The 144,179-nt window shown below is 38.1% G+C and overlaps 1 protein-coding gene across 7 annotated transcripts; it reads left to right on the forward strand.

The window, feature by feature from the left end:
• The first annotated feature begins 16,068 nt into the window (after nucleotides 1–16,068).
• Nucleotides 16,069–106,852, forward strand: CSNK1G3 (casein kinase 1 gamma 3). Of its 7 annotated transcripts, XM_066181393.1 has the most exons (17): nucleotides 16,069–16,140; nucleotides 32,454–32,511; nucleotides 35,099–35,163; nucleotides 35,272–35,516; nucleotides 39,661–39,701; nucleotides 60,324–60,393; nucleotides 71,949–72,097; nucleotides 73,354–73,588; nucleotides 87,396–87,481; nucleotides 87,605–87,689; nucleotides 89,633–89,781; nucleotides 90,753–90,848; nucleotides 91,488–91,583; nucleotides 98,625–98,731; nucleotides 99,109–99,132; nucleotides 103,846–103,937; nucleotides 105,234–106,851. In XM_066181393.1, exons 4-16 carry the CDS (start codon nucleotides 35,339–35,341, stop codon nucleotides 103,901–103,903), a joined length of 1,374 nt encoding a protein of 457 aa, XP_066037490.1. In that variant the 5' UTR covers nucleotides 16,069–16,140; nucleotides 32,454–32,511; nucleotides 35,099–35,163; nucleotides 35,272–35,338; the 3' UTR covers nucleotides 103,904–103,937; nucleotides 105,234–106,851. The 7 variants fall into 7 exon arrangements, with proteins under 7 accessions (XP_066037490.1, XP_066037485.1, XP_066037486.1 ...); XM_066181388.1 differs by having other exon boundaries at nucleotides 35,099–35,516; nucleotides 105,234–106,850; XM_066181389.1 differs by lacking the exon at nucleotides 35,099–35,163 and having other exon boundaries at nucleotides 35,164–35,516; nucleotides 105,234–106,850.
• The last annotated feature ends 37,327 nt before the right edge of the window (nucleotides 106,853–144,179 follow it).

Raw genomic sequence — 144,179 nt, forward strand, 5'->3', positions numbered from 1 at the left:
ATTAGAAAATTGTACTTGGTTCGTGTGGCAAGGTTTTTGCAGTGGGGTCTATAGGGTGGATTCTGTGAGAAGCTGCCCCCATGTCCAATAAAGCCAATGCCAGGCATCTCCAAGCTGAACCCACTGCTGGCCAAGGCTGAACCCATGAGGACAGCATCTCTGGGATAAAAGAGTTAAGAAGGACAAAGGAATGGCTGTGAAACAGCAGCCAGGAGAGACGAGTGAAAATGTGTGAGGGCAACTGCCTTGCAGACACCACGGTCAGTAGACAGGGAGGTGGAGGAGGCGTTGCTGCAAGCTCGGAGCTCAGATTCCCCTGCAGCCTGCGGGGCAGCCTATGGAGGGGCAGCTGTGCCGCTGCAGCCCATGGAAGACCACGGGGGAGCAGGGATCCACCTACAGCCTGTGAAGCACCCCACTCCAGAGCAGGTAGAAGTTTCTGAAGGCGGGTGACCCTGTGGGAAGCGCCCATGTGTGATGAACTGACCAGAGCCTCCATGGACTACAGCCCCCATTCCCTGTCCCCTTGTGCTGCTGTGGGCAGGAGGCTGAGAAGATCAAGAGCCTGAGAAAAGGGGAGGGATGGGAGAAAGTGTTTTAAGATTTTGCTTTTATTTCTGATTTTCACTCTGATTTAACTGGAAATAAAACAAAATAATTTTTTCTTCAAGTTGAATCTGTGTTGTCCCTGTCAATAACTAGTGAGTGATCTTTCTCTGTCGTTATCTCTACTGATGAGCCTTTTGTTATGCCACTGCCCATTTGAGGAGGGGAGTGATAGAGTAGGGGGCACTTGTCAGCGGATTCCACAGTCAACCCACCGCAACTATTAGAAGAATTGGATCTGCAAGGAAACAGACAATTACATGCATGAAAATTTAACAGAAAGTACCCCGTGGATATTTCCAAATTAGGGACAAAACACTGGCTTTGTTCTTTTCTCAAGCCTAGGGCTATCTAGAACTCTATTATGAAAAATAAGAGCATCCTGAAGAATTTTGCTTCATATATATTCTGCATCTCTCTTAAGCACTCCTATGCTGTGACACTTCTAGGACTGCTCATGTAGCTTACCAGATTGTTCCTGTTAAATTTTCACACCTTTTCAGTAAAAGTAGCAGGTCAGATCCTATGTGAAATTATTGGTGATAGAAATTTCTAAGACTGAAAATGGCTAATGGCTTTGAAACCTAAAAATGTCCTCAGTGGGCACATAGTCCCTGGTCTTTGGTCTCATGGTTTCCTACTGTTTGACTGCTCATGACTCACCTAGTAAATATTGCTAATACTGAAGAATAAAGAATTACCAAACCAAATTATTTGTAAGGAGGAAAACTTTCAGTCAACATTCAACATTTGAGGGGGAAAAAAAGATTCTGTAAAGGTGAGAATATTTCATGGGGTCTATTTTTCACTTCTAGTATTCTTCGAGACCTCTACATTTTTCAAAGTTCATTGTACTTAGCAAGAGGTGAAGATGTCGAAAAGATTACTCTATGCCTGATAATTAAATAATTTCAGCAAATGGTATCTCCATATGATAACATTGAAGGAAATCTCTTGTCATCAGTTTCCCTTTATCACTCTTTAATATCCAGGAAACTCCTGCAATCTAATCTTGAAAAAGCTAGGAGGTTAAACAACAAGTTAAACTAAGGATCTGATTCAGAACCACCATGAGTTAATGAGAAGGGATGTTATCTTTTTCTTTGAAGGGATAACTTCAGTGGATTTCAGATCTTGTTCCAAGTGACTACAAACATACTCCTACATCTCTGCAAGGAGAAAGTTTATCCATGCAGGTCAGATTGTATTTAAAAGCAAACATAGTGGATTTTTGTCATTTAACTAACAAGAATAGTATCATCCTGGATTGCAAAACCTGGCAGATCAGTGAAAAACTGAGAACCTTGATATCCCAAATCTTGGTTCTTTCATCTATGTGTTAGGCCTTGCTGGTCTTAAAATAAATCAAGACATTATCTTTCTGTTTTTGAAGAGAACATTTATGAAGCTGAATATGCTGTAAAATATGAGAGTGGAGAAATCAAGGACAAAAATATCAATATACATCTGTAGTCTGTGATAAGTGGCAGCAAAGATGCTAAAACGAGATTTTTTTAGAGTATTTTAGGAAAAAAAATCATTTGGGTGTGGTATTCCTGTTTGGGCTGCTACCAGATGTTAACAAAGGGATATATGCATCTAAATAATTTATTTAGACTTCATAATTTAAGAGTGGGCAGGAGCACATCCAATGAAAAATAAAAGCAAAAATGGACTCAGGGATGACTTGAAAGCTGCAGAGGTGTTTGGATCAGCTTGTCTGCTAAAGGTACATAGCATCCTTTGGATATTGAGTGAAGAAAAGAAAAAGGAAAAGAAGTCAGTTCAGTGCAATGACTTTCTTTCCCAATTCCTCTATCATAACTAAAAATGTAAATGTAGTTATAAGAAAGCAAGTGGAAATCTGAGAGTGGGCATCAACAAAGTAGTTATGTAGTGCTAATGAACTAATGGTAAAAAGCACAAGCGCTGTTCTGCCCTGAGGGAATGACATTAATCAGGAACTGCTGGTGCTCAGTCACTTTTCTAACATATTTCTTCCCACAGATAAGTGATTTCTAAGATTATATCTGTAAAGATGTACAACCTAATATTCTTGGAAAATTCACTATTATTCTGGGACACTCTGGTATATAGAAAAAATAAAAGAATGTCAAATACATCCCTATGATTGTGACACTAAAATCTAGTGATGCAAGTCACATTCAAGTATCTGTGTTAGCCTCTATAACTTCTCACAGAGAATTAAATTAGAAACTAGTCTTTGCAGATTTCCGGGAATAACCGAACATGAAGAATATGTATATAGCAACTACCTAACAAAAAATAACAGGTTTGCATATTATAGTTCCAGAAGACCAGAATACTGAAAATGTTCTAAAGCTGATCCTTAAGGTTTGTGTAGATGATAGAAAGTGACAGATGGAAAAGGCCATCCAAGTCTAGCAAGCAGTAACCTATACTAGAATTTGTATAGATTTACTTACACAAACTGTTTCTATGACGGGTAACTCTGACAGTATGAAGTAGTATCTACTCTTAGATGGAACAGTAGAACAGAGAGTTAGAGACAGGTTTCTCAATCCCATTGTGGAGATGGGTAACTTTAACAGAAGGATTGTATACCTTGCCCATAGATGTTTTGGAATAATAAAGACATTACTCCTCCTCATTCCAGTACGATGTCCTATCCAGAGCACATTATGTGCAAAGGTATTTTGGAGCTAATTATCATGTGTCTGAAGTTCATTTGCTTCTAGAAAGTTTTTGCTGGGTTATACATACTAGTTTGTTTGTTTGTTTGGTTGGTTTGGGTTTTGTTTTGTTTTTTTGGGTTTTTTTTTGTTTGTTTGTTTTTTTCTCTTCTAATTGATGTGCAGATTGGAAGTGAACTGTTTTTTAAATTTCTAAATTCTCAAAATTGTGCAAAAAATTACATCTGCCATATAAATTAATACACTCATTTCTCTCTGTCAGAAGTTTATGTCAGTTACTGTTTGAGTGAAAAGTACTTATGAGACAGTTAAGGATACAGAATCACAAAACTGAAATCTCTGAGCTGAAAGGGACCTATGAGGATCATTGAGTCCAACTCCTACAGGGCAACCTAAAGAAAGTTATCTCCTTCTTGAACACCAACAGGCCTGGGGCCACTTCCCTGGGTTGCTTGTTCCAGTGCTTGACCATCCTCTCATAGAAGAACTTTTTTCTAATATCCAGTCTTACCTTCCCCGCATATTTCTTATATCCCCCTTAACATTGCCTTGTGTCCTATCACCAGACATCAGAGAAAAGAGATTACTCCACTCCTCCCACTCCTGTCCTTTAGTACGTGTACCTAAGTGTTTTCCTCAGTCTACTCCAGGAATTCCCTGGACCTCTTTTTGTCCCAGTTAACCTCTGGAAATTTGAAATCACCTGTAAGGACCAGAGTAACTGCTCTGGAGATTTCCATTAATTCCATTTAGAATAATACATTGGTGGCATCATCCTGGCTGGCTGATCTGTAGTAAACTCCCACAAAAACATCTGCTTTATTTGCTTTTCCTTTAATGCACACACTGTACAGTCCAACCCCTCCGTCTCATCTGCCCTACCTGTCCCTCCTGAAGAATCTATAACTGTCCATCCAGATCATCTATTGAGCTTTCTTGCATTTCTCCTTGAGCGCTCCAAAGATATAAATCTGTGGGAATACACAAGACAGAGAGTAAGACAGACTTAATTAGCATAGCTAGTCTGATGACTAGGATGCCATGGCAAGGACAAACAGAACTTTGAGCTTATGAGAAGATGGGATTAAACCTGATTAAGGGAAGAGATTCAACCAATCCCCTACGATAAAGATGTTGTAAAATGCATAGCTGCTTGTATGATCTTTTAACCTAATTTTTGCAGTAGAAATTATTAACCTTACTGAAATGGTATATAAGTTCTTGGAAAACCTGAGTAAAATTGAATTCTGATCACCAAATCAGTCTTCCCGTCCCTCCATCAATTGCCAATATAAATCCTTTACGTGTACATTAATTTTGCCACTATCCCCAGAAATTTTGTAAATTGTCCCTGAACAAGAAGGCAAAAAGCAAAGACTTTCACTCTATTAAGGGACCTGGAGTGAAAATCTCTAGGAGATATCCAAAGAGAAAAGTTGATTTTTTTTCTGTTCTTGCTTTTGGAGCTGAAAAATTTTGTGTTCCATGAAGTCACTCTATAAGGACAGCGAAGCCAAAAGCTTGAACCAGTCACCCATTTTTGTCATTTCTCAGACTCTTTACCATTATTGCAGCAGATTAAAACAAGAGTTAAAGTGCAACAGAATATGCTGTGATGAAACATCTGTGTTCTTTTTCATGAGGTAAATCACTTCAGAAATTTTGTACAGTATGTAAAAATGAAATGCAGAAAAGGACAGATTATGCCCTGCATTGCACAGTCAGCTTTTTAACAAGTATCCAAAGCTCACTGCAAATTAGCTTGTACACTGAATGCAAGCACATGTTGCTTGCATGCCACTGGAAAGCTCACCAGACAGTGACAGAAGTACTACCCTTAATTTAGGTAGTTATCAAGAGGAACTGCAGACAGGACACAGTGTGGACACAATTTCTTTTTCCTGGTCTAGTTAAAAAAAAAATCCCCTCTGAATTTTCCTGAGGGGAAAAATGAACTATAGCAGATATAAATTCTTCTTAAGTAAATGTGCAATGTATAGCTTTCTACTTTGATTTATCAGGAAGTTGTGCTCAGAAGTGTTCCTGTAAAGAGCTTTTCAGTTCTGCTTAGGATTTCTATTACAATTCTTTTTAGCAGTAAACAAAGGAGTGTTACTTTTTTACATAATTGTTAATATTATTTCCAATACTAGTTATTAGAATTTCATCATCCACTTAGTCTTTAAGAAATAGGAAGCTGAAATGATGGAATATAAACATGCAACTCTTTATTTTCTTCACACAACTGTGAAATAAGCATCTTGCCACTCAAGGTCTGTCACATGTTATTTCCCGTATAGCTAAAATCCAGCTGAAACAGACTTTTAGTGAAAGATTAGTTGTTACAAGTATGATGTTATCAACTTCTGGACTTGTCAACTACATTTTAGTGTATTATACCCATAAGAGATGTATATGGATGTGCAGTAGACTTAATCGTATTGATACTTCTGGAGTTCATAAGGCATCTGTTTTCACATTCAAACTGCAACATGAGAGAAGGAATGCAAATAAGTATTTCAGCATATTTTTTATACAGGAATAGTATTTAAAAAATTACATTTTACTGGATACCTACATAACTGACATATTTTTGTTATTTCTTAACATTAAGAAATGCCTGCCTTGGTTATTTCTTACTTAGCGATTATTTTTTAACATCATAAAAATTATAATCCTTACCCTCCCATGCCTGAAAAATGTAAGCCTTGTCAAGTCACCAGAAATTACATGGGTATGGGTCAGAAAATTCAGGAACAAATTAATTACAAGTGAAAAAGCAGTGTTAGACAGCTTTATCCCACTGCAAAATAGAATAAAGTAGAATAAAGTGCTGGTATGTTTTTCCAAGAAGGCTGCAAAGTTGAGGAGAGGGGTGAGTGATTCCTTTGAATAGTAGTACTGCTCAGATGGAGGATAAAAGAATCTTTTGGCTGAATGTTAAAAATGCACTGCATAAGCAACACTAATTAATTATGGCAACGTGTGCGGGTACAAAAAGTAGTTCCCCTTGCCATAATTGCTTACCTGTTTGGGGTTTTTTTATTTGGTTTGTTGTTTGGGGTTTTGTGTTCTTTTTTTGCATGTAGGTTTGTTTTGTCACAATGATCTAGGTAACTAAGAAACTAGTTGCTATCAAATTTTTGACAGTGAGCTGTCTAAAAAATGGATAGCATTTTAATGGCACAACAGGAATAAGAGAAGATTTCACAGTTTCTTCAAATTCTCAAGGTTCTACTTTTATTAGCCTTGCCAGAGGAAAAAAGGCAAACAACTAGTAACATAATTGAGAATTTGCTCTAAACAAATATTATTCATGTAGAATATATGGGAGTTTAAAAAATTTGTAGAATAACTATAGCAGAGTTAAAGCTATCAGGATAAGTGTAAAATACATATTTATCAATATACAATGTAGTCTATACCACAAGCAGTGCTACAATTTCTTGGTTAGATTTTGTTAACCTAAGCAGTGCCTTGGTAACTCAGACCCTTAAATTTTTCTTTTTTCCTTCTTGCATTTCAGACTGTGATGGGAAGTGTAATGCATACACTGCACACTGCCTGAGTTTTTATTAACTACACTACGAAAAAATGAGACACACTTGTCTCACAACAGAAACATGTTGGTCTAGACACCTTAAAGGATTTCCTTTCTCCACTCTCCTAATGTCCTCCTAGCAGAAAATACCTTCCTATATTTTTTTTGTCCTAACACTTATCTTCATTATTCCTCAAATTCAACAACATCAAAAACCTTAGAGAGCCACACCCTTCGAGGTAGCTTCCATTGTAATGAAGCAGACATTCACACTCTTTTGAACCTTTAGGTATGCAGTGAAAATGGGATTAAATGCCTTTATGCAGCGTGGGTTTTATCTGAAACTACATGATGGGGCTTTTTTTTTCCCACATGGAAAAACAAAGATATGAACTTAATGCCAATTTAAATAGGGAAAAAAAATATAAGTTAACTGCAATATTTTGAAAAAGAGTAAATTGTTGAAAAGAGTTTTTGGGGTTTTTTTGGTGACAGATGCACAGAGATAAGTCTTCAGTGGTACAATGGCTTTCTATACTATATTTAGTGTGATGGAATTTCTATTTTTCTTAAGATAAATGTCTTGTCCTTTGCCTTTTCATCCTATAGTATCACTCTATTTTTTCAAAACGAAAGATAACTACAAACCTAACCTTGATCTGTACTTTAAATGTATCTTAGAAATGTGCACCAATATGATTTTTAAATGATCTAATGTTAAAAATTCCTGCATCTTATAAGACAAAATCACCTAGCAGCTGAAATGCCAGGTGAACTTCAAGATAGACAAATGTGAACTGATGGACCTGAGGCAAAACAATGCTAGTTTCACACGTAAAAAGCTGGGCTGATCATATCTATGCAGAAGATGGGCCCTAGTTTATGTGCAAAACTTCAACTTAATGCTCTAAAGAGGCCAAAAGAAAACCAGAAAGTAAAAATAGTTTGAAAATAATAAGGAAAGAACCAAGGAGGATCATCCTGAACCACAATACCCCTGATCTCAGAAGAGAGGTATTGGAATTGTAGAAGATTCAGAGGAGGGTAACATGCATGACCGATGAATCTAACAGTTTGTTTAAACTTCTTTACAAGGAACAAGAGAATGAGGTGGGATTTTTCAGTCTGGGAAAAACACCCCAAACAACCCAAAGAATCCCCCTCCCCTCAAAAGAATAGTCTAGTAAGGGTTATGTCAGAGGTTGCAAAATCACTGATGGCATAAATTATGCAGGCCTTCTAAAAATATGCAAGGCAGAGATGAGTCAGATGCAAAACAAGCAAAACTCTTCAGACAAGGGCTACATTTTCTGTGAATCTCCCCACTACAGGATATTGTCAGTGCATAGACTTGACATGACTTCAAATGGAGCCTGGACTAATATTGCAAAAGAGATCTATTGAGGGCTACTAAACAGAAAAAGCAAAGGAACTCCCTGACTTGAAAGCAATTGGTGACTTGGAAAATACATGGGGGCAGTCTCATATGTGACTGCTATGTTCTTACTAATCCTTGGGCAGTGATGGTTCTAGTCCTTTGGAAAAATTACAAAGATCCTGTGGAATGTTGTTTGCATTTGTTCTCATATAAAGGCCAAGGCCTGATTTCAAAAGATGCTGCAGGCTTCCAGCCTTGCTGGTTCTGATGGAAATCCCTCAGTATACCTTTAAATCAGACTGGTGTTATCTTACTTTTTTGTTTCTTTGTTTTGTGTGTATATGTGTTTGTTGTTGTTTTCTTTTTCTTTGTTTTTTTTTTTTTTTTTTTGTTTTGTTTTGTGTTTTTGAGTTTCTTCAGATGGGGTTTCTATGAATACAAAGTGGTTACAAGGTACCTTATCAAAGTAATTTTCATAGGGGAAAACTTTAGGAAGTTTTGTAAAAGTCAACTTTTTTCAGATGGAAATGGGAAGCATATGATGATACCTTTGGGCAGTAACATATCTCTGTCTTCAGAAGGAAGAACAGTGGAGGGAAAACTAAGAAATGTATGAACCAGTCTATCCAGGGATCCACTAGCTGCTTCAAGACAGCATATTCCATTGTCTCAATTGCGCATGCAAGAGTATAAATCAGGATATATTTTACCTTTGCAACTTTAAACAAGGATAAAACATGATTCTTAGAACTAGAAATTTGCTATTGTGATTTTGGATTGACAAAAAAAATATCTCAAGTTTAATTGATTAAAGTAATAACTCCATTATTGGAACACCAGCAGCACCCCCCTCCCCAACAAACAACAAACAAACAAATCCAAACCCTCTTCTCCAGACAAGCAAACTCCCTAAACCCCAAAGAAAACAAAACAATCCCCAAACCTGTCTAATAACTTAAATACAGCAACTATTTGTAAAAAAAAAAGATCGCATTGTATTTATCTTATCTCTCTACCTTTCCCCATACAATCATTTTTTCCAGTACAGCAACAGCTGCCAGAATTTGTAGATTAAAAATGCAAGGATTTTCACAGAAAAGCTGCTCATATAAATGTCTTTGATCTTGTAATAGCAATCATCATCCCGAGCTTAGCATTTTGTTGAATACAGTATTATTCTTCATGAATAAAGAAGAGTTCTGTGGAAATACCCGTGTTTTCAGAACATCATTGGCAAGTTGCCAGAGAAAATTATATAATAGCAGCAACATAGAGCACATAAGCAGCTCTTAGAAACAGATTTTTTCTGAATTAATGAAAAGGCAGTGATGTTAAGGAAGCCAAGCTATTTCATTCCTTATGTTCCATCTGATGGTATAAATGGTTTCTGTTTCTGGATTGAGCCAGAAATCTTATTTTGTCCTCCAAATCCATATGAATCCAATTTTCAGAAATTTGATACTCATATCTAAAAAAGATACATAGCGCTTTTTAGGGTCAAAATTGGTGGAATAAACTCTGAAGAAATCAAGAGCATAGATAGTTACATAAAGCCAAGAGAACCTCCTTTTGAATGTGATTTAACAGCAAAGTTATTTTTTAGATTCATTTCTTCGTTGATTTTCTATCTGTAAAATAAAGTCCATTGATCTCAATTTTCAAAGAAAACATGAAATACTGTGGCCAATCTAGTGCAATATTTATATCTGGAAAGCCAAGCAAAAGCCATACAAACCTGAACAAGCATTTTATTACTGTAAAACTACTTACTTCCAACAGGAAAGCAAGATTTGAGTAATGATGGATATGAGTTGCTTCTCTTTAACATTTTTATGAGAAACACACATTCCTATTAATTTTCATAAGAGCCAGTACAGTTCATAATAGGATACAAATCTTCAGAGAATTCTCTAGCTTCTACGATACGAAAGCCACTTGGTCTAGGTAGCACAGCCATCATTTTGCCTTGTAGCTCTGTGATCAATTGCTCTATTTCAGGAAAAATTTTTAGCGTCAATGAGCAGAATGCTATTGATTGGGCAGACAATTGGAAAGCCAAACCCTAATGTGACTAATGTACTGTTAATTTTCTAAAGTAGCATTCAAATCATTAGTAACCTAGAGAACAGATTTGAGGGCAGAGTCTTGGGTGTAACAAGGGTAAAAATCTAGATTCAAAGGATTATTTGTTGCTGTTCTTCAAGGGAAAGGTTTGGGAAGAACTACAAATAGCGGCAAAGCCAAATTATGAACCTTTTAGCAACTGGCTTAAAAATCAAGTGCAATTTCTAGTGTAGTTTGTGATATATTAGCAAATGTAGCATTTTAAAAACCTTGAACTTAACTAACCACTCTTATGAAAGGAACTATTGCAGAATAGCTTGAAACAAATAGTTTATTTGTAGTTCCTTACTGTTACAGTAAAAGAGGAAAATAATCACAAAGATTTGATTTCAGTGGATAAAAAAGATTGAAAAAATACATCATAGCACAATTCTTCTGGGTTTTAGTTTGGGTTTTTAAAATTAATTTTCCAGAATTATGAAGGCTAAAACATATTGAAAACAGAAAACTTGTAAATCATATTGAAAACAGAAAATGGGATAAAGAGGATATAGGGAAGCTTATATTGCTGAAAAAGAAAAATTACTCTTAAAAATACTCTATATTAATGAAAAAATAGCTCAATTAAAAAAAGTTTGTATCAGCTTTAAATTAAAATAGTTACAGTTGGAAACAGAATGAAATCAAAGAAGTGCTTTTATAATGAAATCAATCGATTTATTTATAAATATTCTGACACAAGGATCTAGGTTTTTTTTCAACATTTACTCGGAAGCTCAGCTTTGAAAGTGCTTATGAGACAGAAAACCTTTTCAAATGCCTCTGATTTTTTTGCCAAAAACTTTCAATCTCCATGTTTTCATGTCCCTAGAATTTGGACTTTGATGATCACTCTTAATTATATGAAAAAATATGTGTGTTCTGTTCAACCTCTTGGACAAATGACAAATTGATTACAATAGCAGGTCTATGAGTAAATGCTTAAAACAAAGAAAATTCTCTCTGTACATGAAGCAGTGTTAGATCAACAATCAGATCAGTGATCACTATCTCAAACTCCTGAGTTCTAGAATTTTGCCAAAGTGCCTGATTCTTCCTGTGGTTCTTACGTATTTGGCCTTTTCAGTACTTTCACTTGACCTGACTCACATTTTTATTCATTCTACAATTTAACGGGATAATTCACCAGTCATATGGAAACAGATAGTTGAAGCATATCACCAATGAAGTTCTGCATGTCCTCATGTCCTTTTCTCTTTTTTGGTGTTGTTTTGTTTTGTTTTGGTTTTGGTGCAACTCTGTTTTCCACCAGCTTTTAAAAGCTCATTATGGAGGGGACCAGCCTGATCACAGAACTTTTCCACATCTCTCCCTCATGTAGGAGAACTCTTCCTTGGTTATAGGGAGTTCTTCCAAAGAAAAATGGTGACCAGCAAACTGCTGAGCACTTACCTCAACCAACAATTACAGGATTGTGAAGAGAAAGTAGTATAATATTTGTATGTGGATCAGATGACATTAAAAAAACCAAAGTGAGTAACTGGTTTTTGCTTAAGGTAATGACATTCTATCAAATCTTTATTGTTGTATGATGTACAAGATTGATGTATTACAGGGAATTCTGACTAGTCATATAAGCATCCTTACCAATGACAGCACTACACCATGAAATGCATGTGCCTTACATTCCTCTCATATGGTATTAACAAATCCAGGTTCTTTACTGTGTTCTCTACATTCATAAAAGGACTATAAAATGCTCCCTGTGGTCCTAAAATTTTGGAAACTACAAGCGGATTCCAGTCTGCAATGCATACTGCCAAGTCCAGCCAGGTAAGGCTTTCTCCTTCACATCAGCATTGCTGCCAAACTGCATGAACTTTAGAACAAATGAAAAGTACCCAGGGTTGTTTGTTTTCTCTGTTTGTAGGCACACATTTGCAGCAGCCAGGAACAGATTCTCTCCACTGCCTCTCCACACAAAAAAGCTTGCAAAGTGCTGGCTTGTGACTATGTACTTTACTATGTTGCAGTAATTTTTTTTATCCCACACTGGTAACTTTTAGTCTGGAACAAAGAACTTAAACTAAAGAGTAATTTAACAGAATTTGGATGGTCCAAAAAACAATTTAAAAATAATTATTTTACTGCAGCAGGTTATATTACGGCCTGTTCAGCTCTGTTTTTAGGTGTTGAGATCTTCCTAGGCATATGTATGAAGTAGCATAATCCTGAATGGAAGAAATTTTAAGAGACTCTGTTTGAGATACTGCAGTGAGAACAATCATTCTAAATGAGTTTGATTGGCTCAAATCCTTTGCCAGTGAAAAAAAGACCAGTCTTTAGAAATCAATATGAATTTGAAACACAAGGTGGAAGGAGGAACAAAATTTATTTCTTCCACAAGTGTGAAATGAACAAAGATCTTAGGGAGCTGAAAGAGCTTTTAAGATGTGAAAGGAAAGCAGAACTATAATACTTAAAAGTCAGATTTTATGCCTGTGAGTTTCTAGTGCAAGAGTTTAATTTATTAGTATCCAGTAATTAAATAGTTCAGCATGGCAAGGGGAAATAAGTTCATTAGAGAAATACAGCATAAATAAAATGGTGTAGGTGACTGGAAATAGCTGTTGAAATCATGCCAAAGGGTGAATATTAAAATGAAAGCTGAAATATTACAGGGAACGAAATATCATTTCACTATATATATATATATATATATATATATATATATATATATATATAAATGTACTTTTTAAAAAGATAAAAAGTTTAGGAAAGTTAAGAGGTGCCTGGCAACTCCTGTTATTATGCTGTGTGTGCAGGAATTGTCAAAGGATTCCAGGAAGGCAAAAATGCTCAGTCTAGGATTAAACACTGGAAGTGCTTTTTCCTTCAGTTAGAACAGCATTCATAGGTATATAGCAAGTTATATCATCTTTTGGGAAATTCTCATGGTGCTTTTGGCTGGGATAGAGTAAATTTTCTGCACAGTAGCTAGTATGAGGCTGTGTTTCCCATTTGTGCTAGAAACACCATGTGTGGCAACACATGTATTTAGTATGTGTGCATTTAATGCTGAGGAGTCAAAGGAGCTCCTCCTTAGAAGGAGCCAAAGCCTTCTCTGTTGCTCATGCCTGCCTCGCACCATTAGTAGCCTGTGGGTCCACAAGGAGCTGGGATGGGACACAGCTAGGACGACTGACCTCAACTGACCACAGAGATATTCCCTATCATGTGGTGCCATGCCTGGCATTTAAATCTGGCTGAAGCAGTGAGAAGGGAGGATATTTGGAGCGATGGTGTTTGTCTTGCCCAGTCACCGTTACATGTGATGGGGCCCTGCTTTCCTGGAGACGGCTGAACACCTGCCTGCATGTGCGAAACAGCGAATGAATTCCTTGTTTTTCTTTGGTTGTGCGCAGCTTTTGCTTCCCTTGTTAAACTGGTTTATTATTTATCTCAACCCACAATTTTTCTGGCTCTTAATCTTCCATTTCTCTCCCTGGGAAGGGAGTGAGTGGCTGTGTGGAGCTTGGTGCCTGGCTGGGATTAAATCAGGAGAATGCTATAAAACTTAAGCCACAGCATGGTTTTTCTATTTTATGTACTTGGTATCCAGTGTGGTATGTCGCTGTTGCTCTTGAAGATTAGGATTACATGCAGCAATCATCCACTTTCTTCACCACTGCAGCCTGACTCTAATTCTAACTACCCTAAACTGATGCACCTTTCTGTAAATTCTGACATGTGGAAGACATCTTTCTCTTTTGCCTTATGTTCATGACCTAAATCTTACAATTACAGGTTACTAAAGTAATTTGTTGGGTTGAACTAACAGCTAATGATTTTTTTAAAGTAACAAATCATAAATGGAAAAATGTCCTACAGCTTTTACATTAAAAAAAATCCACACTTTTTTTTTGGTTTATGAGACTGTATTTAGAAAAGGCTGGGAAAAGCAATACCAGTACTTGTGAATATGTGTCCATTTCTGATTAAAGTTGATGGAAAATTTCAGGACAATTGTACAAGACGAATTTGGCATCACAGTAATGCAAGACTTGTTTTTGTGTCTGCTTAGTTGCTTGTGAGAGTGGAATGCTTGAGTCCATCAGGATCCTACAAAACTAGTTGGAGCTAAGTATATGCTCACTCCTCTTGGATAAAAGCACCTTTACGGAGGGGACACTGTCAGAGCAGAACACTAGCTCTCCGTACTGTCCTAAGATTGCATCACGTATGATGCTAGAGAAGTTGAGATGACTGCTGGAAGAGAGAAGTTCTGAAGGTGAATATGTGCTCCACAGGGAAAGCGAGGAGTTACACATTTCTGTGAATGAACAACAGTGACGTTCCTGAGGCCTGTCCTATATACCAGCACACTGCAAAATACTTAGCATGAGAACAGGGCAATCATCAATGGGCCAAAATTCCAAGATCACAGTTAGATGTCACCAAGATCCTTCTCAATAGGACTAACACCACAGATTGCCTATGGAGGATTTCTGGCAAAAGTAATTCAATGTCTACTGAGATAAGGAAATGAAGTTTGAGCAAATGACTTCTGAAATTTTCTGGAAGCTATATTCCTTCTACTTCCTTTTTCCACAAGGACTTCTAGAATGTTCTGGAATGTGCTGACTTTACCTAAAAAATTACTTGAACAAGCAATACACCAAGATCTGTCAGAACCTCCAATACTTTGCCTTTGCATCCTCTCTTCTCCATATTTATAATGACTATAAAACAAGTTGTTAACAAACTTTAAAAGTTGCTTTTATGTATTCAAATATAATCAAGGTAATATTTTACTTAAAGCCTTAGACCCTCAGTGGCCTAAACGATACTCAGATTTCAAGGTTTTTAAAATGCTACTCTCCTGACTGGAGAACTAGAAAAGAGCCTAAAGATCTTTTCTGTTGCACGACTGTTGGCGCAAAGTCTATTGTATAGCATTTATAAGGTTGTTGGTTTTGTTTTTTTTTTTTTTTTTAATAATTACATGGCAGCTCTTGCAGACATCAAGTGACAGCAGGGTTATGACTTCACCGTTTTCTGCACGGACACACAGGACAGGGAATGCAGAATTGCATTCCCGAATGTGGCGACAGCGCCGAAGAAGTGTGCCACCTGCGAACCGCAGCGGCCACAAGGCGGGCACAGCATTTCTGTCAAACTGCCAGGCACGATCCGTCCGGCGATGAAGGCAGCTGGCATCTGGGGACTCTTACACAGCAGAGGATGGAAGAGAGCTGCGGTTCCAAGCGCCCCGCGGATATGGTCTGACACTGACTCAGCCACCGCTGGGCACAGGGCAATCCCTGGAGGCCAGCTTTTCACATATTAAACAGGTACCTCTGTCCCTATAAGGAGAGGCTTGAGGCGGGAGGCGCGCAGCTGAGTCGGGGGGAGCGCAGCGCGACGTTCCCTGAGCGCGCTCTCGGAGGCGCGAGCGGAGCACCAGAGCCCGGACCCGGCCGACTCCCCTCGGTCCCCGCCGGGCGCTGCCGATAGCGTGGCCCCGCCCCGCCTCGCCGTCATTGGCTGACGGCTCTGCCCACCAGCAAGCCCCGCCCCCCCAACCTGACGTTGGCTTCCCGCCCCCCGAGTGGCCGGCACGCCCTGTCAATCACCTGCGGGAGGGGCGGGCAGCCCGTCCCGCCCGCCCGGGCGCCTGTGCCGCGGTGGGAAGGGGCGGGCGCTCGCGGCGGCCACCGCTGCTGCGTCCCCTCCGACTCCGAGTGTCGCGCCGGCTGGCCCCGCTTTAGAGCCCTGCGCTAGGGGCGGGGTGGGGCGGGGCGGGTCTGGGGAAGCAGTGCCCCGAGGTGAAGGGCCGAACGCCGAGCCTGTGGGCCGCTCTCCTGGGCTCCGCGGTAGGTTGCTGTCCCTGGCCGCCTTCTCGGGGCGGCGGCGGTCGCGGCGGTCGTAGCACCTCTGTGGGCCGAGGCCTTGGACTGCCTCCCTACCCCTTTCCCAGGCGGCTGCAAGGCGTGCGGGGCCGCGGAGCCCCCTGCGAGCGCGGCGGCGGCCGGGGCGGCCGCCCGGGTCAGCGGAGAGGAGCCGGCGCCTGTGCGGGGCCGTGCCCGGGCGGGCGCGGGGAGCCGGCCGGAGCGCACACCGCCGGCGTTGGCGGTGCCGGCAGGGCTTGGCCGGCGCCGGGAGGGCCTGTCGCCTCCCTGGTGTGCTCCCGGGTGGCAAAAGCCGTCGCTGTCAGACCTCCGAATGCCCTCTCCTGTCGGAGTTGCTTGCGGCGGTGGGGTTCCCTGTCTGGCGGCTGGTGTCGGTATTGCTGGCGGTGCTTGGTCCGACCGAACCCCATACTGGGTTTGTAGGAACAAATAAATTTTATTTTCCTGGTCTGTAGAAGCAGGTTGCTGGAGTGCGATTGTGCTGGGTTGGCAGATCAGCGGATTAGAGGCCAACTGAGCTGCTAGTGCTATTTTATTCTTACCTTTAACTTTGCTTTTTAGGAAGTTAGTTATAGGCACGCTCTGAATGTAGTGGTTTTGAGTTTCATGAATTAAAATCTCTAAAAGTGATATTTCAGTGATTCACTGTGGAACTCGGACAGCCCTTATTTTCATGCATTCTTAATTCATTTTACTGGTACACCCATAGCGAGTGTTCAAGTTACATGCGGCGTGTAAAAAGAAATTGGAATATAATCGAATATTTTTTTCTTGCTGAATTTTGTAGTTAAGATCATTTGTAAGTGCATATGTAGTTAGAACTAGATACTGTGGGTGTCCTTAAGCATGATTATAAGTGAAGCACACTGTTAAGCATATTGAGCCGTGTTGCCTGGGTTATGACTGCTTGTAAGGATAAAAAACTTACCTACTCTTTATACTTACACCTCTTCTTAACACACTTGTCTAGTGAATGCATTTTATCCCGAGCTGCATTGGAATATTAAAATTCAAGATGGGAGTAATTCAATTTTGCTTTAAACGGAAAAGATGAGATAGAAGTTTTGGTGCTAACTGTATTTTAGGAGATGTTTTCTCTCGATCTCAATATCCTTTAGTCAATTTGTTTTTAATTAAGACGTATCTACAGATAAACAGTATTTGCAGTGGAGAAAAGTGGCATTTTGTTGTGCTGGCTTGAAATAGAGAAATTACCTGGCAAACGGTGGACAACTTACATCAGCTGAGAATGACTTTCAGCTAGTGACATGAATCTTTTTCTCTTGCCACTCTGTATCAAATAGATGTATTGGCTTATAAAATGTAAATGAATTTCAGAATCTAGAGTATTAGTTCTTATACATCTCATTTTCTGTAGAGCTTTTTTTCTTTTGTATGGTCAAGATAAATATATTCAAGATTAGTTAAGAGAATTAATGTCTGACAAGCCATGTCTTAACCCTTCTGAAGTTGTTCTTCCCCTAAAAACAAGAGTAACCGAATCTACAAAAAGTTTTTCCCTTGTCCAGCCTATTTATGTACAAGTAACAAGACCGAATTTACGTCCTGTTGCAATTTTTCAGTTTTTAATAGTCTCATTCTCATAATTAAATTAATTGCATAATTAAAGCTCATGCATTGTATCAAGTTTTAGTGTCCCCAATGTATCCACAAAGTTCATCCTATGGAAATAGAGTTGTTCTGGGTTCACTAGTTACTGTGCTAAATGGTTCTGTGATTAGAAGCATCAAAGTTACCTATATTTCTAACATTTTTACTCTTGTCTTGAAAATTTGTTTAAAAAGGTTTAGGAAGTCTTCTGATGTTTAAGAATAATTTAGTTTAGTTGTGCCTTTGAGACAACAATAAATGGAACATGAAGAATAGGGAAGTGACAGTGGTTACTTTTGTCCAGTATCTTCTAATTACAAAAAAGAACTTGCTAAAGAACAGGGTCTCATCAGCTGTATTAACAGTCTTCATCTAATTTTTCTCCAGCTGAACATCTTTTTCAGTCTGTTGTAAACAAAACATATACTTAAGTCTTCTTCCTCAGGCTTTTCACTTTTTGGTGGTTTTTTTTTTTTTTTTTTTTTTTTTTTTTTTTTTTTTTGTGATGTAATAATGTAATTATTAATAAAAGTAATAAATATAATTAAAAACACACACAAACCACAGGAATAAGAAAGTTGTAAGGGAGTTTGCCATACTGTTTCTTCACAGTTTAAGCTCACTGATTCAACTGCAAATTAATGTCAAGTGTTCTCAGTCAACCCTTAATACCTCACCTGAGATTGAATGGACAAAATACCTGACAGTGCTTAAGGAAAGGGTGGGACAATCCTTTTCAGCAGTGGTCTGTGTTTAAATGATCTGAAACTGACCGTGAACTTGGGAGTCATTTAATAATGTGAATGGAATGGTAGTTTCCAATGTACACTGGGCCTTTAACACTCTTTGAAAAACGTTTTGAGACTTCTATGTAATTGGTTTCCTTGATCTATTAAAAGATAAAAGAGTAATTTTGAAGTAATTGTTGTATATTTTCTGACAATCCTTAATTTTTTTTTCTGCTGTGCAGGCATTTTAATGCTTCCTCAGTGCTGCTGCAGAACCAGTGCAATGAGATCAAGGCTGATGCTGCTGTGCTTGTTTTTCTAAGTGTAATTCTGAGTAGCTTCCTAGATATTGTCACTGGAGTTCTGGAGGTTTCTAAGCTACATCTGAAGCAGCTGGGTGAATAAAAATGTTTTTATTTTAAATATTTTATTTAAAAATGTGTTTAAGTTAAATAGTTGCTTAAATAAAAGCAGACTAGTGAGAAGGTAGTTAAAAACTAGGGTGGTGATCACAGATAAAGACAGTGACTGGAACATCTGTCCCTCCCTGTGATCTTAGGCAAGCGACTTAAAATGTAATGTCTCCTCTTCGGCGTAGGGAGGATGAAGAAGGGGAGACATCATGCACCGATCCATGCTGTGGAATTAGTTTGGATAGTGGTTACTTAGGGAGCTTTCTGAAAGCAGTACTTTCAGAGGAAGTTCTGAAACAGTAGTAAAGTATGGAATAATTTATTTTGGTGAGATTTAGCTCACCTGTTATATTTAGTTTCAGTGTTTTATAGATGATATATTCATAACCTTAAATTTATGAAAAGTTTTCTTTCTAACAAAAGGGCCAGAAAATATTTTTGTAATAAATATACATATATGTTAAAATATAAATATTTGTGGTAAATATATTAAATATTTAGAATTAGAATTTTAGAATATTACAGATGTGTTTACTGGTGCATTCTTCTAAGATGTTTATTGAACTGTGTGTTCCTTATCTCTTACAGAGAACAATTTGAACATCTACACTTCCCTCTCTTCACCACCTCCTTTATCAGATGTTTTTGACTTTGTATAGGAAACCTTTTAAATTTAAGATAGATTAAAATCCCCATTTGGCTATTCAAAGAAGGGTATTTAGTATAAAATAGGTATATTCTGTAGCTATGAAAAGCTAAAACAGTTATTTTGCCATTTGTGTCTGGTATCGTGCCTTGTGCTGTGGAGTTAGGAATGGGAGGAGACATACTGATCAGTCAGAACTGTCTTTGCCCAAATATTTACTCAGATAACTGTAGGTCATAGAAGCCCATCACAAACACACATACAAAAGATTTGCATATTCAGGGAAGTTTATTACTTAATTTGACTTTGTGTGTAACATCATTAATATGATTACAACCATTTTTTCCTATGCTTTAGGATTTTCTCTGTAAGCTTACTAGCCTGCTTAGCTTTTAACATACCAAGACTTTGTAGTAACTGTTTTACTTAACTTAGTAATTTAATGTCATTAAATTACTAAGTTAAGTAAATTTAATGTCATTTTCCTAGAAATAATTTTATTTTCCTCCAGATTCCCTGGGTGGTGGTTTATACTCTTCATCAACCATGTGTTTCAATGATATTACTTTTGATTAAGACAGGATGTGGACTGCAGCAATGGAGGATGATGTCCTTCTCAGTAGGCCAAAAAACCAGATGTTTTATGACAAGTGGAGCCTAGATTTCAGTTTGAAGTAGGTGGTTTGTCACTTCTTGTACTCTCTGCAATTATCCATTGAGTAATTTGTGAGTTGCCTTGCTCTTTATTCAATAAACCCTGTGCCATAACAGAATGTAAATGGAAGAGCAGAAGCAGAGTTGAAGGTGGTGTTCAGGGCGCAGTTTGTGTGGAGGTCCCTGGACCTGATGTCCTTGAAGGGATGCACTTGATATGCTGTGAAACACTAGTCATTGCTGACTGTTGGAAAGGCCCTTCCCTCTAATATGGGGCATTCTCCTGCTCCCTTTCTGGCTGTGCGGTTTTGTAGCTCCACTCTTGCTCTCCATCCTGTGTTTTGTATCCTCCACTGTTTTGATTTAGCTTCTGTTCATTAGTGAGTTACTGAGTTTGTCAGCTTTCTGGTACTCTGAGTGAGCAGGGGCTTCACTGAGGTGTGGGAGTGCTCAGGCTGGTGAGCGAAGGGAGCAGGAGGTAGTGTGCCACATGCAGTAGGAGAAGAGCCATTGTACTAACCCTTCAAAGTTGTCTAATTGCATTTTGTCATTTGCATTTGCATTTTGCAAATTTCAGACTGAGGTTCTATTGTTCCCATAAAGCTGTTCTTTTTGGTTCAGTTTGTCTTCGAGCTTGAGGTGCTAATTACTTAGTGAATGTTGGATCTGTTAAATTTTTAAAACTGCATTGGCTGCATTTTTGTAAAAAATGTTTTAAAAGCATGGGCTTCTTCGCAGGTTCCCTTTGTGATGCTGTAAGGTGTGATTTAGTCCAGGATAGGACACATGCCTGCAGCCTAGAAGAAAGTACTATTTAAAAACTGTATTGTTACATGTAGAAGAATCCTGTGACTATCTTTCTGTATTTAAGGCACTAAGCATTTTATGTCTTTATATTTGAACTTAAATGAAGTAGTTAACGTGACTGTTAGCATGTTTTAACAGCTTTTTAATGTAATGATATAAAGCAATCTTTAAAGGTATTCAGTGTTGCTTTAGAGGAGTTCTATTAGCTTATAATGAAGAATGTATTTATTTTCATGTAGTATTGCTATTTTTGATGTCAGTCTAAATGTAGATAATGTCCATAAAAATACAGCTTTCTTAAATCTTAAGTAATTGTGCAGTAATCTTGGGAAGATGAAGTAATACTGTAGAGGCTGAAGTCAGGGACATGATTGCTTTAAGGGTCTTGGGAGACATGTTGAACCTCTCACCCCTACTGTTTTCTTAGTTGCATCTTGCAAATGCTTTCTTGTTACTATTATAAATGATCAATAGCCAATCCAATATTAAAGAATTTATTTAGCAATTTCCAAAATCAGTTTGAGAAAGCCACAATATAGTTGGACAACATTGATCGAATGCTGGGTGGACAGAGGAGCAGCAGCAACGTGCTGTCCAACCTTGTCCACAAATGCTGGGTCTCGGTGTATGGTTTTTATACGTTTTTTTTTGCCCGGGGTCAATGTCCATTGAAAGTGCGAATATTCATGTATTTCTTTATTTCCAAGTGAGGTTTTGAAAGAGTTTCCTGACAGTATGAAAGGCGTTCCGGGAACCCTCCTTTGGGGCCCTGATTTGATCATCCTCCACGATCCTCCATCAAGATTGATATCAGATCTTGATTAGCTGTGAAGTTGTGATAGATAAGAATTGTTATGAAGTTATATGTTGTTGGTTATAGAGTTGTAATATTTTGTTAAATTTAGTTCAAGAGTTATAATGCTTTTTGGCAGTTTTGTCCACTCTGTATCCCTTATCCCAAAATTCCACTTACCTGATTCCGTCCCCTTTCTGTCGAGTCAAGCCGTTGCTGCTCCCTGGCATCACTGCTCTCCATTTCTGCCTGCTGCTTTGCCTGCCTGCACCCTGCCTGTACCCAGCCTGTCCCATTGGCTTGTTCCCTGCTTGCTCCACTTCCTGTCAGATCCTCTTCCTACTTCCTGCTGACAACCGGCCTGTCAGTCAGGCTGCTGCTGCCACCCTTATGGGAATTAAAAGAGCCCAGCTGCATGATGGGACCCTATCAACACCAAGAGCCCCTGGCTGAAACGAGCCAACTCAAAGTTTAAATCTGCCAAAGACAGCACTAGACTGACCATACACAAGGGTATTTATGCCAAGGGTTTTCATAAGCTTTTGTATCTCACCATAACTTACAAAGTACTTAAAGAGCAAGACACACCTGGACTCTATGAGCCAAAAGGAGTTCTTTGGAACCCCCGCGAGGCGAGAACCCCCACTCTGCAGCATGAGCAGCAAAGTGGATTGCACCTCCTCCTCAGCGGTGTGGACGAAAGGGAGCAGCAGCGGCGTAGGCCACCCCTCGAGACCCCTGTTTGTTAATAAAGGCATTTAAAGGAGGAAACTGTGTCTCCTGCCATTTGTAACAAAGTGGAGGTCCATCCTTGATGAATGGGCCATCTCCCATTCAGCCTTGCCGTTTCTGTTGCAAATTTTGTGGTTTCACAGTTGTACAATGGGCCTTGGAATTTCGGAGATGCCCTCGAGCAGCTTTTAGGAGTCTAAACTTAGAATGACAATTTTTAAATTTACCACGTACAATATTTTATGCACGAATTTATGCAGTGCATTTATATTACTGAAGTGAGAAGTTCAGTATAGAATGTTTTTTACTTTCTGTGGAAGATCACCTCACTTGGCACTCATTCATTGCTTGCAATGTTCCAGGGGCAGGTTGCTCACTGTATCAGGTTATTAAAGTTTCTGTGTGACGTTTGCTGATGGTAGGCTGAGGCATCTCCAGATCTGGAGAAATAAAAAAAGTGATGAAACTTGAATTTATAGTTAACAATAAACAGAGAGGGCAGAATTTTTCCAACAGACGAGAGGAAGACAATAACTAAATTTGCTCTTAAGCTTTTGTCAAACTGAGAGATAAATGTCTTTACAGAAATGCTCTTGTCTTTGCTTTTAATTTTCCCAACAGCATTCTTTGTTTTTATATAAAAGATTGTGAGACCTTTAAGTAAATTCAGTTGATTGTAGCCTGAATTTTCTCCTGAAAAAAGTCTGTTTTTTAAGGAAACGAGGTATATTTGATCTGCAGCTCTCTCATTTGCTGCCTGTAGAAATGTAGAATTTTTAGGACAGTTTTAACCAAGCTTAGATTGTTATGCATGTGAAGGTAAGTTCCCATAAACTTCATAAAAAACAATTTTGATAGTAGATGTAGTAATGTATCTGTATAACAGGCCATTCTGATGCACCAGCCAAGCTGGTTGTGAGTAATATTATCAAAGCACCTGTTTTGTTGGAGCTCTCAGGAATTCATCAAGGTTACTGAGAAAACAACAGGATCAAAAATAAGAAGAGAGCCTGAGAAAATGTCTGCAAAACCTGTAAACCCTGGACAGGGGAAGCACAACGTGAGGATGGACACTTGACCGATTGGATGTCCTGAAGGATGTGTGCCAGCCTCATGAAGAAGCAGCTTAGCCAACCCAGAGATGCGTGCCCATGTGGACAGTGGACCTAGAGTCTATATCTGTCATGTAATGTAAACAATAAATGGCTTCTGCTGAAATCATATTGATTAGTGGCCCATTTTTCCCCAGCAAGTACATATTTATTAACCATTACCATGGTGAAGGAAGGATGTTATATATTTTGTGTGGGAGTAGCTTGAGACCTGTTCAGCTTACAACCTGTAGTATTAGGGAAGCAATGGAACATCTCGCTTCACTGAGCAAGAAGGGAACATTTTAATGTGGGAAGAAAGAATGGGTTTTGTGAAGAAAGAGAGCTGAAGATGTATCAGAGTGGCCTGGGAATTCTGTGGAAATGTGGAAGATATCTAGCAAGGTGAAATTATTACCCTGGGGCTGTGTGGGTGTTGAACACTAATCTGTAGACAGCTAAGTTTAGCAGACTTTGATGCTTTTGAGGAGTGATTCTATCTGAATCTTCCTAAGTAGTACGTCAAGAGTTTACTACACACAGGTACCCACATCAGCATACTGTCATTTTCTCATCTTAGTGCTTGAGAATTTTGTTTTGATTTAAAACCCATGTAGTTATGTAACTGCCATCAGACCTTGATGAAACTGATGTCAACAGCCTTGGCAATAATCTGATGTCAGGTTTTTTTGTTCTCAGAACTTTTAATTTACATCAGATAATTTCATATTCAGTGTTGTTTCAATTTGTGTAAAACACTGTGGGACTTGTTTTTTCCTCTGAGTTCCATAGGAAGGCATTGCTTTAAATATGTATTACATCACTAATAATGAATCGAAGATCGTAACTGTGGCTAGTGTTTTTCCTTAAAAATTTGTGTCACTATGCATCTTATATTTTCAATATGAAAGTGTCAAGTATAATTCCATTTGGTTTGGTGTCTGAGACTTTATCAATACCATTGCATTCAATATTAAACTTACAACACAAGAAAAAAGCTTTGTAGCCTTTTGAAGACTAGATCTGTACTTTCAATTAATAAAATGTTCTAGGTATACATTGCAGTGAAAGCCATGCATGTGAGATGAGATTTGTGAGTGTATGTTGTAGTAAAATACTTGGAGCTGCTGTAGAAAGTACCTATCTAGTTTATGGATACTATTAACACAGCAGAATGATTTGGTTGCCATATAGTTTGTTATTGTTAGAATGCCTTGACAGATTAATAGCTGCAAAACTCAGTCTGGAAACGTTTTCTGGTACTGTGAGTTATCCGTTTCTTCACATGTGGAGTTACTCAATTTGAACTGGTCTCCTGTCTTAAATTCTTGAAGTAGGATCTGACCATGTAATTAAAGTTAAGTGACAGAAGGAATTGTGTCAGAGAACAAAAAGTACTTTTAATTTTGAAAACTGATCTTCACAATCACTGTGGAATTCTAGATCACATTACATGTTTTATCCTATACAAAATCTAACCTGTAAACAAAAGTAGTGTCTTTTGAACTATCAGAAATGTTTTGGGGTTTTTACCATGGTACTTAATTTTGTCTTCAGATGTAGTTACCGTGTTAGATGAAATGCAGTACTCTGTGCTTTGTTTTCTGATTTTTAGGTGTATTAACTTCACAGTTTCTCTGGCTTAGCCTTAGGCTATCTGAACCTTTCTGTTGTTGAACCTTCTGTTGCTATAACAGTTGTGAGCCATGGTACAATTATTTGTGTAGAAAATTGAAGCCTCCATTATGTTGTATTAGCTAGCTCAGCATTAGCTTTCTGTCAGCTGTAGACAGTATAGCCCATTTAAGTCTGTATGGTTGTGGTGGTGGAAAAGTGAAGAGGCAGATGATTTAAATATTGCTTAACCATCAGTTTTGTCCTTTCTATGCTCTTTTTAGTAAATCAGTTTTAATAATGGCATTATTAGACTTCTAAAAATTATTCCATGTATTATGGCTCTCCTTTCTGAAAACTGACTTTCAACTTTTGCTCTTAAATGGTGATTTTATAAAGTGCAAGAAGGAATTGCATGCATGGAAGTTTTAAGCAAGTAGCTGCATGCACTTGCATGGAATCATAAAGTGAACTTGGTAGGATTTTGTGCTGAAACCCTATGATGAAGTGTAATTCATAGATTAGAACCAAACGCCTTCTAGATCAATGAGAAAATAAAAATATTTATGCAGTGAGAAATAGCCATCTCAGCTGATGTTTGTTTAGCATTAACAGACATTAAGAGATTGCTTGGAGGTCTTAATTGCTATGTAGTTAGTCCAGGCTGTCATTTGTGGAAAAATTGTATTGAGTTAAGGTGACCCCCAGTACTGTACGTGCCTTCTGACGTGACAGCATTTTGTCCAGAACTGGTAGCTGGTGGTGTAGAAGGATACGTTATTGTTCATTAGGTAATAGACTTTCAAATGACGAAATTAAGTGTACAGAACAGATACTGAATTTTGGATATTGGCAGCTCTCAGATTTATTCATGTAACTAAACTTTGGTACAAGAAAAATTACACTAGTTTAACTAGAATAGACTTCTTAAGCTTCAGTAAAGATGAGGTAGGTTTTTGGTTAGTTCTTGTACAGATGAGTGGTTGATTAAATGTGTTAATAAAGCTGTTCCTCTGTTAGATTTTGTGCATTAAAGGAGGATTATATGTGGCCATATGTGGTTTGTTGATGAACTTTCCCTGGGGAAATGCCTATATACATGAGAATTGAAATGCTTACTCTAGAATCTCAAATTAATTATTTTCGTTGAAAATAGTGCTTGGCAGTTGATACAGTAAGAGAAAAATATATTTTTAAAATTTAATATATTTACCGCTGTGATACAGATTAACACGTAGCCAGAGTCTAATAAGGCAAGTGCTATTGTACCAATCTCTGAGGCTCCAGCCTTTGTAGAGAAGTGGCTATAATAATGAGTAAGACTGCTCCTCGGAGGTGTTTTGTAAATCAAAAGGTTTAATAAGGAAAAATAACAAAATAATAAACGTTACAGAAAAAGAAATGATAAGCCGCACACAAGTATCTGAGAAATCTCTTGCACCTTGCTACAAACACTCCAAAAAGCCTTATTTCCTTTTGTGCCCCTTCCAAAATACTGAATGTTTTAGGAGGGATTGCAGCCAATCGAGGGAGATACAGGGTTTGAAGAACGGTGACAAGGTCCAATCGATGCTTCTCTCTTGGCACTGAACCAATCACTGTCAGGAGGGTGTGGCAGTTTTGAGATAAACTTCATAAAATGTCTAAAGGGAAACTGAAACTCTTTCCATATTTGGGAGCACCTGCTGGGGATGTGGGGGATGCTTTACTCCACTGCTGAAGATGAAAACAAGACTTTTTAGAGGGCTTGGTTATGTACATTTTCGTTTATAAGAAAGATACTTAGATTTACCATGACATTTTCAATTAAGCTGCTTCTTTGAGTGCATCTCATTCATATGTGTTTGTAGATTGAGACTGTGTTTATGTATACTTACATTCAGTTGCCTAAACCCTTGTTTGCTGTGGAAGATCATACGTATCTGTGAGAGTAAACAAATACACATCTTAAAACAATATCTTTTAGGAATGTTGATAGACTAATTTGTACAACAAAATTAATAAATTCTGTTCTTGGTTTTAAGAACTTGGTTTTAAAACTTGGCTGAGTCTAGGATAGGTTGGTATTACAGAAGGCAGATGTAGAAAAAGACTGCAGCAAGAATGGTACCGTTGTCTGAGTTTTAGAAAGTGAAAATAAGAATCAGAAGAACTGAGACTTTTAAGTAAAAAAGAAATGGTAATGTAGAGGATACTTGAGATACAAACATTGTATTGTTGAGAGTTCTGGTAATGCAAACAAGATTTATGTGCACCTGTGATCTGTTAGTTGCTTTGGACTGCTGAGGAGCATGAATCAGAAGTGTTTTGAGGCCATACACACTGAGAAATGAACTGCACTGTTGTGCTCCTGCATGATCTGTTTTTAAGAGATTTCATTTGCCTTTGAAATTAGGTTATTATGTTTGCCTTCCTAAATAAACATCCATGTCTTCTGAAGTGTGAAAAATTTTATGGGATCAAGAAGTAGCAGTTGCTTTGTATGTGATCCTCTTTACTGATTAAACTCTACAAAGTATTTCAAACTTATTGGTATATTATGCACTTTTACATTGTGAAAGAAATGTAGCAAATGTGGGATCTGTAGTTCAGTATTTTGAAAGGCAAACTGGCAGGGAAAGGATGTGGCAGTGGTGTTTGATGGCTTGAATGTTGATCCTGCTGAAGATCTTACTTACGTGCATTGTCACTTCTCCTATATCCATATGTTTCTTAATTTATTATTGTGGACACAGCAGTCCTCCCATGTAAAGCTGAAAAAGACCGTCCTTATTTCTTGGATTAGTTCACATCAGCTGCAAAATATTGTGTCTTTTTATGGAAAAAGATGTTGTTTCAGAGGATTTGTGTATTCCAAGGTAATTGTTTACCTAATGGAAGTCAGAATAAGTACATAAGGAATGGGAGAATAAAATAGTCTTTGATGAATTAACTAACTTCTGAAAATATGAAGAGCAGATAGTGCCAAGCTGTATTTTGTTTTTATGTTAAAATTTTTTTAAAAAGCTATAAAATTGGATTTTGTACGTCTTGGAATTCCCCAGGTGCGTGAAGTAGATTTTATTGTTGAGAGCAAAATGAGTTACTGATGAGTCAGTTTTCATTATGTTCAGATCACATATAAAGAACACCATCCAAGACCTGTAAAATGATTCAGTAATGAGCAATTTTGATACATGTTATTGATAGCTGGAAAGAGAAATAGTGTGAGGAGAAATTTGTTTGGAAATGTTCTTAGTTTTTCAAAGCTGACATAATGAGAATGTACCATCTGTGTAAGTTTTATGTACGGAATATTTCAGCACACTCACTTTGTCTTTAGTTTTGATTAAAGTGCTAATGATTTTGGGTATTTTTCTGCTTTGGAAATCTGAAAAATTATGATGTAATAATTTGGTTACATTTATTTGAGTTGCGCAATGCATCATTTAACAACTTTTTATTTTAGACTTTGCTTGGGAAAATATTATACAAAAATAAAGCTATAGACATTTATTTGTAATATAAATCATTGAAATAGCAACTTAACTCTTTGGGTCACATGAAAGTCACGTGAAAGCCTGAATTTCTCATATTGGACTAAAGTGAAAACAGTGAAATCCACTCTTCAATCATTAAATGTTTATTTTTCATTTTAAATGAACAATCTAACTAAATTATATATATAATTTTAGAGATATTTTCCAATTCAAATTCTGTCTGAAAAGCTTTTTTGCAGTTAGAAACTGCTGTCCTAAACTTTCAGGGGATCTTCAATTATGAGCCTATTTGCTGTGGATTTGGAATTTCATAGATTTCCTCTGTTGCATGGAGACATGTATATAAAAGTGAATGAAAATGATGCAGTAATAACTAATCTAGAAAGAACATCTTGAGCTTTCCATGAGACATACAAAAATAACAGAAATAGTTGATTAGATATTTAAATTTTGTATTATGGTCTCACAATGAAGCTCTTGCTTGGTTTCAGATTTGTAGTATGAATTTCAGATTTTCTACTCTTAAGTATTTCTAAAGGAGTTTTGTTGGGTGGAATCTTGTATTATTTTTCCTCCAGTACAAAAGTATTTGTAACATTGAAATGATCATTAGAAAGTGAATATGATGTTCTCCATCTCAGTTGAAGACTGTAGTAGGTGAAGTATCCATCAAAACTACATGTAATGTTAGAGAAAGTCTCTTGGAAATCTGTGGCAGAGGCACTAGAAACTTTCTCTGCACTTTTCTAGAAGGTGTGAGAGGAAGGTGTGTTGCTAAATTACTGTTGTTGCCAAAAATCATGAGCCCTGGGGATTAGAAGTATGTGAACAGACACTTGAGAGGTGAGAAACTGCAGAGGTATGAAAGTGCCAGAAGGCTGAGTGAATTTTAAATGCATTGTGGTGAAACTAGGACTGTTTCTTTACTGTGTTTTATAAAATAATAAAAATATCCTGTGTTGGAAGGGGCCCACAAGAATCATTGAAGTCCTGCTCCTGGCCTGCACAGGACACCCCAAGAGTCACATGTTCCTGAGAGCATTGCCTAAACTTTTCTTGAGCTCTGTGACCACTTTTCTTGGCTGGTGCAGTGACCACTTCCCTGGGGAGCCTGTTCCAGTGCCCAGCCACCCTCTGGATGAAGAACTTTTCCTACTATCCAACCTAAATCTCCCCTGGCGAAACTTCAGGCCGTTCCCTCTGGTCCTGTCACTGGTTGCAGCATCTTTATAGTTCTTCCATTCACCAGACCTTGCTTCCAGCGGGAATGCATCTCACTTTTTTGCCTTGTTTCTGAGAGAAGGTTCCTGCTCAGCCAAGCTGGCCTTCTGCTCCCTCTGCCTGTTCTTATGCCCCTGGGAGGTGGTGCTTTAAAAGTGACCAGACCTGATGGACCCCAGCACCCTCAAATGCATTTTCTCAGGGCATCTTACTGGTTCCCTGAACAGCTTGAAGTCAGCTCTTGTCATGCCCAGGACTGAGATTTTGCTGTCACTTTTCCTCCTGATAATGGAGATTTTAAACTCAATCTCTTTGTGGTCACTGTGTCCAAAATGGCCCCCAGTCACCACTTTGTTTGAGATCTGTCTTTTTTAATAAGCAACAAATCAAGGAGGGCATCTTTTGTAGCTGACTCCATTAGTAGCAGTGTCATAAGGCTATCCATATTTAGGACTGTTCTGGACCTATTTGTGCCAGCTGTGTGATGCTCCCAGTTAACATCTGACAAGTTGATGTTCCTGTAAGGACGAGGGCAGTTGTTTTAAATGTGTCCCTTAGTTCCTCAAATAAAATTCACTGGAATCATTGTCCTGCCTTGGTGGCCTATAGTAGATTCCTACGATGACATCCATGTTATTTTTTTGTCCCTTAATCCTTACTCAGAGACTGTCAGCCTGATATTGCTGACTTCAAGCTACATTCCAGCCCTTCCAACTCTCCTACCCTGCCTGTTCCTCCTGGAGAGCTTGTGGCCATCCAGTATGGCACTCCAGTCAAGGGGCTCATCCTACCAGGTTTCACTTATTCCAGTGATGCTCATGCTGTGTGTTTTGGTGTAGAAACATTTCAGGTGTGATCCATTGTGGCTGACACCTAGTGGACCAGTTTAAGGGTCTCACTGGCACTCAGTTCCTTGAGTTTTGACATACCATCCTGTTGCTTATCACTGTCAAACCTGTTTATGTCATTTTCCTTCTTCAATCTAGTTTAAACCTCTATCAATTTTTTGTTTTCCTCTGTAGCTCTTTTGCTACTGTATGCTTTTCTTAAAAGTAGGGGAAAATGTTAGTACAGTGATACTAGCAGTAATGTATGGTCTTGTAATTACAATGTGAAGGGTAATGCCTGTGTTACCTAAGGGAGCAGTTATGGTTGCATGTTTCATTTCAATTTGTCATTCCTGGGCAGTGGAGTGTTCTATTTAACTACTTTAATGTTCTCTTAATTAGTTCATTTAGGAGTAAATATTGAAAATGAAAGAGGTAGATAGTAAGTTTGTTTTTTTTTAAAGGTGACTTGCACACCTGAATATGAACGTTGTCATGACAACACTTTGGGACATGGAAGCTTGCATATAATTACAGTGGTGTTCCTGCTGCTGCTGCTGTAGGATCAGGCATTTGAGAAACGTGTGAATAAAGAAGATGCTTTAATGAGCTATTCTTCTGCCTTATGTAGTCCCGGAGAGTTGTTGTTGCTACGGAATGGGGTTTTTATGTGGCATATAGTCTTCAATAGTGTTAATTGGGACATTTCCAAGCAGAGATTTAGAGAGATATGTAGATTTGTAGCTCTGATTCAGGGATACTTCTGCAGGTGTTAGGTGTGTGACTTGTCAGTCAGTTGAAACTCTGTTGTCTTTCTTTTTACTTGTCTTCACTGTGCCTCTTCTTACTTTTCACAGTCTCTCTACAATGCTTGGAAGAGTATCAGATTACACCAAAAAAACCACAAAAACCTCTGGTAGCTATTGTTAATTGTGCATTTCAGCTGCCCTGAAGTTACTTGCTTTCTTCCAATCTTGTTTTATTTTTTGTCTTCACTCTATACAGATTATAGATTTAGTTTATAATTGAGATCTAATTACTTTTTCTTCCATGTAATACCATTTTGACCTTATTTTTTAAGAGCTTTTAGCTTCTTTGGCCTTCTCTTTCTCTTCATACTTGGACACAGTTATTTCAGTCTAAGATATTGCTTTGTCGGCTTGGCTTTGATGGTGTGTTTGCCATTGTCCTGATATTTAGTCATATTTTTTGAATTAAGAACAGTTATTTAAATCCTAACAATATTCCCTGATGTTGGGCTGAAGTTTGTGGTTTAAATGTGCTCATTTATTTAGGCAGAATTGAAAAAATGAAAATTTAACAGAAAATCAAGCTGTGAAATGGGGATGGCATGTTTTTGAGACAGATTGCCCATAACTATCATATAGCAAGAAAATAATTTTGAAATAATTTAGAATGCTTACATTGTATGTATTTTACGCTTCAGATGATGCACACCTTTGAATGATTTCTGACTTCTGAGCCTTAAAAATTATGTTGAGTCTTTGAGACAAATCTGCTGCATCTTCCTTAACAGTCTAAGATAACTAATGCAGTTCCAAAAACTGTACTTTCATTCTATGTCAGAAATTTTTACATGCTGAGTAGTTGCAAATACTACATAAATAATGTCTCTTTGCCTTTTGATACTTTTCCTCTAGAATGTGAGCTTTATGGTGAAGAAAAGATATTGCCATCAACAATATAACCCTGCCATAGGTAAGTGCAAGAAAAATAAATATAACCATGCAAAACTTTTGTATTTTTAAGGTAAAAAGATCATAAAATATTGTACAGGAACTTCAAAATGAAGGAAATCATAAGTGCTAACCTTATTTTGAGTTAGTTGCAGATTATTTTATTAGGAAAATGTAAGAGAACACCTGTGTCGTGGAGAAACTGTGACAGGAATGCTTGCATGTCTTTTTGATATGTAGTGTGGGAAAAATGTGTGGGACTTGTGTTGTTTCTTTAGCAGGTATCTTTTGAAAAGGTACTAATTTCAGTTTATGTAAGAAAGCTTACCTATAATGTAACTGGAGTATCTGTTGATTCAACAGGGGGAAAGGGGAGGACATAAGTTATTGTGTAATAGATTTGTCCATATAACAGACACATTTCTAGAAATCAAAATTGATGTTGTTTGTAAAGTATTTGGTACACTAAAAATTCTAGATTGTTTTTTGTTAGTTCTTTATGAAGAAGCCAGTAAGATACAGAACATATAAGTATTCTTTTCTTTGGTATGTAAAATATTCAGTTGCATTCTGTTGCATCACGTGTGCTGACCTTCATTCTAAGAACTGAATGGTGACCTTGAAGTTCTACTTCAACACACTTAATGTCTAGCTTTCTTATTTCTTTCCTAGCTTTTTTGGCCTAGTGGATGAGGGAAAATTACCTATTTCTTCCCACTGAGTCAGTTCCTTTGAGATCTGTGGTTTAGAAGGTGACTTTAGGGTGTCTGGTGGTGGTGCTTGAAAATCTGCAATTTTGTGTAGTAGTATGCCTGTCTTTTTCTCTTAAACATTTCTGTCTATACTGTAAAACACCACAGCTTTCAGTACTCACTGCTGAAGTCCTTTTCTCTGGAATTAAGCGAGTCATCTTGGATTGTAATCTGCGTTTGTGTTTTTTGATTGGTTTTGGAATAAGCCTTTGATTGCGCCTTCTGATGCTTTGGAGGGCTGACCTGAAACAGAGATTGGACAGAACTAGAGAATAAAGTAGGTATTTATTGAAAGGCCTTCAGGATCCACCCTGGGCAGGACAGGAGCCCAACCAAGGCTGCACCACAGGTAGACCAAGATTAGTCACAAAAAATGGCTGGCTGGTCACGAGATCTTACACTTTTATAAGTTTTGGTCCATTTGCATATTGGGGTTTAATTGTCCAATTACACCTTCAGGTTGTGAGGTCTCATCCTTCTTGTTCCCCCTTCAGTCCACTGTTGTTTATGCTTTTGGGCCTGAAAGGTGTCCTTGGTTCTCTGCAGAAAAAGGATTTGTTTTGTCTACCTGCTCTGTGAAGGGAGCTTACTGACACATAATATGAGGTTCAGAACTACATCCTTAGGCAGTACAGAATCTGCAAATATGAAAACTAAAGCTTAAGGCATCACTTTCACAGTATTGTGGTCATGCTTCTTTGCCAGACAAATTTCCATGTACTTTATTGTTCAGGTAGTAGGTTAGTCAGTTGTTGATTAATGATTTTAAACATCATTTAGTTATAACTATGCTGTAGCTATGTGTGATCTAGCAGATGCAATTATTCGTGTGACTGTTCATATTATTTGATATATTTTCACTACTACCCCTTCTGTTTTTGATATTTTGTGTTAAGCTGTGATGTGAGGAGCAATTTTACGTTGTGAGAAATTGGTTTACAGAATGAAAATGTCTTCAGCTCAAAGCGTTAAAAATAAACTCCTGGTGGCTACCTTTAAAATAGGCTGTAGCACATGAAATACATTTTTCCAGAGGATGTTCTGCGTTACTTCAGTGTATTCCCAATGTTGAAGCAAACGTAGGAAAATGATTTTGGACAAGTATTTAACTCATTGTGGAATTTTGTTGGTGTAGAACCTTCTGAATTACAGGGTTTTATGCCACTGTCATCAAATAGAAAACAATATCCAGTGTTCTTACAGCTGAGATTTGAAAACAAAAGCTTTCCTGTGGTTCTTTATTACAGTAGTAAAGTAACATTGTTTTTGCTGAAATCCATGTAGGAATTAGTGTCTGCACAATGGTGCCAAACAACGGAGAAGGGGGACATGAATACAGATTTATGACAGAAGTATAGTAGGGGAGAAGAAGTAAATATAGTTTTAGATTCTAGGATTTACTGAAAAAACTCGAGTGTCCTTGCCATGAGTTTGTAATTTGTGCCTCTCAGAAATTACAGTTCAGAAAATATAATATATTTATATAACTTCAGTAACTGTGCAGCTTGAGCATTTGCTTTAAACAACAGATACTATTTGAGGGAAAATAAATAAAATGCTTTCTTTTGAAGAGCATAAGATGAAGTGAGTGTGTCCAAGCGCCAATTTTAGGTGTGTTTATTCACAAAGAAGTTTTAAAGGGCTTTTTTTTGTTTTTTAAAAAATAGCTATTGCTTGAAGTGTTGAAGTTTTGGCACACTTGAGTCACACCAATATCTCTTGCTGTTACATTCTAGAAATAAAATAGATCTGTAAAGCAAATTAATTAGTTATAGCTTAATTGTGTGACTAGTTGAAAGGAAAGGTAATTTTGTACAAGAGTCTTAGTCTTGAATAACTTTGTTTCTCTTTTAACAGAATTCCTCTAAAGGCTAGGAAATATTGCTGGTGTCATGCGTTCTGGAAATACGTTTTATCTACAGGTACCACCAAGGCTTTGCCAGCAGGATGAACTTACTGCTTTTCACTGCTTACTGACAGTAACCAACCGGGCACTTCATTCGTGATGTTTTCATTCTCATGTTGTCCAGCTGGAATTTGCTTATACTGATTTTTAAAAAGAGGAATAAATCAAATTGGAGTACCGTAAACTTTGACATGGAAAATAAAAAGAAAGACAGAGACAAACCAGATGAGAGAATGGCATGGCCCAGTGGGAGATCAAGCCATAATCCACGTGGAACTGGTTCTTCAAATTCTGGAGTGTTGATGGTTGGCCCTAACTTCAGAGTTGGGAAAAAAATTGGATGTGGTAATTTTGGAGAACTTCGGCTAGGTAAGATCCTAGTTTCTTTATTTCAGTTTACATAATTCAAGGCCATTTTTGTGCACGATAGGCAGGAAAATTTCTCTATGAATACTGTGCAGCTCTTCAAACTGCCCTAAAGCTTCAAATGTGCAAGGCCTATTGAACCCATTTTTCGTGGCTTTACCCCAGCCAGTGCAAGCTTGATGGCGTGAAGGATGTGTATAGCAGGATACTTTCTGGGACTAAAATGTTTTCGAACTATGTGCAATGCTCTCCTAAATTCAGTCAGTTTTCTCTTCCAAGATGCTGGGAGTTACATCGTGGTTATTATAGCAGTTTTTTTCTGGCTTCCTGAAGCAATTTATTGAGGTATATTTAGGGCTAAATATATGACACATCCCTGTCCTGTAGTCTGGCAGATCTGTTCGAGATGCTGTAACCAGGTACTACAATGTTTTTGATACTAGCGAGCATGGAAATTCCTTGGTTTCTTTTCCAATGTAGTGAGGCTAAACATTGACTTACTGTTAAACAGGGCAGTGAGAATCCATCTGTAGAGAAAATTTGGGATAATTCAGTTGCTCTAGTTCTCTGCTGAACAGATGGCTGAAAATCAGATGGTGGAGAAGGCCCAGACTGAGAAGGAGCTATCGAGTTTTGAAGAACTTGGACAGAAAAGCTGGAAATGTGCTTTCATAAGACTATATGTTTAGTTTTGGGGACTTGTATTTCCAGAATGGACAGCATGATGAGCCAGGGTTTTCAAGATGTATAAGTTCAAGTATGTGTTAATAAATACAACTTGACACTTAATGGCAAGAATTTATGCTAGTGTTGATAGAAGGCTTGAGTTGATGTGCTTCATGCATTAAATAGAGATGGGTTTCTAAGTTAGATATTTAAAAGGATGGTATTGTTTCTGTTGATCTTTGCCTATGGTAGAGCTAATACTCCATGCCCTTCAGACAATATTTGTGATGTAGTGCTTGCATAAAATATAATACGCTTTAACATAGTGCATTCTGGGTGCTGTCAGGATGTAAACAAGCTTAACTGTAGTGGGATTAAAGACAATATTGCTGCATCTTTTACTTAGGACACTGAATTTTGCTATCTTAGTAATAGGTACTCTTGTTATTAATATTAATATTAATAGTTAAACAAGATTGATACATTTTGACATTTACAGTGTTGCATCTGTGCCTTTGCAGTCCACAAATCAAGCTGAAAAATTGCTCTTTCTCACTTTCCAAACTTCTGCGTGGTGCCTTCAAATCTGTATTTTTGTTTCAGACCTGTCAATGAACTAAATCAAACCAGCAAGATTAATTTTACATTAAGGCAACTGCAAACTAGTAGAGTAAATATTTTGTCTGTCTATTATTTTGGTCACGAAGTACAGAGCTGATTAAAATTTAACATCTGATCTACTAATTTATTTGCTGCTGTTACAGTGAAACAATATATTTTATTTTTAATACCATGCTAAATTAGTTAAGACTTACAATTTGATAGTACTAGAATAAAATAGAACAGGAAATAGGAGGAAGATTATGGGATAGTATACTGTCCTGCAACAATCACCAGGACAAGTGCAGCTCTTGTATTAAAATGTTTCTCCTTTTAATATCTATGGGTCTTGCTTATATTCTAGATATTTCAAATCCCTATTTATTTTCTTATGTGAGTTAAGATGTTTTAAATGTAAGTTACTGAAAGCAAGAATTAATATTACTGTTACAGATTCTGATTTAATTTTTTTTGTTTTTTCATTTGCTTTGCTGCAGTAGCAAATACTAAGTGTGCACTCTTTCTGCAAAGCCGTACACAAGCACTTAGTTTTTTATATGCACTTCTGAAAATGGGAACATATTTTGAGCATGTGTCCTAAGGTTAGACCTGAGGGTCTTAAAGGAGGAATAAAGTTGTAGAGTGATGAAGTTGTGCTCAGAAGATGAAAAATCAGTTATGTATCAGGAGCTGTTGTTCTTCCACCTGAGAAGTATCGTTACGATTTGGGACGGCTCAATTAACCATAGGCGAACTCTGGTTCTTCGGAGGGCTTATAGCAAAGGTTTATTGAGAGACAGACTCTTTTATAAAATGTCTCGGTACAATCAATATGATTGGGCATTTAGAGCAACACCTCTCAACAGTTTTCTTACAAGTAAATAACAAATTAGAAAAACACCAGGTGTCAGGAGGAGGATATCTACATGGATTGTTTTGGGTTCCTGCTTATGATTTCCCAGGCCAGACGAGAGGACACTGGGTTCCCACAGGCTTCAAGCCACTGCGTGGAGCCTAAAATCCATGTTCTGACCACTGTCAAGTCCCCACATCAAAGAAAGCAATGGTCCAACTTCAGTAGAGGCTTATTGATCAAATGGGAAATTTGCTGTATGTAGCAAATTACTGTCTGTGATGTTCAACCATTAGCTTACAAAATACCAAATTGGTTTGTATATTGAGCTGTTAATTTTAAAACTCTTTGTTATAGTTAAACTGATACAGTTAAGATAAACCGATCAGGTAGTAAGAGAGAGCTTATTGCTGTTGCAGGTGATTGTTACACAATATCTGTGGTGTGTTCATGGACAGATAAACAGTGGGGTAATATATATGTGTCTGCTGTATTTTAAGGAGTCAATTGTCCTGACTTTCCTGGCTGCAAAGTTAGGGTTCCTTCTGGCACTACTTCAGAATAAACATGTCATTACAGCTTTTGGAACTCAATATCCAGTTATTTAACTGTAATGGGATTTGTTGCTTACTTAGCCTAGGTGATGTGTGTATCTAAGAGATGGAATGAGCAGGGCTTCTGCAAGAGTTTCTATTAGCGTCTTATAGGTTATAATACCATGGAAAGATACAGGAACAACTTCAAACGAAGTACAATTTTAATCAAAACTGTAACTGATATGATCATCAGATAAGAAATACTTAGGCTGCCTGGATATCCACTCTAGTCCCTACTTAGGTCTTGGAGTACACTTCCTTTTTTGGGTCAGATTGTGGCAAGCTGCTCATATTGATTATGTGTTCGTTGTTGTGAAGCCCTCAGGTAATTTTTTTTTTTTTTTTGTGAAGTTGATCCACTAAGAGATGCAAGCTTTTAATGCATCTTCTTTCAGCTTTAGAAAAGTACTCTATTTTTTGAAAGAATCATCAGCACTTCTGTCTTTGACTATTGGTGTGACTTGGTCAAAGCATGGTTGTGGGTTCAATCTCTGTGTGGGCCATTCACTTAAGAGTTGGATTTAGTGATCCTTGTGGCTCCCTTCCAAATCAGAATGTTCTATGATTCTGTGTAACTGTCTTCACAGGGAACTTTTTAGTCTTGGTCCATGTCTTTTCCCTATTTGATTTCTTTACCAAAACTGAGTAAAACATAGGAAATTCAAACCTGAGTAATAGTACAGAGAAAAAAAGGAGGATTATCATTAGGAATAATATACACTAAATGCATTTGAAGATTGTAAAGAAATGTGAAGAAAAAGTGTTGGAAGTGACACCTTTATCCTTTATCAGCCATTTTTAAATTTTACACCTATAAGAATTGTTTAACATTTTAGTCATTGCATACAGTTTGAAGTGATGCTTATTGAAAAGTTGTTACCCAGTTACAGTATCCCTTTTAAAGCAGCAGATGCATTTTCCAAGTGGTGTAAGCCTATCAGTAATGTCCTTGTCCTGTTCTAACTTTTGGCTTAGTAAATTGCATAATTGAGGAAAAAAATAGTCATCTATTAATTAATTAACCAGTTAATTCTAGTTTTAATTAGTGGCTGATGTTTCCAAATTATATGGTAATTTAAAAATAAATTTCAAATAGTTCTCGGCAATAATTATGAAAATGTAGAACATCACATTCTGATTATTGTGATTTACCAATTTTCAATCTTTTTTAGTGCATAAAAATATCACAGACCTGGTGAAATACCTGAAACTCCCTGTGAAATTTCCACCTCTTACATTATTCAAAGAAAAATTTATTTTAAAGTAAAGTATTGAACTAATAAACCCACATTGCCTAAGTCACTGCTGGTACACCTAGCACCTTAGGTGAAAAATGTTTTGAAGACTTTCTTGATATTTAAATGGCATTTGCTTTAAAAAAAAAAAAAAGCTAGTGTTTCACATTCTTGTTTTTTTATCTTTTTTTTTCAAGGAAAGAATTTATACACAAATGACTATGTGGCAATTAAGCTGGTAAGTTAATATTTTTTTAAAAGGATTTGGGATGAGAAACTAACTGAATTTTTCCTTTCAGATGTTAATGGTTTGATTTCTGTAACTGAAACCTACAATATTTTTGTGTGATTTCGTTGAATTAGATAAAAGCAATTAGTGATAGATGTAATTTTATAGTTTGGCCATATTGCGTAAAACTAGTTTTTAGTTGTCACTGTTTTCAAGGCTAAATCTATGTTTGCAAAGTCATTGATGGTTTAATGCTGCTTCAAGGATGTGCTCTGCAGCAGTCATCTTAGTAGATTCTTTTGCTGTCCAACAAGCAGAGGAACAACAAATTTACTGTGAATCTTAACATCAGGTGATTACAGAGAAACTCCAGAAATTCTTGAAACTGTGTGTGTTTTAATGTCCACACTCCTGCCCCCAAGTATTTTTCATCTCTAACTGCTGGTGTTTACACATCACTTCGGTAGATACATTTTATTTGCAATTCTGTGTAATATGTTTACTTCTCTTGCAAACATGATATTTTTGGATATTGTGTTAATATGTCATTGTTTGGCTTTTTCTCAGTCATCGTAACCACTTTGGTAACACCATAATTTACTTCTGGATTTTTTTAACTTCTTGGTAAATGACTGTTTTCATAACAGAAGTCTTTCATGATGAAATTCACTTGGTTGCTTTTTATCATTGAAGGACCTATATGACTCCAGTTAATTTCTTGTTGCTGCAGTAGCACAGAACTTTTGATGTAGCATAATAGGAACAGAACACATAGTTCTGCAGGGGCAGAAATGCACGGCTTTAGATAAATCTGAAAAGCATTACAAACATGTAATAAACACCTGAAAAATACTGGTATCACTCTCCTTGCTTTGGGAAATACTTATTTTAGAAGCAGTAGAAGTTTGTAAAACATGCAAGTTATGGCTTGAGAGAGCAGCATTGCATACAGTTTTGAGGGTTATTGTGTGTTAAATCAGATTTACACTCATTTTGTTTTAATGTATCTTGAACTTGTTCTGTATGTCTGGTAAAAGTTGAAAATAGTCTGAGAATTCTTCTAGTTAAAGGCTGTCTAACACAAAGCACATTGAGAAATACATTGCAAGATAGTAGGTTTTTTTAAGCACTAGTTACTTGATCATGTAGAGTAAGAGAATTTTTTTATCTGATCGGTTTTGGTAAAAGCATTTTTATTAGATATGCAACTTAGCATGCTTGGGTACCATTTCAGCCCATTTCGGCTGTCACAGATGATACCGTTCATTGGCAACATTTACTTTTTTGGTTTCCAAATATCTCATAGTAGAGCTGCTTGTTCCCAGCTGAGTAAAAAGCCTGAAGTAACTTTATTGAGTAACTTAGTTTGAAGTCACTACAGAACCATTATAGTTAAGTATATCAGTAATTTACTGCTAGTGCTGAAAGAAGTCTGAATATGTAGTGGACTTTTCCATTTGTCCTCTTACATTAGTGGCATGAAAAGCTATAATGTCTTTGCAATGAAAAACAGATGAAGGACTCATAATGAAAATCAACACTGGAGCTTGCATCATCATAGTAAAATAAAAATACATTTATTAGTAGGTAGAACTGTAAAATTATCCTCCGCCCGCCTCAGGGGGCTTGAGATTACTCAGTTATTAGGAGGCTTTGGAGGGAATTTTTACCAAGGACGAGATAAAGATATCGGAAGAGGCCCTTTCCCCAGGACCTTTGGTCCCAGGTGTTTATTCTTCAAAATTCCAGGGGGGAAAGAGAAAGAACAAGGAAAGGCGAGGCATTATATAGCCCCCCGCTCAGGGAAAAGATAGTTGGACCATAGCCAATGGGGTTAGAGAAGGAAGGAACGGTCATTCTGTGTGGTAAGGAAACTTCAGGGGGTCAGAAGGGAGAAACCATTCCGCTAGAGAATTACAACATAGAACTAGTGGATTCTTTCAATATGGTTCTCCCTTTTTTATTTCAGTGTGTATTTCAGATACATACGTCCAAATTGGAAGGTATTTGAGTCACAAGGTTCAGTCTGCTAAAAGCAGCTGTGTCAAACTGTAGAATTTATTTGGATTTTGTCTTTTTCTCTTTTCTTCTTGTATTTGAGACAGTGCCAGGACTTCCTTATAACAGTTATAGATACAGTGGCATATCATCCTTTTCTTTTTTAAATCTAAGCCTTTGTTTTCTCTGGCACTTTTACTTTTGTGCTTTCAGAGCAATCATTAGGCATTGTTTTGTTATTGTAAATGAGACACTCCTAACTTGCTCTTGGTTTTGCACCTGCTGTAGTTCAAGTTTAGCCTTCCTGAATGGGGTTACTTGAATTAAGTTTATGTTACAGTTTAAGCCATTACCCTTGGCAGGTGTGATTATTGTAATCTCTCCTTTAGTATCCTAAAATTGTATTTGCATTCTCATGCCAGCATTCCATTGTTGGCCTACTGTTGTCTTAGGAGCAGCAAGACATCCCCTATGCCAGATGTTTTGTGTATCCATGGTAACTATGTACTCTAGTGCAGGTGGACTGTGTGAGTTTCTCTCAGGTGTGATGACTGGCTGTGTTTATACAGCAGCTTTCAGGAATGCTTCCAAAGTTAAAATTAAGTGTAATTACAAGTGCTCTTTTGACTCAAACTTTCAAATTGTTTAGAATGAATATTTCCCTTGTGGACAAAATTATATAAACATCTTCCTGTTAAGGTGCTTAGGGCAGCTTCAGGACTTGTGAAAAAAACAAACAATTTTTCTTTATGAGGTCTGAGGGTCATAAAGCATATGCATTTTAAAGTATAATGTTTATATGTGAACGCGTATTTATTTTGGTAGAACATATACAGTTCCAGAATCTTCCTCGTAATCTGTCTTAGTTCATTATCACCTGTCCTGGCTGGGGACATACTCCAATTTGAGAGGTCAGAATAGAATTTTTTTAGAACTATGATGAAACTCTTAAGAACTGGGCTTTTACCAGTTCAGTGCTGTGTAGTGGGGTTTGTATGTTGCTGCTGGTCTTTTAGTATACACACTGATTTCTTGTGATCAAATGGTTCTTTAATGATAGGTGTTTGGTGTGTAAAAGCTCTATCTACCTTTCTTGGTCACCTCTTCTTATTGTTAGATTTACTGCTTTTGTTACATGACCCTGTACTTGACTTAAACCTCCTATTCACTATTCAGCTTTTCCTTCTATGTTGGAGTTTAAGGAAATACACTAGTAATACATTACTAATTAGTAATACATTATATTAGTGATATTACTAATTAGTGGTACATTACTAATACATTAGAAAAATGTATTTGATGTAGAAATTGCATGTCTAGAATCGATAGTAATTATTGGCACAAAACTATAAACATAGTACATTTTAAAAGTTAATTGAATTAAAAACCTTTAAAAGACTTTGAGCACTGAGCCTGAGGCTCTTAGCAGCGGTGTTTTCCAGCATGTTAAGCTAGGTGTTAAGCAGCGTGCAAACTTTAATATAAAATAAATAATAAACACCTTTTAAAACCAAAGCTGCAAATACAACATACAAAACTTCTCCTTCATTATTTTTCCATTTTCCTTTGACATATTTTTCCACTGCTCAAACTTAGCTCATCTGCAGATGGTTAACCACTACCCAAAGAATAGCTAAAGGAATTTCTGCTTGACTATGTCATGACCCATCGGTAGGGGCCATGATGTTCATTATAAATTCTCATCAAGATTCAACAAAGACACTGGATGTGCTTTAGGGAGCTCTTGTGCTTTTTTGTGTGGTCACCTTGTTTCCGGCAACCAGCTCACTATTTATATTTGAAAGGTGTTGGCTAACAAGCCCTTACATTTGAAGACTTCTACAAATGCTGGGTAGCAAGCCTGTAATTTTTGCAGTACCCTTTAATAAAGTCTCAGTTCCCTCAGCGCTCTACTCAAAGGTGAGGGCTCAGAAACCACAATGTTTCCACAACTCCCCATGTCCACAATAAACTTCAGCAGGGAGTATGGATTAGAAAATTATAGCCATGCTTTGCCCAGACTGAATGAGGGAGAAGAGAAATAAAAGCAGAAAAGGAAGATAACAAAGAATATAATCAGTCCTTAGACTGGTCTCACTGTGTGGCTGGTCCAGAGATGGAATTCTGTCACTGTGAAAGAGAGGAAAAAGAGAGCAGGGGAGCCCAGTCTTCTTCTTTTTGCAGTTAACCTGGTGCAGCTGCTTAAGCGAATGAGACTTTTTGTGCTGTTTTGTTCTTGGATGCATAGCCGGCCCTTGGAGCCTTCCTCCAGGGAGTGAGTTCAGGCTGAGGAAGTGAGCACAAGTCTCCAGGTCGTGTCATGAGTTGGCTTACCACTGTGCTGCCCCACCTCAGCAAGACCCTCTCTTTCAATTACAGTTTTTGTGCCAGAACAGTCAAAATGTTTGAGACGAAACCTGTTTATTCAAGGTCCTCCACGCCACCCAGTGGCTCAAACATTCCTTACTATTGGTTGGGCATATGGCTCATCTTCAGCTGTGGTGACCTCTGTGTATTGGACAGGGGATTAGAAGAGGGAGGAAGCAGAAGACAGTATGCAGCTAATCACAGTTGCAAATAAGGTTTATGCTCATAATTAAAACCAGGAATCCCACCTGTATTACAATCCCCATTTGTGTCAAACAAGTTCTCCACCCCATGATTTAAAAACAGAAGAAATCTCACATCCAATTGATTTATTGAATCAGTTCTTTGGTTGCAGTGTTTGGAATTGTACAGCAATCTGGTCAGCAGCTTCCTTCATCTTTGCTCAGCCTCTTTAGTTGAAGTTGTAGCACTGTGCATGGTGACAGAGCCCTCCGCTTCAGTGAGACTAAGCATCCCACGTAATGCTTGTTCAATAATGGGTATGCTAATGGTGCATCTGTTATAAATGGGCAGGAGACACAGTTTCCTCCTTTAAATGCCTTTATTAATAAACAGGGTCTCGAGGGGTGGCCTACGCCGCTGCTGCTCCCTTTTGTCCACACCGCTGAGGAGGAGGTGCAATCCACTTTGCTGCTCGTGCTGCAGAGTGGGAGTTCTCGCCTCGCGGGGGTTCCAAAGAACTCTCTTGGCTCATGGAGTCCAGGGGTGTCTTGCTCTTTAAGAACTTCGTAAGTTATGGCGAGATACAAAAACTTATGAAAACCCTCGGCATAAATACCCTTGTGTATGCTAAGTCCAGTGCTGTCTTTGGCAGATTGAAACTTTGAGCTGGCTCGTTTTGGCTAGGGGTTCTTGGTGTTGATATGGTCCCATCATGCAGCTGGGCTCTTCTAATTACCATAAGGGTGGCAGCAGCAGCCTGACTGACAGGCCGGTTGTCAGCAGGAAGTAGGAAGAGGATCCGACAGGAAGTGGAGCAAGCAGGGCACAAGCCGATGGGACAGGCTGGGTGCAGGCAGGCAAAGCAGCAGCAGAAATGGAGAGTGGTGATGCCAGGGAGCAGTGATGCCAGGGAGCAGCAACAGCTTGACTTGATGGAAAAGCTAAGTGGGATTTTGGGGTAGGGGATACAGAGTGGACAAAACTGCCAAACAGCATGATAACTCTTGAACAAAACATTACAACTCTATAACCAACAACTTATAACTTAATCACCATTCTTATTTATCACAATCCCCCCTCTATTCCTTTGATCGGGCTTTGCCCGCATCAACCTCTATCGCTCTTTATTTCCTGGGAGTACTCTCTTCTTGGTGTTGACAATATATTCACGACTAATTCTTTCAATAAGATCAATAAACAAATTTTTGCTGAGGGGTTCATTAATCTCATCCTCTTTCTTAACCACAGGTTTTTCTTTAATAAGATTGGCAACTTCATTTAAATGATTTAATTCTTCAAAGCAAACCCATTCTTTGATAGGGCATTCCCCAGCAAGGCGCTGCCTAAAGTTTGCAGTATTTTTGGCGACCCAATACTGCTTTCCATCCTCTTCACAGGTGGAGAGCTTTGTTATATCAAAACAGGTAGGGTTAACGTGGGTATAGGGACTCTTATCCAGGACTGCGGGCTTTCACCGTCGTGAATGGGCTGATAGCACTTGGTACATGCTACTTCGGCTAGTCTGACTGCTAGCAAAGTCACTATCAGCCTTCCCAAGAGTCCGGTACGAACCGACTTGATTCCGCCCGGTCTTGCCTCTTGGGTTGAAGAATTCCTGAGTGTCACCTGTAGAGATCCCTCCAGTCCACTTTTACCCACCCCTACTTTCTCAAATTTAGTTCTTTCTAGGTAATGCCCTATGAAAGATTGGCTGCTATTCTGGTTTCTGACTACCATGATGATTCGGTTTTGTGGTGGTTTTTTTTTTTTTTTTAAAACACTTAGGAGTAGCACTTTAATCAACACCAAAGAACTTTTCAACTACTAAATTTTACAGCAACACTAAAAAAACATTCCAACTGCTACACTGGGGATGAAAAACCCTTTTAAATAGAACCTTTATAATAACAAAATGTTTGGTGCTCAGTAACAGTTTTCCTCTAGTCTCTGATTCGTTAATGAGTTCCAGTTTTCTTTCTTAGAGTCATTTTGAGCGTGCTTGGGTCTCTGGTTATAGTCCACTCAGGTGATTTGGAAGTGGTGGTGGGATTTGTGTCAGGAGGATTGTCTGGGGGCGGTAGAGATCCTTTGACTCGGGTGAAATGGGTCCAGCCTTTTTCTTTTGTCCTTACTGCAGTGTGGGTGGTTAGCAAAACTTGGAAAGGACCCTCAAATTTAGGAGTTAGTGGAGCGTTGGTCCATGATTTTATTAGAACCCAGTCCCCTGGTTTGAATGGATGTAAATCTGCGTCTAGGGGAGAGGCTTGAGGAAGATGCCCTCTTTTTCTGAGATCAGCCAATGTGTTGCTAATTGTTTTTATATATTTTTGAGCTTCTGCTTCCCTGTCTATGTAATCTCCAGCGCTGTAGGGAGTTAACAAGAAGGGGAGTCCAAACATCATCTCATAGGGTGAAACTCCAACATCAGATCTGGGGCGGACCCGGATCCTTAAAAGTGCTAGAGGCAAGCACTTTAGCCAATTCATGCCTGTCTCTGTTATTAATTTGGTTAACACATTTTTGAGGGTCTTATTCATCCTCTCGACCCTTCCCGAACTCTGGGGATGCCAAGGGGTATGTAGTCTCCACCTAATTCCTAGTGCCTGGATGATATCCTGTACTATTTGTGCTGTAAATTGGGGACCTCGGTCAGAATCGATGTTATTTATTAGACCGTACCGGGGAATAATATTTTCTAAAAGTATTTTTATTACCACTTGGGTTGTTTCTCTTTTGGTGGGGAAGGGTTCGACCCAATGTGTCAGATGGTCAACAATTACTAGTAGGTGTCTGTAGCCTTGCACGGGTGGCATTTCAGTAAAATCGATTTGTACATTTTGGAAAGGTCTTAGGGCTATTGGTCTTCCTCCCAATTTATTTTTCCTCATTACTTTTTGATTTATCTTTTGGCAAATTGGACACCCTTCTGTAATTGTTTTTTGCCAGGCTACACACACCTATACATAGATACTCTCTTAAGAAATGATCGCAGAGTCCTTGGGTCCCCCAATGAGTTAACGTATGGATTTCTTCTAATACTCTCCGAGCTAGTGCTTTATTTAAAAACTTTCTTCCATCTGGGGTCAGCCATTCCCCTTGTTGTCCTTGATTTAGCCCCAATTCTTTTATTGTTTTTAGTTCAATATCGTCATAAAGCGGTTCTTTGGTGGTATTGTCTGGAGTACAGTTTGAAGTAAAAATCTTCACTGGATCACCTGGGCCTTGAGCTGCTAACTTTGCAGCTTGATCAGCCATCCGATTGCCTTTTACTTCAAAGGTTTCTCCTCTTTGATGACCTCTTACATGTACCACCGCAATCTCTTTTGGTCCCATTAAAGATTTTAACACCATTTTTATTAACTCTTTATGAATTAGATCTTTTCCCTTTGAATTGAGGTAGCCCCTTTTTTCCCAAATTTTCCCAAAGGTATGCACGATCCCAAAAGCATACCGGGAGTCTAAATATATAGTCCCCTGATCTTGTTTTAATAGGTCAAGTCCCCTCTTTAGGGCATAAATTTCACAGCACTGGGCTGACCAATTTGCTGGTAACTTCCCTTTTTCTAAGATCTTCAGATTATGTTCGCCTCCAGTGCCTTCAACTACAGCATAGCCTGAAATTCTTTTCCCTTCAACCACTCTGGAGGATCCATCACTGAACAATACTCTCCCATTTGACAGGGGAGTGTCTTCCAGGTCTTCCCTCATTTTAGTCTGTAAGTCAATGACTTCTAAGCAATCATGCTCAAGTTTGGCTGCTGGTTCCCCCGAGAGGAATTGGGCTGGGTTCAAAATTTTTGAAGTAGTTAGCTCTATATTTTCTGCAGTAGTGAGTACTACTTCATATTTTAATATTCTGGAATCAGTCAGCCACTGTTGGGCTTTTTGACTTAAAACAGTTCGTAAGTCATGTGGGGTGTGTATTAAGATTTTCCCTTGCAAGGTTAGCTTTTGTGCATCCTCGAGGAGGATTGCAGTGGCCGCTATGGCTTGGAGGCAAGCTGGCCATCCTCTGGCTACTGGGTCCAGGATTTTGGAGAGATAGGCTATGGGTTTTCTTTGGCTTGCCCACTCTTGGGTAAGTACTCCGTACGCAACCCCTTCTTCTGTATTGATGAATAGATCAAATGTCTTTTTGGGGTCAGGAAGGCCTAATACAGGTGCTGTGGATAATTTAGTTTTCAAATCTTTCAATTGCTTTTCATCTTCTATTGTCCATTTAACTGGTTCAGGTTGCACTAGCTTTTCATATAAAAATTTAACACTCTGGGAGTACCTATCAATCCACAATCGACAGTAGCCAAATAACCCTAACAGTTTCCTTATATCCCTTTTGGTGACTGGCGCCGGAATAGACAGTAAACCTGAGATTCTTTCCGGGCTTAGTTTCTTACACCCCTTTTCGATTAAATGTCCGAGATAAATGACTTGAGACTCCACAAACTGTAGTTTCTCTTTTGAGACTTTGAGGCCTTTTTCTCCTAAGAAATTTAGGAGGTTTATGCTAGTATGTCTGACTTCACTCTGCTCTTTTCCCGAAATCAAAAGGTCATCCACATATTGTAAAATTTGGGTGTCATTTTCAGGAATAAACTGGTTCAATAATTCCTCTAAAGCCTGCCCAAACAGATTTGGACTCTCAGTGAAGCCTTGTGGGAGGCGAGTCCATCTCAGTTGTTGCTTTCTGTGGGTCTCAGGACATTCCCATTCAAACGCGAACCAGTCACGACTCTCTGGCTAAGGGACAGGACCAAAAAGCATCTTTTAAATCGATTACGGTGAACCATGCATGATCCGTATGGACTTTATTCAGTAGAGTATGTGGGTTAGATACCACTGGGTGATTGGTGACGGTTCTCTTATTGATTTCCCTCAAGTCCTGGACTAGTCTGTATTTGTTCTCTCCCTTTTTAACAGCAAGGATGGGCGTATTATGAGGGGACATGCAGGGCTCCAAAATTCCTGCAGCTAATAGATTAGTTATGATTGGAGCCAATCCCTTCCTTCCCTCTGCTGAGATGGGTTACTGCTTTATCCTGACTGGTGACATTTTTCCTTGCATTTTGATTTCTATAGGGGCAATGTTCAAATATCCATACCTCCCCTCTTCTGCCCACACATCTGTCTTTATTTCATCTAGGTCTTTGGTTGTCAACGTCATCATTTGTACTACCATCTTTCCTTCTCTAGGAATAATTCCTACTTTCAATCTCACTTGTAAGTCACGTCCGAGTAGGTTACTATCAATATTTGGCAAGTAAATAAGGTTTGTGACACATTTTCTTGAGTTTCCTCTGATCTCTACACCTTCAACTATAGAGGCTTTAAAGGGTTTTCCTTCTGCCCCTAAAACATCACAGGTCTTTTTTCCTATCATCAGTCCAGTTGGGAGCTGTTTAATACTAGATTTTTCTGCTCCTGTATCTACTAAGAACTCAATTTCTTCATGGTGGGGACCTATCTCTAACTTTACAATGGGCTCTTCCTGGTGTTCTCCTAGGTCCCCTAGCGCAAAGAGCCCATGACACCCCTAGTCTTCTTTAGTCTCTCCTCTCAACCATTTCTCTAGTGCCTCTTGTTCTTTTGCTATTCTCTCATCAAAAATCATCTTCTTACAATCCCTCTTTATATGCCCTTCCTCACCACAATAGTAACAGGATCTAGTTTCTCCCGGTCTCTGGGGAGTGCTCCAGGGTGGCAACATGCTACTCCTTCCCCGTCCTGCCAGGGGTCTTATACCTTCTCTGTTCTGAGAGTCTCTATCAACTCTCCAATCTTTGACACTTTCCCTTGCTATTGCTACCATAATTCTAGTCTTCGCCTTGGTCTTCTCTTCTTCTCTTCTTAAATATACTTTTAATGCCTCTCTTAATAATTCATTCACTTCTCTCCCTTGCCAATCTTCTAATTTTTCAAGCTTCCGTCTAATGTCAGGCCAAGATTTTGTCACAAACTGTAGCCTTAGGAAAACTTGCCCTTCTGGGCTATCAGGGTCAAGGTTTGAGTATTGCTGAACATTCTTCCTGAGCCTGCTTAGCCAGGCTGCAGGAGTTTCATCTTTTTCCTGTGATGCCTCAAAGGCAAGTTTGGTGTTACTGGGCTTAGGAACTGATTCTTTAATCCCTTTTATCATTAACCTCCTGAAGTCCTCCATATTCCTGCGACCCTCTTCTTGGTTTGGGTCCCAGTCTGGGTTGACTACTGGTAATTTTTGGTCTCCTGGTGGGCCTGTTCGATTTTCTTGCTCCCATACCCTCATTCCAGCTGTTCTAATTAATCTTACTTCATCTGGGTTGAAAAGTATGTTTAGGATTGAAGTAAACTCTCCCCAGGTAAATATATTAGGGCCCAAGAACTGATCTATCTGGTTTGCTATACCCACAGGATCTTCTACCAGGCTCCCTAATTCCTTTTTAAAATTCCTCACTTCAGAGGCTGTTAGTGGTACATTGACAAAACCTATACCTCCAGCCACTCCTCCCATGGGAACTTCCCTCAGAGGGAACAGCCTGGTCTTTGATCTCGTATTTTGGTATGGTCTCTCAGGGGTTTCTGCTACTTGGGGTGTTTCAGCACAAGAGGCTGATACTTCTGATTCCCAACTTGGAGGAGGAGTGGGAACTAATGATGGTAAAGGAGGTGCTGTGTTTTTGCTATCAGGTGTTGAATGTAAGGTGGTGGAATGGAAGGGGTTATTTTTTGAAATATGGGGATTAGGTTGAGAAGGAAATGGAGGAGGTGGCGAAGTAGGGACTGCAGATGGGGATACCAGAATAGAGGGAGGAGGCAAAGCTGGGGGATTCACGTAAGCTGGTGGACTCAAGGGTAATGAAGGAGGGTCTATAGGATGGATTCGGGGAATGTCTGGATAAGTTGGGGGAGGGGGTAGATGGTCCAGAGGGTAAATATGGGGATTAGGTTGAGAAGGACTTGGAGGAGGTGGACAAGTAGGGACTACAGGTGGGGATAAAGGGGAAGGAGGCAAAACTGGGGGACTCAGGTGTAATTGAGGATGGTCTATAGGTTGGATTCGGGGAATGTCTGGATAAGTTGGGGAAGGGGGTAGATGGTCCAAAGGGTCCCACTGTTTATTTTCTTCTTTCTCCTTTTCCTTTTTATCTACTTCCTTTCTTTCTGTTAATTTACAAATTTTTGTAATTTCCTCACCAGATGTACTGTTCTGCCAACAGGCAGCATAACGAACTTGCTCAGCATTGCAATCTCCCTGAGCCTTTAAGTGTTGATATAACAGATTGCACATCCACGAGTCCCTGGTCCCGCACCAAGGCCATTGATTTGGCAGGTCTAGGGTGGGCCAAACCTCAGTGCAGTAGTGGATCATTTTCCCTTCCTTCAGGTTTCTAGTTCTATCATTTTCATTCCACGTCTTTAACATGCGCCCAAGGGGGCCCTCTGGTGGAAGGTACTTTACCTCACTTTCTACTCTCTCCTGTTGCTGATTTCTACTCACATATCCACCCATTCTCACTGGGTCTAAATCAACCCTTTTCCACTCAGTCCCTGGTACCCGTAAGTGGCCTAAACTGGCCCCCCCCCCTTATAGGGCCTCAACCACCTTACCACCACAGCCAGTACCCACGTTTGCCCCTATACACCAGGACAAATCTCCGTTAGACAGCCGGTCGACCGGGGCCCAAGGTGTCAGCACTGCCTACTGCCGAGATCGGGTGTATAGTGTGCGGCTCACTCTCTCTCACTACTGTTGAGCTTCCTGCACCAGCTGAAGCTCCCCTAACTTTCACTCCTGGCACCCGGACAGCATATCTTCTAGGCCCTTCCAGAAACGCGAAATGCACCTAGAAATACCCCCGACCAATGCCACTCTTCACCCCCGGACAGCACACCTCTCCTTCAGGTGCCCCCGACCAAGGTGACCATACCATCAACACTCTCCACACCCTGTGAGCTACCTCAGCCAGACCCCACAAATCACCCGTGTGTCCTGGACTGTAGCCCCGGCAGTGTGGTGTGCACCTTTCACTCCCTCGGATCAATCCACCCACTCGGACTGACCCGGGCAGCCTACCCTTGTAGCTTGAAAATGGGGAGGCCTATTCTGCAGGCAACCTATGACGGGCCACGCACACTCTAGGTTTCCTCCGCCCGTTCGGAGGGGGGCCCCCTAAGCCCCTGGAGACGCCTCACTCACCGATCCACTCGCTTCCTCCTTTTCCCGGCCGGCCCCCTCGCGGGAGTCCGGAACCGCGGTACTCAGGAGTCCAGACTCGCTTGGGGGGTCCGAGCTGCCGGCCCCCCTCTCATTCACCCACACACTCACTCGCCTCCACTCCCACCACCGGTTGGTTTTACCGGTTCTCCTCAGTGCTGTCCCTCGAGGCTAGCGAGCGTCGTCCTCTGGTCCAGGAGGCCAGCGATCCAGGAGGTCCGAGGTCGGGTGGCGCCTTCCCGTCCTGGTCCTCTTCTGGGCGTGGCTTATCCCGGACAAGCCCCCAAATTGTTATAAATGGGCAGGAGACACAGTTTCCTCCTTTAAATGCCTTTATTAATAAACAGGGTCTCGAGGGGTGGCCTACGCTGCTGCTGCTCCCTTTCGTCCACACCGCTGAGGAGGAGGTGCAATCCACTTTGCTGCTCGTGCTGCAGAGTGGGAGTTCTCGCCTCGCGGGGGTTCCAAAGAACTCTCTTGGCTCATGGAGTCCAGGGGTGTCTTGCTCTTTAAGTACTTCGTAAGTTATGGCGAGATACAAAAACTTATGAAAACCCTCGGCATAAATACCCTTGTGTATGCTAAGTCCAGTGCTGTCTTTGGCAGATTGGAACTTTGAGCTGGCTCGTTTTGGCTAGGGGTTCTTGGTGTTGATATGGTCCCATCATGCAGCTGGGCTCTTCTAATTACCATAAGGGTGGCAGCAGCAGCCTGACTGACAGGCCGGTTGTCAGCAGGAAGTAGGAAGAGGATCCGACAGGAAGTGGAGCAAGCAGGGCACAAGCCGATGGGACAGGCTGGGTGCAGGCAGGCAAAGCAGCAGCAGAAATGGAGAGTGGTGATGCCAGGGAGCAGTGATGCCAGGGAGCAGCAACAGCTTGACTTGATGGAAAAGCTAAGTGGGATTTTGGGGTAGGGGATACAGAGTGGACAAAACTGCCAAACAGCATGATAACTCTTGAACAAAACATTACAACTCTATAACCAACAACTTATAACTTAATCACCATTCTTATTTATCACACATCCATCTCTGAGGAGCTGTCAAATTGAGCATTGATAGGACACGGGGAAGGAATTCAGACACCACATTTCCATCCAGCATGGTATTCTAGTGTTAGGAATAAGATTTTTCATTTTAGCTCTTCCAAGCCAACCCCAAAGGGGCTGTATAATTTCATCATTCTTCAATTATAAGTGTCAGTAAGATTTAGGATAATTATTTGTGGCTCTGTGGCAGGCTAATTCCTGCCATCAGGTACTACACTGAAAAATGTAGGGGGGGTTTGGTCCGGTTACATTGTAGCAAGTACAATAATGTCTATTCAGAGTTCTATTACCAAGTATGAACCCTAGTTTAGGGGAGGTCTTCAGGTCGAATGTTAGAAGTAGTAAACATCACAGCAGGCAAACTTAAAGGCAACAAAAAATCTTAATTCTGTCCTGTGTGAAGCAGGGCACAGCAAGGCCCTTAGCTGTGGGGCCTCCATATTCTTAAAATTCTTGTATTAGCTCCCAAGCTAAGTTGGGGTCTTACTACAATAGTTCTTGTTTGACAGGATGAAGGTAAAATGACACATTGCTGAAACATTTCAGGTCAGTAGTGCTAGGTACAGATTATAAAACTACAGCAGCATGCAGTCAAAATGCCTGATGTTAACATCAGTCATTGCTTCTTGTAGGAAAAGATAAAAGGAAAAATGCCTTGTCCTAAACCAGTGGTTGAAAAGAAGGTACTATCCACTGGTGTGAACACAATGCTCTTTATCATGGGCATTGGTAGCTATCCACAAATTGCTGCCGAAAGGCTTCTTAAGTCATTTCTTCAATGGTGAAAAAGTCTGCTAAAACTGATTGTTGTCGGCGGTGCTTAAGTTTAATTTGGTTTTTGTCTTTCCTTTTGTGAAAGATACAATTCATTCTGTTTCCCATGGCCCATTCCTGTACCACTGGAGCAGTAAAGTGTCTGCTGTTGTCTCACTGGGTAGAACTGGGCTTGAGTAAATACCTAAGCCACTGCTTTAAAACTGTGTGCTTTTGCCTGTTCCTGGACTAGCAACAGGCAACTTGGGTTTGTCCAAACCTCCATATTTGAGGTGGAAATACATACAGTGTCTTCCTTCTTCTCATTTAACTTACCCTGGTATAACTTTTATATTTTGGTTACCGTATACGGCACTATTTTGTAGCAGTTTTCTGATCCTGTCCATCATCTCTTGTTTCAGTTTTACCTAGTGGTCCAGAATCCAGATTCTACATCTTGCAGTTCCTCATGAAAGCTTCTCTCACACACATCCTGAAGCTATGCCTGAAGCCTGCTAATATGACCATGCTTGACAACAAGCAGCCCCTCTGCCTTCAGCTTCTTTTTCCGATCAGCAGCAAGCAGCTCCTGAGGCCTGCTGTCCCTCTCCAGGAAGCCTAAACCCCTTGGCCAATAGGCAGCCCACTGGATGAGGGACCAGGACTCAAAAGGATCATTTACCTGTATGAAAGCCTCAGATTCTCAGTATCCCTTGGCCTCCTCTTCTGCAGCTTCTTTGTACTCTACAGCAAGTGCTGCCTACAATTCTGTCTTTCCTATGGCCACTTTTCTGGCTTCAGCCTCTTCCACAGCTGCCTTTGTCTACTTGCCTAACACTCCTGTGGTTCTCTATTTCTCCTCATCCTCATCCATCACTATTTCTGATTCCTTTACTGGGCAAGTCACTCTCTTTGTTTCTAAAAATCTAGCAGCCTAATCTTGCCTCTTCATTTAATGTATTAGTTCCTTATCTGAGGTGTGTAAGTCCTTGTACTCCCAAGGCCAGCTTCTCATCCCTACTGTGCTACCCAACACATCTCTCAGTATTTTCTCCTGCTCTGTAGCCTTGCAGAGCACAAGGCATAGTAATTGGGTAAAGTCTCTTTCCAAATTCAGAAAAGATTCCAATTTTGCTCTTTCGTTTTTCTCTCTATCCAAACATCTCTGTAAGTGATTTACAGATCTCAGCCAAATCTCGTGAATGTTTTTATAAGGACTCAAACAAGACTTTCAAATGTTTCACAACCAAATTTTGTAGTAATTTGCCTCTCTCTTTTGCTATCTAAACATCTTAGTAAGAAATAGTCTGTCTCATCTTGCTTTCTGTATGAACATTTTTGTAGAGAGTCAACCAAATTTTATAGAAATGTCTCTTTCTTTTTGTTCTATCTAAACATTTTAGTAAGGAATCGTTAATCTTTTTATCCTTTTGTGTTTGCATCAGCATGACACACAGTACTCCACATATGAAGATGAGTATAGGTCATATTATACCATGATGGGAAAAGGGTCCATACTTGGCATTTCCTGGGGTGTCATGTCCTGCTACTCCCTGTTCCTGATCCATCCTGTAATCCCAGTCAGAGATGAAGATATCTGAGCCCATCCCAGCTAAAAACAGCTCAAGAGCTGTTCAGTCCCTCTCAGCCTCCTAAGAGTCCTGTCTGTGATACCAATTTATTGTTACAAGCCATTGGTAGGAGTGTGATGTTTATTGCAAATTCTTGCCAGCCTAAACAACACCACCATTCCACATGCTGAGGAGTTCTTGTGCTTTATTGTACAATTGTTATAACTCCGGTGACCCCTATTATTAGACTCAAAAGGTGTTGGCTAACAAGCCCTTCATTTTGTACAGTAGGGAGAAAAATATGACAGCCATGCTTTGCTCAGGCAAAGTAAGGGATGAGAGACATTAAGGTGGAAAAGAGAGAGAACAAAGATCACAGTCTGTGGATTCCTGCGGTTGGTCCTGCTACATGCATGGTCCAGAGCTGGGAAAGATACGGAAAAAGTGAGCAGGGGGTCCCAATGCATTCACTTCCTTTTATAGTTAACCTGGTGCAGCCTCTTATGTAAATGAGATTTTTCACACTGTTTTGAAACATCCACAGGCAGCTCTTCGAGCCTTCCTCTGGGAAGTCAGCTGTGGGAGGAGTGAGCAGGAGCAGGAAGCTGGCTCAGAACAGTGCTACTCCATCTCCATGGGACCCTTTGTTTCGATCACACTTTTCCTGTCATAACAGTCAGAATATTTGAGACAAAACATGCTTATACTTAATCCTCCACAGAACTGCTGGAAATACATAGATTTTTCTTTCTTTGGGTAAAAGATAGGAAGTTACAAAGTAGTCATCACTGCCTTTTTAACTCTAATCTTTAATTCACCAGTTCACTAGTTCACTCTTAAGGTTTGAATTGCTGAAATTATAAGTGAGGGGTGTATGTGGAAAGAAAGTTGCGCTTTGTTTCAAGGTCGTAATGTTTTTTCTCTGTTTTTTTGTTTTTAAGGTATAGCTGTGGTCTAGAGTCACACCTTTTCAGAATCCCTCTAGGACATGTAGTAAATCCAGATCTAGTGCAAGTCTGCTTAATAGACTGGTCTTTTCCTGTAAAAAGAGCCTACCTCTTAAAGATTTTTTTTCCTGAAGATGGCTTTTGTTTGCCATTGCTTACAGATGTGTAAAACAGAGACAGAACATAAAGTGAGATGAGTTCTCACTGAATTATTAAAACCACGAAAAGTAAGTAGTAGCTGAATATTTATATTGTGCTTTGGGTTATTAGACTTCTTGAACATTTCTAACCTTACAGTTCAAGTAAGCTGCTTTTTCAAAGCCCCTTTAATGGGAAATTAAATAGTATTTTATTCCATGTATTTGGGACAAAAATAATTGTAAAAAGAATTCATAGTGAACTTGAAACAGATTTCACATTTCAGGTGTCTTTATTTTGTTTGAATGTATAAGCATGCCACAGGGGTAAAAACCTCTCCGATAAACTAAGGAGCAGTTGTTTCTGTCACTCAGGTAACTGGGGCTCAATAAGCTGCACATTGGTTCTTTCCTATGTTCCTCGTTTAGAGAGAATGGTCTTTTGCAGGGAAAAGAATTTGTCTGTTTTAGTAATGAAGCTTTGAAATAATTAGATGTGTATGTAGAAGTAGTGTTGGGAGGGTTGTACACAGAACTTTGCATATCGCAGAACAATTTTTTCAGGATGCTTCAGTGAAGACCTGGGTTTATTTAAGTAAAAAAAAATCCACTAGTTTCTTTTGTTAAGAGGAGAAGTTGGCTTCATGGCACTCTGGGATTAACATGATCCCTAATTGAACTGTTATGTTATTTTTAGAATGTGAAATGAACTGAAACATTAGTTAAACCAAACAACTGAGCTGCCATTTTGTTTTTTATGACTGAATTTTCTTTTTAGGCTTGTAGATACAGTAGTATATTCTTCTCTCATATGTTATGGTGAAAGAATCCATTTAACATGCTTTTGTCTTGATTTATGTTTTTCTGTCCTTTCTCATTTATGTCTAGCTATTCCATACTGCAGAGTGGGATGTGCCGAAGTAAAATAATTGTGTGTGAAGAGATTATTGTGCTTGGCCTTTTACAAGTTTTGTTGTGTAGACACAACATGATGTGTTCCCTTTGCATGTTTAGCATGACAGGAAGATATCTAAGCCTTCTTACAGAAATAAGGCAGTTCTTAAAGGCTGTTATTCAATAAATGAACTACAAGTACATATTGCTGTATTTTTTTTTCACTTTTACTAGAGGGATAAAAGTGTTTAATTATCTCTCTGTTGAACAAGGTTTAACTTCAGTCTTTGACACTGTGTAGTAGTTTAGCAGATGTGTTTGACTATTTAAGAACATTGCCTTCTGGAGATTTATCAGGACTGTTTTCTGCTGATGGCTGGGACAAGCGGCATTGAAAAAGAGGGTGTGTGTGTCAGAAAGTGGGAGCTATTTCTTTTACCTAGATTTTTTTTTAATCTATTCCTGTAAATTTAATACCTATAACCTGTTTTTCATTCTTTTAATGGGACCATGTTACAACCATGAGGGGTTAAGTTGTTAATGTACCATCAATTGTGACAAAACTGTATAACTGAACAAAATATAACTTCCTATAAGCCAGTGTCTTGTGTTATTAAAAGCAGCAGACATGCAGAGTTTTGTGGACTAAAGTATTTTCTTCTTAGCTGGCAGAACATAAGTTTTAATTAGGCATTATGTAGAGTGGGGTGTATTTTGTAACTAACAGACTTGGATACTACAAGCACACTAATTGCTCAATTTTTGTTGTCTCCTAAAAGGTTAAAATATTTCAAATTCTTTGTAGTGAGTTTCATCATACCTCTGAAAGTTGAGTACTAAAGGTTGATAGTTGCACTGACTTGCTTTGACTCATGTTTACACAAGTTTTTAAAGGAATATCTTTCTTCTATACTTTGCCATAAATTTTGTTTGTCGTTCTCATAAACTGTAACTAGGCCTTTGGTGGCCCAGTTAGTCTTGCTTAGTAATTTTTTTTTTGAATAATAAACACTTCCTTATTTTAGAAAGTTCTTGCTCATGTCTCACTTTTTTTGCAAAGAATACAATGTTCCTTTATGCTGGTTGCTCTGGAGCATAAAGAACATACAGTGAGTTCTATTTTTTTTTTTTTTCCCCCAGAAACTGTTACATTAGTCTTTCTTTACTTTTAAGTATCCGCCTGTGGCATCCTGGCAAAATCGAATTCATAAATGTACGCTGTCATGGACTTTGGCAGCAATTGGAAACAACTAAGTCTTGGAGGGAGATGGGTTGAGGGAGAAGACTAAATTTCTTATTTGTGCACATTCACTTATAGTTTTTATGCCCTGAATGTGACACTGAGAAACAACACAGGTTTATAAACTCGTGATTTCTGAAGATGATGGTATGAGGAAAAAGATAAGCACTTCACTAAAGCTTTTCCTGAAAATTGATGTTCAGCAGTATCAGTTATTGCTGATAATTGTATTAACTGTCACTTACTATGTGCTGCAGTTCTAGTAGGAACAGTTAGTTTTCAAATGTTCGCTAATGCCTTGGAATATTGCAGGATGAATTAGGCTGGAATAGACCTCAGAGAGCATTGAGTACAGTCTCTACTGAAGACCACCACATCAGCATGTCACTCAGTGCTGTGGCCAGTCTTTCTTTAGACACCTCCAGGGATGGTGACTCCACCATGGGCAGTCCATTGTCTCAGCACCCTTTCTGTGAAGAAATTCCTCCTAATGTCCAACCTGAACCTGCTCTGGTGGAACTTAAGTTTATGTTACGTGCCATAAGAAAATATGCCCTAGGAAATGACTTCAAGAATCTTGTGCTAAAGAAACTTTTCTTTACAAAGGGAGATACTCAAGAAGTTTGGGTTTCCTTTTAGGCTCCATGTGTGTTCCTCAGCTTAATCTCATGTCACTTCATTTCGTTCTATGACACCCTGTCACGCTGGCATGTTGAACACAGAAAAGAGATTTCATTAATGTGCGTAAACCACAACTTATTCTGAGGATAAGAATTTTTTTTTTTTGCTTGTTTTTTTCTTGTTTTGGATTTATAGTTTGGAATGGTGATACTTGATTTCTGCTAAGCTGTTACTGTTTGGTGGAAGGTTTTGGTATTTTTTGTTAAGATCCTAGGATAAGACTTCATTCGTATAAAGATACATCTATCAAGTATTAGGTACTTTGAGGTTCTTTTCAATCTGTTAAGCTGCATATTGACGCCACTTTCTGAGAAATGTAGGACATACCATCCACATGCTTTGGAGAAACATACTGTATTTTGGCTATTCCATGTGTATCTGTTATTTGATTTGCGTGTTGAACTCTGGCCAGTGGAGCAATACAAGATGTAAATATCCCTATATGCGCTAGTCTCACCTGAGGGAGGTTTAGTTTTCTCTGTTTCTTAATTGCCAGTTTTTTCAGAAGAAACATGTAAAATTTCTGTGTGTCTTGGAAGCAATAGAGCTAGTTTGGCTGGTAGTAGGTTAGTGTATTAGTTTTTAGGCTTTGTTTTAAATGTTGTTTTTGTTTTCAAATCAGGAGCCAATGAAGTCGAGAGCACCACAGCTACATTTGGAATACAGATTCTACAAGCAGCTAGGATCTGGAGGTAAAAAGCAGTGTAATGCATTTTACTGTGATGTAATCCAGGGTCAATTTTTGGTTGAAGTTTTCTGGTTTAGAGTTATAAATCTATTTAATAAAGTGTTCCTAACTACTTAAAGCAGAAAAAAGTCCCAGGAGTTAGTGGATTAATGGATAAATTCCAGTATTCTAACGATTTTTTTCTACTCTGTATTGTGTATCAATGAAGTCCTGACTGTTTAAAAAATCCTACCTATCACAGCATTTGTCTGCATGCAGGTGTACCTTAAACTAAGTAATCTTAGACTATTCCCCATACAACTCTTTGAAAAAATACTGTAGATTTCCAATCTGCTCATCTACTAATCACGTATTTTGAATTAAAGTTGATGTGATATTTAAATAGCTTCAGATTCAGTTTTACTTTGCTTCACTTTTATTGATACATTGCTGTTTACTAGTTTTTAAACCTCTTAAATACCTGTAGGAAAAGTTTAAATACAGTTTAATTTTTGAATTTCTCATTTCACTCCTCTTGGTGCTTTTATACCCAGAAGTACTCTTATGGTGGTCGCCTGAATGATCCAATTGTCACCTTTTGTTTTTATAGGTGAGCAATACCTAAAACTTCTCACACATTTTTGTGCCTTTCACAAAACTGCATATAATCAATTAGGAAGATGTGAAGTTTCTTACCCTAGTAAAGTGAGTACAGATATTCTCTAAATCAGCTACAACTTAGGAAAAAGAAATCTTTTGACATCTTTTCCTTGAAATTATTCCTAGAGTAGGTCATGTAATTAACTATTTTTCCCATTTTTTTACTAAAGTAGAAGTTTATTTTATGAGCGGACTACTAACAGTGGTTTTCTACTTGTGTGCCTTTTAGCAAAGACAGCCTGGAGTTTGTAACAATGATTTTAGTTGTGCCTGAACTAGAATAAAATCCTACTTAGCATGAAAAGTTGTCTCTGAAAAGAAATACACAATGAATGTGCCCATACCACTTGATTTTGTTACCTTGAATGTGTGTGTGTTATGATGAATTTTAATACTTTTTAATTACTATTTTCACCTTTTTCCTTAAAATTCAGGATCATGTGCTCATTGCTGCACTGACTGGATAGTGTTTCTCAGGTAGCTTTCAAAATTTCATACTACTGTTTTACAGACTACATCTAGTGAAGCAAAGTTTCTAGTATGATCAATTAATATAAACTTTTTTTGCTGCTGTATTATGAATGCTTTGGAACCAGGAATTTTTAGAGATTACTTTTGGCAGAACACAACATTTTCTCTTCCTAGATGGAAAATAAAGTTGTAGATAGGTACTCAAAATCTTGAATCTATATGCTTGCTGTTTGGAGAAAGTCATCAGAGTATGGTGTATGGGCTTTTTTTGTAAGTGGTTATAAATTGTCAGCATTCTGTACACTAGCTGATGGGTAGAAAGCTAAGATCTTAAGGACTTAACTAATGGGGCATGACAATCCACAAGTTAGGTACATTACCTATCTGTGAATATGGAGGTGTAACTATTTAAAATTGTAAAGGAGCTGTGTAGTGGATGTAAGAATAGAACTGTAATTTCCAGTTCAGACTGCAGAAATTAGGCAGTGCTTCTCAGAGGTAGGAGTCCTTGTAGGAGTATTTATTGGGAAAATGTCTTAGTGAGTGTAACTATGTTTACCTTTTTATTTACTGAATAAGACTGGGAACTGTGTTTAGTGTATGAAGTCAAGTCAAAGTTATTCTGTTTTCCTTCAGATATCCTTCAATCTTCTTAACCTTGTTTGCTGGTTGCAACAACTTTTATCTCTTTCTCTGATGCCTTGTTGAAGTACTGAAAGGGAGAGTCACCTCTCTGATTAGTTGCATGAAGATGAGGTGACTTTAGAGTGAAAATGGAAGTTAGAACTGGTGACTTACTAAGCATCATCAATATTTATGGAGAACTTTGTCATAGACCTCCTTTGATTTTTCAATAATCTGTTTTTATTCAAAAGTGAAAGCCTCTCCCAGCACAGAATCTTGAAAGCTCCTTTGTGAGCCTTGCGCAGACACTCCACTTGGGGCTTATTTTAATGGGTTTTGTGGCAATGGCTCATTATGAGGAAAGTAATTTTCTTCTTCCTATCTACATAGAAGTTAAAGAAAGATTGCTGATTCCTTATCTTCTGGCAGCAGTCTCTTTTTCTATAATTTTAGGAGTTGGGCCCTCAAGCTGAGGAAGTTATGTGGCCTATGATTTTCAGAAAAAAGTTGCAGTATTATGTAGTTTCTGTTCTCATGTAATCTGTGACAATTGGTTTTGGTTTACTAATTTTTCATGATATGCATGTTTACTGTCAAGCACAGATTTAAGTAATTTTATCTCTTGAACAGTTGAAAACATAGTGTTGGAAAATTGATCCACCAAGTGATAAATTCAGGAAGCAAGTATGTAAACCTCCTGTTTAAAACAGGAGATGAAAAAAAAGTTAAGACTGGTCTATCCATGTGGACAGTGTTATTTTATGGGCAATGGTTGTACTTTGATCAGAGAGAGAATAGATTGAAGAAAGTGATCTTCAGTCTGCAAATTGCAGAATTCTGTACTAGGAGATATAAAAATACTTGCCATCGCTGTAAGAAATTTGAAATACAGTAATTGTGAAGATAGAAGGTTTCTCTGATGCACAGTTATGCACCATACTAGGAGCTACAACTGTCTGAAGCTTTCCATCTTTTAAGCTGCTAAAAATCCACATTTACAGGCTTTCTTACAATGAAGTCATATTTTCCTTAGCTGTTTTTGTTTATTCACATAAACTTGTGGTAATTTGGCTGATAGCTTTATAACTGTGTGGACTGTGTATTTTGCATTTAATTGTACTAAATTGCACTTTTCCTTCTTCTGCTCCTATTTGCATGTATACTTGGGTATTAATAGCAAGTGACTACTAAACTATGGTTTCAGAAGTGATTGATGAAAAGGGAATTATACTTCCTTCCCAGTCTTGGAGGCAGAGCCACTATTTTCTATAAAAACCCCCCATGATTTTCACAGATAAGTAGGATAGATTCTACAGTTTATGCTGCAAATTGGCTTATGCTTAGTGTGAAATAACCTGAAGCTTAAGGGATAAAATTGCTGTAGGCCCTGTGAAATCCCACCTGACTTGGAGGTGGCAGGAGGAGGAGGGAGAGGCATTAACATGTGAATGAATACTTGTAGAAGAAAATTAGGTTATTTTCTGCCAATTTCATCCTGAAAACAAGTAAAGAAAATGTTATTGTGATAACAGATTATTTTGCCTTCAAACCTTTTTTAACAAAGCATCTTTGTACTTCCTCTGATCTTGCAGGCATCCTCGATGAAAAGGTTAGCATTTTGAAATTGTATTTTTTCTTGGTATTTTCTTATCTGCAGAGAGTATTTGTCTACTAAATTATTTATTTATTTTTATAACATCCTTTTTTCTGGCTTTTCTAAAGACCTTGTAGCTTGTGTTTTTGTTTTTTTAATAAATATTTATTTTATTATTAATGCCTGCTCTAAGTCATGCTCTTTTGTGTCTTAAATGCCATGCAGATGGGAGACATTCTTGACTGAAAAAGGATCCAGAGGGTTCTTTTATATCTCTGCTTAGTGGGAGAACAAGGAGAAAATAGGCATGAAATATGATAGATGTGCAATTTTTATACACAGAACTTTGAAACTGAGAGTATTAATTCTTTGTATTTAATAAAAAGTCGTTTTGTCTTGCATGAATAAGAATTAACATTTCATAACGGTATTCCTTTGGAGAGGATCTGCTCATAAAGAAGGCCTAACTGTAACTTTACTCTTAAATATGCTCTTTGAAATGCTTCTGAATGTGCAGTAACATGTATGTGTATGTGTTTGTCAGGAAAAAATGTGAAGAATCTTTCTTAAAGAAGAAATACTTTCAGTGCTTTTGGGCTTTTTGAAATCTTTTTAGTTTTTTAGGAAAATGGACCTCAAACTTATTAAAAACAGCTTTCAAAATTAGTTTAATGATGTGGCTTATTTTAGTCTCATCATTATTTAGCTTTCATTTAGGTTTTATATATGAATGGAGATTTTTATGCAAATTACTTTCTCTCTTCTGTGATAATTTTGTCATTCAGTAACGGAGGGTGTTTTCCTCAAGAAGTTTGAGATCGTTAGTCAGTATGCAGAAGCTTCTAGTCAATTGAATGAGGAACATATGGATGAAATTTAGAATATCTTTGCTTCTAATAAATTTTATTTAATGTGTCTTTTCTTAATATGCAAGTATGAGGTATAAGAAAAACTGCTATACTATCATAAGTGCAGTACTCCAGATAAAACTCCAGATAAAATGATTGCTGAATTCTTACCTGGAATTGCACTAAGGCTTTTGGAATTACTGGAAAAGAGATTTGGATTTTTTATTGATTTTTGAATTAATCTTTTATGCTATCAGCCTTTCTTTGCATGATTAGAAGATTGTGTGCAGTATGGTTCAGTTTTCTTTTGCAGGAAGGAGTCTATATATGAAAGAAATGACTTGTTGTTATGTGTTGAAGAGTGTAAAAACTATTCAGCTTTCATTGTCTGATTTTTCTGACCTCTCTTAATGACTAGGTCATTATTATAATGACTGGGTGCCTTTGCAAATGAGTGAGAACTCTCTTGTTCTTACTTACCTGACAAGTGGAGGAAAAGATTGGCAAGCAGCTTCTGCTGCTTAAAGTGACTTAGTGGTACTCCTGTTTGTAATGCTGCTGCTAGAACAGGCTTACTTAGAACAGTTCTTGTTTATAGCAGCTGTTTTATTTCTTTCATTTGAGGTCATTTTTGAGGTCACAGATCTCAAAACAGGTCACAGATCTGTTCAGCGCTTGGATTATCCTACTGGTGACACTACTGTATTAATATTTCAGACAAAGCAGATGCTCAGTACTGTAAATCAGGTTTTATTTTTCTTAACCTTTATACATCTGTTCTTTTAGCTGAAATCTAATTAACACTTCCACTTGAAAAACTGGAACCCAAACACTTTTCTTACAAAGTGACTACTATTGACCAGTCAATGTATAGGATGTATTTGTCTACAGTAGCAAAAAGATGTTGTATTTAAAAAGGTCATTGCCATTGTGAAATGAGTGCTTAGTATTGCATCCTGTACCTGAATCGTTGTGATTTGATGCGAACATTCATGTGACATGCTCTGTGTCTAAAAATACAGTTTCCAGTTTTGAGATCATGCTAACCTGCCTTTGACACAATGGAGTCATAGTACTTGGACAGCTGTAATGACACAGTTACTGTTGGACTAGTGGTTCAGGAAGATTTCAGCATGGGCATAATGTGGTTTTGGAAGATACAGAAATCTTACTCTACAGTAATCTTACTCTACTATTTAAAGCATGTCAGGATCTGCCAGATTGATAATTACATTTTGGTTTGGGAATGTAGCAAAGTGAGTTTGAAATAGTTTGAATTTCTGATTTTGAGCAGGGCAGAGTACCTTAAGGCAAGAACACTTCTTTATTATGAGGTACCTTATACACTGTTTAATGTGAGCTAGTAGGTTAGACATTAGACATTTTCTTTTTTGTGTTGAAAATGTGTTTGATGGGTTGAAGGCCACGAATGAGGTTCAGTACTTCAGTGTTTAGTGTTTTTTCCTCTAGGTAAAGACAAAAATATTTAAGGTAAGAAAACGTGTTTCTTCATTTAATTTCAGTTCAGGCCAGCTTTAGCTGGTGTGTGTGAGATCTGAGTGTTCAGTGACAGCTATTAATTTTTTTTGTACAACTCTCTTAAGGATGTGAAATCTGTGAAGCAGATTTTGCCAGGGAATGACAAGCTAACTTGCATTTAAGGTAATTGCAAGCCACTTTCACTGTCACTGGGAAAAGGCAGTGGGATGTCAGATTGCTTGTGATACCACCTCTAGTTCATCCCCTGGGCCATTAGCCACCTTGCCTTCCACTTTAGCCTCTGGGAGAAAAGGCAGCCCAGCATAATTTCATTGTGGTGTATCAGCATCTGTGTTCTGCTATAAGTCTTCCTAAGACAAAAATTTCAGTATAATAATTTCTTAATTTCTTTCTCAGTTGGTAGACTGTTACATACTTCACTAGACTGATATTCTATCATACCATGAGGAAGTGTTTCAACAGCAAGTCTCCTTGAGTGTAGTGCTAGAAACAAAGCACTACAGCTAGATTATAGTGTCAGGTGATTATTTTTGTTCATGGATCTTCTAGAAACAACTTAAAATAATTTACCTCATTCTGTTTTTTTCAAAATATTTTGGGATTGATGTCTTGCTGCTATTATGGGATAGATGTTATGAAAGTTATGAAGGTTTGAAGTGAGTTTGAAAAGAAAACTTTATGGAAATACTCGAATGTGATGTGCAGCTATGTTAATTGAATGTTTACGCTAAGTGAAAGCAGCAGTAATTTACTGGTGCTTCAGATTTTAGAGTATTATTTAATTTCTAAAACAAGGGTCTTATGTTTCTAATGATCAAGGACAGAGTATATTGAAGACAAAATGTCTTGCTGTAAACTACAGTGTTAGCAAGTCAGTTCAGGGAAGTCGTAGTTTACATATCTAAATAACATTTTATCTGTTTTTACAGATATGTCTGAGTTATCTCACTTCATATCCTTTCTATACACCTTGCTAGCCATCATTCAGTATAAATTCAAAGTGAGTTTTATTAGTAACTTCACATTAATATTGCTTGGAACTATTCTTTTAGGTAGATAGCTGAGAATTTGCTCTTAACCTGATGGCTGTTTCTTTAGTTTTAAGTCATGCTGTCCTGCTTTATTACTTCTGTTCTAATTTGACTGGCATTATTATGCTGTGGAATAAACAATAAGCAGTTAGTTGAAGTGGTTGGTAATCATTATTAAGTAAAAGAAACCCAAACATGCAGGTGATGTTTGAAAATAAAGCTCTAAGCTTAATTTAAGAATATAGTGTTGGAGCACTTAAACTGAATCAAATATTGAATCTCTTGACTGGAGAGGAATCTGTTCATAGGCACTTTTAATCTGTGTATTGATGACTGGTATGGTTGTGAGTTGTTTGGGGAAAACTCTGACTCAGTTTTGAGTTTTTGCTGCTAATGTGTTTCCTTTAATAGGAAGGCTGAGCTGCTCAATTATTAATGTGTATTAATATGTATTTATGTTTATGTGAATAAACAATAATACCTAATTTGTTTTTTAGTCCAACAAAAATTTTAAGTATGTTGCTGGTGATTTTTCTCGTTTTATGCCAGTGCTTTTCTAGCATTTAGCTTAGGGATACATGCAGGATTTTCTGAAATAAAGTAATTTTTTTCCCCCTAGAATAAGTGCAAGAGATCTGGTAAGAATGGCAGCTGCAGAATAGAGTAACATGATGTTTCTGAGAAACTGTAGTTACTGGCCATAAGAAGCCAGGTTGTATGCAAAATGTATATTGGTTTTGTATTGTGACATCGCACAGATTTCAAAGATTGTTGTGAGGCATATGATAGCTGTAATAGTGGAAGGAAGCTTGATAATACAGTTCACTGAACGAAGTGAATGTTAGATAAATTGATATTTGATTTAGTAATGAATACAATAAAATGCATCTCTAATTCTGTTTTAGTAATGTAAATAAGATTTTTCTTTTGAAATAGATCTAAAAATTTTATTACTGTTTCTTCTTTTTGCAAACATATTCTTCTATTTGTAAGTAATAAGAGGTGTAGTCTAAGTGTTGTGGTGATACAATGTCTCATTCTACCTTTAGAGTTTCATGGCTCATGGCTGATCATGATTTCAGTAGCATTAAGGTGGTATATTTCCAGGGACTGTGTGACTTTCTGTGTATGCTGCTTTGGCTCAAGTCAGAACACACTACCCTGAGTTTTATAATCACTTCCTTTGAGAGGATTTAAACCAGATTCTGTAGACTAACTAGGGAATACTTGTGTTTGTGGCAGTTTGTTGATTTGTATCCTTGACAAGAGGACCAGTATAAATGTGCCCTGAAAGACAACTGTTTCTGCAGATCTTCCAACTAATTTAAAGTATTTGGCTTATGTCCAATGGATTGCCACATAGGAAAATTAAGACTGCAGATAAAAAAGGCAGTGGGGGTATGCAGAGCTGAACATACAACACCATGATCTGCAAGAGCAGTCTTGTGTATTTTACTGGGATTTGTGTGTCTGATTTAACAGACTCTAAGCAATAGGATATTATGCAGATACCATCAGTCTGTTTCTTGGCTGGTTAGAGAAAGCTCTAAAAGAGAATTGATATTAGAAGAAACTGAAAAACACTGGAAAGCTTCTTATTAGCTTGAAAGCTTTACAAATTGAGATTATATTGTATAGAGGTGTTTTGCCAAGATACATCTCAGAACTGTCAGTGGTAGATGAGGTTAAATGCAAGTGGTATTGCCATTGACCTGTAGATTACATATTCCTTTGGCTATCTGTGCTGCCTGTTCATCAATTTAATTCTTTTTCCTGAATGAGGGCGCACACATCTGTGTCAAAGCAAATAGATGGATTTTTTCCTTAAGATACAAGTGTGTGTTTGGTGCTACTCATGTGTATTGTTCTAGATAACTGGAGTGAACAACATACAGTCTCAAGCTTAAATCAGGTTTAGTGTAGTTCTTGAAGAAGATGACAGCCAAGATGGTTAATTGTCCCAAAGCAGAAATGACTTATTATTTTCTTTATTTTAGGGAGGTTTGGCAGATAGTTTAATCTACTGGTCATGTTTTCTTTATTCTAATATTTTTATCCTTTCATTATCATAGAGAACGTCAGATCTGTCAACTTTAAAAACTTTCTGGACATCATGTACATAAACGTAGTGGACTAAAGTATTTGAGTGAAAGTTAAATGGTGTAATCCATAAACCCACATAACTGGTTTAGGGGGCTCTCCTTGCTCCCTCTCCCTTCCCAGTGGACAGTCAAGTACTTTTGGAGTGTTTGGACTTGAGATTGGAGACCAGAGGTGTACAGCAGTAATGTTTTAGGTGGCTAATGAAAGTTAACTTTTATAGAAGAAACTGGAGTCCAAGTGATGTTCAAATAGTTGATTTTCAGGTCAAGACTTCTTTGATTTTAGTCAAGAAGTAAAATAGGATTAGAATCATACTGACTTAAGATGGATTTACAATTTTATGACAGGGCAGTCACCTAAGTATTGTATATTACTTTAGTCAATTGAGCCCATTCAAATGAAAGTGTTTTACTTGTCAACAAGTATAAATATCTAGGGATAGGCAAATACAACTTGTACCTAATAAAAGGATTCTATTTATTTAAAACTCTGATACAGAGCTTTAAACCTAGAAAGGAAAGATGTTTAAATGTAAAGTAACTTAATGGGAGTATGTGAATCTACTTTTTTGGCCACAAAGTAAGTTTCCTCTTTGATGGAAGAGGAGGAAGTCATATGTAACTTTTAGTGATACTTGTGTGACAAGCATTGAGTTCTGCTTCTAACTGGGGGGAGTTACTACTTTTTGAAAAGGGTATTTGAGAATGGGGAGAAGATCTGTCAGGGTACTAGAAAGGATTGAATGGTAATCAAATGAATTATTAATCAAGAAACTAAAGACCAATGTCTTCTTTGAATTCACAGCATGACAACTGGAGCGCATCTTAAAATTTCAGAGGATTTCCTTTCTTTTGTTCTTCAGTAGTTTGAGCCAGAGAATTCAAAAAGGAAATAAAATACATCCTCTTAATTGGTAATAAGTAGTGGAGTATCTTGCCAAGAAAACAGGGGTTTCTTAAATTTCTAAAAATCGGAGTTTCTTTGTTTTTAACTTAACCAATATCCCTTAAAGGTTTATGTAAGAGAGATTACATTAATCTCTCTGTAGTGGGAGAAAAAAATCCTCATATATGTTTTTATCGGTAGCATGTTACTTTCTGACTTCTGGAGATTTAGAGACATAAAGAAAGAATGTAAGTAGCAGAATGATACTTACTAATTGCTTTTAAGCAAAAGCACTAAGAGTGTTTTGATTAAGAACCAGCGCCCCTAACTTCTAGTACTTTGAACTGTTTATATCAAATTATTTTATCAGCATGAGTAATATTAGACAGGAGGCTCCATATACAGTGCAGAAGTTACTACATTTTAGACACTGTTTTGGGATGTTTTGGAATTCTCATCTAATCAGAAGACCATGTGTTTTGGGTATCTGTAATTCAGAATGTTATTTTTAAATTGAACACAATCCCATACCATATTCTGATACACGATGTAATTTGGTCAATGCTTCTTCATTAATAGCAATAAGCTGCTCCTGTGAAGTCTTTCTGAAGTGGGTACGATTATGCATTTTAAGTCTATTAGTATAGAGATGGGTGTGATGATGCATAGTGAAAAACAAGATCAAGTCTTCTGAAAACAGCTAAACTGAATTTTAGGGGTTCTTCTTTAAATATTCTGACTTGTAGGAAAAGAGTTTAGTGAAAAATCTCTTAAAAGGGTGCATTCGTTTGATATTAATTTTTTAATATTTTTTTTTTACCCAAAGCTGGAGTGAATACAATTATAAATTTGTGTCCTCAGTGTGTCACTATAGTAAGGTATGAAAAATTGAAGGTTTTATGTACTTCAGAAAACACTCAGAGTTAGGGTTGCAGTGACCTACAGAGAATGAAGGTGAAATCCAGTGTTTTGTTAAGATGTTCTGAAAATAGGTTTGGTACTTCTGTATAGTGCAGTTTTGTAGCACTGGACTCTGTAGAAAAAGCTCACATGAAAAGAATACATTTTCAGAGTGTTAAATATTTGGAATAAATGGACCATAGGATATGTACTGAAGAACGAAACCCCCCAAATCTGGAATAACTAGCTTCCTTAAGTAAACAAAATTCTGCTGAATGACCAAGATGTCCTGTGCATGTGAAAAAGTACAAGATGAATAGAAGCAATGATATCAAGTTATTTTTAATGAAACAGACACACAATGCATATTGTACAAAAAGGTGGAAGTCAAATTGGATCATAAGGCTTTAACTATTTATATTTTCAAACTTCTGGATTGCCTGTCTTCCTGAGGCAGGTGTGTCTGTTTAAAACTATAAAATCTAGATTTAATAAATCATTAATTTATAGAGTTCAATAATCTCTTTTTGATTTTTTAAATGATTTCTCTAGATAATAAATTGTTTTTATTCCTAAAGGTAGGAGTAGGCTTAATTTAAAAAGTTTAAGTGCATTTTTTTGTACAAGATCTTATTTAAGCCTTTCTTCATGGCATTTTAAAACCCTGTTTCAATTTATGGTTACAAAACCTAATGAGAGAGGTTCTAATTTAATTTTTTATAAAAATCTTGATATCTTTCACAAGTCAAATACGTAATAGTACCATTTTCATTAAATATTTTGTGATTATCTTCAACATTCCTGTTGTGTTTTTTACCTGTATTTTTTATGAGATTTATTTATGCTTTTATGTGAAAGATGTATTTTTAACTTAAAATCAACTCAAAATTGGGTAGGAATTTTATTGCTATGTTCATTAATTTTATTTGACCCCTTATCATTACTTTGTATTTTCATTTTACAGATGGAATACCTCAGGTTTATTATTTTGGTCCATGTGGCAAATATAATGCTATGGTGCTAGAACTACTTGGACCTAGTCTGGAAGATTTATTTGACTTGTGTGGTAGGACATTTTCTCTTAAAACCGTTCTTATGATAGCCATACAGTTGGTAAGTAGAATAGATGTTAATTTGAGTGTTCACTAGAATAACTGTATCAGTTTTCAATGGATTAAATGATCACTTAGGAGATTTGCACTTCGCATGTTTTAAATTGGTGTTGGTGCTATTTAAAATGCTTGTGATACAGTTTAAGCAGGAATACTCTTATATTACTGTCATTTACTTTGTTCCAGTTTTTCAGCTCAGTTCATGAATGTAATTACTTGTGTCTTCTGAGTTCTTCTCATCACAACCTAAACCCATGAATTTTAGTTTGACATACTCTTTCAAAAAATAAAACCATAGGGAAATAAAAGTAATTTTAGCCCACACAAGTAGTATTGTATTATGGGACTCCTACATAGCATAAGGATTTTTTTCCTGGGTATTCTTATAAGAAGGCAAACAAACAAATGAAAAATTCCCCAAATCCTTCCAGAAATTATAACAGGAAATTATTTAGTGAAGGGTTATTCTTTTTTTTGAAGATTTCCTTATTTGGTTCTGACCTGAGGGTGGGTGGATGTGGGAAGAAGGGCAACTCAAGGTGTGCATGTTTACCAGATTTCCACTTCCCTAAATAGCTATATTTTTACCTGTGATGTTTAAAAAAATAACTGTTTCAAACATGACTATAATTATGTAACAGGCCTCCAGCTACAGATATACAGAACAGTATATATGTTGAACTTACTTACAGCCAAAATGACCAAGTTCTTTTTTTTTAAATGCTCAAGTCCTCACAAGTTCCAAGATCAGCTTTATTTAGTGCTCCCTGTTCTTTTTTGAATATGGAAATTTTGACACAAAGCAGTCCAGCTAGAATGGACTTTATATGCATAGTGATGAACTTCAGTGCTTTTCTAATTTATATCTTTAATATGTAATAGATCTATATCAAACTTTGCTGCTTACTGCTTGGTGACATAATTTCTGATTTTATCTCTAATGTACACAAAACCTACTTGTGCCGCTGTTTTGAGAGACGAAAACTTCTGTTATGTACAAGATTCATGTACTAATGTCCAGTGTGAAAGTTTCCAATACACCAGTTGGTGTATCTGCTTTGAAAAAGTGTACAATTTTCATTGACTTTAACTGGGAGATACTGTGTAAAGAACAGTATTGCTTTGGTGTTAAGTTATTAGGAGGGCTAATTTCTTCTACATGTAAAGCCAATATAAGATATTTAGCTTCTAACACATTTTAATGTGACAGTCTGTAGTTTAAACTAAACTTGTCTGTTTCTTTTTCTTTTATTGAAGATTTCTCGGATGGAATATGTCCATTCAAAGAACTTGATATACAGAGATGTGAAGCCTGAGAACTTCTTAATAGGACGACCTGGAAACAAAACCCAGCAAACTATTCATATTATAGACTTTGGTTTGGCAAAAGAGTATGTAGATCCAGAAACAAAGAAGCACATACCATATCGAGAACACAAGAGCCTTACAGGAACGGCTAGATACATGAGTATAAATACACATTTAGGAAAAGGTACATGTGCTTTTTAGGTACAGAAACAGCTGTGATTTGTCATAAACCATCTTGCTTTTCAAGTTACAGGTTTTCTCAGTCTATAGTCATTAAGAACTGTGAATTTTAGGTATTGTGCAAAATACAGTTTGTCCTTATGGAAATACTGTTTATGGGTATCATCTTTTTTGAATCTCTAATCATCATGATCACGTCTTGGGAATTGTCCTCTTTGTTAGCTATCCTTAAAAGAAAGATGGGATGTATCTTTTTGTAGCATAATACTTTCACATTATAAATATACCATGGCAGAGTGAAGTGTGCAGGAAATAGATGTGCTTATTAAATACAGAAGAGTCAATAGGTTGCAATAGCACTTGCTTTTCTGATATCTTTGAAGTGCGCTATAAAATAATAAAGTAGCTTAGAGATGATGTTGATTTCTTGATTGTTTTTTACTGCCTTACACTGTTTATAAGGCTTTGTCAGAGTTCTTAATGGTTATGCCAGCAAACTAAGGAAATTACAGGATGTATATAAATAAGAAAGTTATTATTATTGAATGACAAAATTCACCTTGAAAAAGGTATGAGCACTCAGGTCTTTGTTTATTCCAGATATAAAGAGGTTTACTAGTGAAAACAATTAGTTAGACCCCTTTGAATTCATGTAAGCCATTTGCTTGCATGAATTGCATGGTAATCACTAATTAGGTTACTCTTTGAATTTGTCATAAAAATGTTGCACAATACTTACAGTTTAACTGTAAGTATAACTGTTAATACAGCAAATGAGAAACCATTCACACTTCTCAGACAGGAATAAGGTGCTTTATCAATAAAACAAAGCCATGGAATCACTTAGGTTGGAAAATATCCTTAAGGTCACTGAGTCCAACCATTAAACTAAACCATGTCCTTAAGCACCACATCTACAAGGCTTTTAACATACCTCTGAAATGGTGACTCAATCACTTTCCTGGGCAGCCTATTCCAATGTTTAAGAACCCTTTTGATGAAGCAAATATTCCCAATATCCAATCTAAACTTTCCTGTGGCTCAACATGAGGCTTTTTCTTGTTGTCCTGTTCCTTGTTCCTTGGGAGAAGAGGCCAGCCCCCACCTGACTACACCCTCTTTTCAGGGAGTTGTAGAGCTCTCCCCTGAACCTCTTTTTCTGAACACTCAGTTCTGTCAGCTGCTCCTCATAAGGTCTGTGCTGACCCTTCACCAGCTTTGTTGCTCCTTAGCGGACATACTCCCAACACCTCAAGTGTAGGGTTTGAGCGTTCTTAATCTTACTCTTGGAACTTAGGTTCTTCAGATAAAAGAAGCATTCACTATACTTTTCAGGCATAAATGCCGATGTCAGCTTAAGGTGGCTGTTACATTTTTGACTCTGGGCTCTTGTCTCCACTAGGCAGGACAGACTTATGATTATAAAATTTTCAACAGTGTCACAACGACTTCTAAAATCAAATAAAATTTTTACTCCTTCTTAAATAAGAAAATTGCCCCCAAACCTTTTAAGAAAAATAAACCAAAATGTAAAACTGGTAATTACTTGAAAAACAAACTCAATTTTACGTGTCTGATAATAACATAGGATGTGTTAATTTTTGTCTACTGGTAACTTGTTTAATCATAGAATGGTTTGGGTTGGAAAGAACCTTAAAGATCATCAGTTCCAACCCCTTTGCCATCGGCTGGAACACCCGGTTGCTCAAAGCCTCATCCAACTTCACCTTAGAGAGTTCCAGGGATGAGACATCCACAGCTTCTCTGGGCAATGTGTTTCAGTGTTTCGCCACTCTCGTACTGAAGAACTTCTCCTGAATATTTAATCTAAACTTACTGCCTTTCAGCATGAAACCACAAGTCCTTGTCCTGTCACCACATGTCCATGTGAAAAGTCCCTCCATAGCTTTCTTGCAGGCTCCCTTTGGGTACTAGAAGGTGCTATAATATTTCCCTGAAGACTTCTCTTCTCCAGGCTGAGCAGCACCAGCTCTCAGACTGCCTTCATAGGAGGGGCACTACCTGAATGTCTTCATGGACTTGCTTCATCAGGTCTGTGTCCTTCTTATCTTGGGGGCCACAGAGCTGGATACTGCGCTACAGGTGGGGTCTCATCAGAACAGAGCAGAGGTATAGAATTCCCTCCCTCAGTCCACTGCCCACGCCGTTTTGGATGCAGCCCAGAACATGTTTGGCATTCTGGGCTGTGAGTGCACATTGTGGGGCCATGTCCAGCCTCTCATCCACCAACATGCACAAGTCCTTCTCACAGGGCTGCTCTCCATTCTCTGCCCAGCCTGTATTTGTGCTTGGGATTGCCCTAACCAAGGTGCAGGTCCTTGCACTTTTCGTTGTTGAACTTCATGTTCACACAGGCCCACCGCCCAAGCCTGTCCAGGTCCCTCTGTGGCATCCGGTCCCTCCAGCATGTTGACAGCACCATGCAGCCAGATGTCATTGGCAGACTTGCGGGTGCTCAAGATCCCACTGTCCATGACACCAGCAAAATTGTTAGCCAGCACTGGTCCCAGTATGACCCCTAAAGAACTGCTCTCCACTTGGACGTGGAATTGATGACCACAACTTACAGTGGGACCATTCAGCCAATTCCTTATACACTCGTTTCATCTGTCAAATCAGTGTCTCTCCAGCTGAGAGACAATATCACAGAATCACAGAATATGTAGGTTGGAAGAGACCTTCAAGATCATCGAGTCCAACCTAGCCCTAACACCTCAACTAGGTCATGGTATCAAGTGCCACATCCAATTTCCTTTTAAACACATCCAGGGATGGTGATTCCACCACCTCCCCAGGCAGACTATTCCAGTGTTTTATCAGTGAAGAACTTCTTCCTAATATCTAACCTATACTTCCCTTGAGCAGCTTAAGACTATGTCCTCTCGTTCTGTCAGTTGCTGCCTGGAGAAAGAGACCAATCCCCACCTGGCTGCAATCACCCTTCAGGAAGTTATAGAGAGTGATAAGGTCACCTCTGAGTCTCCTTTTCTCCAGGCTAAACAACCCCAGCTCCCTCAGTCGTTCTTTGTATGGCTTGTTTTCTAATCCATTCATTGGCTTTGTTGCCCTCCTCTGAACACGTTCAAGCATCTCAACGTCCTTCCTAAACTGAGGGGCCCAGAACTGGACACAATACTCAAGGTGTGGCCTCACCAGTGCTGAGTACAGGGGAAGAATGACTTCCCTGCTCCTGCTGGCCACACCATTCCTGATACAGGCCAGGATGCCGTTGGCCCTCCTGGCCACCTGGGCAAACTGCTGGCTCATGTTCAGCTGGCTGCTGACCAGAACCCCCAGGTCCCTTTCCTCCTGGGCACTGTCCAGCCATAACAGCCCCAGCCTGTAGTGCTGCATGGGGTTATTGTGGCCAAAGTGCAGGACTTGACACTTGGACTCATTAAACTTCATTTTATTAGACTCTGCCCATCGATCCAACTGTTCCAGATCCCTCTGCAGAGCCCTCCTGTCCTCCAAGTGGTCAACACAATGCTCCCAGCTTAGTGTCATCTGCAAATTTACTAATGAAAGATTCAATACTCTCATCCATGTCATCAATAAAAATATTGAACAGAACTGGTCCCAGCACAGACCCCTGAGGGACACCACTGGTGACTGGCCACCAGCTGGATATGGCATCATTAACCACCACTCTCTGGGCCTGGCCATTCAGCCAGTTCCTTACCCTGCAAAGAGTGCTCCTGTCCAAGCCCTGGGCTGCCAGCTTATCCAGGAGTGTGCTGTGGGAGACAGGGTCAAAAGCCTTGCTGAAGTCCTAATAGACAACATGCACAGCCCTTCTTGCATCCACCAGGCAGGTCACCTGGTCATAAAAGGAGATCAGGTTGGTCAACCATGACCTACCCCTCCTAAACCCATGCTGACTGGGCCTGATACCCTGGCCATCCTGTAGGTGTTGCATGATGAGACTCAGGATAAATTGTTCCATTATCTTGCCAGGTACTGAGGTCAGACTGACTGGTCTATAATTACCTCCTTCCCACCCTTTTTGTGAATGGGTGTCACATTGGCCAGTTTCCAATCTTCCAGAACCTCACCAGTGAGCCAGAACTGATTATAAATGATGGAGAGTGGCTTTGCAAGCTCATCTGCCAGCTCCCTCATCACCCTGGGATGGACCCCATCTGGGCCCATAGATTTATGAGTGTCCAAGCATCTCAGCTGTTCTCTGACTGCCTCCTCTTGGATAATGGGGGGACCATTCTGTTCCCTGACACCATCAACGAGCCAAGGAGGACAGTTGTCCTGTAGGCGAGTTGTCTTCCCACTGAAAACTGAGGCAAAGAGGGCATTAAGCACTTCTGCCTTCTCATCAGCAGTTACTAGGTTCCCTCCCTTATCCAACAGAGAACAAAGGTTAGCCTTACCTTTCCTTTTTCCATTCATGTATTTATAGAAACATTTTTTATTGTCCTTTACAGAAGTTGCCATTTTGAGTTCAAACTGAGCTTTGACCTCCCTAATTTTTTTCCTACATTCTCTAGCAGCTCCTTTAAATACTTCCCGAGGGACCTGGCCCTTCTTCCAAAAATGATACATCCTCTTTTTATTCCTGAGTTCATCCAAAACCTCCTTGTTTATCCAGGCTGGGCATTTGCCTCGTCAACTGGTCTTCCAGCACACAGGGACAGTCTGTTCCTGTGCCCTCAAAAACTCTGTTTTGAAGAACACCCAGCTTTCTTGAACTCCTTTGTTTTTAAGGGCTGCTTCCCAAGGAACTCTCTGAATAAGTCTTTTAAATAGGCCAAAGTCTGCCCTCTGGAAGTCCAGTGTAAAAGTCTTATTGATGTACCTCCTGACTTCACCAATTATGGAGAACTCTATAATTTCATGATCGCTCTGCCCCAGTCGTCCTCCAGCCACGACATCTCCCAACAACTCATCTCTATTTGTGAACAACAGATCCAACATAGTCCCTCCCCTGGTGGGCTCACCTACCAGCTGTGACAAAAAGTTATCATCTATGCACTCTAAAAATTTCCTGGACTATCTCTTTTCTGCTGTATTAAGTTCCCAGCAGATGTCTGGCAGGTTGAAGTCACCTACAAGAACAAGGGCTGATGATCCTGAAACATTCTCCAGCTGCTTATAGAATAAGTTGTCCACCTCTTCCTCCTGGTTGGGTGGACGATAACAGACTCCCGGTAGGATGTCAGCCTTGTTGGCTTTCCCCTTAATTCTTACTCACAGGCATTCAACTCCATCTTCATTAGTTTCAATACCTATGGTGTCAAAAGCCTTCTTAATATGAAGGGCCACCCCTCCACCTCTTCTCCCTTTCCTGTCTCTTCTGAAGAGCTTGTAGCCATCAAGTGCAGTGCTCCAGCTGTATGAGTCATCCCACCACGTTTCTGTGATGGCGACTACATCATAGGTGTGTTGTTGCACCATGACCTCCAGCTCTTCCTGTTTGTTACCCATGCTATGTGCATTGGTATACATGCACTTCAGCTGGGCTACTGATTTCACCCCTAACTCAGGTTTAGCACTGGTGTTATCCTGTGTTTCAGTGTCAAATGCTTTGCACATAGGTAGATGATGTTGGTTGCTTTTCCATCATGTACCAACACTAACTGTGTTGAAGGCCACCAAATTTGTTAGGCATGATTTGTCCTTACTGAAGTCATGTTGACCATCGTCAGTCACCTCCTTATTTTCCATCTCCCTCAGTATAGTTACCAGGAGGATCTACATTGCGATCTTGTGAGGCATTGAGGTGAGACTGATTGGCCAGTAGTTCCTCATGCCTTCCTTTTCTTCCCTTTGTAATAATGGGGGTTATCTTTCTCCTTTTTGTAGTCTGTGGAATCTTCTCTGGGCTGTAATGACTTCTTAGATGTAGTGGGTGTAATGGATAGTGTCTTTGTCTGAGGTTCCCTACAGACTTGTAGATGCATCTCAGCAGGTCCCATGGACTTGTGCACCTTCAGGTTCTTTAGATGGCCTTCAACCTGGTCTACAGTTCTTCATTCTGCCAGTCTCTGCCCTTGAATTCTGTGACATGAGTGATATGACTGGAATACACGCCAGAGAAGATGGAGGCTAAAAAGTAATTTTTTGCCTCAGCTTTCTCCATATTCCAGGTTTTCTGTTTTCTTCTGGAGAGGTCCCACATTTTTTGTAGTTATCCTTTTGTCACCATCTTACATGTACATGTTCTTCTTGTTGCCCTTGACATCCCTGGCCACATTTAATCCTATCAGGGCTTTAGCTTTCTTAAGCAGATCTCTGGCTGCTCAGACTATTTCTCTATATACCTCCCAGATTACCTGTCCTTGCTTCCCCTTTTTATATCCTTCCTTTTTTTTCTTTGGATTCATCCAGGAGCTTACTGTTCATCCATGCAGGCCTCCTGATGGTTTTTGCTTGACTTTGTTGGAAGGCATTGCTCCTGGCTTAAAGAAATTCATGCTTGATTAACCGACTTTCTTAAGACCGTGCTTCCTTTCAAAACTTTATGTCATGGTACCTCTGTCAAGCAGATCCCTGAAGAGACCAAGTTGCATCTGCTGAAATTCAGAGGGTACTGAGCTTGCTTTGCACCCTTCTCACTACCTTTAGGATCTCAAACTCCAGCATTTCATCATCACTGCAGCCAAGGCTGCCCTTGAGCTTCACAATGCCCACCAACATCTCCTTGGTGAACAAGCTTGGTGAACAAGCTCCAGCATGGCACATCTCCTTTTTAGCTTCTGTCACTAGGAGAAGGAAGTTATCATGAATGATAACTTACTGGATTGCTGATGCCTTGCTGTCTTGTCACTCTAAGAGAAACCACAGTGGTTGAAGTCCTCCATGAGGACCAGGGCTTGTGAACACGAGGTGGATCCTGTATATCGGTAGACAACTGTTACGAACGAGTGTTGGAGATGGCTTAAAAAATCATCAGCAAGGGTATCAGTAAAAACCTCATTTATTATTAAGCAACAGCCTGACAAAGTTCTTTGCAAGATTCACTCTGCTACTTACTAGTCGGTTACACCAAGGAAAAAGGAAAAAAAAACCCCAAACCCCAACAAAATCCAGTCAATCAAGACAGAAATTAACTGAGAACTGTCTAGGGCTGTGTGTGTGTTTAGGTTGCGTGTTACAAATGGCAAAAGGAGAGTGAGGGCAAGTATAAAAACGAATACAGCCTAAAAGCTTAACAGCATTCAAAAGTATTTAACCTTAGCTTACACCTTAACTTATACCTTCAACTTAGCAATTCAACACAGGAATAACACTTAACAGCATTTAACCTAACTTATAACTTAACCTTACTTACAGGCCTAACTTACTTTGGTATCCAAGATACTCGAACATCTAAGAGAGCAGCATTACTCCCAGAATTTGCTGTACCATATGTGTGTGTTTATGCACACAGGCAGAGTCAGACCAAGGTACCTGTGAAAAATTCACCTCAAAGGCAGTGAAATACTCACTGTGAGTGCTTTTGCATCTCTTCACTGTGCAAAGAGTTGAGCCTCGACGAGTTGGGGGTATTGGCCCATGCTTCATTTTTGTTCAGCAGTCTTCTCAGTACAGCAGACTTGATAGTTTGTGAGCTCTGAGAGGTCCTGCTCAGAGAGAGGTTGCTTGTCACAGCTGCTGCAGTTCAGAAGAACTCAAAGGTTCTCATTTTAGACAACTGTTTATATAGGGTCACAAGAGAGTGGACTTTAGTCATAATAGTGTTTCATTCTGGCCACAGTGTGGGTTGGCACACTTTCTTTGAAAGTGTGAGAACAGAGTTGTTATGCTATGCAAGGAAGAAAAATAGTTTCCATGGCTGTTCATAAAGAAAACATGCGTTTGTTAGACAGCAAGGGTTGCTAGGATCAGAGTGTTTCTGATAAACTCAAGAAAAGCTGAGCCAAGGTGCTGTTTGTCAAGCTGAGACCCAATGAGCTTTTTTCAGATTACAGTGTGGCCTGGAATGGGTGGGGCAGGGATGCACCACAAGGACTCAGCTGCTCAGTCCTCATGGTTGGAGGGACCTGTGGCTGCCTAACCCTGCCCTCCCATTAATCCTTCCCCAATAGCTCTCGGTCAGCTCCTCATTCATCCCCAGATAAAATCCATGTGCTCAGCTGGCTGTTGCCATGAAGGGTGACATTGCCTCCTGGTGGCCCTTGCCTCTACTTCCTAAAGAGCTTGAATTGTTCCTTTCCAACATGTTTTTTTTGTGTTCTGTGATACTCCTCTAAAAATGTAGTATATTTTAAAATTCATACAGGTGGGACATATAGAACACTGAAGGTCCTCAAGCTCTGTGTTTAGAGACACAGTGGCATATAGGATGTAGTTTGCCCTGAAAATAGTGGTATTTTTTAGGGTGGTATTTTTAGTCTGTAGATAATTTCCTGAGCTGCTTGAATGGTCTGACAGCTGACCCTTGTAAAAAAATAAATGTTTTCAGTAAAGAGGGAGACTGTCAGGTTCACATTCTAACTTACTTTTGACTATATCTCTATTGAACTCTGTTAGTGCATATGAGTAAGGAAGGATGTTGTCCTTGAAACAAAACTATGTTTTAGTATAAATCCGTGGTGTTTAAAACTATCATAACAAATGCATAGCTACTAGAAAGACCTTAAATGTGTAATCAAAACTAGCTCAAAATCACCAAAGCCTGCTCTTTTAGAGGTGTGTATAGGAAATATATAGTTACTGAACATCTTGTAGCCAATAATCTTCTGTTTCAGAAGAGACATTTGATCAAGGATTTCTGGTAGTTTTGTGCCAAGCTGGGAATTCGTATGTGGAATAGAATGTATTTTTTCTATGTGAAGACTAATGTGGCTTTATTCGGAGAGCTGTTTGAAGGAAATACAAATACTCTGCAGCCCTCACTAGCACTTAGCTGGTGGCCTACCTTTCCATAAGATAATTTCTTTTAGGGATAAAATTACTCTGTGCCTCTTCTCCAGTTCACTTCATTTTCAGAAAGGGAAATTGAGATTCAGAGAGTGTAGACTCTTGACTGGGAGGTTAATGAAGACAAAAATCTGCATCTGTAAAAGTCCTGCAATTTTCCATCTCTGATGGATATTTACGTTGGTAATTACTTTGGGATTTCCCTAAATTCAGAAGAATAGTGTGTTAAAGTGTTGTCAAAGTTATTTGGCTACAGAAAGTATAGCCACATGGAGTCACAACTTACTCTAATCTAGCCATCTGTAATGGTCTCTGGGAAGCTACCCATATCCTTGATTGTGTTTGTCTATTGGTTTTTTCATGATAGTGCTTAATTATTGCAGAGGCAGAGGTTAGTTATCTTACAATGAATATTCGAAACTCTTCTGGGAATAAGGCTAGTCTGGTCTTAATATGGATAGAGGGGCCTAATGAAGCCAATTTCTTTAAACAGGTACTTATCCTCAAACAAAAGTAGGAGAACCCCATTCTTACCTTTAGTACATGTACTCTCTTGTCAGAGCTGTCACAGGTTCTAGATACAGAATCAGTTTTATAGGGACCAGACTCCTTTGTAATGTAAACCATCCACAAATAATTCTACACTGGACCAATTTTAATTCTTATTGCAAGAACAATAAACATTTGGTCCTATCATTTTGTTAGCTTAAATCCTGAAGTTTTTCCAGTAGCTAAAAAAAGAAAAGTCCGTTCTGCATTCGTAGTAGTTTTTTTGTGGTGATGACTCTACAGGAGATGGCAGCAACTTTTACTTGTCACTGAGCCAGTGGTGCAGGATGAAGTCTTTCCCAGACCTGAGTGCCCCTCCTAGGAAGTTCGGTGTTTTCTTTCTGATACTCACTGAATTATCACTGGACTTCAGGGCAGAATTTTATCTGTCTTAGATAAATCATTTTCCCTGTGTAAGTTTACCTTATAAATCCACAGTTAAACGAAACAGTGCCTCTAATAAAAACAAGAAATAATTCTTTGCACCCTTAATTAAAGGTATACATAAAAGAAGAGTTTTTTCTACTTTCAGTCTGTACTATTCTTAAGAAAACAGTATGGCATACAGTGTGTGCTTATGATAAAATCGGTTTTCATTTTTATGAACCAGAACTGTTAACTTCAGGATTCATGGTTTTGTTCAGGAGAAAAGACTCTCTTCCCTCATATTATTAAATGAAATACAGTAATTTTTAGTGAGGCTACAGACTCTGGGTTTCAAATTTTATTTTTTGCTAAACTTCAGGAACTGACAGTTCAAGCTAGGAAATCACTTCCCATCTCTGTATCTAACCATATCATCTTCTTGGTAACTAATTGTTGGGGTTTAGGTTTGTTCCTTCTTTCTCTAAAGAATTTTTCCCCATAAGTTACCAAAGAGGCCAAGTGTTGGATACTTGAGAGTACTTAGCCGAAACAAAGACGTGGACAAAGTGGGAAGGGGGAGATAACGCAGGTAAAAGACAGAGCTTGAGGCAGCTGCGGGCTCTTCTTTTTTCGGTGTTCGGGGAGAGAGAACGGCTGGTCTGTTGCTGGCTGGAAGAGTTTAACTGTGGCCAAAGAGATCCAGTCCTGGGAAATCTGCCACCCGCAGGAGCTGGGCCAGCACTGCCTCGCCTTCGGCTTCTTCGGTGCTGCTCCTCTTGCTGCAGTGTGACCCTGCACCCCCTCCGTTGCCGGGACATCCTGCCCCTGCCTGCCGGGACACCCTGCCATCCCAGCTACCAGCCCAGGACTTTTCCACTGTTTCAGCTTGGTGCTCTGAGGATCCTGCAGGGGCACCGAAACCAAACTGCCCTGGGTTTTGTGAAACAAAGCCCTCAAGGTTCTTGGTACTGTTTTCTGTTGTTATTAATGCTGTAGTTGTTTGGGTTTTTGGTTTTCTTTTGTGGTTTTGTTGTTGTTGTTGTTGTTGTTTGCTTTGTAATACACTCTAGTAAAGAACTGCTACTCCTGTTTCCCAAATCTTTGCCTAAGAGCCTCTGATTGTAAATTTATAATTGGAAAAAAAAGAGGGGTGGGGGGATTTACACTCTCCATTCCAAAGGAAACTCCAGCTTTTACCTGGCAGATACCTGACTTCCCAAACCAAGACACTAATACTGTGTCTTCTGATCCAAACAGATAAGCTTTCTACCTCTAGACCATTCCTAAACTTTCTTTAGGAAGCTAGATGCTTAGTAAAGACTGAATATCTGTTGTTTAAATTATGTTATGGTTACATAATTGTTTAGTCTAAAAAAAGATAATTTCTGGGGATAGCCTGCTGAATGAAGCCCCATTTTTTATTTAAAACAGCCTATTTGAATTGAGATAATTATCTGTAGTTTATGAGCTAAACAAAACATTAGTTTCTTACAATATAGCTAGCTTCAGATGGTCTCTTTGAGAGAGAGGAAACCATGTGCCCTAAAGCTTTGTTGTGTATTTGTTATGATTGTATTATCTTTTAGGCAACATGTCCTCTCAATCTCATTAAAATGTGATACAACAGGACCTGTATACATCAGCAGCCCTTCCCCCAGCTGAAAATCCTTGAAATCCTTTTGTCTTCCAGCTAGTCCACTGCTATTTTTTTCTGGTTTTTTGGGTGTCCTTCTTTGAATAATAGCAATATATAGTCTTTGGGTTTCCTGTTTCTCAGGCTTATCTTGAAGATTTCCATATGAAAAGATATTTGGCTACTGTTTCTTAATTACTCCAGAGTGATCAATAAAGAACTTGAATGGATTCTAAATAACAATCCCTGTCACTCAAATTAAAACAAACACAAAATCCTTTCCCACAGCATACTTTTGAGGGTATAATTTAAATGTTCTATTCTAGTTCCCAGAAAAATTTCTGTTGTGCTACTGAAAGATAGTCCATAGTCCACATATCATAAAAAAAACCAACACTCAAACAAAACCCCAGCAAAATAGCACCACTAAACACCATAATTTGAAATAATAAGGATTAAAAGTTTCATAGATAGATTCCCTGTAAAGGAGCAATTGGCTCAATAAGATGCTATTACTTTGGGTTTTTTTAAAGGAGAAAGGGTTAATTTGCATTGGCATAATTTCTAGAAATTATTGAAAGAGAGGTATTATTGTCCCTTAGCAAAGACCAAATGAAGCTTTCCAGTACATTTTTGTGAACTGTACCCAAGTGTTGCCCATAGATGGACCATTTGTTGCACACTTTTAACATTCCTCTGTGCTTTGCTATCGTCTTTGCACTGATCTGCCTTACAGTGAATGTGCTGCATTGCACAAGATGTTTGTCAGAGGCACTGCCCCTGAAGTAGTGATCATCTGCATATTCATCCTACCACATGAAGAGCACAGGATTTCTGCTGGCACCCGGACCTTACATTGCTTTCACACACTGAAACCTGTCAGGCAAGAACTCTGCAGCTTACTCCTGCTTCTTAACCTAGGAGATTGTATCAGGATAGCTTGTAGTCAGCAAGTGGGATTTTGTAGCGTTGTCAGAGAAATTCAAATAGGGCCTTATTGTCTGGAGGGCCCTCACTGAGACAAGTGGCAGCAGTGGACAGCAAGAGTGGAGAAGTGAACACAAGAAGAGTGTTGGCAACGGAATTGGAAACATGGAAATGAGTGAAGGAAAATGTCTGAAAGAGCCTTATATGGCTGGCAGATGTGTGATGAAGTGAGGAGCTAGAAGTAGCGTACATGTTACCACCATCCTTTTCTTGGTATTTTCTTACTTGTTTGATAATATATATAATATTAGGGCAAGAAAACAGATTGCTCTATTTTTATGAAAATTAAAAATTGTTCTTCAGATGCAGAATATTTATGGCAGTATTATGTGTTGGTCAGATCAGAGCCAGGTTGGTTTTCTTGACTTGACTGTGCTTGAAAAATCAGACTTTTTTTTCATTTACCTTCCTGCTCCGTTCCTCTTGTTATTAAACCATAGTGATTTTGTTTTGTGAAATACTGAGTAGAAACAGTGTTAATAATTTGTTTTCCTTCTTTGTGTCAGGGAGAAAGTCAAATTTGGAATATACTGGCTCTTTCTACAGTACATAATACAATGTATAACGTTTCTTTCAACAGCAATACAGTATGAAGTCAGGTGGAAATGAAAATATTTGTTTTCCTCTAGTAATTTAAAGAGTCGCTATTCAGTTTTCCCAAAAATGACAGATTTAATTTAAAAAGTATGTGAAATGTACTTTGAAAACTCTGAACACACTGTGTTTTCCTTGTTACTTTCCTTTTTCTTTAACCTTCTGTGAACTTTTTGAAGGACTGCCACTGCTTTACTGCAGATGAAAAATTGTAGCTTTGGTGAGCATTGTGTTCTGTGAAAGCTCATATGTCAGCTAGACTTGATAGCAGGCTGTATGTACATGATGATTTCTGTTCAAATAATAGTGCTTCTGAGCCTTCTTCAATCTACCTTCGTCTTACTCAGAAATTCCATAATGGGTCCCTGAGGAAAACACTGTCTTCTTCATAATTTTGTAGAGGAAAATTTAATTCTATTGAAGCTTTCTTAAATTGTTTCAGGTTCACAAATAATAGATTTAAAAAGGTTGAAATTAAAATGAAGTTTTAAGGGTCAAATGTGTTATAGAATGAGAACTATTTCTTACAGCAAGATAATTTGCTTTAAATTTTGTTGAGAATGAATATACCTGCAGTCTGCATCTGCTTTTTTTCTGGGTTTAGTTGTGTTCTTAAGGCAGTTCGTAGTACACAAGAATGCCCCCACATACTCAGTTTGGTTCCAAGTACTTTGAATTGCAGAGCTGTAACTATTATTTTTATATAATCCGGCAGCTAGTCTTTTAAATATAATGTAAAATTACAGAGATGGAATTTTCTAATAATGTCTGCATTTTGTTTCAGAGCAAAGTAGAAGAGATGATTTGGAAGCTTTGGGTCATATGTTTATGTATTTTCTCAGAGGAAGTCTTCCATGGCAAGGTTTAAAGGTAGTGAGTTCTGATACCTTCCTCTCCTATTTTCAGATCATTGGCTTTTATTGACATATTTGGGGTTTTTTTTTTTGAATGTGTGTCTGCAATGACAGAAGCTTGTTTGTTCTTCTGTCATAGGCAGATACATTAAAAGAACGTTACCAGAAAATCGGAGACACTAAACGAGCAACTCCTATAGAAGTATTGTGTGAAAACTTCCCAGGTAAGGTCTGCTGTTAATAAAAATATTGTGTATTAATTCATAAAATAAAACTGACTTGGGTAATTGCTTAATATCTGGGTTTAAGATTACAGCACATGTAATTTTAAACCCTGTAATGGATCACAGAATCTCAGAATGGGTCGGGTTGGAAGGGCCCACAGTGGGTTGTGTGATCCAATCTCCCTGCTCAGGCAGGGCCATCCCAGAGCACCTGGCACAGGATTGTGTCCAAATTGTTCTTGAATATCTTCAGTGTAGACTGCTCTCTGGGCAATCTGTTTCAGTGTGCGGTGACCTGCACAGTAAAGGAGTTCTTCCTTGTGTTTGGGTGGAACTGTCTGTGCATCAGTTTCTGCCCATTGCCTCTCTTGCTTTTGCTGGGCACCACTGAATAGAGCCTGGATCCATCCTATTGGCAACCACCCCTTAGATATTTATATGTACTAGTCAGGATCCCTCTCAGTTGCCTCTTGAGAGGCTGAACAGGTCCAGCTCCCTCAACCTTTTCTCTTATGAGAGATGCTTCAGTCCCTTAATCAACTTAGGAGCCCTTTGCTGGACCCAGTTCAGGACCTCCATGTCTTTCTTGTACTGAGGAACTCAGAACTGGACACAGCCACTGAATAGAGAGACGGGATCACTTCCATTGACCTGCTCTTCATAATGCACCCCAGGATTCCATCGGCCTTCTTTGCCCTAGGGCACACTGCTGGCTTATGAAGAGCTTGCTGTCCCCCAGGACTCCCAGGTGCTTCTCCACAGAGCTGCTTCCCCGCAGGTTTGACCTCCAGCCTGTGCTGCTGCATGGGATTATTTTTCCCCAGGTGTAGCACCTTGTATTTGTCTGCTGAATTTCAGAAGGTTCCTCTCTGCCCATCTCTCCAGCCTGTCGAGGTCCTTCTGAAGGGCTGCACAGCCCTCTGGGGTATCAGCCGCTCCTCCCAGCTTTGTGTTGTCAGTGAAACTGCTGAGCAGGCCTCTGCCCCTTTGTGCAAATCATTGATGGATAAGTTAAATAATATTGGGCCCAGGTAGAAGAATTATCCTTTGAAGCAATAGCAAGCTAATTCTGTTGTTCTTCAAATATAGATTATTCTAAAGGAAACATTAAAAAAATACTCTGTGTGTGCTCACAGTGATCAGCTAGTCTGTGCACATATCTTCACACTGAAAATTTTGCAAGCCTTTCCAGCTGAAATGTGGTATCATACCCCTATTAAAAACAAGCTGCATTAGAAACAGCTTGGACTAATATTTAAAATAACTTGTAAGTTTCAGGTGTCACTTCTAGTTCTCTGTAAGTAAGAGTCAATGAGATGCTGGAAAATTGGACAGAAGAATATACGACATTTTTTAAAATTTGTAGTAAAGTCATTGGAACAGGGGACATGTATGACATGGACATGATTTTGCCAAACTGTAAGTGAACACCTTGCAAGGTAATCAGAATATCATTGATAGGCAAAGTAGATTTGCTGAGAGTAGCTCGTGACAAATGAAAGGAAATCCTGTTCACAACAGGCCTTGTGGTCATGAAGCTGATTCTTTATGTTATATACCCTTTCTTTACCTTTGGTCTTGTCTCAGTAAAATTGATTGAAAAGAAAGAAGAAAGTAGAGGCATTTCTCTACACACATTTTTCTACACTGTGCAGTAGAATTGGAACATTTAATAGAAGATTTCAACAGGTAACATGAAGGAAAAACTAGTGGGCTCTCACTTGCTAGGAATATGGTAGTATATCTCAGAATACGGTAGCATCTCAAAGAACATTATTAAGTACCTTTTCTTTGTGGTGATTCACAGATTCATGGTGAGCAACTGTTCAGGTTTTACGATGAGAGGTACAAGTTGCTATAAAATGAAATAAGGTGGTGGGGATTTTTTTGAGTTCCATTAAAATAGATAATGGCAAATATCTATGTATTTCTTACGTATCTAGAGGAAATGGCTACTTACCTACATTATGTAAGAAGGTTAGATTTTTTTGAAAAGCCAGACTACGACTACTTAAGAAAGCTCTTCACAGACTTGCTTGATCGGAAAGGCTATATGTTTGATTATGAATATGACTGGACTGGCAAACAGTTGGTGAGTACAGTTCAGCTGTTAGTAATATAATGAGTTTTTCTGTAATCAGTTTTGAGTTTCATAAAATATGTGCTAATAGAGTTGTGAACAGCTGCTATTACTAGCCCATCTGCAGATGCATTTTCTGACATTATCTTCTGGCTTGAGTGCTTCATATTCAGTCTCTTTCCAAATGTGCTCTTAATATCAAAGTACATCTCTGCTCAATCCAAAATGAGGTGGTAGAAATTCTGATTGTTTTTTGAGTTGAAGAAACTTAAAATTTGACAAGTAATTGTCATTACTGCCTGTGTTTTTCTGTGAATAAAAGTACTTTTGAAATGCAGAGTTATAACTTCTCTGCATATGAAGTGTGTACTCCAGATATTTATCAGTTCATTATGAAGAAATATTGCATAGCTCATTGCATATTTCATCGCAGTGCAGCTAAGCTTTCAGGAAACATGCTGTTTATATAATTTAAGAAATGGGAGAGGATGGAGTTTTCTTCTCAATTTTTTCACTTTTTATTATGTAGGGAGGAGAGGCTAATATGTGTATGTTTGACTAGTTTCAGATTATGCACTTCACTCTGCAGTTCTCTGTGTGATTCTAAAAGAGTTGTAGCATTTTGCAAAATTGCAAAATGTTTTTTCACTGTTTAGCTTTAAAAAGTATTTTAAGCTTTTCATCAGGTTTCATCAAAATGTTGTAACAGCTAAGTGCAGAAAGTATCAGCTTAAAGTCTTTCAGAAAACTAATGTATGATAATATTTAGAATTGCTACTTCAGTACATTCTGTAAGTCATGGTTTGCTTTTTTCTTGTTGGTGTTAGTAAAAATCTAGTGAAAGTTCTGCTTTAATCTGATAATTTTGTGTTATTTGAAACTGTCAGATTCATAAAAAATTTTTTATTACAAACCAATAACTTTTGGTGAGACTTAGAAATTTATTTTTTTTACCAGTTGCTACATATTATTTATATTTGTAGCCTACTCCAGTGGGTTCAATACATTCAGACCCTGCAATGTCTTCAAACAGAGAAGCATATCAGCACAGAGACAGAATGCATCAATCCAAAAATCAGGTAAACTGCTCATATAAGATTATCAGCATTACTGTGTCTTTTGTCTAATGATTTGTGCTATGTTTTTATTAGAACTCGAAAATAAAATTTACTCTATGTTTTCTTTGTTTTCACTTTGATTTAAGTGGATCTTAGTTAAAGTCTATATATGTAGAGACACGTAAATATCTCCTAAAAGCTTGCTTGTTTGAAGCTATGATACAGTGTAGAGAATAAATAGTGGATTTTCTCCCTACTCATGCTTCTTTATTCACTGTCTTTCCTTCATACACTGTATCCTCTCTTTCAGTTCTAACACATATGTATAAAATTTTCACTTTTTTTTAAGACCAGGCTAATGACTTAGGTGGTAACAATGTTAGGAATTCAGAGCTGTGTCAGTTTACCTAAGCAAAATTGGAGGGTTGTGTTAGTGTGCTTTTTCTTACTAAGAATTTTGAGGTTTAGCAACTTCAGCTCTGTTTGAAAATTTATATGAAGGCATGTGTAAGTACATTGATAATGTGGAAGTGCAATCTATATAGGGACTGAGTGTGTAGTGCTTTTGTGCTTTTCAAAAATAATAGATGACAATTAATGCACAAATTGTTAATTTTTTTTCTTCTTTTGCATAAATCCTAATACATTCAAAAATGATAGTCAACAGACCATAGGGCAGCTTGGGACTCACAGCAAACCAATCCACATCATTTGAGGGTTCACCTGGCATCTGACAGACCTGGTGGCTCTGTACAGGTATTTTTTGCTTATTTGCATGAGCTAAATCAGTCGTTTTGCATTATGTAATACTACTTTCTTGTAATGTATCACATAATTCATGTTTTCATATTAAGTTTGCTAAGTAGTAATGTTCAGAATGCTGCTATTATTTATTATTTCACAGTTCAGTTGTCAAACCAAAAACAGATGCTGAAACTATGGAACTTTCTGTTGATGGAATTTTTCTTGCATGTATCTTAGTAAAGTCTTAAAACAGTTGAACTGTCTTTTTTACAGAATATATACTTACCTCAGTGCAAGCAACTGAAGTTTAGAGCTTTAAATGTATTAATTGTATTAGCAACTGAAACCCACTATTCACTGAATTCAATGTTGTTCAAGCTATGTTTTTTGTTCCTTACGTAAACATCAAATTAAAATGCTATTTAGTGATGTTTGCTTAAACATCACTCCTTTATTCAAGCATTAATTGACTAGAAAAATGTTCCTGGGGCAGCACCTCACATATCTCAGTGAAAAAATGTGTAGAAACCAACGGTTTTTCCTATATTATCAGTTTATTTCATCTTCAATGAGCTCTTTCCCTGGTTTGTTTTCAATTTTTAAAATTAATTTTTGAATTTTTTTATGTCTCGCTCTTTGAATATATTTAGGTGTGAAATGGTTTGAGTAATGTCTAAGGATTGATACTGAAATACTCAAAATGCCAACTGTGAATTCTACATGAGATTTTGAGCTCTGAGTCCAAAATGAAAATGATTTAGTTTTGTGAAGTCTTATCTGGGTGGGAGTTGTGTGTGGAAATTGTCTGCTGCATTTTTGGTTTTGACAATCTAAGTTACATATGTTTCTTCTGAAGTTTTTTTTTTTGAAAAAAATTTGTTACAGCCTGAAGAAAGAATGGAAAGTTGAGGGTACAGAAAACAAGGCTGCAGTCCTGTCAGTGTGATAACATTCTCTAAATTTCATTGCTTTAGAAACGGCTGTCATGTGTAATGCAAAAAAATCTAGGTGGTGATATTTATTACAGTGTATCAAGAAAAATTTAAAAGGTGTTTTGGTCCTCCCATTAATGTTTAAAATAACTTTCTTTTCCCGTATTTTAGGTTAGAAAAATACATTCTGAATTTGTTAAATTACAGTTAGTAGAACTTTCAGAGTGTCGTCATGTGACTCTGTGAATTGTGGCACTTAAGAAACCTTCTATTCTTTGTCAGGTGAAATGTAACAATTACAAGAAACTTTCTTCCATTGTAAAATATGCTAAATACCCCTTGGGCATGGGGAAAACATTTTCTAGGAAATAACACAAGTAACACTAGTATTCCGTACTCTTAATATAGTGTTCCTGTCCTTTTTCCTCACAGGCTACAGGCAGTCTGTCTCAGTTCAGATCATTTAGGTCCATCGAGGCAAAGCAATTGCAACGTGAATAAAAGCACTGTGCAAAACTGCAGCTATGGTCTGTGTCTTTGAAGATCAGGTGTTGTGCAGCAGGGTGTTTTCACACTGGATTGCTTTTTGTTGTGGAGTGGTCATGCGTCCTTATTAAGGGCACTTAAAAATTCACATAGTATCTCCAGTTATGCTGTGACATAGCCCCTAGCTGTTGTCAAACACCCCTTTGTTGCAGGGATACTAATGGAATCATGCTATTTGTTAACTTGGTTCATTAGCTAGCTTCTTCAGTAGCATTTCTAATAGCTTCCAAGGGGACAAATACTAAAAGTCCCACAGGAAATTGTTCAAAGGAAAAGTTGAGTCTGAGGTGTGAAATTAAAATATTTTTTGCTGTGATGTTAGTGAGCCATTGCTCATCTTTGAATTCAGTGTTATCAATTTTTCTGCAAGATAAGAAAATCTGTCAGATTATTTTAAAGTGACAGTGCAATGTTTTTAGGTCAGTGATATTAGTCATCTGTAATACTACTGCTGATATCATGTCTGAGGTTCATTTTTAGGCGATTATTAAAATGTGCTAGTGATTCTTTTCTGTGACATATTAACATTGAGGGGTCTGCATGTTGGTATATATGATTGTTAGCATACATTTGTATGCTCTTAGTGATAAGTTCAAGTGGGAACCATTGAAGTTCAAACTGGTTTGTTCATTAACAGATATTGTTCTGTTTTTTGTATTAGTTTATCTCAGACCCTAAGCCTGTGTTCAAAAGATCCTAATGCGCTTAGACATGTCTAATATTACTCTGTAGTAACAGTTAAAGTTCAAATAGTATTAGGAAATTGAGTTCTAAGGGGAAGACATCCCTTCTTCCGCTTACCTCAGTCCATGTTTCTAGTTCATGCAGACTTATTAATGATCAACTCTTATATCTGCCAGCAATTCATTCAACAGCTTTTGTGCCTTTGTTTTCCTAAGTTTGACTCACTTCTCAAAATGTCAGTTGTACAACACTGAATTACTTCTTTCTTTGCATGAGCTGCAGTCTGCTTGTGCACTCATAAATACTGTATTAATCTGGTCCTTTTATTCATCTGTTACTTTTTTTATCACTTACTGACTGATCTTCTTCCTCTTTTCTTTTTCTTTTTTCTCATTGGGAAATTCTTTAAAAGGAGGTTAGATTGAAAGATTGGGTTAAAGAGTTCCCAGTAAAGTACTTAGGAACTGCTTGAAAGATTTTTATATTTGATGTAAGTAGTTTTGAGTAGCAAGATTCCTCTCCTTCAAGAAGTCGAGATATTAAAAAAACAAATCAATTTTGCGTAGCTTTTGTGAACGAAAAAGGTATTATGATGACTTTTATTCTTTTGTTTTAACTGAAAACTTTCTGAAGGTAAAATAAAGAACTGTATAATATCATAATGAATTGCTTAGAGGCTTTAATTTTGGGTGGAGAATTCTGTTACTGAGATTCTTAGTGGAATGAAGGGGTTCTTTTCTATGTCTGTTTCAAATTTTTGCTATTCAAATTTTTGCTATTTGTGATTATAGTAATGAAAATCAGCAAAATTTGTTTTTTATGGCAGACTTTCCAACTGATTTTTGAATATAGCAAGTAAAAGATCAGTTTATGTAATCCAAAAGAAAGTATAGAGGCTGTAGATTTAGTGTTACCATTAATAATTGGTATTCAGGCTTAACTGTGTCTTGTTATAAAGGCCTTTATCAAGCTTCCAGAAGATCATGTATCTAAGAAATCAGTCTATTCCACAATTAATGTGTCATTAATGGCTAGTGGGTGGAACTTTTATTTCTTTACCTCATGGCATAGAGAGTATCAAGAAATAACCACTGATGCATATGCTTCTTTATATAGGTGCTCTTTGTATTAATCTTGTAAAGAACTGATTAAATTTGAAGGAATTAAATTTAAAGCAGGATGAAGTTATGAGAATTCTTAAAGTAGTTATAGGTTTTAAGTTTAGTGTTATACTCCCCCTTGAAAACAGGTGAGTAGCTTATCTTCAATATTGTGATACTTCTAACTTGAAACTTTAAAAATATTAGTTTTTTGAAACCTAATTATGTTACTATTCAAGGAAAAATGTTCATCTACATTTTTTGGTGCAAAACCAAATGGATTTTTTTCACTATGGTTGTATTCAAGTCTTCTAAGAGATTAATTGTGCCTCCCATTTTTTCATCAGGCTATTGATTTCATCAAGGGAAATCCATTCCAACTTGTGTCACAAGTAGAGAAATTAAATTAAAAGTTTCTCATAAAGGAAACTTAGTTTCATATAGCTTCTCTCTTCTAAAGTTTTAGCTTTTTATGTGGCTCTACTCTGATGATTTTTCACTGTGCCTTACTTGTTGTACATTCTGGCTACAGAATTTGGTGTACCACTCCTTCAGCGCATAGAGTGTCATCTGGATGATTTACTCTTGTTCAATTCTGTTACATTCCCGTATCCTCCTGCCTGTGTTGTGCAGATTTTTGAGCTGATTGGCATGTAGTTGGAGAGAAAAATATAATGATTTGCCTTTATTAAAGTCTCTTTTAGGTCAGATTGCGAAGTACTTTACTGATCTAACATGAAATTAAATACATACAGTTGTAGCCTTACTGACAGTGGAATTGAAGCACTCCTGCCTGTCTCTTGTACTCCTTTGTAGGAGTCTTTGCTAGTTTAATTTTCTTCATCTTAGTGGTGAGCTCCTAGAGCTGCTTTCAGCAGTAGTAGATTTGAGTGAAAGGGCATTTGTGGTTCTGGAGAAGCACAACTGATCCTGGTTTTTTGGATTTATACTATATATGCTTTCAACTTGTGCTTTCAGTGGTCGTAACTCTTTCCAGAAAGAAGAACTTCATGTTCCTCCCATCTAAACTAAGTCATGCAACAGGCAGTTATACCTCATAGTATTTGCTTGTGTATTTGTTGAATGTGTATGCCTGTGTTATGTGTGTGGGAAGGACTATGGTCTATTTCTCCTTGATATCTGTCAGAGGCAGAGATTATTAATTATTGACCAGAGCAAGGCAGGGCAGTCTTTTGCTATGTGGTGTGAAATTTTCAACAGTGTTTCAAATTCTCTTAAAGCAAAGAGTCAAAATAATAAACCAACTTAGGAAAAAAGAGATTTATCCAGCTAATGGAAACCACTGTCATGAAAAACTGAGTTTGAAGTCAGTTTGAAGAGTAAGCTGCAATAAGCATTGTTCTTTGTTAACAGATAGTAGTGCATTGACCCTAGAAAAGGGTGATTTTGGCTCCTTTGAAGATGAAGTCAGCTTAGATTAGTACAATACATACATAATACTTACAATATTACTAATGTAGGGAGGACTACTTTTGTATTTTCTGATTCAAATGAAGATGTGTACATAGTTAAGTTTGATCTCTTTTTTTGAAAGTGCTGTCCAAGAATATAGATGTGAATAATTGAACAAGTTCTCTGGGGAAAGAAGTGTGAAGGAGAGTGTCATGTGAAAGCCCCACAGATGCTACAGTTGGCAGTATGTTTGATATCTGTGTAGAAATCATACATTAGGAAAAGAGAAGAAAAGAGGACTTCTTGCAAATGCCTCTGTAAACTGTGACCTGGCTTTGCAACAGTTAGGAATGCTAAATTGTACTGTGCTTGCTTCCCATCGAGAAAGAGGCATATACCTGCCTTGGTATTTCTTGATATACCCCACTTCTGTTTGAGTGAACTGAAGACAAAGGCTTCTCTTTCTCATCAACCACTCTTACTCAATCTTGAGCATGGATCTGAGGTTCTTTTTAAGTCTAGATTATGGAGCAGAAATCCTGCATTATTAGGGCTGCAGGCAAGGTTGATTTCAATATTAATTGGGTGGCATTGCTGTATATGGATTAGTGCAGGCTGTAGTTTTGTTTAGTTATATAGACAGGCACAGGGAGCTAGCTCCATGTGAGCATGACCCCACCAATGATCCCTTCCAACCATAACCATTCTGTGCCCCTTTTCTTTGGAAGCAAACTCATTTGGTGGTCAAGTTGAGCAAAGTTTTTTTTTCCCTTACATTTTTATGACTGCTCCTGTCTTTGTTAGCAAATACTTCTGATGCACTTTTCCACTCTGGGTATTTTACAAGAAGCAATGAAATGACCTTCACAGTAAGATACCTGGTGAGGCGGTTGGGATAATACCCTTTCTTTGTAAATATGTACAATGATGGCAACTCAGAATATTCTGTGACTCTGTAAAACCCAATAACTAGTAACCCAGCATGTTTGGTTCAGGATGCCTTCCCCCCTCTCTTAAGGTTTGTTAAGTACAATTCCTACCTATTTCTGTCAGTGAACATGAAGTGCTTCTGTCATGCCCGGCAATATGAAACTAAGCTTAAGACACCTAGTTGAAATTCTGTTGACTTAGTTATCATTGCAGGAATAAAGTCCAGTCTCCCATGATTCCTTTAGTTATATTGACTAAGTAGTTAGATTCCTGCAATCTCACATATCTTTTATTTTGTTATGAGTCTGCAGGGGTTTTTTGGCAGTGGTTCCTATTTTACTGAGATTTTTAAAAGGACAAAACTCAGCCTGATGTCGGCAAAAGATGTGGAAAATGCCTTGAGTGCAGCAATCTCCTGAAGCACTGTACTTAGTGACAACAAGAACCACAAAACAAACCTCAGTAGGCTAGGCTCTTAGCTCTGGTTATAAATAGATGAGACATAACTGCTATAATAAGAGGAGAGCTTGGAAGAGTGAGGGAAATAATACTACGGTGGTGATTTTCCTTCCCTCTCCTTTCATCTACCTTAATCTCTGACCATCAGGCAATAATCTTGAATTATGGACTACTCTTAGTCTCCATAGCTAATTAATTATTTACAGATGTTTTCTGAAAACTTTTATATTATTTGTCCAGAATGACATTTTTATGCTTGCTGCCTTGCCAAGCAGTTGCTGCTACGTAGGAGCTAGTAGACCTCTCCATGATGTCAGTCAATTAGCACTGTCAGCAGCTCCGATGAGATAGGCACTTTTCTACAAACAGTTAACCATCTCCCTTTTTGTATTCTGTGGGGTGAATAACAGAGAAGCCTCTGGAATGGCTCATTTGTCATGCAGGAAAGCTGACAAGAACTGAGAGAGAGAATATTGGGTTCCACTTGGTTTGAAATCCAGACAAACATTCCCAGAGAATCACAGCTTTCACAGTGACTTCAACAATTTATATAGAAATTTGATATAACTGAACCAGGCCTTCATATTCACTCTGAGTATAAAGAGCTAAACTGAGGAACATAAATACACTGAAGAAGCAGAGATAGGGTTAGACTGACTGAACTGGTATTAGAGAAATGCTTAGTGCCTTCCCTTAAGGCTCTGAAGAGATGTGGGGGAGATTAGCAAATGGCATCCACAGAGTTGCTTTGCTTCTTCCACTCACTTTGAATCCATCATGTAGAGGTCAGTTCCACTAATAGATATGAAAGCAAAATTACAAGAGCACAGGAATGCCAGAATAAAACCTGGAGAAGATACTATTACTGGAATAAAAATAACTACGGAAATATCAAAATTTACTGTTTTTTAAAATTGTATTGTAACCTTAGGAATTAACAAATGTATGCCTCGCACTAGTATAATTTTAGGTCTTGCTTGTGATTTCAGGTAGTAAGCTCAACAAATGGAGAACTGAACACAGATGACCCAACTGCAGGCCGTTCAAATGCACCCATCACAGCTCCTGCAGAAGTAGAAGTAATGGATGAAACAAAGTATGTCCTTCTTTTTCTATTCTCTGGATGTTTTTTGCTCGGCTGCTTCAATATTTTTGTCATAGTTTTTCAGAAAATACTGTCTGAACTGAATAGCCATTGGTGAGGAGCAAAACTACAGTAATATACTTAATTTTTTCTTTAAGTTTTTAAATAGTAGAGTTCCTATAGCTTGTGCCTTTTTAGGCTGAGCCTTCAGTGACATGTCTTGCTATGCTGGCTAGAGAAGTGCATGCATTTTTGATATTTCAACTTATTTTGAAATATTTATTTTAAGATAGTGTTCTGACTACCAAAAGCCATGAATGGAAGATGTAAAATTCTTCCTCTATGTCATATTCTGATTCTCTTTTTTCCCTTACTCTCTTCCTATATAGCTGCCAGAAAGTGTTGAACATGTGGTGAGTTATACAGCACAGGCAGGCAGAAGTAGCCCCAGGAGCTTTGTTCTTGATATTGAGTTTAAAACTAATTTCATAAACTTAAAAATAAAATGTCTATTTCTAAATGACAAAATACATTTTAATTCTTTGAAACTATTAACTGTTTTTACAAAAAGCCACCTTTGGGAGCTGTTCTGCCTGCTTCAAATCCTGCTTACTTTTAAGTTGTGTAGTTTGTGATGTACTGTACATCAACCTTTTTAATGGGTACTAGAATATTTTTTCTTACTTTCTATTCTGTTTGAAAGGGGAAAGCATTCTTTTTAAATATTGCAGCATTCAGCTAGTGTATTAACATCTGGAAAATAACTCACATGAATAATAATTGCTAGCAAGTGTTTGAACTTTTCCAGTTATCTCTGTAAACAAAGTATTTATCAGAGTGTTAGTCTGTGACAACTTTCTAACTAATCACTAAAACATAACTTCAGGGTTCCTTAATGTTACAGTGTAATGAAAGGGAAAAATATCAAGAACTGTTACCATGGGATGGACAACTATTGTTTATATATTTGAGTAGTAAACTTAGACTTTCAAAATGGTACAGAAAAATATACTTGATAGCTAAAGGTGGTATGAATTCCAACGTGTTTTATTTTATTTTATAATTATGCTTGAAATAGGATTTTACATGGGTGTGGATCTAGTTTACCGTAAAATAGAGGCACAAAGGTTTGAAGGATACATGAGTAGCAGACCAATTCAGTAGCAGCAATTTTTCTAGGACGCATTTTCCTAACTTAGGGGAATTTCTCAAAGTGCAGTTTTTTTGGAAGTAATTGTTCCACGGGTTCTGGTTTTGGTAGGTAAGCTTTATTTGTATGTGTAATTAATAACTTTGAATGGAGATGTCTGTGGGGCCACATTTTTGCACTGGCTTTCTGTGAGCATTGAGAAGAACTAAATTCTTTACTGCCATCTTTGTGGAGCATGGTACTATATTACTGTATTATTGTCAAGAATACGGTAAATAAAATATATATTTTTTTTTTTGAAACAAAAAGAATCCAAAGGGGCAAGGATAATGATAGGCTGCCCATATATTAATTCCCTGTCCCCTCTCTTCAAATAAGCACAGTGATAATCTTCCTTATGCTCAGCTCATGTGCTCAAAAAAAAAGATTAAATTTCTTGCACTTTGAGCAGTGCTTAACACAATTAAACCCATTTTTAGATCCCTACTTTATTTAGTTATCTGCAGGAAGTTAAGAGAATTCTCAGAAGCCAAGATGCTCAGCTGCTTGAGAAGTGTAGAAGTTCACTTTTTCTGATATGAATACATAATGGACAAATATGCCATACTTGATCTTTTTGGCCTACTCTTAACTGGTTTTGTTACAGACAAAATAAGTAGTCTCACTGACCTACTCTTTAGATTGATTTTCTTTTTTTTTGAGTATGCAACACTCAAATTAGTTTTTTAGCACTGTCTGTTTAAGCTGAAGTTTCCTCAGTGACTAGAGGATTTTTGGAGGTAGTTTTTTATATTTTGAAGTTGTTTTATATGTTGGCAGTTATTAACATATATGCACGCCCACTCACCCTCACCGCCTCTCCAGCTTTGTTATCAAACATCAGTGCATAGGTACATATATTTTTTCAGAAAGAGCACTTTAGAAGATTTAGATAATTTTACATTTTAACATGGTCATTACAAGCCTAATATCAAAGGGGGTTGTGAGACATTTAAACATTTGTTTATAGCTTTTACACTGCTGAATAAGTTAAGGGAATGGGATTTCTAGTATCCTCCATGTCTGTGACATGGATTTTTTGGTTTTAAGGAGACATTGCTTTCTCAAAAGACTGTCACTTTGTGCCTCTTTCATAATCTTTTCTCCACCTGAAAGTATGAACAAAGCTAACCTCTCATGCTCATCTGTTTGTAACATTTCCTCATACTCTGAGAAGAGAAACTTGAATCTTATTTAGAAATGCTTCATTCTTTGTTCTAATGTTTTCTTGGTTTTAGAAACTTAGCATGACTTTATCTTTATTTAGAAGATTTTAAAAACAATTCCCCTCATGTGGGATTGCCCCCATTATGTATGATTTTAACTGTGAAGACAAATGTAATTTAGCTGAATATTAGAGCTTCTGCTACCATTTCAGTGAAATCCTGTAAATCAGAAAGGATAAGTTTGGGATTTTTTTCTTCATTAAGGATTTTATTGTTTTGGGATGCTTAACCAACATTTAACCAAACATTTCATTGTTTGATAAATATTTATTTACTCACATGCAGTATACATTCTAAATCTTATGCCATGTCATTTTTCTGGTGGTTGTGCAGCTAGCATGACTTTAGCAGTGGGTGTTCTGTTTTGATAATTTTGGTTCCTTTGCTTTTTTGTTTGTGAGTGTTGGGGATGGAGGGGGTTGTTGGGGTTTTTTTTGTTGGGTTTTTTTTGTTTTTTTTTTTTTTTGGGGGGGGGTTTTAGAAAAGTTGCTTTCTGCCCTATTTCAGTTGTTACTTAATGAAGCTATAAAGCAAGGAGAAAACTAACCTGGTCATTGTGCTGGCCTGACATTTGGGGATCTACAGATCTATCTATAATCTTCTACAGATGCTCTTTCATTTATCAGCTGAGCATTTAACCTGTCTTTACTGTTTGCTAGCCATCACAACAGTTGCTTCTATGAAGCCTCTGTGATTTGACTAACCAAAAGTCTCTTCTGTGGGATAGCAGAGAAGGGCAAACAGGCAATGATTGTATGATCTGTCTTTTTTGCATCTTGCATCTTTTTTGCCACTTCAAACACTTGTTACTAATGCTGCAGTAAAGTGCCTGCCACATGCTTGATGGCAAATATAAAAACGCAGCTATCTAAAGGCAAATTAAGTTGCTTTAGAATTCTGGTCCAAGGCATTGTCCAACTGGAAGGAAGGGTGTTAAGCAGGAAAAAGGATGCAATAATGTCTTGAGAAGAAGTATTCAAAACCATAATGCTGAGATTGCTACCTCAGATAATACCTCAAAGGTCACTTTAGATTGTAAAGGAAAAGTGCAGTGTTTTTTGCAGTTTATAGATTGCTATTATACTGCCTGCTCTAGAAATGTTCCATAAACTACGGATAAAAGTTAGCAGTCATTAAATGCTTTATTTAAAAGAAAATAATTTCCTGGAAGTAGATTTTTTTAAAAAGTTGTCTCTTCTGTATTTTGCATGCATTTTGAGTAGTATAATATATTTGTGGTTTAGTAGTCCTTAATAATGCACCTAAGCAATGTAATATCTGTATTTTGTGTAAGTGGCACTAACACCCTCTAGTGACAGTATACTTAAGAACAAGTTACATTGCTGTTATGAATTGTACTCATTGAGAGATTAAGCACTGTGAATCTGAGGGCTATGTTTCTTTCATAAAATTTATGGTCAGGCAATAGAGTCTGATCTGACATAATCCCACGTAAAGGTTTCATATATTTTAAAATTACATCTATTTGGCCTTGGAAGCCAATTTGAAGTCTAACACTTCTAGATTTAAAAATACACAATGTTTCAGCGTACTTCAGTCCGGATTTCCAGAACAGTCCTATGGTTTACAATTCATCATGGAATTTGCATTCTTTGAGTCCTTTTTAGATATGATATATATTAATAAGATATTTATTTTTTCACACCAAATAAAAGTTTTTAGCATTTAGTGATTTCTCCTTGAATTGAAATACCGTTGAATAGTTTTTATAATTAAAAAAACCCAAACAGAAGAACTGTTAATAGAAATTATACTCATTATAGTAGTATTATGAACTTCAAAAGACAAGAAGATTAAAAAAGTAGTGCTTTATATTGGTTAAAAATAGAACACTTGAATTCACCATTTCATGATCCCCTTTTTCTCTGGTTGACAGAGAAGTAGCAAACTAAGTAGGCTATGCAGAATAAATAAAAAATGGTATGAGATTTGCAGCAAGGATGAATTAAAATTTTCTAATAAGGAAAGCAAGAAAACATAAAGTATGCTTGAATTGCAAAGAGGATCCAAGTAGTCCTTAACATTTAAGAAGTCTGATCTACTTGGGTTGTGATCCATATAAGCAAAATATATTTAAAGACTGAAGAGTTAAAATTCTAGATAGCTGTTCTAGAATATAAATTAACTGTCTGCTGTACTTCCATCTTCCTACAGTTACTTATGTAACCTGGGTTCTGTATATGCTAATGTTACAAATCAAGACAGAATTTTTCTGTGGGTTTTCCCTGAGGCATGCTTATCTTGAGCAAGTATAAAAGTGATTTACCATCACAGTTGAGGGTAGTATTTCCTCTATTACAGGGTCATAGGATAATTCATGTTGAAAGAGAGGAGCACCGCTTTGCTTTGATGCATGACATATACATATATAAAATACTTGGGGTGAAAAAAGAATTAAACTAAATTGGAGTTCATACATCTGCAAGTAAATTCAAAGCTTAAGTCATAATGAATGTTAATGGTTGTAGGCAGATGCTAAAAATAGGGTTAGTAGTTATGGGGGAATTTCAGTTACATTCAGTGGCTACTACCCTTCAAACCAATTATATATCTTCTTTAAGAAGTACTTTAAATTTAGTAAATACATTATGATACTTCTGCTAGCTGTAAAAATACTTACCTGTGTAGTTTCCCCTATTTAATTTTGGCCTTCCTCTTCATCAATAACCAATGTTTTTTTCTACTGAAAGTTATGTAACTCTCAGAGCAGTTCTGGTTTGCCTCTGCCCACTGCTACTTTTTCAGTGACTGAGCGACAGAGTGCCTTGGATATTTTGAGAAGGTAACTTCTGTCTCCCCTTACTTTGAATGTTGTTCTCACCCCCTGTAGAACCTTATTTTTAGACCCTTTCCCTCCCTGATTTTTAAATGCTTTCCCCATTTCCCATATTCCAAACTAAATCATCTGGATTACTTCTGAATTTTAGTGATATAAAGTGCTTGGTGAACTTAAGGATTACTATCAAGGCTATTGATGCAGTACATTTATATTTTCACTACTGCTGTACTTCATAGTTTAAGACTCTTCAGTGTATGGCGCTGCAAGTGAGAATCCAATAACCAAACCACAGAACTCCATGGGGCAAGCTCTATTAGAGTAGACAGCTTGTATGCTCAGTTTTGATCACACACATTGTGAACACTTCAGTGTGAAGCTTTATTTTTAAAGGTTGTATTCAGGATCTGGGAGTTGCTTAAAATAAGCCTAACAGTAGAATTTAAATGAATTCTTTTTGTGTGAGTGTTATTTGTTGCTTTCCTCTTTAATTCATTTTCAAAAGTACTTTCTGGACTTCTACAGTCCTTCTGTATGTTATCTATATCTAACTCCCTCAACTCTTATTCATTTTCTAGTGTTCTTTCAGGTACTTTCAGATTGTCTCCATTTGCTAAGTGAAATTCACAGTGTTTGTCAATTTTAGTTTCATTCATGTGGTATGCAACAAAGCAGAAAAAAGAATATAATTGTTCTTTACATTTAAGCTGTGATTTCTCACTGTAGTAGTATTATCACAGCACTTGATCAGGACATTAATTATATTATTCATTAACATTTTTTTCTAAAATGTCTTGTGGAATAGCCTTGGAGAAAGTTTTTCCAAGTTCTGTTTGACAAAGGAAGCTCAAATTTTTCCTGGTTTTAGCAACAATAGCATCTTAAGTGCACAACTTAGGTGACACAGTCATAAGCACAGCCTTCTATTTGGCATATTGCCAGTTAATATTAAAGAGTACTCTTTCATAAGATGGAATGGTAATGGAATATTCTTAAAAATATATTTTTAAGTCAGCCTATAATACCTGTGCTTTTGATACTCTCATCAATGCTCTAAATTTAATAGCTACTTACACTATACTTTTTTAGTTTGATACTTTTTTTCCAAAAAAAAGGTGAAATGTGTCAGAAATACCTCTACTTCAGTTTCTTTCTCTAATAAATCAATTACCTGCAATAGAGCTTAATGTGTTCCTTGTGGTGCTGGCTATGCCTGAGCTACATACTTCAAATGAGATACAATAAATAGTTTAGTTTTGTGGTTTCTTTTTATATCATGTGTAATTCATGTCACACTTGCAGGTGCTGTTGCTTATTCAAGCGGAGAAAAAGGAAAACCATCCAGCGCAACAAATGACTAGAACCAAACAGAACCCGGGAAAATGCTTATTTGTTCAACTGTTGTCTTGTGATCTTAAAAAAACCCAAAAATCCACTAAAACAAAACCCAAAGCTAAAAACCTCCATAATAAACGCATTTTCTGAGGACTTTCTGAGAAACAGTATCATGCCTCTGTGCTTTGATTTGATTCTTCTGCATCCATCTTCTGTTTCTTTAATTCATCTGTTTTGAAAGCTTTAAGGTACTGTCAGATATGAGTGCTTCTTTGACCATTAACATATGGACCAGTGAAATGATAGAAAATGAACCACATCTTGAGCAAAACTGAACTTGAAAAGTATTTCTTCTTTCCTAGGAAGTAGTAGCAGTGTCTTAGATGAAGACGGATGTCATAAATCAATTATTTGAGTTTTTAGTAGTGTATCTAAAGCAGTTTTCTTCAAAAATGAAGAAGAAAAATACAGATACACAACCATATTGTGAAATAATAAAATCTTAAGACTTATTTTGTGACACTTGCATTATTTTTCTTCTTTTGCCTCAGTATTACTTGTTAGCCAGATTGTTACTCTAATCAAATTGTCACTCTCTAGAAATACTGAGGATGCTGGCTTAACTGTTGACAGTTGTCAAAATGTCGATGCTCCTAACGGAAAATATTTCCAGTATCCTCTCAGTTTGAAAACCTGTTTTTATTTTGCCTACAATGAAAATTGTGGTACAGGAAAAATTGTAAGAGTGTTTGTGCAAAGAATACAAATGTTTGTATCATTTAAGTTGCGTATCTGGTAATGTTAATAAGATCAAACTACCTTTTCAAAAGAGTTCTGCAGAGCAAATATTGAATCAGGTTAGAGCAGAATAAATATTAAAGCCTGTATGTTCACTAAGGTAGTTGATGATTGACAGCATCTTTAACTTGAAAATATGGATGTGCCATGTAAAGTTAGAGGTGTATTATTTTGCTCTTTAATTTAGAAAACAAATGTAATGGATGTGAATTAGACTTCTGCCTTCGCTACATACTAGTCCAGAGCATCCCAAATTTTGTGCCTCTTTTCCCCTGGAATTTTCTTCTTTTGGAGTGTAAGGTCACTAGTGTTGTAAGATGGCAAGGATGTGTCAGATGATTCTCTACAGTCCAATGAAATGCTTACAATATGAAAAAACCAACAGTTCTGTTTGCAAGACAGCCCATTTTATATTTTTTTCTTCAGAAAATATATGCATCTTTTAAAGCCATAATGACAGAGTTGAGGTTTTGTCGTGTTTAACTGCCAGTTATTGAAGAAGAGCTGTGGAAGATGGAAGTGACAAGACCAATCTGTTGACCAAAACACAGATTATCTCTGTTTCTTTAGAATTCTTTTAGCGCTAAGTAGCATCTTTTTTCTGTCCACAGATGTCTTTTGGCATACTTATTTATTTTTAATCTGTTTTGTGGTAGCATTTAAAATGTATATAAAGGCAAAAGTACACCTTTCAATTGATCATTGCATTTACAAGGATTTTAATTTTATTTTGTAATTTATTTTTCATTAAGAGCCAAAAGTGTACTTTATTGTTTGGATTATATGCTCATATGTATACTTTGATCTTTGTCATTATTACTGTTCATGCTCTTAAATTTTTGTTTTAGAAAACCTGAACTTGGCTTACAAAAACACAAGTTTCTGCTCTAACAGTGTGTTACTGATTATTTCAGACTCATGAAGTTAGTTTGTTTTTGTTTGAGCTAAGAAGTAGGTCACTTGACCATTTTCTTATGGAAACACATCCTTCTTTGTAGTACTTGACCAAAACGGTTGCTTGTACATGTGGTATGTGTATTTCTCACACACCTGATGAATCTTGTTCTTGCAGGTTTTTGATCTCTACATTGTTTGTATGATCGGAACTCCATAACAAGACAGTGAGAATATTATGGACTTAAAATGGTTGAATATATAAAAGCTGTTAATTTGTGAAATGACTACCAAGGCACTTGCTTTTCAGCAATTTTTAAGTGCTTAATTTTCATGCGGAAGAAGGTTTTCTTCTAGTAAAGCAGTCAGCATTAATGTAGGTATACCAATATCATTTGCATTTATATACTTCCTGTCTACAGTAATGAAGTAAACAATGGCTGGATGTCTAAAACTGAAATACATCCCTGTTTAAATGTAAGAAAAAAAATATGGTTTTTTAAAATTTGCCTTTCCCCGCCTATCCCACAGCCTTTGATAAAATATTGTTTTAGGATATGCTGAACAAATTTAATCTCTTTGGATGACAAGGAATTTGAAAGCATGATTCTCATAATGCTGTCTTGACTTACAGTTGTGTTTGTTTACTTAACAGATGTTACTGTTATGTGCTTTAATAGACCTGGTAACAGCAATGGAGTGAGGAGACCTCAGTGCACACATTTAAAATCTACTCATGAATTGAGTTTTTTTCTGTCTGTGCCACCTAAGAAAAGACCTGAGAAGGTCTAGGAAATGCATTGAAAGAACATTTTGGGTTAGAAGGGGTCCTTATATAACATCTAGTCCAAACACAAACCACCACTACCGCCTCCTAATGTAAGTGTGGAAAAGTTTCACTGGATCAGGTTGCTCAAGCTCCATCCACCCCAAGTTTGAGCGTTTCGAAGGATGGGGTATCCACATCTTCAGGCAACTTCCTCCAGATGTCTGTCTCACCACCCCTGTGGAAAAAAGGTCTTCCTTACATCCAGTCTAAATCTACCCTCTTTCAGTTTAGTCTGTAATTTCTTGTTCTGGCACAGGCCTTGGTAAAAAGTTTCCATGTTTTACACTGCAAGTATTGAAAGCCCACAGTGAGGTATTGCCAGAGTCATCTTTTCTCCAGGCTGAAAAACCTTAATACTCAGCCTTTCCTCCTCATAGGAGGGGTGTTCTCATCCTCTCATGATTTTTGCTGCCTTCTCTGGACCTTCTCTAACAAGTAGCAAGTGTTTCTCATGCTGGGAACCCAAGAGCAAGACACAGCACTGCAGTGGGGTCTCACTAGGGCAGAGCCGAGGGGGAAGAATCTCCTCCCTTGCCCTGCTGCCCACGCTGCTTTGGATGCAGCCCAGGACATGGTTGGCTTTCTGAGCTGAGTGCACATTGCTGTGTCATGTCTAATTCTTCATTCGTCAATATCCCCAAGTCCTTCTCTGGTCTCAAGCCCTTCATCCACCAGTCTATACTTAGAGTTGGGGTTGCCCTGGGCTACGTGCAGGATGTTGAACTTGCTGTCATTCAGCAAGTGCGTTGGTGCACTCCAGAATCTTGTCAAGATCCTGAAGTACATAGAAGGTAGCTTTTGATAAAGGTCCATTCCTAGGTCTGTTGTTGGCAACTAAAGATAGTATGATGAGTGAACATAGGTGGTTGTCTTGGTCGCAGTTGATTATGAAGATATTAAATTTAAAATATTTGGCACTATGAAAAAAAGTCAGCAGAGATACTACCTAGGATTATGGAAGTGAAGGCTTTTGGCTTTCCAGGGTGTTTTGGTCCAGGCACCCTAGTGGACTTGTATACAAAGAAAGGCTTCTGGGTGTTATGGTGGTTGGAGACTGTCTTGGGCACAGAGATCACAAAATGGTAGAGCTTTTGATTCTCAGAGAAGTGAGGAGGCGGATCAGCAGAACTTCCACCTTGGACTTCTGGAGGATGGACTGTGGCCTTTCAGCTTTAAATCAGAGCAGACTTTGTATAGTATGGAATATTGCTTTGGTGAGTTCAGGTCAGTTGTGCTGTTTGTGTCCCCTCCACAGGTTTGCCCAGCCCCAGCCTGCTAGTAGTGAGGGTGCAGAATCTTGGGGAGACGGTGATGCTGGGCCAGGACTGCTCAGAAATAGCCAAAACACCACTCTGTTACCAGCACCTCACCAGTCACTGACACAGCACAACAATGTAAGGGCTGCTGTGGGGAAAAGAACCCATCCCAGCCAGACCCAATACAAGTAAATATGGTACTACTCATCTGCAAGAAGGCTGGAAGGAAGATCCAGGGAACCAACAGGCCTGTCAGCCTGACCTCAGTGTTGGGGAAGGTCATGGAACAGATAATTTTGATTGTGATCACATGGCAATCACATACAGCATGAGCAGGATACTGGGCCCAGCCAACACAGGTTTACAAAAGACAAGTCCTGCTAAGGCCACATGGTTGTCTTTGGCAAGGTGACCTTAGTGAATGAGGGGAAGACTGGATGTTGTCTGCCTGGGCTTTACTGAACCCTTTGACACCATTTCCCCCAGAATTCTGCTGGAGAAACTGGCTGCTCATGGCTTGAAATGATGCACTTGTCACTGGGTAAAAAACTGGCTGTGTGGTTGGGCCGAGAGAGTGGAGGTGAATTGGGGTTACATCCAGCTGACAGCTGGTCTTATCTGTGATCTGAACCAGGGCATTGAGTGTAGCCTCAGTAAGTTTACAGATGGCACTACATTGGCCAGGAGTGTCCATCTGCTGGCAGGTAGGAAGGTCCTGCTGAGACCTAGACAGGCTGTGGGCTGAGGTTATTGAACAAAAACCTCAAGGCTGAGTGCTGAAATTGTTAGCAACTTATCCTACCTTTACGATAACCCCAGGCAGAGCTGGGGAAAGAGTGACTGAAAAGGTGCTCAGCAGAAAAGGATCCCTGAGGGTGCTGGTTAACAGCAGCTGAACACAAGCTAGCTGTGCCCAGAGGAAGGCATCCCGGTCTGTATCAAAAATGGTGTGGCCAGTAGGAGCAGGGATAATCCCAGCAGGACAGTTCCCCTATACAGGACACTGGGGAGGCCACATCTCAAGTCCTGTGTCCATTTCTGGGCCTCAGTTCAGGAAAGACATTGAAGTGCTGGTGCCAGTCCAGAGAAGGGAAATAGAGCTGGGGAAGGCTCTGGAGCACAAGTCTTACGCAGAGTGGCTGAGGGAGCTGGGAGTGTTTAGCCTGAGAAAGAAGGCTCACGGGACTTTGAAGGTGTAGTCAGGTGGGGGTCAGTGTCTTTGCTGAAGAAACAAGTGACAGGACAAGAGGAAATGGCCTGATACGTCACCAGTACAAGTTTAGATTGTATCTTAGGGAAAGATTTCTTCTTTGAGGGGTTCTGAAACATTGGAAGTGGCTGCCCAGGGAAATAGAGCAGTCACCATCCCTGGTGGTATTTAAAACATGTGATGCTTCAGTACCTGGTTTAGTGGTGGGCTTGGCAGTGCTAAGAGTGACTGGGCTTGATGATCCTAAAGAGCTTTTGCAACAGAATTCTGTATTAATGCTAGGAATGTACTACTGTACCATATTCAAAAGCATGAAGTGCTGGCATTGACTGGCCATGAAGAGCCATAGATAAACAGTTGCTTTTCTGTGGTTCAGTTTGAGACAGTATAGCTGCAAAATATTTTTTTGGTTTTTGAGGCAGTTGTCTGTGGTTGGCTATGTAAACCACTTGGTTTGACCAGTTGACACTTGATGCATAGGTTTCTAACTGAGTCTTAAATTCATCACAAATTATTTTAGTATTTTCTTTATTGTTCATTTCTTGCATTGGCTAGCAAGTTTGTTGTGGTGCACCTAAACAAAATAGCAAGAATTCTTTACTGCTTCAGGGATAGAAATCTTGAGATTTCAGTAGTAGTTCAATATTCAATATTTTGGTTTTGTGGGTACATAGGTTCTGAACTTGGGTTCAGAATTTCTATTTGAATTAATTTTTGAAGGGTAAACCTGTTTGTTTCATCACCTCAGAATGTATACTGTCTGCATTCTGCCATGTAGGGTTGCCCTGAGGATCTCTGCTAGAGGTTTTGTTTTTCACATTGATGCCCTCTTTTCATGAACAAGAGGGATTGAAGACAAAGTTCTTTAGAGCTTGCAAGAATTAGGTAGTTAGTAAGTCTACATAAATTACTCCAATTTGATTGCTAAATGTCCCTGCATGGACTAAAATCACAGCTGGATGTAACAATCCAAATTTGCTGAGGTAAAGCCAAGTATGAAAAGTTTCCTACATGTAGGACAAGTTAATGTATTTCTATATTTATTTTCTTAAGTGTAGAAATTGTATTCTATAATCTGGTTGTGCTATGCCATTTTATGAAATAGTTACAGAAAACTACCCTTTCTGGAAAAGACAAAAACTTTTGTAGTCTTAGGAATACCCACATGCTGCAGGTGAAATGAGCCCTCTGTATGAATGACTAGTACAGAGAATTTCAGTATCTGTAAATTCTGCCACCCAGTTAAGCATCAGTTTTATGTAGTGCATAATTGAAGAAACTCCTGCTACAATGAACAGGAAACTTGTCAGCTTTGTCATGTTCTTGCTTGGTTGTATCAGGATTTTCTTCCACCTGCAGTTTCTTTGCAGGAAGCTCTGTGAGTTCCGTGTCCATTTTGGAAGGGTAGTTTACTTCAAGGTGAGCACAGATGCTGCAAATGCACTTGAGCATGGCCATATGAATTGCACTATGTTGCAATACTGAAAGTGAGCGAATGAAAGAGGGCGCTGTTTGAAGCTCTCTGTGCTGTCGATACCTTCTCTTTTCTGAGGAGACCACAGGCAGTGTGCGTGGCCTGGGATGCACTGATACATGAGGTGAGTGGAAACACTGGTGTCAATTTGTATGTTAAATGTTAGCAAAACTCAGTTTATTTCTTAAGTGGTGTTGTTGTTGGGATTTTTGTTTGTTTGTCTGTTTGTTTTTTTTACTATAAAATAAATATAAATGAAAGTTCTGCTGAATCCTCCCCACACCACAGTGGATATTTTTGCTCACTCCTGGGGTTTGTGCACCACATGTTGGAGCCCAGGAGCTGAGAAGACTGGGGGGTGGCAAAATCTGCTTGTCCTCTGCAGAAAACCACATTTACAAAGCTAGTTTTCAGCAGCAGGCTCAGTACAAATGGTGTCCACAGCTCTTAGTCAATGTTTGTAACAGTAATGGGTTTTTTGGATAGGTTTTGGTAGGAAGCGTGTTTCCACCTTTTAACCTTTGTTGAACTCATGCCCCCACTTTGATTTGCTTCGATACAACTTTACACAAACTTGGAAAGCTCTCAAATTAGCTCCAAGGTCTGTGATTCAGCCATAAAATGACAAGACAACTGGAAAGAGTTTGTTATTTGGATAGTTTATTTCCAGATGTTTGGCAGTCTGCTGTCTGGGTGCCTATGGGGGACTTAGTCCAGTCTAATGGGGGCTAGAGTCCCAGCCTTTTGCTTGCACTGTCAGGGAGGGACGTCTGGGAGCTGTGGCCTGAGCATAGCCAGAGCAGACAATTTTACCAGAGTGGACAATGATGTAAAACTGTGGGTGCCCGAAGGGATGCAGGGCAGCCCCAGGGGCCAGCAGAGCTGCTGTGCAGGACGACAGCAGGGTGTGAGGACCTAAAGACCACAATTGCCCATCTGGAAACAGTCAATGCCACAGAAGGAACTTGCTCTAAGATGGATCACCCAAGCAGGAACTTGAGGTAAGCATAGACAGGAGAAATTTACAACAGGAAGATGCTAATTAGAAGCGTGATGGAGGTGAGGTTTGGTTAGCTCAACCTAGGTAACGCATCCAAACAAAAGATTCCTTCTCTGGTGAACTGTGAGAAAGGAAGCAACTGCTCATGCACATGCCACCCCAATTTACAGGAACACCTGCGACCAACCTGTGGATACCTGGAACTTGGACTGTATAAAAGTGGTTTCCCCAGAAGAATGACTCCAGGATGCCCCGCTGAGAGGCCCAGAGTGAAGAAGCATGAGTGAGACACTGCTGGAACCATGGGTGGTGACTATTTTCTGCTTCATCTCCCTCTTTCTCCTTTACCCCACTCCTTTTTTCTATTTCTTTTTTCTACCTCACATTTACATTTTAAAAAAATCCTTATTACTGACTTTGGCATAGGGCCTCATTCGCACCTTAATTTGGACAGAAGCATCTTTCACTATTTGGATCATAATAGCATGAAGCTGCTGCTCCTCCCATCTCTTCTGGGCTTCTCTGGGAGCAGTTTTCTTTCAAAGCCAAGCCTGCAGAAATGCAGCTGTTGGTCTCCTCTTGCAGATGACTATTTTCTTGCACCTCTCAAGCAGGTGGGGATCATCTCGCTTGAAATTAGGGTTGTAGGAGAATAGTAATTAAAATCAGCAAAAACAGTTCTAACTAGTTGCCAGCCTTTGAAGACACCAGGATAGGAGAACTTAGCCTTATGCTGGTGAAAGACTAACGTGGGTCTTGAAGAGGTTTAATGGGCGTTTGAAACCTAAAGCTTAGACTAAACCTTAAGCTTATGATTGTGCTAGGTTTCTGTTAAGTAGTGAACACCCTTAAGAAGAAAAAAAGGAAGAATTGAATCTTCGCCCTCCTCCTCCTCTCCTTCAATTCCAAGGCTTATGTTACTGTAAGGTGAACCTCTGGTACCAGAATCATTCTGAGTCAGTTTGTGTGGAGGGGAAGTGATGCGGATTGCCAGTTAGCTGGGCTTTGCTGTTACCCTGCAGTACTGTTCAGCTCAATAGCCTGGGAAGGAAGGGCAGTGTCTTTGTGCTGAGAAAGTGTGGGTGGCCAAGCCAACAGGAGACATCTGGGACAGGTTTGTACCAGCTGTTGAAACAGTAAGTAGTACCAGAACTGTACAAAAATTATGGCTACCACTGAGAGCTATTACAGGAGATTGCTTGATGTATTTGCTTTAATAAGATTCTTTTGGCAACCATGAAGTTGTCAAAAGGCTAGAGCTAGAGGAGATACTGAGGAAGAAAGTTTTGGGAAAATATTTCTGCTCTGGTCCATCTTTCATGCCTGCCTGGAAATTATTTTCATCCTTTGTAGATGCTAAACCTCAAAAGGTGTTCTGTTGTCTCATCCTTAAGGACAGGAGAAGTTAAGTCTGCTGATATATCTGGAGCAGCAACCGATGATGATCCTGCTCTCCTCACCACCAAGCGTAGGCTGCAGCCCTGCTGTTGCTCCAAGTAACTAGTGGCTGTGCAAGTCTGAAGTATCCAGGAAAGTAGGCTTAGAAGGTTGACATATTTCAAAAGAATTACCATTTTAAAAGTAAATTGGACTTCTTTCTTCCTGAAAACTGAGGAGACTGTCCTGCTGATGGAAATTACCTCTGCCTGCTGGAAGTTCAAGGCTGAGGCTGAAATCCCAACAACAACACTACGACTGTGTTGAGTTATATTGCAAAGTTTCAGTAGCAGGAGGCTGTTGGGGTGGTTTCTGTGAGAAGCTGCCAGAAGCTTTCCCCATGTCAAACAGAGCCAGTGCCAGCTGGCTTTAGGATAGACCCACTGCTGGCCGAGGCTGGGCCCATCAGTGACAGTGATAGCGCCTTTGAGACAACAAATTAAACAGGGGGAAGAAGATTTTGTGCAGGAGCAATTGCAGCCAGGGAAGAATGGAGTGAGAATATGTGGTAGAAAGAGTTCTGCAGACATCAAGGAGGAGAAGGAGAGGCAGGAGGTGCTCCAGGTGCCAGAGCGGAGACTCCCCTGCAGCCCCTGGTGCAGACCATGATGAGGCAGGATGTTCCTCTGCAGTCCATGGAAATCCATGGTGGAGCTGAGGTCCATTTGCAGCCTGGGAAGGATCTCACACTGGAGCTGTTGGGTGCCCAAAGGAGGCTTTGACCCTGTGGGAGGCCTGGACTGGAGCAGGACCTGTGGCCCCATGAAGAGATGAGCCCATGCTGTAGCAGGTTTTCTGGCAGGATTTGTGACCCTGTGAAGGACCCTCAGTGGAGCAGTTCGTGAAGAACTGCAGCATGTGGAAGGGCTCGTGTTGGAGAAGTTCATGGAGTACTGTCTCCCTTGGAAAGGATTCCTGCAATGGATTAGGGGAAGAATGTGATCAGTCCTCCCCCTTTGAAGGAAGAGTGGCAGAGTCGTGTGGTGAAGTGACCACAGCCCCTATTCCCTGTCCCCCGGCACTGCAGGGTGCAGGAGGTAGAGAATTTGGCAGTGAAGCTGAGCCTGGGAAAGATGGGAAGGATGGGGATTTAAAGTACATTTTTTACCACTTGTGCAGACACAAAACTGACATTGCAGCTGAATTAGTTTTTGAATGGTGTTCCTTCTTTTTTTTTTTTTTTTTCTTTTTTTTTAAACAGAATTCCTGCTATGGGTGCTATAATAATGTAATTTTAGTTGTTCTGCAATGTTGCCACTTAAAGTGAACATTTAAAAGTTCTTATTATATGTGCTCTGGAATGGAAATAGTTATTTTCAAATAAAATATGCTTTATTGAGAAATATCATGAGGAATTGAATAACTGCTTCAGAAAATGCTCCGTTTTGTAGCAAAACTTTTTAGGCGAAAAAAACCCCAAACCCCACAAGCACACAACATGCACACAAAACACCCAACCAAACTACTGTTCTTTTGTTAAATATGTTAAACTAGTAATGTTCAATAGATGTCTCATGTAACTAGTCTACAAAAACTGTATATTTTTTATTTAAGAACTATCCTATAAATATTTATTTCTGTAAAAATTGTTGATATTATTGTTTTAAATTATACATTAGAGCATTTTCTATATGATAGAGCATTGGAAACATACTTACAGAGCACAAATTATATCTGCATATTTCAAAATACAGAAAAAAAACCCCCAAAAACCCCACAATGTTTTTAACCAGAAAAATGCACTCAAATTTTCAGAAGCTGTCTTTCCATGACAGCAATATCTATTGTTCTGATCCTTCAATATCTTTGGAAGTGTAATGTACAAATGTGTAATGCAGAAATTAGCAGAGTAGCTATGGTAGTGCGTACTGATGACAAGCAAGGAGCTGAGGCACTAGTGTGCAGATAAAACTGAATTAAAGATCGACCACATCTTTCATCATGAAACTAGAGCTGTGCTGTTATTCTTATTGATCTGGTTTAATATTAACATGAAGCTCAACAGCTTATAGATCTGTTTGGGATCCTTTCTTTGCATACACCAAAAATGTAATATTTTGCCAATGGAGAAAGAATACATGAATGAAACTCAGGCACCGACAGGCCTGAGCCTCAGTGGTTTGGTCTGGTTTGCTTGGTTTTAACTGTGTAGTTCAGTAAGTTTTGAATCTCTGTTTGTTTGTTTTCCCCTATCTGTGTCATATACATAAACTATTTTCCTGACCTAAACGAGAGAAAATGGGGTTAGGGGAAAAAAAGAAACTTGAAGAAATGCTCTATTATAGATGATTATAACAAGGAATTTAAAAGGTGTGCCACAACTGAAAAACTTGAAACATTACAATTCCTTTCATGTGAAGCTTAGTGTGACCTTCATTGTTGGAAATAGCAGGAAGTATTATTTCTGCAATGAATGTAATGTCGCTGTGGACCTCGCGTTAGAGATAGAAATGAAATGAGACACTTCAAAGTTTCAGCGACAAAAGCCATACTTTAATGTTGCATCCTATTTTTATACAGTTTTCCAAGTCATTGTGTTTAATTCTGATTGGTTAGTAACTTTCTTGCCACTCAATTAATTGGTTAGAAGGTCCTTGCGTGTGCACATGCTGAGGCTCTCTCTTTGAACAGGTGTTTGTATTTTTTTCTTTGTGGATTCTCACGGGATAGACTTTATTTTTCACAGATGCAAACTGCCTTCTTATAAGAATAGATTGTTATGCAAACTGATTCTCATTAATCTTTCCCATGGGAACTTAACAGGCTAGCTGTTAGTTCAGCTGAAATAGCAACAATGCCTGATTCTACAAGGCCTTTCTTTTATGAAGTTTTACCTATATGCAACAATATACTACACTTTCAGTAGATGTGAAGCAGAAAGCTTAGCATGAATAAATACAGATATAAATTGCCAGGTTAGAGTTTTAGTTAGAGTTCATGTTAAGCAGTAATATAAATGTAAGAGCTTACTTTGAAATGAAATTTGTGATATAAAGATCAAACCTGCGTATGAGAGTCTTTTAAAGAAATCTGTTTTACTGAGAAGATTACAATTTTGTTTCAGTAGACAGTAACATGGTACAACAAACCTAGGTCATTTCTGCTGGATAAATGTGATAGGAACTAGGATCTGATTCAGCAGAAAAACTGCATCTGCTTCCATGTGAATGATCTTACCACACAAGAAAGAACTATCTTTTTTAAAAATAGGAATTCTGTACTTAGATCAAAAGAAAATAAAAAAGTAGTTGTCACAAAATTTGACATTAGAATACTCATGCACTGAACTTTGTAGTTGCTGAAGCATTTTAGTGATTTAAATTCAGGCATTCCCTTTTAGCAGAGGTAAAATGTTCACGTGTAGATATCACTGACACCGTGCTTGTTTGTACTTTTCCTTCAGCAAGCACAGTGACGTCAGAGCAGTGTGGCAGTGAGACATCACAACCTGTGAATGGATGAGGGTGCAGAGCTAAAGGTGCAAAATCAGTTTGCATGGAAACTCAGCAGATCATTTCTAGTCCATGTGTCATGTGGAGATACAAAGCTGTCTGGATCAACAGCTGTGAAGCTTTTAATGAAATATACTGAAACTAAGATGACTTATCAGAAACCACAAGTAGTCTTAGCATAGGCAAGTGATTGCAAGGACATTTCTAATGAAATTTTGTGATTTTTTTCAAATGTAGTGTTTCCAAATATGCTTAAGAGTGAAAATGGGTAAGGTTTTGAAAGTGACACTGCAAGAACAGTACATTGCAGCAGACTGAATGTGTATTGAGCAGTCTAGTCTGTCACTGTGAGTGTTCACCATTAGCTACCTAAGAAAGAGTGTGAGAAAAGGAAAGATTATACTAACATTTCTCCCAATAATCAACTCTCTCAACATTACATAGTTCAGGAATGTTCTCAGTCATAAGCAGTATTTATCAGTTTAATAACCTCACTGAATTTTATTTTTTCTTTGATTGTCTGATTGCTTTGTGAATTGGCATGTGCCTCTTTTAGACACTAGATGAATGGAAAGTCTTGCTGTTAGTATTTCTACATGAGTTCAACATGTAGGAATGTTTGGATAAGCTCTCAAACCGAGCTTATCCAAAACTTAGTTTTGGTTTGTTGGAGTTTTTTGTTTTGTTTGAGGATTTTTTTATGTTGGGTGGATTTTTTTTGGTGGTGGTGTGGTGGTAGTTTTGTTTTTGGTTGGGATTTTTTTGGTCTTTTTGCTTTTGTTGGTTTGGGGTTTTTAACTTCTGAAAATACGCATTAGCACATGTAGGAAATGAGTGATATGGAAATAAATGTAGGAAGTAACTGATAATTCTGTGCAATCATTGCACAACTTGAGAGGCTGATAATCAGAAATGCAAGATCATAAAATGCTACCGCTTAAGTGGGATAGTTTTGTTGGCTGCAAAATATCTCTCTCAGCTTGTCATTGTGCTGATGTTACTAGAATTTTTTAAAACTTACCTTAGACTGTCACTGAGCAACTTCAGCTGGTCATAGTCCAAGGGCCTGATTTCACACATGTCCCCTCTATTGTTGTGGCATGGCAGTGGTAAGGAAATTCAGAAACAGCTACAACATTATTTTAATTGGCAGGTTTTGATGGTCTTGATTGTCCTGGCACATTAACTTTTCCTGATATATAGTTTTGAATACTTCTTAATGTTTATTTTATGTTCTAGGCTTTGTGGTCTTTTGTTGTTGTTTAGTTTTTTGGGTTATATGTGTGTTTTGTTGGTGGTGGTAGTTTCAATTGCCATTCAGAACATGTTGCAATATTTCACGATATCAAGGAAAATAATCTGAAATGGACAATTGGTATAATTTTCCTACTTGGAATGCTTGTTTTGACATCTGGCATATTTTGTCTGCATATAGTTTTTAATTTTCATTTCTGCTTACATTGTGGAAACCAGATAGATTTGTCTCAAATTGTCATCTTTTGGAACTTTCAATAATTAGTGTAGGTCTTGATTTCTGAGCAGCTAATAAATGAAAAAATGTAGTCTGTTCAGTTGCTTTCTAATTATACACATCTCTGTTTTAAAGTCCTCAAGGCAGAAATTAAAAATACCAGTGTGACATCAGTTGTGATCTTTGAACACATTAAAGAAAAAATATTAATGCTACAACATATGCACCATATTTGTAGAGAGTTTGATCTTCTTTGTAATGTTCACTCACTGTTTAGCCACAGGCTTTCAAAAGTGAACTTTTATTTTGGACATTTTTCCCCCCAATGTTTATTCTTTATTTAAGTCTTGAGAGACCTTTTAAAATATATTTTTTATCATCTAACAAGTATGCCTTCTATTTCTTTTTAAACAGCAATGTAAATTCTCACTGTTGCTAGAGAAAGTGCAATTAACCACGTTAGGCATATGTGTTTGTAGTTAATTCTAACTTTATTTTGTTCATTTTGTGATGCAATTTTCCCTTAGGCTTCAGCTTCTACTCCTGTACTCATTTTTAGCCTGTATATTCATTGACACAAAGGCTTGTCTTGTCTTTACTTGCAGTGTAAAGTACCATGCTGCAGCATCAATATTTCAGAGAAAATACTGTCTTCTGACACTATATGTACAAAATCTCAGTAATAACAGATGGTACACAAGGTTTTTGCCCACTGCCTTAATATCATAACTTACAGTTCGTGAACTGTTTACTAGAACATTAGACACATGAAAGCAAAATTCTGCGATCGTAATAGCTGGCTTCACTTAACACAGTCTGCTAACAAACAGCAACTGGCTATTTCAAGTTTCTGGCTGTAAAACTCTAGAGAGCTTTTAGTAATAATGTAGCATCATAAATATTGTATTGACTGCTTGCTTATTATATGTTTGCCATTGACTATGTATGATCCTTCTGTGGATAATGCTTGTAGCAGTCTGGCTGATGGTAAAATTTGCAGGTGTATGCAAAATATGTGATTTAGAGCCTCCTGTCTTGAAGGGGAAGATACACTTCATTGGAGGCTGTCCACACAGAAATGATGCACAGAGAAAAGCGCTGCTGGGCTGACTTGAATAATCTCACTATTTCACAGGCAAACCGAGTAAATAAAACAGCTCTTTCCTCCAATAACTTCTCTGGTAGAAAAACAGATGCTTTTTATCACATATCTCCATATTTCTCATTAGGCAAATGCTGTAAGATTTTTTTTAACATTCTTCAGCCCAAAAATGTTTATTTAAGTTTCTATAAGGAAAGCCATATCACCTGTTTCAGACATAATTAGGGTGAAGTTTTTTTTTTTAAACTAAACTGGGCTTCTATATTTCTCTGACACCTGAAACTTATGGAGTTTAAATAATATGTTAAATTATGAGCCTGATAAAAGTACAGCTTTGTTTGTTTGTTTGTTTGTTTTTCTCTTGTTTGGGTAGGTTTTTGTTTGTTTTTGTTTTTGTTTTGGTTTTTTGGGTTTTTTTTTGGTGTGCGTGTGTGTGTGAGGAAGCTTATTTTAAAAAGTGACAAGAGACTTCTTGCTGGGCAGGAGGATAAAACGTACTTGTAGATTTTTTGAGTGACTCGGAAAATATGATGGACATTAGGCTTTGATCCAACACACACTGAAGGAATCAACAACCTTTTCTGGTCTTTCTTTTCCTTGAGGTGAGGCTTGCCTGTTTTAAATTGTCGTGGGGTGTCTGCTGCTCGGTTACACTTCTGGCTGCAGTAGATGGGTGGAGTTTCAGGAGCCCAGCAGGGCTGAGGGAGCTTGGGCCAGCACTACCTTAAGGCTGGAAGAGCTGCTCGGGCGTTCGGCCCCGCAGGACAAAGGTGGAGCCGAGCGCAGGAATCCTTTGTGGCTGTCATCCCCCTCTGGCTGTGCCACTGGATGGCAGCATTGGCTACGCGTTGGCACAGGCGGCACCGCGCCGAGCCGGTCCGGGCTCCGGTTCAGCCTCGTTAAACATCAGCCGGGTAAAAGATTGATAGCAATGCACATGTATTTATAACCACTAGAGATAGTAACCTTCCACTCCAATTAGCCTTTGAATTGATTTAGTGAGAAAAACATCTATTATGGAATAAAAGTCTTAGTGATTAGTGTTGCATTATTTCACTACATTTGAAAGAGCTGTAGGTAAGAGGGTCTTAGAGACATCAATAAGCTTTATTATTATAAAGTGCTTTCAGGCTACATCAGAAGCAAATTACAGGTCGATGGTTTGTTTTTTAAGTAAAATATTACTATAGGTACAGTGGGTGTGCTGAGACTGTAATTTACAAAATCTAACTTATAGAATTTTACCTTTCATGAATTTGTTTTTAAAATGGATTATTTCACTGATCACAAACATGTGCATCTTTCGGTGAGCAAAAAAAAAAATTAACTATATTTTGAAGCTGTGTGATCCCCCCCCCCCCCCCCTCCCATTTTTCCTTCTTCCCAAATACTATTTGCTGCAAAGAACCTGGAGTGAGAGGAGTGGTGATGATTCTTTTTCTGTAGTGTGAATCCTGGTGGTATATCAGGTACATCCTGATGTCTGACTAGTACTGCTAGGAAAGAACACAGAAAAGATGTGAGTCCTCTGCTTCAGTCAAAATTATTACAAAGGGCTGGTATGGTTTAAGGCTTCTAATATAAAGACCTAATTTACATCACATTGAGTTTCAATTACATGTTGAAAATGTTATTTCTTTGAGAGGCAAAATTTCCCTGATATTTGATAACACTGCACTGTTTTTGCTGCTTTGCAGCTATGATGTAAATTAGCTTCCTTGCTAAGGAGTACAATGTGAACAAGCAGCCTTTGAAAACAGAGCTGGAGCTGGATGCTTCCCGATTCAGATTCTGCATCTCCCTCCCGCCCCTCTCCCCCCACTGTAAAATCTGTGCAATCTTTATGTATTCATTTGTGTTTGTATAAAGGATGAAGCTTAATGAAGTCTGTGCAGTCACAGCAGGATAAACTACTGTGAGATCAGATGTAGGCCTGTGCTGTGTCTGAAAACAAGACCTTTGAGTGTTGTTATTCTCTTCATTGTTCCTCAATCCATCTTTATTTAATATATAGCTTATACAGTTAACACCCTAGTTTCAAAATACACTGCTGGCATTTTTGCTTTTTTGGGAAAAATTGTAAGTTGTGGTTTTTATGACAATATAAAAATACTTTACTCAATCCAGCATGCTGGTTTTGAGGGCTCAAACTGCAAAGATCCCCTTCCTTCCACTCCCCACAGCAGCTATTGTGACTGTTTCAAAGCATAGTCTGAAATTTACCTGAATTTTTATTAAATGCTTGCATCCAGATGGCAGAATGTTTTTATTGATGGTGAACAAAGATACTTTTCTTGATATAAAGTTTTAAATACATTTTATATATTTGTATTTATAGTTTGCTTTCCAACATTTAAACAAAGAGCATGGAGACAAAGAAAAATGATAAAATAAGAGAGAAATGTTAGCCATGTTTGCCAAGAATATCTTTGAATGCACAACAGGGCTGAAGGGCTTAAAATCAAGAGTACCCTATAAAAATTGGAAAAAAGCAATCAAAGTGAATTATTCTGCTTTTAGGGTTTTTTTTGTAACGCTGTTTTGGATATCTACAATGCACTGCAGCATTGATACCAGATAATAGAATGATATTCCACTTAGTCATGGTGAAGCATGCTTGACAATCAATCAGAAAACAGCTGGAAGTAAAATCTCCTGAAGGCAGCCTAGATCTGACAGGATTTGTCCTTATTTGTGTGCACATAAGTGCGAGATATGCAAGTTTTTCACATAAATGGCATGCATGGAAACTACACTAGTATTTAAAACATATGTTGTATATTCTGCAATATATTTGCTCTTGCATATCTCCAATTCTGAAGAAATAAGCAGTCTGATAAAAATAAGATCCAGGGAGCTAATGTTGGCATTGATTTTTACACAAAAGTTATTGCAAATATGTATCAGTGTCAATTAAAGTAGTTTCATTGCTTACAACATATAGGAAATCAGATTCCATAATTACATTTGCCACGTGGATAGTAGCACTGTTTCCAAGGTTCAAAGGTCACTGACAATTAGCATAAGATTTAAAATTAAATTATACTAAATATTGTTTACTATAATTGCTTTAAAATTTGACAGGAGAGTATGAATGTAAATATAAAGAATATATTCTGGCAGCAAACCTCAGGGTTTTTTTTTTTTTTCCTAAGGTTTTCATTTCAGATGTTTAGTTTTGTATTTGGTTCATAGAAAATAGTTTATATTGCACCTAGGTAACCAGATAGAACTTATTTACCATAAAGACAAGACTTTATGCAATGTTTATAGTAGTCTGGGAACATGGCAGTGTAGATAAGATTAATTAAAAGGCAAATGTAATAATCTGGAGCTAATGAAACATTTCAGTGGACAGCAGCAAAAGAAGTCAGTTTCGTCATAACTGCACTATACTATTTGTTTTTGTTAGACTTTATGGTCAGATTTTTACCAACAGAAATTTTTAGCTCAATTTCTTCTCCAATTGTATTATATTTTTAGTGGTTAAAATATTTGTGTATGTGAGTTCAAAGTTTAGTGGATGCTTTTCCAAGGAAGAAAATATTAAAAAGTGGAAGGCCTTTCTGCAAGGATATAATTTTGCTGCAGGTATTATGATAGCAGAAAGTAGATTTGAAGAGGAGACACTGCTTCAATTTTCTCTGTAGATACAATTTGAACATTTATAGAATGGTTTCTGCAGTAATTAATGGCATAACATCAGGAATATGACGCTGAGGAACCTACCCTGACTCATCTTTGTCTTGTGCTCTGATTGGCAATCTTAGATGTGCTACAAAGATCTGCACAGCCAGCTGAATAAGGAGTCTATCCCTTTATGTAGCTGTGGAAAAGAAGTGGAATAGACTTAGGCCTATTGTTGGAAGGCATTGCTAATGCTTCTTTAAATAAGGGCAAGCTGTCAGTTGTGTTCAGAGATGTGATGGTTCAACCACTCATGGTCTGTGAAAATGTGCTTGATGCTAATTCTCTCTTTGATTGTTGTCTCATGTCTGAGAGATTGGAAGATGTTACAGTCTATGGTATTTCCCATGTGTTGCTTAAAGTTCCTTATGACAAGTAAAAAACGGCTATGGCTTCAAATTAGTTAGTTTAAAATTAGCCTAAATAATAAGCCAGTTTTCAGAAGATGGAAATCTACAGAAGTTCACTTGAGTGAGGTTTTCAGACTGCACATAAGACTGTAAAAAAGTATATCACGTGTGCAAACTTTTGAGAGAGGCAGAAATGTCACAGAAAATTAAAAACTTAGATTTCTCTGAATGTTTTTTCATTCGTATTAGGTGATAATGTTATGATAGATGTGCAATATTTTACATATGCAAGATGTAAAAACACTTTGGTTAAAACTTAAACATGCATAGAATTTTTTCCATGTTATGGAACATAAGAAAACATGTCTTGAAATTAAGAACAAGGCAACACAACATTGAATTATAGTACTACATATTTCTAGGGGTATGCATAAGGAAAATATTAGTGGGTTCTGTGAGAAAAAATCTATTCTTTACAAACAAGGTTAGTGTTCAAGAGGCTGTGTAAATTCTGACATTAAGAGAACACAGGTCAAAAAATAACATGCTTTTCGTCCAAGTTATTATATTAATGAGAAACCAAACTGTTTTTCAACTTCTGGTTAAAGATAAAATGTGCATTATTTTGAGAATAAGGTGTTTTTCTATTTCTTATACAGGAAAGAAGTATTATTTGTAGAAAGAATTCAAGGATCAGTGGTAAATGAGTTTGAAGCAAACTTTCAAGAAACACCATGAAATTGCAAACTGGTGATGACACTACACATGAAGATCAGTTTGAGGTAATATCAGGATTGTAGTCCAAAATTGGCAAAGATTTTTTTTTTTGTTGAAGCTGTCTTGACTTTAGATGATTATTCTAAAATTACAAAACCAGGATTTTAAACTTGGGTGTATACCAATTTCTGGAAAGTAATATTGCCAATGCAGATAATAGACATATGAATATTATAAGAATTACTTGAGCATATCACATTTATAGTTGTGTCAAATGTGTCCACACCATACTGCTGTGTCAAAAAACAGTTTCAAAATGCACTAACACTGTACAAATTGCAGGGTAATCACTTTTTAAAGCAGATATCATCAAAGATACTCTTTTTTCTGCATGACAGAAGATGTAGGAAAAAACACTTGTTAAGTCTCCAGCCTGAGGGAGACTACAATTTTACAGGTGATCGAACCTTAGAAGAAAAATGGGCTTGAGAAGAACAATGCAGAGATGCTTTAAAGACTTAAAATCCTAAGGTGATTGAATCAGAGAGTGTTTTGGGTTTTGTTTTGGTTTTAATTTTTTTTTCTTTAGTTATGATTACTATATATTCTTTTAGCTGGGAAAGAAATAAAGTTTTCTTTTGTTTTAGATGGTAGTACTTAATCAGCATCCTCTGTGCTGTATCTCTTGAGAAACACATAATTCTCAGTTGCTCTCTCTCCCCTTTCCGTTAGTATCTGATACTTTTTTCTTTTAATACGATAAATTCTTTTACTTATCAACTTTTTTTTTGCAAATTTTCTTTAATGACCAGAGGCAGTAGCTAGTCAGAAACTAGAAGGATGTTTTAAAGCCACACAAACATCTAATATTTCTCATCTGAAAACATTGAAACAAACGTCTAAATAAGAAAAATGAATGTTTATGCTGTGCCAACAGTCCTAGGAAATTTGATGGAATTTCCAATTATTGTTGGTATTTTTAAAGCCCCCCCCCCCCCCCCCCCCCCAGTTTTTCTGTATTTGAATTTTTAATAGGAAAAGTAGTATAAGTCATCTTGGTTTTCCTCTGAGAAATGTTTTTTAGAACAAAGGAAGAAAAAGAACTGGATTTTATACTAGGTTTAAAAGAGTTTGAATTTCTAGGAATAGTTTTACTGTATGCACTGAAACAGCATGGAAGAATAACATTGAGGATTTAAGACCTCAAAAATTTTATTTTTGAGAACTGAGAAAAGTTAGTCTGCATTTAATATACAATCAAGTAAGCAAATTCAATCCCTATAATATTCATGCATTTTATTTTAAGTAAAGAAAGTACAGATTCTTTAGATATTTGCTTTTGTAGGTTTATTGTATTAGCATTGAGGCTGAAGAAAACATTTTTTATAAGAAGTTTTTTAATTGTGAGAAGTAAAGAATAGTAAGGAAAAAAACTGAAGTAGAAATGAGATGACTTTGGTTTTTCCCACTTTTTTTTTTTTTTTCTGCTCCAGGCAGGATAGCACTGGAGCAGAAAATGCATTCCAAAGATCTGTTGACTCCTTGTCAACTTCTGATCTTAAACTTTTTCAGTTGATGTGACCCTTTACTGCACAAGTTCAAAATTCATGGTAAATGGCTTGACATGTTTCAAAGATCTCAGAAATAGCAACTGAAATAAAGGGGAAAAAACTTTGCGTGTTTGTCTTTGGGTTACGTTAAAAACAGTCACTGACATACTTAATTGTTAAGAGTGTTTAGAAACTGGTTTGTAATTGACAGGAATTAACGTGGTATGAGCCATTATCAGGACTGTCACATTGTGGGCATTCTCAGAAGACACAATGTGTAAGGTCAATATAGTGATTACAAAAGGTTAAAAAGAATTATGGGAGTTCAGAGGATAAATTCCACTAGATCTGGCTTTGAGCAACCTAGTCTAGTGGGAGATATCCCTGCCTGTGGCAGGGGAGAGTTCAGACCTTTATGATGATCTTGAAGGTCCCTTCCAACCCAGACCATTGTCTGTTTCTATGAAATAAGGTTTCAAACTGAAGAGGAAGATGATGATGCACCTCAGTGTTGGATATTTTAAGAATAGTGTCTCCCAAAGGCAGGAGACTCTGCAAGCATTTTTTTCATGTAGAAATCATTTCTGTTTATTTTTTTATCTTTGGGATAAGCAAAGGACTGCTTCAGTAACAAGTATTCCAGGAGTAATTTATCCAGTTGTAGAATTTCATGGACTTAGGTCAAGCAGGGTTAGCTTAGGTTAACTGATCCCCATTTGTGCATGTTTTGGCTTTCAGGCCTTGTGTTTGAATTTTTCATATATTTTTAGGTCATGTATAGTCAGAAACGTATTGGACCTTGTTATAAAATAGGTATCAGGAGATGCATCTGTCCACCTCTGTGGACATAAGAGACAACCTTGGGAGTTCCAGCTGCTTTGTATTGCCCAAGGTCACAGATAAACATTGTGGAATATAAGCACAGCACAATATGGCAATTGTATGATGTTGTATCACATGCTGATAGCACTGAGCAGTCCCTTCCCCAAATATTGTCTGCTCTTACAACCTATGCTGTCCCCATTTTATAGATAGGAAACCAAAACTGTGACAGATTAAATCTCTGTAATTCTCTGATGTAGCCCACACTTTGAGTATACACTGCTTGAACCTAAAGCTTCAGCCAGCAGTTCTGCCTCCACCTAGGTGACAGGATAATTTGTGTTACAGTGGCAATAGTAAGAGATACAATGGCATGTTGTAAATGTACTCTAAAAAACGCTTATTTGAATGAAGCACTAGCTCGTCTTCCTTCCTTCCTTCCTTCCTTCCTTCCTTCCTTCCTTCCTTCCTTCCTTCCTTCCTTCCTTCCTTCCTTCCTTCCTTCCTTCCTTCCTTCCTTCCTTCCTTCCTTCCTTCCTTCCTTCCTTCCTTCCTTCCTTCCTTCCTTCCTTCCTTCCTTCCTTCCTTCCTTCCTTCCTTCCTTCCTTCCTTCCTTCCTTCCTTCCTTCCTTCCTTCCTTCCTTCCTTCCTTCCTTCCTTCCTTCCTTCCTTCCTTCCTTCCTTCCTTCCTTCCTTCCTTCCTTCCTTCCTTCCTTCCTTCCTTCCTTCCTTCCTTCCTTCCTTCCTTCCTTCCTTCCTTCCTTCCTTCCTTCCTTCCTTCCTTCCTTCCTTCCTTCCTTCCTTCCTTCCTTCCTTCCTTCCTCCCTCCCTCCCTCCCTCCCTCCCTCCCTCCCTCCCTCCCTCCCTCCCTCCCTCCCTCCCTCCCTCCCTCCCTCCCTCCCTCCCTCCCTCCCTCCCTCCCTCCCTCCCTCCCTCCCTCCCTTCCTTCCTTCCTTCCTTCCTTCCTTCCTTCCTTCCTTCCTTCCTTCCTTCCTTCCTTCCTTCCTTCCTTCCTTCCTTCCTTCCTTCCTTCCTTCCTTCCTTCCTTCCTTCCTTCCTTCCTTCCTTCCTTCCTTCCTTCCTTCCTTCCTTCCTTCCTTCCTTCCTTCCTTCCTCTCACAATTCCTGTCTAAAGGCTTGTTAGCCATGGCCTTCTTAAAACATTGAAGAAGGCATAGTTAGCAATGAGTTAATATTTTTGGTTTGTTTTGTTTTTAACTGGCTCTTCCAATTTGTGGAAATGTAGAATTTGTTTCCATGGTAACTTTCAGACTTCAAGGCTTGTGGTAAGAAGACTGGTAGGTGTATGATTTAGATTGTACTTTCTGGGTTTTATTGTGTTTTAAATGTGTTTTAGTTGGAAAAATTGAAAATAGCAAGATTTGGAAGGCCTGACTGAAATATTTTGCTAATATCTTTGTTATTCTGAGGTAAAAATCCTCATTCCAATGAAAATTTGACTCATATTAGGTTTGGTGGGGTTTTTTGAGAGTTTTGGGTTTTTTTTAAATGAAGAGAGTTTATTAAGCAATAGTTGCATTTGTGTGCTGAAACGTTATTTGCATGCTGCTATTTCAGAAAAATCACCCTTTATTTTAGGGAAACTGAACTTTTTATGAATAAATATTGAACTTCAGGCTTAAATAAATATCTTGTATTTATTGTTATTAGGTCTTATATATAAGATACTTATTTCTTTATTACTAATTCAGTTGTCCAAATTGCCAACCCCCAAAAGATTCCTTCCCATTTCCCCTCAAGGTTAAAGTAGTCTAAAGGAAGCTTTTGAAATCTAAAAATAGGGTTGCAGGCCTACAGTGATTTCAGTATTACTAAATACAATTGTGAACATTTTTTTGTTTGAGCTTAAACCATGTTTTTTATATAGTTTGTGTATGGTTACTATCTTCTTAAACTTGATTTTCTTCTCTTGTAGGCATTTTTAATACAAAACCCACCTCGTGGTCATCAAAATCATGTGTGTATGTATGTGTATGTATGTACAGCTGGTCTTCAAGACAGGTTTCAGTTCATCTTAATTTAGAGAACACCTTACATCTCTAGTGTTTTAATGTTAAAAAAGTGGTGAGGAATTTTGAGAGATGACAGGGATTTAGGGTTTAAAAAGTTAAGAAACCCTTGGCATATGTGGACTGTTGGTTTTTTTCATTATTCTTAATGTAAGAGATTTTCTCTGACCAAACAACTTGATCAGACCCAAACACAGCATCTGAACTGTTGTAGTAGAAGAAATGTTTGTTTTTCTATAGCTTACTTTTCTTTGGTTCGGCTAATTTTTGATGGTTTTCTTTAGCTTTCATAAGAAAAAGCTTGTACTTAAATGCATCTCTTTGTGGTATAGAAAACATTTATTCATAAAACTGAAATCCTTGTGAAGAGTAAGAAAATGTAACATGTTAAGATTTTGGAAGAGAAATCATTCGGCTGAAGAGGGTTTGGCATTGCCTGGAGTTTGTGAGTCATGCAATTTTACTTCTAATTTTGTTTGGCTCCTCTCCACAGAATGTCTTTGCTTTCCTGGGTTTTTGCGGTTGTGAATATGCATTTGAATCTACAGAGCCTATTTGTACGTTTTGGTGGGTTGATCTTGGCTGGATGACAAGTGCCCACCAAAGCTGCTCTATCACTCTGCTCCTCAGCTGAACAGGGGAGCGAAAATACAACCAAAGGTTTATGGGTTGAGATAAGAACACGGAGAGGTCATTTACGCATTGATTGCTATCATGGCCAAAAAAGACTGGACCTGAGGAAATTAATTTATTGCCCAACATCTCAGAGTGGAATACTGAGAAGTAAAATTGAGACTCAAAACAGCTTCCCCCTGCCCCTCCCTTGTTCTTCAGATCAGCTTCATTTGCGGTACTTTATCTCCTCCACCCCAGCAGTGGAGGGAGACAGGGGGGTGGGCTGTGTCAGTTCATCACACATTATGTCTGCCACTCCTTCCTCCTCAGGGGAAGAACTCCTCACACACTTCCCCTGCTCCAGTGTGGATCCCTTCCAGAAGGTGCAGTTCTTCAGGAACAGGCTGCTCCATTATGGAATCCATGCAGGGCCACAAGTCTTGTCAGCAAACCTGCACCCACATGGGCTCCTCTCTCCATGGCTTACAAGTCCTGCAGAAGCCTGCTCCAGTATGAGTTTCTCACAGGGTCACAGCTTTTTGTCAGGCATCCATCTACTTTGGAGTGAGGTCCTCCCTGTGCTGCAGGTGGATCTCTGCTTTCCCATGGACTTCCATGGGCTGCAGGGACGCAGCTGCCTCACTGTGGTCTGCACCACAGGCTGCAGGGGAATCTCTGCTCCAGTACTTGAACACCTCCTCCCTCTTTATGGCACTTCATGATATGTTTTAGTAGGCATGAGAATCTGGTGTCAAAAGTTGGGCTTGATGATCTTGGAGGTATTTTCAACCTTAATCCTACAATTCTATGATTCACTGACCTTGGTTTCCACAGGGTTCTCACTCTTCTCTGGCTGCAATTGCTTCCGCACAAGAAATTCTTCCCCTTGTTAAAAATCTGTTATCCGCTGTCACAGAGGGGCTTGGCTTGGAGAAGGCTGGCATTGGCTCCATCAGACACAGATACAGCTTCTGGCTGCTTCTTCAGGAGTCATGGAATCATAAAATCTACTAGGTTGGAAAAGACCTTGGAGATCATCAACTCCAACCTCTGATGTAACAGATACACAGATACAAGGGCTGATACACCTTTGTATCAACTAACTAAACCATGGTACTGAGTGCCACATCCAGTCCTTTTTAAAAACCTCCAGGGACAGTGACTCCAACAGCTCCCTGGGCAATCCATTCCAGTGCCCAACCAATCTTTCTCTAACTAATTTTTTCTGATCTCTAGCCTAAACTTTCTGTGGTGCAGCTTAAGACTGTGTCCTCTCATCCAGTTGCTGGTTGCCTGGGAGAACAATAGGACAATAGGAAGATATCAGGTATGGAAGTGAAATTTGATATGATGTAATTTGGAATGAAATGTAATAAGTCTTTAATTGGTTGAGGGTTTTTTGTTACAAAATCAGAAATCCAAAACTTTGATGACGTTCTTTCAAGTTCTGCTCAAATTCCTTAGACTTGAGAAACACTTATTATTGTAAATGTGTGATGTGCTTTCCTCTTTGCTCTTAGAGTAAAGGAATAAAGATAATTCACCATAATACTGTAGACTATGTGTCAGCATCAGCAGGTCTCTGAAACAGATCTCTGAATTTTCAGGTCTCTCCTGATCCAGTGTAATTTCTTCTCTATTCCTTTCTTTTTTTCTGCGTCATGTTAGTATAGCATTAACTTTCAAGGCACTAGTTTTCATTTTGCTGTTCAAGTAGATGGAAAAAACAGCTAAAAGAAATGAGCAATTGACTACTGTAGCAATAAATTAACTCTCAACCTTGGTTTCTTTCTGTCATTTGCTTACCCTAGAAGCAAAATACACATGCAATTAAGAGAAAGGAGGCTGTGACAGAGATGGTTAGTTATACAGGTTTCCAATTTAGTTTCACATCAGTGAATAATATTGTTTTGTGGTTAAGGACAATATTGGTGGATAATGATATTTTGGTGGATAGTAAATTATAGTAAATTATTAATTATTAATAATTAATTTACTGAACACTTAAAGGGAATGTCAGAAGTAAAAGTCAGTTCTGAAGGGTTGGTTTTCTGCTTTTGGTGGGGTTTTAATGGTTGTGGGCTTTTTTTTGTGCTGATGATCTATTTTTATTGATAGATTGAATTTCTGGGAGAAAGGAGGCTTCAGTATAAGAAGTGGATTCTTTCAAATTGAAAAATACGAAATGTGATAAAAGGGGGACCTGACTGTGAATAATCAGTAGCAGGAACTGTCTGTAAGACCCAGATTTGCTTCCCTGTAAGAGCGTATTGGTCCTTAGGGCCTAAAAGAAGCAAATGTTGACAGCAGTGCTTAAATCAGTGTGGTGTTTTATACTGCAGGCTTTTTTCTTTTTTTACTTTGCAGAGGCATAATGGTCACAGTGTAGTATAGGTTTTTCTTTTCTTGTTGTACATTATATTTTCCAGGTGAATAGGACTTCGGGCACTTGGCTGGTACAACATTTGCCCAAGAAATTATGTAAATAAGTTGGAATCTTCTGCGAACAATTGCAAAATAAACTCACTTTCTCAATAAAGGCTTGCTGCTAGTAAACACTTCCATGCTATTGTTGCACAAACAGTAATGGATCATGTTGTCCAAGTTTATGTCATGTTGGTGGCAGATGGCACATAATAAACAACCCGCTGTTTTGATTTCTCCATGCTTTGATTGTTTGTCCAAATGAGCAGTAAGTGTAGCTAATGTTTAGGCTCCAAAATATCTTTGACTGTGAGTGGAGAATGCTTCACTTGCTATGCTGAGGCAGATATTCTCTATTCTTATTTTCCTGTCAAAGTTCACAAAACAATGATACCTTTGAAATAGCTGCAATATTTGGTTCTCTGACCACTTGACAGTATATTAGGTATGTGCTAATAAAGTATTCAGTGTCTCCTGTCAAGGCTAGAGGGAAGGATTAAGTCAAGGAGACTTATTTTGCCTTGTCTGCTATTTCACTCTTTCTCCTTCTTCTTGCTTCCAATCAAGAAAAAAGGTAGAATTACCTTTTATTCTTGTTCTTTCTGAAATAATAACCCAATCTATATTTTAAAATGTCTTTGAATTATCCTGACCTGTTCTTTTTCTTCTGCTTTATTCCAAAATCAACGAACGGGGAAATTTAATTGTACTATTATTTGACTTCCAGATAAAAAATTACCTTGTAAAAGCCAATTCCAGTTGGTGCTGATGTGTTTGCTTTTTGAAAGATCAAACATATGAATATTTGATTGCTCAGGATCAGATCGGATGTAATTTCCTTGGCATCTTTGATCTTTAAAAACAGCAGGAATCTACCTTTTTGAATGGCACTTGAATATAGGTTAAAAAAGGAAAAAGAAAAGTAGCATGTGTGAATATCACGGCAAATTATATCATTATATCCTGAATGACATGCCTTGGTATTACAATGCTAAGCACAATTCTCTCTGTTCTCAATAAATAGAATTATTTAATTCAAATATGTGTATGAAAATTGTCATTTGTATGATTTAAGTCATGACCATTTAACTATTATAATTGGAATTGATTGTTCAAGTCTTTGTAACTTGGTTCCATGGTAACAGTTTGGATATTAGTGTGCTACAATAAAATTGCCATGGCTACACTGACTGAAGCCTTGATCTTAAAATGAACTTTGCATGAAAGCAAGGATTTACACTTGCCTTATCACTGGCATTTTCACACCCTGTGGAAATCAGTATGCAAAACACTTGGGGATGAGCAGGAAAGACAGGTTCTCTGAAACACTCAAATGTTAATATCTTTGCTGAAGGGTCAGATTAAGGTGTTTTTTGGGAATAGTTATGTAAAAAGTTAAGAAATTGAGTAATGGCTAAATTGAGCATTGAGCTGGTGTTTGTGTTCATAATAAGCAACAGAGAGAGAGAGAGAGAGAGAGAAAGCTAAATAGGGTAAACCTTTTTTCCTAATATGAATGAGCAAGATTTCTGAAATCCACAAACTCCCACAGACTGTAGGTGGTCATTGATGGGGCTTCCACCATAGCAAAATATGCACTTCACTTGCTTTCCTAAGCTGCAATCACAGAGTGTATAGTCCCTCTCAGAGATCTTCTCAGTTTCTGACATTCAGCTCAAATTTACCTGACTAGGAAGATGAGAGATCAGTTAAAGATGAATGAATACACAAAAGTGAGATAATTAGAATCTAACAAGAATCCTTTAAAGTGGCATTTGGGAGGGATCCTAAAGGAGACAGTTGCTGTCTGAAATGTTGACTTAGCGCGTCTTCTTAACCGTCATAGGAGATCTCATATTTGCTGATGTCAGCATTTGAGATAGGAAATGGTATACAGTAACCCCTGAAGATGGAACAGGATAAACATTTAAGCAACCATTTAATATTAATTAACCAGCAATTGCTGGTTAATTAGGTCAAGTTATCTTTGCCTAGATTAATGCAAGCACAATGACCATGGGGTGTGAGGTACAAGAGTTAAGCTGGGGCTTTACATAGGCAAGGATTGGATGAAACAGTTTCAGTGTGAAGTTACCAGTAAGATTAATTTTTTGGGGTCTTCTTTGGTTTAGAGCATGCGAGGCTTGCATCTGTTCAATCTTGTTCAAGACCTATATACCTTATATAGGTCTTGAACGTCTTTTAAGACAGGAGGGAGGGATCCAGCTTCTAAGAGAGTGTTGCTTCAAAACGCCTAATTGAGCTGTCTGAGAATGAAGGGATTTGATTCCTTTAAAAGGAAAGCTCCTGCTGATAAGAGCTCTGGTTGGAGGAGAAGGATGGGTAGAAGGACTCTGGGGTGAGTGTGTGTATGTGTATATTCTGCATTTGTGATTGTGATGCACAATTCAGTGTGGTGTTAAGCAAAAATAAGTTAAGCTTATCAAAGTCCTGAAAACTTTATAGCCTCATCAATAGTGTTTCATCTGTACTGTTAAGCCAGTTAATCTTTCTCAGGGTGAGTACAATTACTGCACACTGAGCTACCTTCTCTGCCTACCAGTATTCTCTGCCTTGTAGGTACACTAGTCAGGTATATGAGTATACGTTTGCATGGTATACACTGGCATGAAAGATTGCATGTCCTTGACAATGAGAAAAAGATCTTGTCACAAGAATAATGGTTGAGAACATAAACTATTGATCTGAAGAAAAATTCTCCCATCCCATCATGCAAAGACCTTGTTTTCTGTTAAGAGAAACTCCTAAGAGGTAATACGTATGTTTCAGAAAATTGGTGTCATTCCTATTTCTTCATCATTTAGTTCTAATGCAAGAATCTTACAAGTTTAATTTGACTGAAATAATATTATTTTAATTTAACCTCTGCATGTTATGAGCTTGTTAACCAGATTTACTTTTCTGAAAATTTCCGATTTGACTCAAGTCATAGTCAGCATTTGAGGTAATAGTATTGCATATGAAATAACATTTTGAGATGTCCCCAGTGCCTCAGAAGCTTTATTGTTAAGTTACTTGTTAGCAGAATGTCTTGTTAGCTGGTGCAGAGTTGCTTTTAATACTTCTAGAATTCTGTTGACTTACAGCTTATACCAGTAATAACACGTAGAAAAAAAGAATGAAAAAAAAAAGAAGTTATTTCAGAAGTAGTTGGTGATGACAAGCTGATAACAACAATTGTCACTGTTTCCCAATTGAAGAAAAGTTTCTTTAATACCCTGTCTTTTCATCATTATCTGGAAAACACTATTGTCTTTGAGGCATCAAAATTAATCTCTCTGTGCATCAACACAGCAAAGTGCTTGCCAAGAGTAGCAGCAGGTCAAGACATTAACTGTAAATAAAAGGGAATATTTAAATCTTTGCAAGTAAAAACCCCCAACACTCTTTACAACATTAAGTGAGATTGTGCAGGGTGTTAAATCTCATTGATATATTATTTTGAAGTCAAACTTAAGTAACTTCCTCTGTTCAAGTATTAGAGTGCAGTTTATTCAAAAGGCTGAAATCTTTCTTGATTACAAGCTTACACTGTGCAAGTGCATCGAATCAGAGATCAAACTATGCTTTTTCCCTTTGCTGGGATGCCATCATGCAAATCTTTATGCTTATATCACAGGAAAGGGAAGAGGTAGTCTTCTGCACCTAAAAGCTTCTCGTAGGGTTTGGTATCCATCACCATTCTTTGCTAGCTAAACAGAGCTCACACAGTCTTTATTAACTAAAGTACTTTTCCTAGTTCAAGGTTCTGAAAGACAATCAGCTAGGTGTCCCATAAACAGGGATCCTTCAACTTTCATGTTGAGAGCTGATCTACCCATCTGGTTAACTTTAACTTTGGAAGGTTATGTTTGGGTCTAATTTTTTCTCTATCTCCTCCAAAATCAAATTAAATTTATGCAACCAGATATACTTTATTAACTCAAGGCTTTTTTACTTTTTTGGTCTAGCTGATCAAAAGTAATGGGAAGAATTCAATGAAAAGCTGACCTAGACCTTTTAAAGTAAAGGACTCCTTATCCTTCTATCACAAGTTATAAGCATTTTGCAGAGAGGAGGGAAGATTCCTTTTGAAGCAGGAGGAAACAATTTGTCAAGATGATTTCCAGAAGTCCTCTTAGTTTAGCTCAACAGTTTGACAACAGCAAAGTCAGTAACAGTGCCTTGCCAAGTGGCTCTGCATCTACTATTGTTGAAAATGAATGACAAATTATGGAAATTAGTAATGCAAAACCTGATGTCTACAGTGTGTAAATATATTTCTTCTCAAGATAAGATAGGATGTGAATATAGAATGCAAAACTAGCTCAAGCTGAATATAAGCATGCAAATACTTAGTTTAGAAAGAGAGGCAATGAGAAAGTTAAGTAATGAATGGAAAATCAAGCACTGCTTTGTATCATTCTGTACAGTAAATTTATAAATATTCCATTCACATATGTGAATGTAAACACTTTCAGTGCTGGATCATTTTACAGTGATTTTCTTTTTAAATGTTAGTCTTTTATTTTATCAGTATTTCAAACACAGGAAAGTCTGATTCAAGTCTTGTCAGTATTTTTTTTTTTTCAAATAACAGGTTTGACAACCCAATTTTCCTGTTACTGATTTACTTTAAGAACTTTCAAATCACCAAAGTGTATTTGTTATTCCTGTGTTTGTTTTGATCCATATTTTAGTTGTCAAAATGCAAGCAGATTTACAGTCTTAGTTACATTTCAACACAGTAATTGCTAAATCATTTAGGAAGGAGGAAATAAAAAAGTCCCACAAGTAGTTGTTATTATGCATGTGTATTTTTAATATCTGATTTTTAGCATAACCTTAGATTACAATGCAGGTTAAATTTCCCTTGCTGATTTGTAAGTATAATTTAAACTCTAGGCTCAGCTAATGATATTGCAATATAAAACTGTTCTGTTGCAAAGTAAAGACCTTGCTTAGCACTGCAAAGCTCTGGGTTCATTTCAATGTGATCATTCAGGCGCTATGGAGGGATTATGCTTTTACTGTATTTTGTTCCATGAATACATGAATGAATAATAAATTCAACAAACAAGAGTTCCCTACTGGCTATCTCAAAGAAATAATTTTGCACACGTTTAGAATTTCAACCAATCATCCTCAACAGTCCTTGTCCTGCTGAGGTCTGTGCATTAACAAAGTCAGCATTTTGGAACTATTGTAAATAGTTTGAGATTTGATCAGAATGTCCAAGATCAGAAAGCTGAAAAGGAGTGCTAGAGAGGAAGCATCCTGTGTATATTGCATATTTTTTGTACCTACCTTTCCATACTTTACAAGCATTGATTGTGTTGTAGTTGCATTTCCAGGACACGTGCTTGTTTTGTGTGACTTGTCTTTCAATGAGCTATTTCCCTTAAGGAAGAACTAAAAAAGTAATGATAAACCACAAATACATATAAATGCATACATATACATGTAAACTTGTGATTCAGGAAAAGCAGGATGAAAATGCACAAGAATGTGGACTGTGTTTAAAGGAGTACTGTTTTATTCCATCTCTCTGGAAATTTATCTGTTTATAAGGTAAGGGTAAAATAGTAATTCATTTAAATTGATAGGATAGGAAGAATAAGCACATTGATAAGAAGGTCAGAACTTTTCATGTAGGATGGCATCAGTATGAAATTATATCTGATTTGTTTATATCTTTTACAATAACTAGTAAAAATAACACAGTACAATATATGCCTTATTCCTGAGGTTATGTGTCTTGTGGATGCATCAATTAAGAATTAAAAAAACCTCAAAATGTTTATGAGATTTCCAAAAGGAGAGATGGTGGTAAAACAAAGACCCATTCTGATGGAATCCACTGTCTAGTATGGTGCATTTAACTCTGTGCCTTGTCCCAACTTCGTCCCATCTCTTTTTCTGAGAGGGACAAAGTTTTTCTTTCCATTTATTCTCTATACTTCCCCTTGCATTTCCTTTCTCAGGTTATTACTGAAGTATCTTTCTTGGTTTTTGTTGTTATTTTATAAGAACAAAACCTACTTATGCACCATAATTTTGATTAAAATATATATTTATGAACTTTTGTATCTATTTTTTAAAAAAACCCATGCCATATAAGTACCATGCTGTAACTGCAAATTGAAAATGATGTCTTACCCTTTACACTTGTCAGAGAGAAATAGATATGGCAACAAGTAGTTCTTTGACAGCTTGCTGCTGTTTACAGGTTGTTTGTTCTCCTCAGCTGGCAAATATTGCTCTTGTGTCTTCTCTTTTTCCACTAAGAAGTAAGTGTGGGGCACAGATCTGTTCTTTCAGTGCTTTTATAGAACCATAGAATCATTTAATTTGGAAAAGACCTCCAAGATCATTGACCCCAATGGTTAACCCAGCACGGCCAAGTTCAACACTAAACTATGTCCCTAAGTGCCATAGTTACATGTGTTCTAAAGTGCCTCCAGAGATGACAACTCCCTGGACAGCTTGTTAAAGGGCTTGAGAACCCTTTTAGTAAAGAAATTTTTCCTAATATGCAATCTAAACCTACCCTGGAGAAATTCGAGGCTGTTTCCTCTTGTCCTGACACCTGTTATTTGGGAAATGTGGCTGACCTCCACCTCACTAGAACCTACTTTCAGGCACTTGTAAAGAGCAGAAGCTTCACCAGTTCTGGTGCTCTGTTGTGCTCTGGATTCACTTGAATACCTGAATGTTTTTCTTGTCATGAGGAGCCCAGAACTGAACACAGAACTTGAGGTGTGACCTCACCAGTGCTGACTACTGGGGGACTGTCACTACCCTCGTCCTGCTGGCCACACTATTGCTGATGCAGGCCAGGATGCCCTTGGCCTTCTTGGCCACACGGGCTCATGTTTAGCCACTGTTGACCAGACCCCCCAGATCATTTTCCACCAGGCAGATTTTCAGCCACTCTGAGCACTTCCTGGGGTTATTGTGACCCAAATGCAAGATCTGGTATTTGGCCTTATGGAACCTCATCCACTTGCCATTAGACATTGATATAGCCTGTCCAGATCCCTCTGAAGAGTCTTCCTGCCTTCCAGCAGATCAACATTCCATCACAACCTACTGTCACCTGCAAAGTGACAGAGGGGTCACTCCATCCTCTCAACCAGGTTATGGACAGGTACATTAAACAAGAGTAGTCCCAATACTGAGCAACACAGCCATTGACCAGCTGCCAACGGGATGTGGGACCACTCACCTCCACTCTCTCGGCAAAACCTCACAGCCAGGTTTCACCCAGTGGACAGTGCACCTGTCCAAGCTGTGAGCAGCCAGTTTCTGCAGGGGAGTGTTATGGGAAGGGAAGTCAAAGGAATCAGCAAAGCCCAAGTGTACACATCCACAGCTTGTCATCCACAGCCTTTCTGTCATCCACTAAATGAATCACCTTGTCACAGAGGGACATGAATTTGGTCAGTCATGACCCACCTTTCATAAACCCCTGCTGGCTTATCCTCTGGTTGTTCTGTATGTGCTGCATAATGGCATTCGAGGTGTCTGCTTCAGGATCTTCCCCAGCACTGAGGTCAGGCTGACAGGCCAGACCTTCCGTTGTGACGACTCATGTAGATGGAAGTCATGTTTGCTAACCTCCTGTTGAGTGGACCCTCCTCTCTCAGTGTCTTGGCAAGCATTTCCTTCAGCTACATCAGTGCTCGTTAAGTGGGAGAGGTTAGTTAAATTGAATGGTGAAAATGTTGACTTTATAGGTTGCATAACACTTGTGTATGAATGCCAAGAATGGGACTTCACTTGAAGACTGTCTTGCCTTATAAATACTAATCTAATCTCCACTGACAATACTTTTGTTTATATTTAAGTAGTAAACTGTGAGGATAGCCTTTAAGATCTAGTTCTTAGGTGTAAACGCTGCTAGCTTTTTGAATTCCTTTGTCTCCACTTGGGCACTTTGAAAAATGTGGGGGTTTGTATGGAACAGATAAACTGTGTAAATCCCATGTTTTGGATATACATGTTTGAACCTGCACTGAAGTATTTGCAAAGTGGTCCCTACAGGTGATACAGTTATATTGTCTCAATAATGAGTAATATATTTGTCCTTCCAGTATGTCATCTTTTCTTTTCTTGCTTATGTTGTAGAGTTGATATTTTGGTACCTACATGGCTGTGAGCATTATGGAATTGTGAAACAAACATAATTTACTGATATGTTACTAATTTTTTCTTGTCAAGATTGTCAAATCCTCTTCAAAGTGAATGTCACCACCTCTTTGACTTGGCACTCTGTTCCGTATAGAACCATTGTTCATGTAAATGGTGTCAGATGATGCTTTTTCCCCCCTCTGCCATTTAACTCCAAAAGGACTACTTTGGCTTAATTAGTGATCTAGTCAATTTTATAGGTTGGTCTCATTTCATGTTCTCATTAAGTTTTTCACCATTGTCATTCCCCTTAATTGTTGAAAAGCCCCTTATATTATTAAATAATTTTGGAAGCTGCTTTGCAATATTATTGTTATGCTTTTTGCAATATATTGACCAAAACAGGTAAATAATATGCATTGCAGTTGTGTTAATGCCAGAACACATTAATCATTATAATATGATTTTCTTCCCTTTAGTCATTTCCTAGTCTTGTTTACTGGTAAACTCTGTTTGAGAATAATGCAGAAAAACCATTTCTTCCTACTAGGGGACAAAGATGATATATGCTGGTAGGTAATAAACTTGGGTGTTACAAAAAACTGCATACATGCCTACTAGGTGCATTCTGATTAGCCTCATTAGAAACATCTTTTTCTTGATTTTACATGGCTTGTAGGACTCCATAGTACTACAAGAAGAGCTGCTAGAATTATAGGGTACATTTGCTGGTTGAATTTATTTTTCTTTTCCTATGTAGACCATCTACAAGAAATAACATCTTAACACTTGTCACTCCTTTTTAAAGCACTAGCTAGTCACATAAGCCCTTGAAGAGTTGAGCCCTTCTCTCTAAAAAAACTTCAACTGCCCCAGAATATTTCAGAGAGTTCTCTTACATATTCTGAGATTTGAAACGTCTTCTTGGTGCATGTATTAATACTGCCTATGTTTATTTTTTCCATCTAACAGGATAGAATCATAGAATGCTTGGGGTTGAAAGGAGTGTAAAGATTATCTTGTAACAAACTCCCTGCCATGGAAAGAGACACCTTCCGCAAGATCATGTTGCTCAAAGCCCCATCCAACCTGGCCTTGACCACACCAGGGATGTGACAGCCACAATTTCTCTGGGAACATGTTTCCCATCAACCTCATGGTCAAGAGTTTGTTAGTGATATCTAATCTGAACCTCTTCTGGGAGTAGGTTTGAAATAATTTAAACCAGAAATGGTTTAAGATAATTCTTTCTTGTCCTGTCACTGTATGCCCTTGCAAAAGATCTCCCCATCTTTCCTGTAAGTTCCCTTCTGGAAGGCCACAATTTGGTCATCCTGAAGCCTACTCTTCTCTAGGCTGAATGATCTCTATTCACTCAGCCTTTCCTCATAGCAGAAGTGCTCCATCCTTCTAATCATCTTCCTAGCTCTCCTCTGGAGTTACACAAGCAGGTGAACATCCTTTCTCTGCTGGGGACCCCAGAACTGTACACAACACTGCAGGTGGGATCTCACCAGAGCAGAGGGGCAGAATCCTCTTCCTTGCCCTGCTGCCCACACTGCTTTGGGTGCAGCCCAGGACAGTTTTGGCTTTCTGGGCTGTGACTGCTCATGGCTGGGTCATGTCCAGCCTCTCATCCACCAGCACCCCAAGTCCTTCTCAACAGGACAGAACCTTGCACTTGGCTTTGTAAAACAACATGAAATTCCCATGGACCCACTTCTTTTCCAGGTCCTTCTGTATGACACCTTTTCCTTCAGGAATGCTGAAGGAACAACTGAGCTTGTTGTCATCTGCAAATTTGATGAGAGTGCATTCCCTTCATCTATGTCGTTGATGAAGATATTAAATAACACTGGTCCCAGTACAGAGCCCTGAGGGCACCATTTGCTGCTGATGTCCACTGGGATTCTGAGCCACTGGCCACTACCCTCTGGAGGTGACTATCTAAGTCTCCCAGGGTGTCCCATTGACTGTCTCCTTGAAGAGATGGAAATTTGCTTTGCTGAAGTTCAGCTTGAGGACTGCAAATTCCACCTGTCATCACTGCAGGCCAGACTTTCTCCAAATTTTCTCCAATTAGCTCACTTACACTGCTGACCAACAGATCTAGAAATGCATCCCTTCTTCTAGGGCTGTGTTGTCCGTGACCTAAGAAAGTATCATTCATGCCAACCAGGACTCTCCTGGATTGCCTAAGCCTTGCCATAGTAATGTCACAGTACCTTATGTAAAACTAACTCCATTGTGCTGTGCAAAAGGAGTCTTGGTACTGAAGAGCCCACAGCCTTGTGGGTATGCCATTGAATGGAATAAGTTTTATTGTTAAATGGAGGAAGAAGGAACTGAGGTAAAAGGAGATTAAATGACTCTCAGAAAGCAATCTGTAATGAAATTTTTTAAACCATAGAAAATATTCCTGAATAGGGCAATCTCATAGCCCAAATACACTTCAAAGTGTTTCCCCTTAGAAAAAGGAACCAGATACTTGTTGACTATAGGCTCCCCTTTTAACCACTTGACATAACAATTGCTTCTGGATAATGCCCTGGTGGATTCATGCAGATGACTCCTTTTCTGCAAAGTGCATAGGGTATACTGTACTAATTTACTAGAATGGGGTAAATTAGATAGAAATACCTTTGTGCACTGTTCATTTTTTAACTCATTTTCAGGTTCAATGAATTACATATTTGTTTGTTTTGGTGGCTTGAGAAATCCATCTATTTTTTTTCATATCTGAAATGGTTCATACTAAAGCTTTCATAAGTCCCTTCAGTTTCTGTGCTAAATTGATGTTTAAATTGAAATAAAAGTAGGAATCTTGGCAGTTTAGATAATTTACTTCATCTGGTGGCCAGCTATGTTAACAATCACATCATATCCCAGCATTTACACTAGATGAAAGAAGTCCCTGGGGCACTAGAACTGCATTTTAGAAGCAGAGTGAAAATACAGTTAGGGTCTTTGTTTCATCGTTTTCTTCTGTAAAATGGAAAATTATTTTAACTGAAATTTTTAAGTGTTAAAAGCATGATGTAAAGGCTATGTTGAGGGCTAATTTGTGTGTATTTGCCTTGAAAGCTGAATGACAATTGATCAGTATTCTGGACAGGAAGTGTTCAGCGCAATGTCAGCAAACTATGACTTTTTAGTCTGATGTATCAAGCACTTGGAGGAAATGAGATATTGTTAGCATATGAATAATATCAAAGCCCCACATTGCAAAATGTATTTCAATCTTCTGGAATAAAATGCATGGCCTCCCCTTTATATATTTAAGTGCCCTCCCTTGTAATATAGTGCATGCTTAAAACTGAAATTTCCTGTCAAACATGGACAAAGTGAATTTCGGGATTCAATTGCTGGTGCATGACTGCACATTCCATCACTTGGCAAAAAGAATTTGTAGTATCAAATTGGCTTCCTGTGAAGAGCAAAAGGTGTTTGATTAAAAATAAAATAAGGTTCTTGTGGGAAAACTGTCTGTGGGTGGGTTTTGTTTGTTTGTTTGTTTGGGTTTTTTTCTCTCTAGGAGTAGTTCTCAAAGAATGCATTTACGTCATCTGTGTTTCCTTGGTACAAGTAGTAACTTTAGCTACCCTGAATGAAATGTATGAATTTAAGTAGTGCATTATATCTGAGGTTATTCTCGTATTGCC

The sequence above is a fragment of the Chamaea fasciata genome, unplaced genomic scaffold (genome assembly GCF_029207755.1).
Source record: "Chamaea fasciata isolate MVZ Bird 193981 ecotype frontalis unplaced genomic scaffold, bChaFas1.0.hap1 SCAF_4, whole genome shotgun sequence".
Taxonomy (NCBI): domain Eukaryota; kingdom Metazoa; phylum Chordata; class Aves; order Passeriformes; family Sylviidae; genus Chamaea; species Chamaea fasciata.

What these genes read in the sequence shown, in the direction of transcription:
- CSNK1G3 (XM_066181388.1), top strand. Translation starts at nt 35,261, where the DNA reads ATGTTGTCCAGCTGGAATTTGCTTATACTGATTTTTAAAAAGAGGAAT. An exon ending in ATTGTGTGAAAACTTCCCAG is followed by an intron (nt 87,690 to 89,632) that starts GTAAGGTCTGCT and finishes TTACGTATCTAG; the next exon opens with AGGAAATGGCTACTTACCTA. An exon ending in CAGAAAGTGTTGAACATGTG is followed by an intron (nt 99,133 to 103,845) that starts GTGAGTTATACA and finishes TTCTACTGAAAG; the next exon opens with TTATGTAACTCTCAGAGCAG.